We start from the raw sequence: 134,202 nt of genomic DNA, 5'->3' as shown, positions 1-134,202 counted from the left end.
AGAGTAAATTCCATGTGGGCTCAAAACTGTAGTGTAGAACTTTTGAAGTAAAATGTCACCAACAACCAGGGCGCTTGAACCTCCATGTGCAGCCCGTCTTGACGAACCACGTAAGACTTCGAACACTAGTATCCGGCAACAGGGGTACTATAGCCTCAGGGTAAAGGGTGCTGTTATGGTACAATGACGCGGGCTGACAACTGCGGGAACAGCAGTTAAAATGTATAAATTAAATGTCAGTGGCTGATTAAAATGCTTAGTGTCAGTGACCGATTTGCGGAAATACGAGTTCGACCGAAATCTAAACACTTTATTGGAGAATAAAACACTGATACAACAATCTTACAACGGAAATCTAAACACACTTTATCTGAGAATAAAACACAACTATACAACAATCTTTCAAATTCTACAGCAAACACTTAAGGCCAAAATAAACTGTACATAAAATTAGTATAGGGACCTACGGCGGCATATACAGAATGGCCTGTGTCCGGATTAGGTGAATATTATGAAAAATGCCGCCACAGGAAATGCCAGTAGACTAGAAAGTACTCAACGAGAAGAGGGAATGACCTAGTAAAATATGCAAACACATAAAGATGTAAACTTTTATATCATCGTTCATAACGACACACCGCAAAACGAATACATAACAACATACGTAAAACATACGCGTATTAACTCCGAAATCACCTTCTTTAAAGACACACTTGAAGTGTGTAAAGGTAATTTCTAGAAAATCAGGTACATGTACTTATTTTATTAAATACAGATGTAAATTTAGACCAAAAATATATCGTCTATCCCGAGTTATTTACGCTCAAACTACTATCAGAATATTTTTAATGAAGCTTTTGTTTTTGTCAACATGTAAATTTAACAATGTTTATTTACATTTTAATGACCTGTGACAAAGGTTGTTCACATACTTATTGGAGATTGATATACATGTATATTTAACTATAAGTAGATTTGTTAATAGAACATCCTTACTAACAGGTAAATGACCTTTGTGGGGAAGGTCAGTTTTGAACACCAGACTGAATAATTTGACATTAGTATATCCACATTTAAAATGATTTAATTCATTACACTTACGCGCAATGATTATTAAAACTACCAACATATGTATTGGCATGTTTTGGGGAGAATATAAATCTTATTCCGGACCTTTTTCATATATCTTATAAAAATTTCCAACAAATAAACAGGAAATCTATTCAAATAAGTCATATTTTCCTGAAATTATCTGTATATTTTATATTGCGTAGCTTCATTTTAATTTTAAACCTCCTAAATGCTTTAGGAACAGAAAATATCAACTTTGGTACGAAAAATAAAGAAAACAGAAAAGAAAACTATTTAATATTAAAAAAGACAGCATTATGAAAATATGAACTAAAACATATGAATACATGTCATTCTGTTATAAGGACATCTATTTAAATGGGTTTTTTCTGGCTCGTAGACAGATACAAAAGCGAGGTTAAGGAAAGATCGGATCAGGATCGCGGCTATACCGATCGAGGTAGCGGACGTAAATAATAAATACGTTTTTCAGATGTTCTATAAGTTCAAAATGTGCCGTGTTTATTTACATCAGGAATTACATCACAACTTTGAACACATAATGCAAATAAACCGATAATTTCAGTAATAAATATAATCTTACCTTCCATAAATATCAAAACAACGCATTGAAAAAATAAAAACACAGGCCATCGAAACCCAAAAACTATCCTAGCTTTAATGATACTTAACGTTTCTTGGTAACGTATGTTTCATAATGTATGTTTCATTTCATCTTTGTAAGGCTGTAAAAACTGACTGAGTAGGTGCTTTGCCATGCCAATAAGCATTTTTTATGCATTAGCCTGGAATAATAATATATGAAATATGAAACTGAATAGGTGACCTTTATTCTTAGATACCTTCATGTTCTGTATTTCTTTTGAATGAAAGTCAAAAATATTCAGACTGCGCACATACAATATGCTATCTATGTTTGAAGCAAAAGCCGTAAAAATTGCTAATCTATGCTATCTTTACAGTGATCATTGTTTTACTGTAGTTTGTCGACATCCTATGATTAAGAATAGTAACAGGTTATAACGGTCATGTGTGCATGTTCAGTAAACATGGTTTATTCAAATTAAAAGCATACAAATGCAATTGTTGGAGTGTTTTCAATGTTGCTTATTCTTCAAGGTGGAAAATTTGAGTGGCGACTGTTACGTATGTTACATTTTAAAGTATCTTTATCAACTAAAAGTCAAAATTATACACTAAGTAATCTTACTTTGACATCTTAGAAGGAAACTATTTGTACCCCTAACCTTTCTGAATGAAACACAAAGAGGCTCGATTTATTGAGAAACAGCATGTGATTTATATGTATTACATTTGAATGCACGTTGCCTATAACTCAACTGATTGCAAAGTATTATATTTTCTCATGAAAATATATAAAATTGTGAATCTTAACACAATTATTTGATGATGTCTTATTAAAATATACAGTAATTTTGATAATTTTATGAGTTATTAAAAATGGCGAAAATGTAGCTCGGGTGGGGTATTTTAACCCCTAAATTTTGGTAGAAATTGACAGAAAATTTGGAATAATTTGTTACAGTGAGCCTTTAATTGATTTAGAACAGTTACATAAGCAAAACGTTAATATCTGAAAGTCAGTATTGAAACAGTCTATTAAGAATTCGTGTGTAGCCAATAATACTTTCAAAGAGAGAGAATTCCACATTTTTCATACACAAGGTTTACTCAAATGAGTATAATTTTTGTTTGACATACAGTAGACAGCGACATCCGGTCTTAAACAATCCCGGAATGAATGAAATATGAACCTTGGCTTAATTTCTGGGTTACGAAATCGGAAAACTAGAGGACTTACAGAAACTGGCCCACAGACCATTCAGGGTAAATGCCGAAAGTATACAACTACATCAGTTTGCTTTATAGTTCAAAGTAATTGTGGCTAATTATTTGTAATTTGTTTACTGAGTGGAATTGCAAAAGTGAACATATACCTTCAACTATGCATTGGGGCGTATTAAATTGATAAAGCAAAAAACAATTGCTCACTGTAGTAGCCCACACGATCTTATGAAATCATATAGACCTTTAAAATAGTTTTGGTTTAGGACGTATCAAAAAGACTGAGCTAGCAAGTAAAAGCGTTACGACATTATGTTCTGTGTTAGGAAATAACATAAACCTGTGTATGTACACAGTGTAAAAAGTATTATTTAAAACTATTAATTCATTTCATTATGTATCAAATATATCTTTTTTGTCTTTAAAAGTTGTTCTTACACTTTCAACGCAAATACGTCGTGATAGATAAAATTTGAAAGGTCCAATTACTGGTAAATTTCTATTGTAATTGTATTTACTTAAAATATTAGTTAATGTCAAAATGAAAAACCTTATGATACTGTCTAAACATTTTCATAACTGATATTCGTTTTGAATCCATGATTTAAACACATTTCGAATGGCATTGTGCTTCCTTCATATATCTTATTGTAAAACAAGATGGCGGACAGTGGTGACACCTTAAAATATCGCTCTCTTTTTTGTGCCTAAAATTGATAGAAACTTAACTATCGGATAGACTGTGTTGACGAAAGGAAACTTAGATATATTCTACGTGTACTTGTGAATCAAAATTAGATTTACATGTTTCATTATGGATGTAAATTCAGTGTTTCAATTACCTCTACAAAATCGTTTCCATTGTCTTGGCGCGCGGGAAATGGAGAACAATGAGACTACCCAATTTACTAGACAGGATTTTATTGCAAGTTCAGTGGATGACAAGTTTACACATTTGTTTGTTGAACTAAGGTTTATTCGTAATGAACAAGTATCATGCAGCTTGAATTTAGTGAATTTTCAGAATTCTATGGGTCAAATACATCATAAAATTAAGAAGGTGGTTCAAGTGTCAAACGCCCATTCAGAACTCACGCGAGCACTGGCTTATAAATCCATCGACCTAGAGGCCCGCTCCAGAAGGAACAACGTAACATTCAGGGACATTGTGGAAAACAGGAATGAAAGGTGTTTTAATGTAATATGTGAGTTTCTGGAGTCGAAGTTGGACATTGATACAAGAGAAATATACATAGCACGGGCACACGGGCTTGGAGCAAGTAAACCCGGTAAGAATTTCAATAAGAGACCTATTATAGTGAATTTTAGAGACTATGGGGATGTGGAATTTATAATGAGCAGAGTGTCCAAATTGAAAGACTTTCCAGGATATTCTATAGACTCGGATTTCCCCAAGGAAATACAAGCAGCTAGGTCTAGACTTTGGCCAAAATTCAAGGAATTCAGATCACAACACCAAAGATCCAAAGTTAGTATGGCGTATCCTGCTAAGATAATTGCGGATGGCAGAGTCATCCATGATGAATTCCCACACTGGAACTACTATGTGAATTATAACAGACTCACGCAAATAGAATCTATCAGTGAACATATCAGTGATCTTGTTATGAACAGACAGACAGAGTTTGACACAAATGCAAGTTCAAATATGCAGCAGATGGGTCCAAATGACACTACACAGTTACAAAATAATGTAAATACAAATGTTGGACCTGTCGGACCTACCCCCGGATTTAGCCAGACAATCTACACCCCAGGTCAGTCAAATTTGATCAGTTCAACGGGTATGTTTACAGGCACGACTAGTCAACCGTATATAACAAACGCGATGCCGACAGTTCATAACACAGACGCTTGGGGTTAGGTGAGCGGCTCTGGCCCGCAATAATCTCTTGCTTTTCCAATCTATTTTTTGCAAATTATCATACCATAAGTACTGCAAACAATTATCTACACGATTAAAATAGTATTTGACGGCGTTTTAAAAATGCCACCAAATACCATCAAAGCACTAAATACTACAAGATGACAAACCATTCGCCATTGTTTACATGTAAAACCGAAATTCTTACCTGGTTTATGATCCCAATATGAAAAACACACGTATAATTCTGGTGTTGATAGATTCAGAAGGGTGTAATCTTACTATTGCAATGCATGTCGTAACCCCATTTTGTCCACAACCTTCACATTTCTTCGAAAATCAACACCCGTACCAGTACTGACATCCCAAAAGCATCAACTTTCGTCTATACAAATCGTGCCACAGTCTAGGCCGTCCTGCTTAGAATTTTAACCGCAAAATATCAATGAATTGCGACAAAAAATTTGACCATTTGCGATTACCTGCGGCCTTGAGGCATATCGAAATCAACAAGTAGTGTAGCACATGGGAACTGGGTGATTTCACGTGACTTTTTACAGATATAAGACTGGCTTATCGCATTTATGGAACGCCGTTTTTGCAATTTAGCTGGAACTCAGAAATGTTTGTGACCTGAATTCCTAATTTAGTATTTCATATAATTTATTCAGCAATGAGGGGCCTCCGTGGCCGAGTGGTTAAGGTCGCTGAATTCAAATCACTTGCCCTCATCGATGTTGGTTTTAGCCTTACCTGGGGCGTTGAATTCTTCATGTGAGGAAGTCATCCTGCTGGCTTACGGAAGGTCGGTGGTTCTATCCAGGTGCCCGCTCGTGATGAAATAACGCACGGAGGGGCACCTGGGGTTTTCCTCCACCATCAAAAGCTGGAAAGTCGCCATATGACATATAATTGTGTCGGTGCGACGTTAAATCCCACAAAAAAAATTCAGCAATAATCAATATAGATACAGAGTTGAGCAGTTTTTAATTGCTCTTTAATGATCTGGATTATGGTCCTGTGTTGTCTTGCTCTATATGACAACGAAGTCCAGGTGAAGACATGAAAAACAGTTCTAGTAAAGTATTTCAATAGTCAATGAATGCGATGTGACAAGTTGAGCTAAAAGTTATGTTATACATGAAAGCGAAATATAGTTATTTATACTCAAAACAATAACTTTCAGAATTAAGAAATACATATTTCATAGATCTACTTGTAAATCTTGTAGAATGGGGTAATATTTCCAGCATTAAAGCGTAATGGTATAATGAAAACAAGCACTTTATTCACCGATAAGTTACTTTTTAGTCTGAGTGGTCACACATACATCCATAGCAATTTCTGGTCTGTATAACATACCCGGTTTATCACGGTCCAGAAGATGATAATTTGTTTCAAAATAGCATTTTAATGCATGCGAGTGGGCAAAAAAAATGGCAGATGCTCTTCAACACCAAAATATGCAAGATCGTAACTATTGGAAATGATCAAAGAACATAATTCTTCATGTAAAATAGTCAGAGTATAGTTACGAAAATCCAACGGTCTCAACAGAGAAGCTTGGAGTAACACTTTTTATTAATCTGAAATTTGATTAACACATCCTTAACAAAGTGAAATTAGCAAAATTAAATTTAGGTCTGATCATGAAAACCTTCACACATATCTTATGATATGTAGTATAAAGTACAAGTATGAAGCACTCATACGGCAACATCTAGAGTCTGCTTCTCGAGTCTGGTCCCGAAGATTAAAAAAGTATATTAGCAGTGAAAACGTACAACGCAGGGCAACAAGAATGGTGAAATCATTAGTAGGACAAACTTACAGCGAAAGACTAAGCATCTTGGGTTATCTACACTAGAGTACAAAAGGGTGAGAGCCGATATGATAGAATTGTACAATTTTTTAATGAAATAGATCATCAAGAAAATAATGAAATGTTTATTCAAGTCTTCTCCAGAAATACTAGAGGTCATAACAAGAAATTATGCAAAAAGAGGTCCGTACAAAAACTCGGTAAAAATGTTTTAGTCTCAGGGTGGTTGATACATGGAACAACTCCCAAATCAAGTGGTAAATGCACTCACTTTTTATTTTCTTTTTAAGTCTAGACTTAACAAATTTTGGGTTGTGGCAAATTAATTTTCGCCCAGTTAGCTTGAGGAGGTTAATTTGGGTACTCAAAGCCTCAATATAAGACAGTGTGAATAAATGTACATAGTTCAAATTAAACAAGTGTGAACAGTGTTTATAAAAACCAAAAGGCAATGTGAAGCAGTGTACATAGTTTTAAGCTATTGAGAACCGTGTTGTTATAATTATTATAATATAATTGATACAGATAACAAAACAGTATGAAGTAATTTACATGTTATTGAAACTATTATATAAATGGAAAATAACAAAATTAGTTGTTTACTACAAGTATATACTACATAAACAACATCTGACCACAGGATACCAATATAACGTGCGTGTACAATATCATTCAGCTCGATTAAAATTGTCAGCAATATTACAGACTAGTTTACTTGGGGAGGCTGCGTTTTTGGTGCGTGGCATTCCCTGTTTGATATTTGTCTTTGTTTTTTTACAATTTGCGCTAAGAAACTGGGTATTCCCCACATTAAGTCGAAAGTTGATGCTTTTGGTCTGTCAGTACCGGCACGGGAGTTAGTTTTCGAAGAAATGTGAAGGTTGTGGACAAAATGGGGTTACGAAATGCATTGCAATAGAAAGATTACACCCTTCTGAATCTAACACCAAAATTATACGTGTGTTTTTCATATTGGGATCATAAACCAGGTAAGAATTTCGGTTTTACATGTAAACAATGGCGAATGGTTTGTCATCTTGTAGTATTTAGTGCTTTGATGGTATTTGGTGGCATTTTTAAAACGCCGTCAAATACTATTTTAATCGTTTAGATAATTGTTTGCAGTACTTATGGTATGATAATTTGCAAAAAAATAGATTGGAAAAGCAAGAGATTATTGCGGGCCAGAGCCGCTCACCTAACCCCAAGCGTCTGTGGTTCATAATGAGGCACAATCAGGATTAACTGTACAGTATAATGGTGCTGAGCAGTTGTCAACCCATATGAATACGGTATCTCAGGACACAGAATTCAGACAGGATATTTTGCCTAGCACGGAGGTAACAACACATGTTCAGGCACATAATGATCAGGAAGTGCAATCAGAGAGTATAACTTTAGGAGAAACACTCACCTTGATGAGAAATACTTCCACTATCCTGACTACACATGTTTCACTCGCTAGAAGTCGCTCTATACGACGCAACCAGTCATCAAGCCCTTACAGGAGAAGCGTGTCATCCAACAAAAACAGGTTTTCCCCAGCTTCTATAAACAGAAATCGGGAAATACCAGATCGTGGACGTGAGGTTAATAGGTAGGACAGTTCGGAGAAGGTCTTTGTACGTTGTGCGTATATGAACATCAATGGTTTACAGTCTCGACGAACAAATAAACTGAAATCAGATTTTCTTAAAAATCTTTTTCAAAAAACTGATATTATTTTGTTTACAGAAACATGGACAGATGCATACTAGTCTGATTTACATGTTGACGGTTTTGAGCATTATGTAATTCATAGAACTGACGTTAAAAGCAGCGCGAAACGAAATTCAGGTGGTGTTATAATATATATTAAAAATGATTTTATATCAGACGAAACGTTGGTATTTACTTCGCAGGATGACATCATTTGGGTAAGAATTGTTGAAATACTTATCGCATTATTTGGGTAAGAATTCCTGGGGTAAAACTGTCATTAGATAGAGATGTTTTTATTGGTCTGTGTTACGTTATGCCGGATAACAGCTGTAGACAATCTATAGCTGAAAATAACGTGTTTGATAGATTGATTGACTCTATTATACATGTAGATAATATCTCAAATGACCAATGTTATTTTTGGATTTTTGGTGATTTTAATGCCCGCACTTCTTCGTTACCAGACTTTGTGACGGGTGATAACGTAAATAGTGGTATCAATGATATTTTACCGGATGATTACGAAATAGACTCAGTATTATATCGTTTTTCTCAAGATAAGGGACATGTGAATAGTAACGGTAGATCATTACTTGATTTTTGTAAACAAACGGGATACAGGATTGTAAATGGTCGAAAGGGTGAAGATTTTAATACGGGGAAATATACTTTTGTAAATAATAGGGGATGTAGTGTGGTAGACTATTTATTGTGTAAACCTTCTTTGTTTGATAGTATTCATGATTTTGAGGTTGATTGCCCGAATATATTATCAGACCATTGCCTATTATCAGTGACCTTTTCATTTGAAAGTGCAGAGTGCGAGAGCAACACGTGCACAACACAATGTGAATATTTGTGTCCTGGTTTTAAGTATATATGGAAATCAGAGTTGAAAGAACAATATATTGAGTCACTGGCGAACGCTGAAAATGAGAATTATTTGATGTTTTATCGAATAATATATTATCTAGCTCTTCACCTTCTGATACTGAAAATTGTATACAAAATTTTGAATCTATTTTTAGTGATGTAGCTTCTCCATTTATTAAAAGGTAAAAATAGGTAAAGAATCTTCGTCACAAACTTTTGAATTTAATCAGCCGTGGTATAACGAGGAATGTTATGATAAGCAACAACTGTTTTACAAGTGCCTGAATAAGTACAGAAATTACAAAACTGATGTAAATAGAAGAAAAATGGTAAATGCAAGAACGGAATATAAAATATTATTAAGAAAATGTAGATATAATTTTGATAAAGAAAAAACAAATGAGCTGTTGAAAGCGCGATATAAAAATGCGCATTTATATTGGAAAATGTTAAAAGAGTCTACCGGGATTAAACAATCAAATATACCATTGTCGGCTTTTGAGCAGTATTTCAAAATTGTAAATAATCCAAATGATAGCTTTTTCTGTCCAGATGAAGACGTTATCCAATTTATGAATCGTTATGAAAAAAATGAGTTTAAGATAATGTTTCAGGAACTGAATTGTCAAATTTCCTTATGGGGCAATTAAAGAATTAAAAACTAACAGAAGTGGCGGACCAGATTTAATTATCAATGAATTTTTTATGCACGGCAAGCATATTCTAGTACCTATATTGGATACTTTGTTTAACAAAATATTTGAACTTGGTTATTTTCCTGAACGATGGTCAGAAGGGTATGTTATACCACTGCATAAAAAAGGGAGCATAAATAATGTAGAAAATTATCGTGGTATTACCTTGTTAAGCTGTACTGGAAAACTTTTTACTCGATTAATAAATAATAGATTGAAAGCTTGGGCGGAAAAGTACAACGTTTATATTGAAGCGCAAGCGGGTTTTATTTCAAAAATGAGTACTGTAGATAACATTTTTGTATTAAATGGTTTAATTTCACATGTTCTGAATCAGGGGAAACAACTCTACACATTATTTGTGGACTTTCAGATCAAGCACAAAAAGCTGTATTCATGTTAAAAAAGTATTTATATAAATTTACCTACATGTCACCTAAACACAAATTGGACCTATTTGATAAGCTGATATCACCAATATTGAATTATTGTAGTGAAGTTTGTGGTTTTGTAAATGATCCGTCAGTTGAAAGAGTACACATGCAATTTTGTAAGAAAATTTTAGGCGTTAAAAAATGTACACAAAATGATTTTATGTATGGTGAATTAGGTCTCTTTTAGAACAGTTCATATGTATAATGTTATAAAATACTGGTTAAAAATACTACAACTTAATCACAATAAGTATGTTTATATGACATATAATTTGTTAAAGGATGATTTTGAACAAAACAATGTACGTAATTGGTGTTCGTTAATTAAAGATTTACTGTATTCTTTAGGTTTTGTTGATGCATGGATATTTCAAGGTGTGGGAAATTTAGATATGTTCTTGTGTTTAGTTAGACAACGACTAAGTGACCAGTTTATTCAGAACTGGAATTCAAGATTAAATAACTCAAGTAGAGCTTTATTGTACAGACATATTTCGTCTTTTAGATTTCAACCGTATCTTAGTTGTTTCAATACTGATAAATTTTGTCAGTCAATTACGCGATTACGAGTTTCTTCTCATAGGCTACAGATTGAGGCTGGAAGATGGTCTAGACCAGTTATACCTATAGATGAGAGAAAATGTTTTGTATGTCAAACACTTGAAGACGAATACCATTTTGTAATAGAGTGTCAAATATATAAGGACTTAAGAAAACAATTAATACCAAAAAAATACTGGTACAGACCGAATATGTTCAAATTCATAGAACTTTTAAATTCAGAAAATCAAAATATTGTAAGAAATTTAGGAAAATTCATATATGAAGCATTCGAAATTAGAAAAACAATTTTGTAGAGCATATCATTTTTTAAAAACATTTTTGCTTTCATCTTCATAGAAGCATCTAGAATGACTTTTGTTTTAAGTATCTATTTTTGCTGTATATTAAGGAAACTCTTACGTTTTCGGTTTTCGGTAAGAGTTAAAAAAATTCTGAAAAAAAAACAACACACACTTGGCATTGTACTATTTCGTAGGAATGAAACTCACTCAGTTAACCTTCGTCTTTTGTCTGCTTTCGTGTAAGGTTAACTTTTCTGTTTTGTTTCGTTCCGTTCTGTTTCTAGTTGCATAACATATTTTATTATATCATATATGTGACATAATTATATGTACAGACATATGTAGAATTTTGAATGTTATTTTCTACATAATATTTTAATTATATACTGTACTATATATTGATATGTGTCACAGATATAACTGTATAGACAGGTGTAATATGTAGTAGTTTTGTTTTTTCATGTATGTAAATGTGTATATTATATACCGATAACAAATTTCTATTTCTCAAGAAAGTATTACAGAACTTTGATAATGTCAGAAATATCTAGGAGTGTTTATTGCCACGAGTGTCAAGTCGTTTTTAACAAGTTACAGTCGAGTAAACTTATGCATTAATATTTTGCAGTACATGCTGGAAACTAGTCCAATATTCAATAACAACAACAAAAACGTTTACAACATTTTGATATTTAAATAGTGTCACGCATATTATTATTAGTGAAAATGTCAGAGGACAAAACTTTCTCATAGTTATTTCTGACCTTCTCCGTAACAATATTTTTAATTCCAATCTAAAAAGATATGTTACATAGTAAAATGTTCACCACTGTTTCGCTTTATCTTGTATTATGTAAATTGTATGTCATCATGGGTTTTGTAACCTATATGAAATTTATAAAATTTATCTATCTATCTTATAAATATTGATGATTTAAAAGTTTAACGAATGCTGATAATTAGGATTGATTAATTAATCTTTACATCATATACATACTGTGAAATAATTCAATACAATTAGACGATGCAACTGTGCAAAATGTTCTGAATGTCAAAGTCTACTTGAATAGTTTCCAAAGTAAACGTTTTACATATTGGTAACAAACAGTACATATAAAAGTTTGTTACAGTAAACATTCGATTCAAACATGGATAATTATCGAAAACGGTTCAACACGTTATGGTAATCATTTAATACTTATAGCTTATGAAAGTGTAATACAATTTATGTGGACCTAAATGACTAAAAACTGTATTGTGTTTCAAAATGAGGAAACAATCTTTCATTTAACACGAAATGATGATTTGATCAATTCTCTAAACTTCCGTTAATTTCAACAATGCGTTAACTTGTGAAAATACAGATGTGCATCATAACATATCAACATTATTATAAAAAGAATATCGTTTTTGTAAAAATTCAATTTTATATGACATATATAAGATTTTGTTTTATGTAAGCTTAACATTCTCTAATGTCCAGTTTACTTTTATCGCTGATGATACAGGGAACAATGTCCCATAACTTTTCTATTCTATGGTGTTTTCAGAACTGCTGTATACATTAACTGATGAGCTGGTGAGATCAGATTTTTGTTTTATACATATCAAGGCAGCTCTTTCTGGTCATGATTGTTAAGTTAGTTAGAAGCTACCCTAGTCAAGTCTAGGATGTGCTAATCAGGTTTTGTAGACGTTGTTGCCATTGCATCAAATTGTGATTTTGGCAAAACTTAGATTTTTTGTTGTTTTTGCCATTCCAACTCACATAAGATAGAAAAGCAGAAAACCACAGTTCGCCCAACACGACAAAAATGAAAATGCTGTAGGCTCGGTTTGATTGAGCCTGTTTATGGTAGGAAGTGGAAATCCAAGCTACCTTTCACGCCATCTAGACCCGGGTTGAACAGAACTCAAAATGTATTAATGTTACAAGTACAAAAAACAAGTTAGAGACATTTACAGATGTATTCATACGGCGTTGTACATGGAATCTCCAATGATACACAGAATGCAATTCCATGAAAAGCTGCGTATGCTCCCCAGTTAAAATAATGGGGTTGTCCTACAGTAAATGAGAAATCAATGGGCAGAAAGAAAGTGTATTTCCGGCAAATTTTGACATTACCTGCACAAATAACTAGGTCTTCACTCATAAAGCAGAAAGATGATTTAAACTCTACTTGCTCATGTTTGTTTCTTCTTTAAAAAATGTACTGCTTATAATTCAAACATAATTTGTGAATACAAGGAATCACGGAGTCCATTCTTTTTTATCATAAAAATACTTTTATTCAACTTACACCGGTGCTTTGGGGAGGGAGTAGTGGGGTTGAGGTAAGGCTTGTTGCATATTTCATCACCTCTGTTGAATGGACCGAGTCAAACCGAGCCCGTTATCATTGGCTTGAATGTGGTCTATACGTCCAAAAAATCTTCTTATTGAATTTGTTATGAAAATGTGATTGAAGAAACGTGTCTGTTGATCACCTTAGTTCGAGACTATAGAAATGTCCTCCGATCTTTCTTTGAAATGATTTTATTCCCCATTTCCCGCAAGTAGGAACTCCGAAATTGTGTCTTTGGTCTTTCTTCGCCTCTGAGCGTTAGAAACCTGGAAAGTGGCCTTATCACATGTCATTTTGACTCAAGATTCACCGAAAACATTCACATTATTTCAAATCATTGTCCGATGTTTTCTCTGATACATTTAACTATAGAGCGAAATGCTGCTTTGTTCACGAAAGATAATTGTTTTGACCAATTATCTTTTAAGAAATACAAAAAACAATAAGTTCTGATATTCGTTCACAAAATCCTAAAGAACTTGTAACAGAGTTTACGGTATAGCACTTCCAAGATACACGGTCTAAACTGCACAATTTGAAGAATGGTGTTCCACCTTTGTTGACCAGCAATTTAATGTTCGATAGATACTTCTGTTTACCTTTATTTGCACTAAATGCGTAAATGTATGCTTTAACTCCTAGTCTGTATCGTTTATAAACACACTCATCCACTAATCCATGGTATCCAGTTTTGTATTTAAGCAGGTTTGTAATATTCTTAACCCTTATCCTGCTGAATTTCTATAATGAACATGTCCATCTTTTAATTTTGACATCACCATTAACTGTTAAAAGGAGTGCTTACCAAAAAGATACTGACTCTATAATTATAGATATTACTGAAAACGTTCCTGTATTTCTTTATAACAAACTATTACCAGTTTAGATATTTAACATTCGAAGGAATTACATTAACATTTTGAACTTAAAATTATCTTTGAAGAGAGGATTTATAATCTTTGGACATACTTATTATAGGTATTTTCTATTATTTATAGTAATCTCCACACACGTAAAAATGTTTCCATTATAGGATTAAATCAAGATCATTATAAGTTTAAAAGTCGTGGCGGAAAATGATTCACCAGGTTTTATGTATAACTGTATAATGTATTATGAAACTTGAAGTGCTATGATACGTTATATATTTACATGACATAACTATGTAAAACAATTTAACTCCTATCTAAAAAAATAAAAAAGAGGTTTTTGGCAGTTAGAAATACTATACCAGGACTTGAAAGTAAAAAAGGCAGTTTTATTCAGATTTGGAGCTTCTTCTAGACAAAGAGAGTTGTACAAAGGACAAAGCTATAGTACATAAATTTAATCCTCAAAAGCAGACTTACAATGAAAACAGGTTCGACCCCTTGCTTTAACGCCATTGTATCTGCCTAGTTATATACCAGTCGGACCTGTGCCACTTCTACAAATTACAATACGGTTCAACTTCAAAGTTCCACTAGAAGGTCACGTTTGTATATTCTGAGCTTGTTACCCACACTTCCAATATGTGCATTCTCACGATTTACAAATCAATTCCATTCTTGAACATAGCATTCCATAATCTTTGATACAATGATATTTCACATGTCAGTAAAAAAGATTCAAGATTACAAAATCTAGCACAGTTACATATTATCAACTATTTGACTGACTGTAAAAATCGTACCAGGCCGATATGACAATTTTCTTATTCAGTCTTTAATTATTCAAATTACTAAGTCTACACTAGTTAGGTACAACTGCTTTCCAGCAATAACATGTCACCGCAAACAGCAACATCTTTAGTATACCTGCCAACATTGAGAACATATCTTTCTGCCCTATTTTACACAGGACTAACACAGGTAAATGTTGTAGTCTGATAACTGGGAGCACAAAAAGCTTCATACAATTTTGTAAATGCTTCATACAGTAGTTCTCAAAATGCATTTGCTCTTGCAATTGATAATTCGGGTACGCTGCTAGTAGACTGAGCATCAGTTCTAGCCTTGTCTTAGAAATCTAAATACTCAGTAAGAAGTAAACCAAAATATTATACTGAGGTACATGGCTCCATTGGACAATGCTCATTTTAATGATATATTCTGATCTATTTAAAGAAGGACCGCGAAAATGAATGATATTAGATTTAATGCATTTACTGTCATAGGGAAGCTAACAAAACAATATCTTGTGCGTTTAATAACACAGAGACCGTTCCTCCATCAATATCAATTTCCATGCCAACAACCTCTTATTTTATATCAGCTGGAGAAGTACATGACGATCAAATTGAAATCAACGTCTGTAATCTAAGTCAATGATCTCAAACATATTCACATTAAAGGACACTTTCTGTGCATGCATCAGCATCTCATATCGCTTAAAATGTATATATAAATATGTGTTGGTTGTTGATACACTCAAGGACATTAAAACGCCTCATTTATATATGGCAATTATATAACTTGGCAACGTCTATTCAAATATTTTGATATTCTTTTATTATTATTCATTAAATCTGTTCTGATATGCTGCCAATGGTTCCTTTTGTGATACCTGAAGCATGGCCATTGTCGTCTGATCTCTAGAAGCTCTCGTCATTAAAAATGCACGGCGTGTGGTACTTAATCTCATCTAAGGATTCCGATCACACGAAAAAAAAATCGGAAAAGCCTCAGTTTTGGAAAAGTGTCACGGATTTAGGAAGACTTCTTGTTATTTGGCGTAATCGGTATCATTTCTATGGAATGCTAACCTACTTTTGTTCTTGATGGCGGCTAATGAAATTTAAGTCGTCCTGAAATCCGTGGCAATGATAAAAAATTCGTTACCGAGGAGGTTCGTCCGAAATCATTTCTTAATAATTGTTACCACATCCTTAGACGTGTTTAATATTACAGCCGGTTACAAACTCATGAACATCCCTTTTATACCCCAAAAAATCGAGATTTTTATTCAATTAAAGATCCATCAAATAAAACCAGTATTGATTTTTTCCCTCTCAAAAGTAGGTTTTATTTTCGCAAAATCGTTTGTTGAAAAGGTATAATGCTACAAAATCAAACGTCATCCAATTATTCCGGTATGGGAGAGTTTACCAAAATTATGCTAAACAGTTTGTGGCTCTACGTATGACTCCATCACGCAAATGTTCTAAAATACGTCAACGAAAAAATCAATTTTAACTTTTATCATTGGACTAATTGGTCAATTTGTTTATGTAAGTAACACGGATAATTGATATTCTTCTCCGACGACGACAACCAGTACTATGTATATCAGAATAAAACTAATCCGAATATGAGCTTCATGCACGTAAGTCTAGCTTCAGTTAGCACGTATAAATAAGAACCCTTCCCAGGAAACAAAAGACGTCTTGATGACTTCTTTTTAAGAAATGAAATGATTTTTTCGGTGTTCATGCGAAATGAACGACAGAATAGGATCGGCAAATTCATGAATCGCGCTATTTCCTTTCCATTTGTAAAGAAGATAATATTATAATTTGCACATAGTTTGTGGCATTTAACATTAAAATCAGCTTCCCGGCCATTCTGTGCACCAGACGGAACAACTGCGACGTCATCTAAGGAACGTTCTCCCTGACTATAAGCGGACGTCGTCAAAACAGCGGCCGGTTATCACTAAGCAGCGATGACGTAACTTTCGCGCCTTTCCTTTTGCTGTTCATACGAAATGAACGTCATAATTTTCAATGGAAAAGAATAGGGCGAATGTAAATATATTCGGTTGTTTTAATGTCGCGACGTCTGTGATCAGAAAAAGGCGTGTTTAAGAAATCGTTGTACCTACCAAATAATAACGTTTTTTGAAAGACGTTTTAAAACCGTCATAATGACGTCTTTGTTTATGATAAAATCCACGTTTCGTCGTTCTTCTTTTACCATATAAACTGTTTAGATAAAGTAATGATACGAGATATATGTTGGATCGAAAGTTTGATAATTTCTTTGCTTCACAAAAGACCTGACTAGTAAAGCATTTCTGTTGTCATTAAGACGTCTCTAAAAAGACGTGAACGCACCTTTCAAAAACAACCAAAAACATCTTAAAGACGTCACAGAAAGACGTCATAACAACCAAAAAAGACGTTTTTTGTTTGCTGGATTATACTTTTCTTTATCATGCATATTTTATAAACATATCCATTACAATAGTCTTCTCGAATCAAGCTTTCCAAATGATAGATGGATGGGGCGTTTTTAAAGATATTGAGTATATTATTATAAGTTTATAGTTCATGCTTTGTTATAACATTAAAAGTAATTGAGCGTTTTGTAGTAACGCTGTTAAAGCATTATTCCTGTTTTCTGTTTTGATCTGGACCTATACTTGTTTTCATACAATTTCAGATTTAATTTTGGTAACAACAATCGTGCGCCATAATAATCCATGCTTAATCCAGTTTAAGTCGAAGGGTTCACTACAAGTCAGTATTAAGTTTTTTGACTTATGCATTCTTTTGACCTCTGTTTTGTAATCTTAAACTCTTAAAATGTTTGAAAAATAGATTTCTTACGTTTTACAATGTTAACCGTAATCTATTATGTATAAGTAATCAAACAAGTAATACAGTCGGTACTCAACCAGTGATTTTACCCAGTAGACCGACTTATTCAGAATAATAGTGTTTTGTCAAAATTTATTTTTGATAAAGTTTGAAGACATTTTTTTGAAAAGGTACAGGTATTTATGGAAATGGGAACAGAGGACGGAGTTACAGAACTGGATGCTGTATGGCGGGCACTTAAGCCTTGGGGAAAGTTCCAGTCTTTCCAGTTGTTTTTGATACTTCTCGACTTTATACCTGCTTCTTTTGCAATACTGAGTGCTGTTTTTACAGGTGAGTAAACAGATTTTACTTTTTTGCAATAGTTATCTTTTGTTCTGTTTTAATATGTAGGCCTATTGAATAACCTATTATATCCCACACCATTAAATACGTTTAAATAATTTCATTCTTGTAACTTGTATTTCAATATTCACTCATTAAATTGATAAGATTTATCAAGTCTGATTCAATATGGTGGTTTCTTAGTTTTGACATACTTAAAGCGTGACCGTAGTCGCATGTACGTTTACAGCTCCTGCTTCTATAAACGTCATACTGACTTTATTGTGTGCATTTACAGAAAGTTAATTATATTACCTTTCGAAGTAAATAACATACTCCTGAACAACCACTTTTGTCAAAATTTTACGACTTTTGTTGCAATAAAGTCATATTTATTATCAAAGCACTGAGAGTATATAACATAGCAGAATAATCTCCAGGGTTCATACAGAAATCTGGGAACTGAATTCAAGGACTTTCCAAGGACAAACTGGAACTTTCAAGGACCTATACCGCGCTCCATTTGTTACATTTTTTCTTCGGTGTTGTTACTTTGAAACATATTTATCAAACTATTTAAACCATAGATATTATTCATAACTTTCGCCCATGGCACTTTTTTCAATTGTTTTATTACAGCTCGGCAGTGCGCTTTGTGGACGTCATTTTCCTTTCTGCACCATCTATAATCCTTTAGCCAACTCAGTTTGAAACGGCACTTGCCATTTTGAAATCAATTGTCAGTAAATCACAACAGGAATCAGTAAAATTTACATTTTTTACAGTTCAATTCGTCATTTCAAGCACTTTTCAAGATGCAGCTTGTTTTCAAGCACTTTCCAAGGCCTGTGCGAACCCAAATATTTACGCCAGAAATCGGTTTATGTCTGGCATTTCTAAGATTTATGCACGCGCTGTAGGTACAAATAAGAAACAAACCAGTTTATAAACAGATTGTACTTTGTAGCTTTAAAATATATCAAAATATTATACTCACAAACGAAAAGAAATTCAACATTATTGTATGAATTCTATTACACATAATGACTAACATATCTTTCTTTAGTAAATAGTATCAGTTTGGATTGTCGATTCAAAGACATTTTTGTGTATTAAAGGTTAAAATCACATATTTAATTTAAACAAATTTGCGATATGTGTACCTACACTGATTTGGGAAAACTCAGTCCCGGATTAAGAGTATTCACTTGCAGTGAACATTACGACAGGTAACAACTGTCACAGGAGACAGCGCCCCCGACTATTTCGATGATGGATAGAGAAACTGGACACATCTGAGGAAACTGGAGCTGTCACTGGAGTGTTTAATGACTCCAATGGTAGATGAAGTTATTGCACAATAGCTTGAATCTGTGTCAAAAATATTAAGTATTAAGAGAGGTAAAGATAAAGTGTAAGATTCTCAAATTTATATGTGAAAATAAAATATGTATCAGAAACCATTTGATGCTGAATATCATGCTTGATTCTGCCTTTGCAATCAGTGTAGATCACAATCAGCATGCACATCTGTGCAGTCTAATCATGATCTGCACTGTTTGGCATTCAGTCAGTATCTTTTTGTTAGCATCTATTTTTACAATTAATGGTAGTATTTCCAGATTCAAAGATGGAAATATTGATTATTTAAATTGAGCAGGGTAAGCGAAGTGCGAAACTAAGAAAATTTCAGGCTTGAACATTAGCATTGGGTAGATTTCGTACCAACAATATTGAATCTTAAAACAAATATTTAAACGTAGCGGGATATTGATATAATATTATCTAAACGACATCTAAAACCAAGTATTACACTGAAATCTTGTTTTGATGATTTTTAAAAATGTTGTTCAAGGTCTTTCGAAATATGATACATGTAATTTAGTTACGTAATACGCATTCAAAATATTAAATCACTAATTATGTAGAAAGAGCATATTTATCTCACTGTGAATTGGTTGTCAAATACTGTAATATCGTATGACTTGTGCCGGTGTCAATAGCGTAAGATTTAACTAGGTGTAATGAATGGATTTCTATTGATTTTTATTTTCTATCGAATAATAATTGATAATTTCATACATTTAACATACTGTAAGTGTATTAATATTAGCGGAGTACTAATTTTCGCGCTATAAGCGGGATCGGGCATGCGCTAATTCATGTCTAGCGCTAATATTAGACTGAAATGAAAGGCTTTCCTAATAAAAGTAACATTTATCGTATTGTAAATATCGTAATTACAATGCAACAGAACACAGAGAAATACATATGTAGTGTGTAAATATGACAATAACTGCATTCCTAACTAATATTCTGCTAAAAGTTTTGCTGTTTGAACATTAGTAAAAAAAAGTCATCTATTTTTGTAAATTAAGTTGCATTTTTATCAAGTTTCAAGTTCCTACGGAGTAGATCGGATCGCCAGTTTGTCTAGTGGCGCTAATTACGAGTGTCACCATAACATTTTACTGCTTTGAAAACCAAGTGTGAATTTGAGAACAAACAATTATCACCATTCTGCACTGTATACATGTACAAATTTACAGTATACAGAGTAACATGATCTAAACAAATTTAGATTTTATGTCATACTGTAGACCTATGCATGTTTATTTGCAGGCCATGTCGATTTCATTACGAATACCAGTCAGCCGCCATCCATTTAGTATTGTCGAGTTTTTCACATTCTGATGGGCAGTAATAAGCCAGTTTGCGTGAATAGGATTCATTCTTGAATGTTTCGGGCTTTTCCGTATTTCATCGGAAATTGATGTTTTAGATACCGCCAATTGGTTATTTTAGCGCTGCTGATACTGCGCTAATACAAGTACGCGCTAATAAGTCGAAACTACTCAATTTAAGACGTTTGCGCTAAAATTTACCTGCGCTAATATAAGTACACTTACAGTATATCTATGATATCGGAGGCTGAGCGTGAGGCTGTTATATCTTATTCTTTATTTATATACCGTTACAATAGTTTCGCGCTCAGCTCAAGATAAAGTAAATATTATGCGAGACAAATTACGTCTGCAGTGTTATACAAAAAGTCATATCCAAAAGTTTTAATATAGGCTTGAAAATGTAATTTTTCCGATTTCTCAACCAACATTTTATTAATTGTTAACACTGTATTATAATTTTGTTATAGAAATTTCATCCTAGACAGCGTATGATGGTAATATTTCACATGGTCAGGATTAATACAAAATAAGCAACCAGATAGTAGGATTATGAGATGAATTGCAAAACTGTACCTAAATTGTTATAAAACTACAAAAACAATTGGTGAATTTCAATGCACGTCAAATCAACTAATCATATAAATCAGTTTGCTATACAAATAATGCCCAATCTGACTAAAGTACATCTCCTATATTACGCTACGCATAGGATCTGAAAACGACCTATTCATTGCCTCGTTCTGACGGCTCTTTCGCTAGCCAATCAGAGCCTAGCTTACAACATCTTGCAAAACTACATGTAGCATTGACTTTTGATATTTACAATTCTTATGTAGCAATTTATCAGATAGCCGGTTACCTCAGTCGGTAGGCCACTTGCTTTGTAAGCGAGGGGTCCCGGGTTCGAGTCCTGGAATAACCGCATATTTTTCTTATACTTTGACAATCGAACAAGTCGTCTGATTGGATAACATAAAAATAGCAATAATGGAAATCCAAAATATACAGAAGACGAATGTGAATGGGTCGTTCTCAGATCTTCGTTTAGAAGATCAAGTACTTTAGTCAGATTGAATAATGCCTATAAGAAACATGTTCACTATACTTTTATTACAAACTCAGGTTATAACGAAAACACACTTGCTTGTCCCGATGAGTTCGCTAAAACCGGAGTTTACTGTACTTCAAACAAAATATGAAGTAAGCAATGATAGTGTATGAAGCTATCTCCGTTGCGTGACACTAGCCAATTAATTGTGTATGGTTGCCAGATTTATATAAGTCATTATAGTACATGCTTTTGAATACTCTTCATTTGCACCGAAACAAATTCGTTCTCAGGCGAAAAATGTGATAATTTAACTAGTGATAATTTTCTTTCCTTTTTTAGCTGGACTATTCGACGAATAGGGGAGCTATCCTACTCGCCCCGGCGTCGCCATGAGCTTTAGCGTGAGCGTCACACAAATGTTAAAGTTTGCGTACCACCCCAAATATTTTCAAAGTCCATTGAGATATTGCTTTCATATTTTGCATACTTGTTTACCATCATGATCCCAGTCTGTAAAAAGGAGGAGGCAACTCTATCAATCATTTTGACTGAATTAAGGGCCCCTTTTCGACTTAGAATATGCTTACTGTAATGTTAAAGTTTTACTCATGACTTATATTATACTATCAAGCACTGAAAATAGTCGAGCGCGCTGTCAACTGACAGCTCTTGTTTTTTGTTTGTTTTTTTTTCTTTTCTGAGCTCCATTTTCTTCAACAATAACATGTTCGGTCAAATGGTTCAATTTTGCTTGACATCAAATAAAAATATATGTAAGGGTAACAAAAGCGGTAACAACATTTATTTCGCATTTGTTATTGCCACCGGGAACAAGGGATTAGAATAATAAAGTTAAAGCTTTTCCTTAGCAAATATCATATACATTGTTAACATGGTACAAAGCAGTACAACTACAAGTATATAATTTGATTACCGCACCGCCAGGGGTCCGTTTGTCATTACCAGACCCCTAGCCAGCATGTAATGAAACTAATTCACAAGTAAGTTTACATGCTGGCTGCACATAAATTCTATTTTCATAAGATGAAAACATATTTTACAAAACAAAGTACGTGGTTGATTAAAACATATTTTGCAAACTAAGTACGTGGTTTGCAGTATAAAAACAAATTATATATGATATATGGACACATACAACCACCACTTTTTAGTCAGTTTTGATAACAAATGAAAGTCATGGTTTCATTTTGGGGAAGCTGCGTTTTTGGTACGTGGCATTCCCTGTTTGATATTTGTCTTTGTTTTTTTATCATCATGAAACGGTCTCAGAAAAAATGTGCAGCCTAGAGCGCGACTCGAACCTTCGGCTTACCATACCTACGCTCTTCCAGTTGAGCTACAATGGCCCACCGGTACGAGAACCGCTACACACCTTCCTACTTATTGCAAGATAATTAGTACTCTTTGCTAATGTCTGACGCAGACTGTTAACCGAATTCAGATGCACACCCCAGTCAAACTGCTTTGCTCCGCATGGGCTCCAAGGGTGAACATCTCAGTAGAACCTCCAAAGGTAACAATCTAAGGAAAAGTTGTGCAGCCTAGACCCGAACCGCGGACCTACGACTTAATGCGCCAACGCTCTACCAACTGAGCTACTTAGGACACCCGATACTTATACATATGTGAATAAATGACAAATCGATTGTTCTTTTGACCATAAAATTTAGTGATAAAGATTTATAGGGTGTTAAATTCATGTCCTAGCTTTTGACACAAAACACATGTGCAAAACTTTTTTTCTGCTACATATATTTGATTAATTTTAAATTCAATATGACTTGTTAATCTACAAGAAAAAGGAAGATTTCCGTAGCTACTTTAGAGACATAATGCAGCCATTCAATAAAAAAATGAAGATGAAATTGTAGTCCCATTCAAATACAGTATAGTCAGTAGGCTCTTTGAAAAACAGTGTATAATTTCCAGTCTGCGCACTTTCCTGTCTTAAAAGTGATAAAGTCATTAAGATGTACATGCAACAAAATAAGCTTAGGTTTAAAAATTAAAAGCGAGCATTCGAATCTGCAATTATAAGTAACGGATTCAGGCGTAATTAAGTCACGACAAGTGTTTGCTGAACGGCGAACGTTATACTTTACGAACCTTTTCTACTATAACTTTCGGTTTATCTCCACGGTTAGGTAATCCACGGCATTCAAGCCAGAGTTTCAGCTCAAATACTGAATGCTCATTTATATCATTTGAGCGAAACTTCGCCCTTGGAATACGGTTTCCGTCAAGTTTTTATTCGGAATAGTTTCTCAGAAGCAATCGTGTTTGTTGTGTATATCAAGCGGTATACATAACATATATTGATGACGTCACTGGCGACTGCATTATAAAAATAGCCGTAAATAGTCCTGATGATATTCCTTTTTCACTTTGTTATAGCTGCACTCATTTTTGTTATTTGCCGTTTTGCACTAAAAAGTGTAGTGGATTTTCATTTACCGTCTATAATTCCATTGAGTCGGAGCAAAGCCCCGACCCAAAAATCAGTATTTATTTATTATTATTATTATTATTATTATTATTATTATACCATATTTATAAAGCACTTTTTTCAAACAAAATATGTGCGTTCAAAATTGCTTTACAAAGACATAAAGAACACATACATACATACATACATACATACATATACATGTAAATACATTGGTAAAAGATTAAAAGGAATAGTAAACAAAACAAGATCATCCATAACTTATGCTCAACGTTAAATTACATTACGAAAGTATTGATTCTTATTATCTTAAAAGTAGTTTTTTTAAACTCTTTTACTGAAACTCTTGAAAGCGACAATACCAATCATTATCTATTTATTTCGCTAAGGGGGTTGGGGCGGGGCTTTGGGGCTCACCTAAATCATACTAAACAGGCTGGTAACATTGCCCGATCGGGCTTACGACACAAAAAGTAGTATTTCTTGAAAAATAATGAAGATATTTCTTTCAAACTTGGTCCATTTATTAAGCATAACAAATAATACAAATTAGAATAAAAATAACTTGGTTGCTTTCAGGTTTGGTAGAAGTATTTCCCCTTTTCAGATTTTTATGACGCATAATCTTTGAAGTCCAAAAAAAATATGTTCTAATCCTAAGTTTAAAACAAAAAAGGGTTCAATGGCTTTCTAATGCTCTAAATTATTGCGCTAGTAAATGAATGTATACATTCTACTCTGCTTTCACTTACAACATTATTGAGAAATGTTAGTTCTAAAAACATTGCTCATACATCTGCACTAGAAACAAAGTATTTACTCTAAATACATAGAATAAAGGTATTGGCGCACAAGTTTGGAGCAATAGAAAACCACTGAACCTTTTCTGTTTTAAACATTGCATTAAAACATATATTGTTTGGACTTCAAAAATTATGCATCATAAAATACTGAAAAAGGGAAGTAATTCTAACAAAACTGAAGGCAACAAAGCTATTTCTATCTTGTTAAGCATTACATGGTATGCTTAATAAATGGACCTAGTTTGAAAGAAATAGCTTCATTATTTTTCAAGAAATACTACTTTTTGTGTCATAAGCCCGATCGGGCAATGTTACCAGCCTGCTAAACAGGCTGCGGCTCTAGACCTTCACGTTTGTCACCACCATTGGAACGGTTGAACTTACGTCGACGTAACATATGTTGGCGTTTAGCAACTTAAAATATAATTAAACTTTTTATCATTTGAACAACTGTTCAGTCTATTTATCTTTTAAAAATGTAACGACTTAAACGGATATTCGATATTCTTTTCCGACGTCAACAACCGAATCTCTGTATATCCGAATAAAACTAATCCGAGTGTGAGCTTCATGAGCGGTAGTCACACTTCGTTTAGCACAAAAAATCGGTATTAATACCCTTATCTATGAATATATGTTTCATAAATATATGCAATAAGAAAATCTTCTTGGATCAAATTTTCTGTAGATGAGCTGTTTTTAAAGTCCTTGAGTTTACGTAAGCGTCTTCTTAAATGTTTGGTTCACTTAGATTTTAAGAGTCTATTAATTCAATCCATAAAGTCATCAGCGCATCATGGCATAGCAAGCACACACACACACACACGCACGCACACACACACACACACACACACACATATTCTGATAATTGTAGAATGGTTGCATGGTTGCAATATTTGCATCATTCCTAAATGTTATCTCATAGATTACCAGTCATATGCTAATTCCTGGATGACAAGACACCGTTTTGTCAATAAATGACTTCATTGGAATATCTAACCTATGCAAACTACTTAATATATAATAAATTCCATATTTTTAAGGTTATATCCCAGAGTACGTTTGTGACGTGCCAACGGCTGTCAACAACGCAACGTCAGACCTAGGAAACGTTAGTTTCACCCAACACCAGTGCAGTTATGACGTCTACGCAAACGAAGGGAATACATCGAAAATTTTAGAATCTAGGTCATGTGAAAGCTACTCCTTTACAAATGAAAATTCCTACGCATATCAGGTAGAGATAACGTTTATTTAATAAGAGTATATCTGCTTTTACATTTCATGTTATTTTGCATGGTTCTGAGACTAGCGGTAACAGACTGCTTGCGTTTGCTTACAAAACAATTATTTCTGAAAGAAATAATCTTATCAATTCAATCAACTGCTTTGGATGTTTTTCGTTCAAAATAGCATATACAAAAGTCAGTAACGTGAGATAATCAATGAGACATATACAAAATATATAACTGATATACGAAAAACTACGAGCAAAAAATATCTTATTATCGATTACACAGAGTATTAAATGCACAAATAGAAAATACCTAGACGAAAAGATTTACTAATACAAGGTGACTTTAGTTCATTTATCCAAACATTCAATGGATTAGCATATCTTATTTATAAAAGAAACATAACAAAGGAGTCAATGAAATCAATGAAAATTCCTATAGCAGAATATAAAACTATTTATACTTACAAATCATAATTCAAAACACTTCATAATAAAAACTTTAGCTTTTTATTGTTTCGAGAGTTTACTCAGTTCATTTATTACAGTTGACAAATTACAATAGACCATGCATTTATCGATTGAAGGCAGATATAATCAAAATATTTTACTCTGTTATTTCAGTGGAATTTGGTTTGTTCCCGTTCTAACCTTGCTGCTCTTGCACAATCCCTTGTGTTGGCTGGACAGGGACTAGGTGCATTAATCATGTCTCATTTAGCAGATAGATTTGGACGGAAGACGGTGCATGTTATATCACATGTTGGTGTTTTCTGCTCAATGATCGTGATGGCGTTCTCTCAGAACATTTACATGCTTCTTGCCTTACGATTAATTACGGGAACCTTTCAACAGGTGTGCTTCTTTTTTGTATTATGTTGTACTTTAATTGCTAAAGCCGTACATATCCATGGGTTTGCTTTTTGATCGTATTGCATTGTACTTTAATTGCTGAAGCCGTACATATCCATATGTGTGCTTTTTTATCGTATTGCATTGTACTTCAGTTGATGAAGCCATACATATCCATAGGTTTAGTTCTTTATCGTGTTATATTCTACTTTTATTTCTAAAGCCGTATATATACTTATGATTGCTTTTTAATTGTACTGCATTGTACTTTAATTGCTGAAGCCGTACATAGGTTTGCTTTTTTTTTATCATATTACATTGTACTTCAATTGCTGAAGCCATACATGTATTGCATTGTACTTCAATTGCTAAAAATAATGAAGTCATACATATCAGTACTCATTGTATTTCAATGCTGAAGCCGTACATGTCCATAGTTTTGCTTCTTTATAGTATTTATTAACTTGCTGAAGCCGTCCATCTCCACGTTTTTGTTAGTGCTGTAAACTGCTCTTTGTTAAACAGATACAAATTATGTAAATTCAAAATTCTAATTATCCATTATTTTCGCGTAAAAAGCATTATTTTTATAATTTAATGGGATTGTGCATGTCTGAAGAAAAATGACAGCAACTACAAAATATTTCCTACAAACCTTCTAAAATAATTAATGGGTGTTACATCATCATTATCAATGAGAATACACAATCGGTAAAGGTAATTACCTGCGAGTTATCCCTTTTGACGCTATTGTAACTGTGCATAGATGAATGTACGAAGTTATGGATTAATTTCAGAAAAAGATGTTCACTTCATATGTATACAATGAATGTTGTTCTCAGAGACCTAGATTTATCATTTTAAAACATTTTAAAATATTTCATTTCTTTCCAAATTTATGAAAATTTAGAACATTAGAAACTGCAACCATATATTTGAAATTAGTCCTACCTTAAACTATATACTGTACTGTTATAATTTGTAAAACATACATGACGTATAAAAATTATGCATTAAATGTTTCACAACCCAACAAATCCTTTTATGTCTAGAAGTCATTTTAAGTTAAGAACTTTTTCTTTTTTCTTTTCTTGTTTACAAAAAATGTTCTATTATATTTAGGGCATAGTGTGCACGGGTAAAACCCTAGCGCTGGAGATATTTCCCAGAGAAGCACGGGCTCACACGGCACCAGCAGGTTTCATCACGTGGGGTATGGGTTTGATGATTCTCTCCTTGTACGGCTTTGTCTTCCAGGACATCAACTGGCGGTACCTGCAGTTAGCGATTGCTGCATTTTCACTGTACGCTTTAGCTGAGTGGTGGTATGTATAGTTTGGTAATACCCTCTGTAAAACCTCATTGTGTCTAATAAATAATGGTATATAAACTTATATTTGGTAAATGATTCTCACGCTTTATGATAGATTGCTGTATATAACAAAAATCATAATTTAACTTATCTTAAGAAGTATATATACCATGTATTGAGCGCACTAATACAATTGTAGCATTAAAACATAACTGTTTATCCGGCTAATGATATCAGTACCTTATATGCAGCAAAAAAACTATTAAGACGCAGTGGTATGCTTCTTTGTTTTTCTATATTTATGCCCAGCAGCATAAGAATACAGAAACGAAACAATGAATTCACTCCATGATCCCAAAGTACTTACAGTATTCAAACGCATTCTGCTTACACTGATGCTGGACGTCTAAAGGCGGGATGATGAACATTACATTAGCTCTAAAGAACAGACTGTCAAACCGTAACACCGAGTCTGCTGTTGATTATCTTTGTTGCGTTCTATGCATCCAAAGTATATTCTCATAGGTTTGATCATTGAAAATTGCTTATGTTTTTTCTATCTTTATTCTGAGAAAAGAACAAATAATACGATGCTTTTGAGCAAATTACTTTATTAAATGATTTAAATGTAATAGCAATTGAAAACACTACAGTGTAAAAGTGATGGTTAATTGTTTTGACAAAAATCATTATGGTAATGATAAAAAGATAAGCATTCTTTTCAGGATGATGGATGAATCTGTCAGATGGCTTTTATCAAACGGGAGACTGGACGAAGCCAAAAGAATTTTGAAGAAGGCAGCCAGGTGGAATAAAGTAGATTACAAAGAAGTCGAATCTGTCTTGAACGAAAGTGTTAACCTTACTGCTACAGAAACACCTGAAGCCAATTTACACGAGAAGGAAATGAAAATTTTGACAAACGGTTCAATGAATCATGACGAGATGGAAAGCGATATGACAATTCAAACTGTGAAAAAATATACTGTCATTGACATTTTAAAAAACCCTTCTCTTAGAGTGAACACTTTTATTCTTTGGTATACATGGTACGTTTTTTATAAAGATGATTTTTTTAAAAACAGAATTGTATCCTAATGCATTACGTTAATTGTGAGCGTCTGATATTTTAAGAAAATGTTTAATGTCATACATGTTAACTTCGATAATTCTAAACCATTTTTAAATCAATTTGCTAAGCCATGGAAATCGGAAATACCTGTCGTAATTTTATAATGTGGTCGACCTTTTTACTCATGCACTACATTTACGTATTATCTAAATACCGTCGAATGTATGGTTTTCCTTTTCTATTTCGAATTTTGAATGAACTGGTAAACATGTTTTATTTGTTGCAGGATTGTAGCTACAGGAACGTATTACGGTCTTACCTTAGTTTCTTCACATCTTGCTGGTGATAGGTTCATCAACTTCTTTTTGAGCGGTGTCATTGAAATTCCTTCGCAAGTCATTAGTTTCTGTCTTCTCAATAGGTACACTGCTCTTATACTCTTGCTCAAACGTCTTCAAATACTCGTATGATAACGTTTTAAATGAAGGAATGATTTTGTAAAAATAACAAACATGAATCCCAGAATGAACAAATTCTAATGAAGATTTAAGTTTTCCTATAACCATAGTACAACATATCATGTGGGGAATTTCGGGAAACACGATATCGGAGAAATGGGATTGCTAATAGTAGCATGTGTGAGTTAGCCTACTTTTACGAAAATACAAATCAAAATGGATTGAAATACCATGTATCAATCAAAAAAATTAAAAATCACCATAGCATCTTCAGACAAGGCCTTCCTCAAATGTTGAGTTATTATAAGCATACTTACTGTGCGATGCAATTTGCAATGCTTTGATGGCCTGGTAGCTTTCATTCAAATAACTTGTAAAATGTCTTTTTATTCGTTTAGAATTGGACGCAAATGGACAATGATTTTGTGGTATGCCATTTCCGGAATTTCATTAATCATTGCTACAGTTCTTCTAACTGTTTTCGGTAAGAACATAATGCTATGTTATATTTTCTGGTCTTTTGGGATCATGGAATCCATTCAATACATTTGTAATAGAGTTCCACTTAAACCGGTGCTAGTGGATGTGAGAGGTGTTGCACTTCCCATTACCTCTCATGAACAGACTCAATCCAACCGAGTCTACTATTATTTTGCTTGGTTGCATTCTATGCTTCCAAAGGATCTTCTTACATATTTTATTATTCATTGTTTTGATTATACTAAGGCTGTCAAGAAAATCCCTAGTGCAAACTTTGCTTTAATGAGCTATATTTGTTGTATTAGGTCTGATATGTTATGTGTGATATATTAAAACCATTGTACATTTTAAAAGCCTATATATGTATTGAAAATTGACCTTAAACAAAATGCGTGCTAAGTGAGATGTGTTTATGAATACGTAACATAATTTTAAATGTATATAGAGACATTGACACGGTCAGCATTCGAGGATATATTCACCTTTTATATGACATAGACAAAACAATAGGATTTGAAGATGTAAACACTGTAATAATTAATTCTTTATTACTGTTAGAACAAAAATATATCTTAACCAACCTTTTGTATAATGTAAGCCAGTTAATTTGAAACATTCAAAATGTTCTTCAGAAGACAATGAGGTGGCTGGAATCGTTGCAACAGCATTTTCACTGATAGGAAAGTCGGCCATTACAGGGTCTTTCAGTATTGTATTTTTGTACACACCTGAAATATATCCTACAAATTATAGGTAAGATTTCTTTACAAATCACCACCTGAAATATATCCTATGCATACAAATTGTAAGTACCAGAGGGATATTTTAATACTGTGTTTTATACAAACAGTCCCAACTCACCCCTCCCCAACACCAAAGTAGATGAGAAGACCAAAGAATCCAATTGGTAGAGACAATAATGATTAGCAAGACATATTCTCGGTAGATATATTTTGCTACTTCATTAGTACTGGAAATTTGATCAGCGTTAATGTCTTGTTAATCATGCAGCACATTCACATGTTGTTAAACTGGTTCACCTAATTGTACTTCCAGGAATAGTGGACTCGGAATATCATCTTCCATTTCACGGATTGGTGGAATACTGGCACCTTTTGTCAGCAACTTGGTGCGTATATTAACTATTAACTGTTGTTAATCATGTAAGTCCTGTATGACAAGTTTTACTACCATCATCATAATCAGTAAGTAACTGCAAGCATCTTTGACTGGTAGGAATGTTTAATTAAATGACATGGGAATTTGGACAGGTATAATCTTACGAGGATTGATTCAAGACACAATAATGTGATAACATTTCTTTCATCTCAGATCTTCTTATCAAGTATTTCTGTAGCGTCTGTAAAAATATTATACGCATACTTTGTTCATTTTAAAGCTTTAATCAAAGTGTTTGGCAATGAAATTTTCATTATACTGATGAATAGAACTTGTTCTTTGCAAATACCATGAAGGTATATGTGTGACAACGGGTGTTATTGTCAAACTAGTTGATATTGAGAATACCATTACGAGTCTGGTTATTCACCAAAGCAGTATGCACATTTTATGCTTCGTTTGTATAATATACTGCAAGATATACACCAAAATGGAGTGTGTGTACTTTCTAAATATAGGATTCACTGGTTTACAAATGTATATGACATTCTACATCAGCTAGGGGTTCCTGGCATTTAATGATCAACGGAAACAATTTTGTTTCATAATGCTTGCTCGACATACCTGTTTCTCGTATATACTTGACTGCCTAATTTATTTGACCATTCTTTCGTTTATTTTAGGCATTAATAGCATTGTGGATACCTGGTGCAATATTTGGTGGAATGTGTCTCCTCGTTGTACTTTTAGCTTTACGACTTCCGGAAAGTGCCACCCATGAACTTCCTACGACGATTGCGGAGTGTGAAACGTGGGAAAACAATAAAAATTCAGATAACAAAAATAAACTGTTATGATAGATATTACAAACACTTGCCAATATATACAATATCAAATAGGGCCAAAATATCAGCTATATATGCATTTTTACGATAGTATTTCGTTTCTTCAAGGAAGGTAAAGAAATTAGAGTATCAGTTAAATCATATGAAATAAGTTCGTTTCTATGACATTCTCTTGTTTATGTAATCTCTATGATACTACAATTATCAGTGTATCTCCTAGTGTTGGCACCAGATTTCAACATATTCATATCCTTGGGAAATATTGGAACTTCGTCTAAATACATCTATAGGAAGCATTATATCAACAAGTCAATTTTAACTTGATTTAAGAATTAAGGAAAGAACATACGAGGCATTTCCAAAACAAAGAAAGAAAAGAAATATCAAATACCATGAGCTTTTCGTATTTTTGGTCACACGCTAAATTGTGTTGTTTCGTAATTTCGTATAATAAGTATACTAATGTCAGAGCCACACATTCTGAAGAAGAATGCGGCGATGATAAGATCACAATGAGTTTTATGTACCGATACCTGGGATTGATCCTTTTTATGTTTCACTTTATTCAGATTGGTATTTAGGCACTAATGTAAGGGCTTATCTCTTGCAGGCTGGCATGTCCCGAATGCGTTTAAACCCAGTTTCCTTTACGAAGGTTACTAAGCTTTCCAAGGCGGTGTCCCTATTTCAACTTGCTTATTGTCCGTTTTTTTTTTAAATGTTATGTACATTTCCATGTATAATGGTGGTGTTACTTCCTTTCACCACCCTGTCTCCCCTATTTATGCCCCTACTCCAATTTTACACGCCCCGTTTTTACTTACCCATCCCCCTTTGACCCCATTCTCATTTTTAATGTGTTGCATACAATTAGAATATTCTCGTTGATTGGTATTTGAAGCAGCCCGACTACTGTAACATTCCTCTAGGGCTTCTTTTTGTGGTATGTCTACTTAGAAATACGTGCTCTCTAAAAGTCTACTCTTATTTTTTAAAGCGGCCTTTGTGGCCGAGTGGGTAAGGTCGCAGATTTCAAATCACTTGTCCCTCAGCGATGTCGGTTGGAAACCTCACCTTGGGTGTAGGATTCTTCATTTGTGAAGCCATCAAGCTTGCTTACAGAAGGTCGGTGATTCTAACCAGGTGCCCGCCCGTAAAGAAATAATGACCGCAGGCGCACCTAGGGCCACCATCAAAGTATGAAGAAGACGCCATATGACCTACACTGTGTTGATGTGACTAAACACAGCAAAAATCCTTACCGTTTGATGTAAGCTGTCAAATATTCTGTTTAGGTATCAGTGTTTATCAAACGTACATGCTTCATCTTCGTTTTAATCCGTACATTTAATCTTCTTTATTACGTTACTATATCTTTAAAAATGTCGCTTTTACGACAAAAATCTCGAAATTTGACAAATTATTTAAACGGATACTGATTGGGATTAAAAACTGGTGTCCAAAATGGTAGACATTTATAAACGAAAATACTCTGTCACTATTGTTTTGTACTAAAAATTCAAAACTAATAAAGATATTTTAGAAATTTTGAAAAAAAAATTTATAACCACTCTTTCTTTCGAAATATATGTGATATGAATGGCATTGTGTTGTATTTTCGGAGAAATCAAGGAAAGAAAAATGTTACGATAAAAAGGGATCAAATAATAGCTCCTGTATATAAAGCATCAAACAATATAGTCATAATATGGAACTTTTACTACACAAACATGTGTTGAAGAATATGAAAACTTATCAGGTGTCGTCCATAGACGAAAATATATTGTAAAAAATGCAGACCAATGTATAAAATCAGAGAATTAATGATTATTTATTAAAGCTCCCTATCCCTTATTAGATAAAAAATATACAAAACCCTTATAAAGGTCGGTTCATTGCTTATTCAACGTTATGTGCAACAAACTTTTTTTCCAGCTTGGTACATTGCTAATTCAATGTTATTTACTACGAAATTATTTCTTTTTCTTTTGACTTTGTGTTTTACTGCAATAAAAGACTAAAGACAAAGATAGGTTATAAAGTATATTAATCGGAACTTCTAATGCCCTTTCAATATTTTGGCAATTCGTTTTCATATTGCATATAGTATATTCATGAAATTGCCTGAGCATTTCAGAAAATATGTTGTCAATTGCATTTTAAAATTTCAACGCAATTGAAATGACACTATTTTATTCATTTTACAACCACTACCCAGTTTAAAAAGTCGCAAAAATACACATTAATGTTTTTTATCCATGAAAAGAGCAAACATCATTTAGAAGGAAGGATACAGAGGCGTTGGCAATAAAACCTTGATAAGAGGTAGACAGACATTGGAGAACCAGTTGGGCATGGAATCCAACCCATTAAAATGTCATTAAAATTAAAATGTCATTAAAATAATGATGAAGTCTTAGAGTATGTCTCAAAATATTTTGGACTAGATTATCCTTCGGACCTATACTGTACAAGGCTTTAGGCCGGTGTAACGTTGTAAACTGACCCCCATAGAATAATGCTCCCCTACCCCGGTCATTATTTTATATAGAATAATGACTCCCCGGTCAGTATATTATGACTCCCTCACACGTAGAAAAATGACCCTCACATAGAATTGTGACCCCCATAGAATAACGACCCCCTAACCAAACCCTAACCCTAACCCATCTAAGGTACACTTACAACATAATTATCCCCCACCGATAGGCATCGGTGCATGCGTCCGTGCAAATATTTTGCGACCGCAACTCCTCATTCATTATTGGACGGAATTGATTCAAACTTTCAGGATTACTACAACTGATGCTTAATTGTGCAAGAAGAAAAAAAATTGGATTTGCTTCACCTGTTCGGGAGTTATTGCCCTTTGTTATTTTTTTTCTTTTATATATATATAATATAGTGCAAATTTTTGTGATTGCAACTCCTCATTCATTATTCATTCATTATAGGATTGAATCGATTCAAACTTTCAGGGATTACTACTATTAATGCTCAGTTGTGGAGGAAGAAACAAATCTTGGATTTGCTCAACGCGTTCTGGAGTGATGGCCCGTTTTTCAAATGGCATCGGCGGGAGATATGGCTGTCATTCGACTGCATCCTTTGTTTTTTTCTAAGAAGTGGTCCTGGTTTCTTTAAAAACACATTACAACTTTATATATAAATCGTGACGGGTATCGTAACAGAAACTTACTTAACATATTGTGCAATGGCTTTGACTGTTATAAAGGGGTATAATAATTGCTCAATACGTGTTACTTAAAAGCTCTTAAAAAGTGACAACAATCATCCGAACCTCTAGGGGAATGACTATATTTCAACATTATTCTAAAATTTGAACAACCTCTTATTGTCATGGGCGTCACAGGTCATAAAACGTGGGACTTCCCAACAACCGATTTGCGTATTTTATGCATTATAGTGATATAATTGTTGACTTTTTTCTACTTAAAACGCCTGTAAAATAACAAAAATACCCCAAATCTAAAGAAGGATGTCTCATCAACAATATGCTGAAATTTGAATAATTTCTAACGACGAGGAACGTCATAGGTAATAAAACCACTGGGCTACCTCATAGCAGTTTCGCCTATTTTTGGAGGTATATATGAGTGATATATAGGTGACATAATGAAGGTTCTCAAGGGTATTTGACATCACTTTCAGGGGTAGCATAAAACATTGTGCTTTTCCACGTATAAATTGCCTTTTTACAATCTTGCACTCCAGAAAATGAAATTTTCGTAATGAGCCCGCGAGCCCATGCTATTACGAAATAAGTGCAACGTGTAGGATGCAATAGCAAAATGATGTTTCCTCTAAATATGTCAAAAAGTTACGAGGCTGTAAAAGGTGCTAAATTAAACGTACTGTTAAAGAATCTTGAAAAATCTTGGAAAAACAAAACTTAAGCCTACTGAAATACTCGAAGCATGAAACTTGTATAGGTAACAAAAAGATTTAGATCTAAAACATGTTCTAAACAAAAGTCATGCGCCTTTTAAAGCAGGAGTTTCGTAATCTATGTTCTAAGTATGTTCTACCGTGTACCTTGAAAGTTGCAGGGGTTCCAGGTTGCAAAAGGATTCCTTTATGTATCCCCCTTCCATTAGGTCATCTGTTTCTTTTGACAAAGGTTTGATACGGCGAAAAATTATCCCTTTGGGAGACCTTTCCGCTTTAATAAGCAAGCGCGCTACCATTGTGCCACCGAGGCTCACAAAAGTGGTATGTATTTAAAAGAGCATACGTAATTCGGCCGCAATCGGGATAGCTGGTTTTTAAGATGCGTTGTTATGCCACCACAATTCGAAGAATACAGTGAATTCAGGTGGCTTGCCAGTCTTCTTTGACGTCGGTCGACGTAATAATGGTCGAAAAGTAAAGATACCGTACTGCCCTGATATTTGGTATTCAAGGAGACCTCTCCTTCATTTTATACGATTCAGATCTTTTATATTCCTTTTTTGTTTAGCAAAGGGCTGTTTCGTACAATTAATGCAAAACTGAAGTTCAGAATGATATACGTCAGTGTTGTCAATCGGAAATTTCATAAAATGTCACTATGATGGGCGTTAAATGCTCTTAAACATGCGTGATTCTTTTGATCTTAGAGTAGCACCATACGAGCTTCGGTGGACGATTTGGTCGACACAAAACGATTTTCAATTTACTTACGACTTACGCAGTCTTTTTGCTATGAAATTTCCAAACTAGTTTATGAAATAAAAAAGGGGCTCTTTCTGTGAAATATTTCACAAAATGCGGTAGAAGCATATATTTGCATCGCGTGCATCACTGAAGTAGCCTAAACATCATTCGAGGTAACACAAGTTTCAACGTTACAAAATCTTAATGTAATTGCTGTTTGTAAAAAAAATCACGGTAAGATCCCTATTTTCTATTTCATAAATTTGTCGATATCCATATTATTCATATTCTAGCCTGGGTTTCAATCCAGTAACGCTTGGTTGCTTACAAGAACTCCTCTTGTTGAGTGGGCAACATGCGTTTCATAATTTCCAGCTTCCCCACCCGGGAAACGAACCCGGGCCGCTGGTTTAGGAGTCAACATAATTAACCACTCGGCAACTCTAACCAAATACTTCAGCAAAATCACTGTGACAAGGTGTTTGACTCATTTTCCGTAGGCCAAATCTCTCACCAAAGTTTGTATGGTTAGGGTTTTGCTTTATTTCTAAAGGATGATCTTAGTTGCTATCAAGAAAACATGACCAGAATCATTTCAGATGACTAATAAAAGATGATAATACACTGCTTGTAAACAAAACCAAATTATCCTCCAGCCTAAACATAAGTTCTCTCTATTTCTATAGTAACCTTAAAATGACTTTAGTATATTTTCTATTATTGTAACACTTCTCTTTATGTACAAAAATGATAATTCAAATGAAAACCCTTTTAAATTTCATTTTTTCAGTAGATGTACCTTTATTTCTTAGCGGGCCTCTAAGATATACTGCTGTTGTGTCAGCTGTAGACGCAGCAGCAGCAGCAGCAGCAGCAGAAACAACAACAACAACAGATATAAGCAATATAGAAATACGACAGTGACCTGAACTGATAAAGAGTATGTTAGTAATAGGTTAGGTGGGGTGGGGGTCAATATTTTATAGATAAAATCGGGGGGTCATTATTTTATAAGGGAGTCAGTATTTTATAGAAAAGGGGTCATTATTCTATATAAAATAATGACCGGGGGTCACTATTCTATGGGCGTCAGTTTACAACGTTACACCGGCCAAGGCTACCATCTGGAACCCCTGCACTAAGACAAATATAAAAAAAAGTCCGTAGTTCAATGCCCCCTCCCCACTGCGAAGAAGCTGGTGTAGATTGTTTTGCACCTATCGCATCAGTCTGTCGGTCCGTCCGTCCGTCCGTAGAGCGAACGGATTCAGCCTAATAACTAAGAACTACATGACTGAGGACCTTCATACTTGGAAGCATGATTAGGCCTAAAAAGTAAATGTCCCCTATAGTTTAAGTTGTCAATAGATCAAAGGTCAAGGCCATAGGAGTTTGAAACTTGTAAACGGTTTCCACCCAATAACTTGAGAACTACTTCATTTATGACCTTCAAACTTATTAGCCTGATAAGACATATCAAGTAAATGATTTTTGTAACATTTCGGGTCAGTAGGTCAAAGGACAAGGTCACAAAGGCCTGAAACCTGAAAATAGTTTCAACCCAATAACTTCAGAACAACTTGAACCAGAACTTTTAAACATAGTAGCATGATTTGGCCTATAAAGTAGATGATTCCTTTAGTTTTTCGGTTCAATAGATCAAAGGTCAAAGCCACAGGGATCAGAACCTTGAAAACGGTTTCCGCCCAATAACTTGAGAACCACTTGACCCAGAACCTTTAAACTGTTTAGCATGGTTGGACTTATGAAGTAAATGGCCCCTATTGTGCTAGGGTCAGTCTATCAAAGATCACATGGGCCTGAACCTTGAAAACAATTTCAACCCAATACCTTGTGAACAACTTGACCCAGAACCTTCAAACTTTACAGCATAATTGGGCTTATAAAGTAAATGATCCCTATTAGTTTAGGGGTCGATTAGTGAGAGGTCGAGTTCGCAGGGGCTTGAACCTACAAAACAGTTTCCACTCAATAACTTGAGAACCACTTGACCTAGAACCTTCAAACTTGAAAACATGATTATGCATATAAAGTAGATGATCCTTAATGTTTTGTGGGTCAATAGGTAAAAGATCAATCAAGGTCACATAGATTGAAAACATTGAAAACGTTTTTCCCACAATAACTTGACAACCACTTGACACAGAACATCTAAACTTGATAGTATAATTGGGCTTATAAAGTAGATGACCCCTATTGTTTTTGGGTCAATAGATCAAAGGTCAAGGTCAAAGGGACCTGAACATTGAAAACTATTTCTGCATGATAGCTTGAGAATCACTTCACAGAGACCCTTCAAACGTGGCGTGGTAGCATGATTGGGCAGAACAAAGTAGAGTACGCTTATTATTTTTAGGGTCAGTAAGTCAAAGGTCAGGGTCAAAGGATCCTCAACCTTGAAATCAGTTTCCATTCAACAACTTTAAAACTACTTGATCCAATATCTTTAATCTTGATAGCATGATTGAGCTTATGAAGTTGATGACCCTTATTGTTTGGGTTGGGGGTGGATAATGAGTCAATGGTCAAGGTCATAGTTATCATGGGACTAAATTGGACAAACCATCATGTTGACATACGTGTTTTACAAACAACTCTTGTTATATCTTAATTTTCTTATTACTTAATATTTTAATAACAGGCTGGAATTTTTCATTCAAGTCAATCTTTATTGTCCGGTTCTTTTTATTGCTCTCACTCTTTAAACTAACATTTCCGGCATTCACTTAGTCCTGCCTGTACCATTCGCGATATTTTTATACATAATTTATTTTAGGTCGATTGTGAAGGAAGTTCTACAACTTATATTAATCACTCTCGACACCTCATTCCTGATGGAATCCATCGCCACGAGGGTATGAGAGAAGAGGCCAGTTTCTGTCCTTTTAATGCTGAGCGCCAAGCAAGGGAGCCACTGGTACCATTTTTCACGTCTTTGGTATGACGCGGCCGGGAATCGAACCCACGACCTCCCGCACTCGAAGCGGACGCTCTACCATTAGGCTATCGAGGCGGTCATTTTTCATCATTCCATTGGCTTATAATGAAATTCGATCGGTCTTAAATTCTCTATATTTTGTCGTATTTTTACTTTTTAAAGATGAGTCGTGTTCGTAAAATGAATAAAATTATATCGTAGTATTACTCGAATATTTTGAATTATTTACATGTTAATTACAACATAATTATGTTTCTATTTTGGCAGCGATTTCAGAAATGTGTTTTATGTATATGAAAGATAATTGCTAAACTGTCGGCGGAGCGTTACGATTGATGCATATCAGAGCTCTGGTGTTAATCTTTGGACCATCAAAACTACGGAGCTTTTATAAGATAGATATTATACAAACACTGCAATCGTTCGATTATGAGCACTTACGATTTCTCTTGTCTTTGTACTACTTTATGAGTAATTAATCACATAATCTCATAAAAGAACTAGTAGCTTTGCGATCAGAAATGTGGAGGTATTTTAAGGGTGTCGGCCGAATTAACCTTTCAAAAGGTGTGCTTCTTTATTGTATTAAATTGTACTTCAATTGCTGAAGCTATACATATCCATAGGTTTCCTTCTTTATCGTATTACATTCTACTTTTATTGCTGAAGCCGTATATAGCCACATGTGTGCTACATCGTCGTATTACATTGTACTTTAATTGCTAAAGTCGTACATATCTATAGAATTGCTTCTTTATCGTATTACACTGTACTTCAATTGCTGAAGCCAAACATATCAATGGGCTTGCTTCTTTATCGTATTACATTGTACTTCAATTCTAAGGCCGTAGATATGCATAGGTTTGCTTCTTTATCATACTGCAATGTACTTCAATAGCTTAAAATTGCTGAAGCCGTACATATCCATATAATTGCTTCTTGGTAGTAATTTTGGCACAGTTGGGCAGCCAAACTGCTGGCTGCCTGGTGCCCTGGTGCCATATCACGTGACCCATGACGTCATCAGGTGGGGGCGTGGCTTATCCCGGAAAAACCCATGACAACACAACCCATCCCACATTCCATCACCACCCTAGAACAATGGGGCGGGTATCATATGGCTGCCTGCAGCCCCGGTCTATTGTTACGTAAACAATGCCACGATGTTCTCTATTGTTACGTAAGATAATGGGAGCATATCGTATGACAGCCCACAGCTCCAGTCAAACCAGATGAGTTTTGGACAAGTTCCTTGACGACACGACCGCACCCTAGGTGACTCATTCGGAAATTCCCATGACGTCAGAGCCCAACCCGAATGGAAGGAGGTGAGTCACGGTGCCACCCTAGTTTTCAAACAAAAGAGCCCAGTCTCCCTTTTATGTTATAAACAATAGAGGTAACTGCACCCGAGAACAATGGCACAGCCTCACCCCCAGCGTCCAACCCTTACGTAGAACAATAGAGCCTTTTTACGCTATAAACAATAGGACGGATTTTGTTTCAATTTTTTCTTTTTTACTATTAAAATATCGTCTCATTGATTTCTATATCTATCAGACTCTATTTTCAAATATTACAGGCAAACAAATTTATTAACAATACCCCTAGATCAAATGACAACGTTTTAACTCTTCTTAAATTAAGCGAACCACGGTAGTTTTAACCTTTTGTTCGAAAGTATCCGTTACTTCGCCTTTTGATGAAAACATTAGATTAGTTTTCAATTACACGGCGGCAGCGAACATGATCTCTTCTTAAATACCGGTGGAAAAAAGTCAACAAACTTTGTAATTTTGATGTACTTATTCTTTTATGTTTGCAATTATTTTTATTATATATATAAATATATTTGTTACATGCAATAAATCACTTCTCATTCAATAAGTAATTATAAACAAAGTCATGTTTACAGTTTAATTGTCTCTTTTTCTGCAACCACTTTAATAACGTTTTCCAATAATGCATATTCGGGGCTGATTTTTTAACCTTAACAGTTCGCTTTCTGCCCAACGCTCGACCCTCTGCACCGGCCCCTCGGCGTCTATCTGTGGCACTCTTCCAGCTCCAACTCCAGCTCCATCCTGTTGAACTGGCGCTAATTCCCTTATTTCTGGAGGTTCGTATCGTTTTAGAACATTTTCAAAAAGGTAAATCTTTTTGTTAATCGCGTACTTCCACGCATCCTCGATAGGGTACCCATCCATCAACTCCAGATCCGATGCCTTTTCCTTAATGGCTCTACAAATAGGATCTTCTTTAAGGGCGCGGTACCATAGCATAGCGTTAGCAAAGGCTTTCGCTATCGTTTTCCTATATTTGTCTCTCATGTCGCGAAAAACGCGATTCCTAGCGGTATCTATCGTGAGACCTTCCTCCTCCACATAGCTTTGAACTCTTTCAATGTATTCCGGTTGCCACTTTTCAAACGTTTGATCTATAATGATACTCCATGGGTGCTCTGTTTCGTCGTCGTCGGAGGAGGAATCATCATCATCCTCTCTATAATCAATTGTGTTTGAGAATTCATTATCGCTCTCATCATCCGAGACGTCCATTTCCTCTGTATAGACCGATTCACCGCTTTCATCGCCGTGCATCATCTTTTTATGACGTAACATGTTATCTGGTCTGCTGAAAATCTTGCCACAAACGTCGCATGTACTCATCTCCGCGGCCGGTTAAATTATTCCGTTCTCCAAACACTTTGAGACAAATATCGCACTTAAACAGCTCACTCGGCGTCCAAATTACGAATGAGGAGGAGTAATATGTGCATTCATTTTAATACTGACAGATTGTGCTGTTATACACATTTTAGCATACACGTGTATTGTTGCGAAGGAAGTCTGAATAGTTGCGAGGGAAGTCTGTATTGTTGTGAGGGAAGTCTGAATAGTTGTGAGGGAGACGTGAGGGAAGCTTATATAGTTGTGAGGGAGATCTGTATGTTTGTGAGGGAATAAAATCTGGAAAGTAGATCCCTCGGAAGCACCGAGAACAAGGCAAACAGTGAAAATTGCAGACTCGGTTTGATTGAGTCTGTTCATGAGCAGTAATGGAAAATGCAACACTGCCCACGCCCTCTAGCACCGGCTTAAGCAGTATTCAATCTTCGAATCTAAATGAGTTGAAATCAATGATCCCAAAGAACCAGAAAATATAACAACACTGAGATGAAGTCGGGGCGACTTTTTACGGCCACCACACAGCACTTAACACCCGCTGTTGTGAAGTAAATAAAATCTGGAAAGTAGATTTTCGGAAGCACCGAGAACAAGGCAAACAGTGAAAATTGCAGACTCGGTTTGATTGAGTCTGTTCATGAGCAGTAATGGAAAATGCAACACTGCCCACGCCCCCTAGCACCGGCTTAAGCAGTATTCAATCTTCGAATCTAAATGAGTTGAAATCAATGATCCCGAAGGACCAGTAAATATAATAACACTGAGATGAAGTCGGGGCGACATTTTACGGCCGCCACACAGCACTTAACACCCGCTGTTGTGAAGTGAATAAAATCTGGAAAGTAGATTTTCGGAAGCACCGAGACAAGCAAACATGTTTAAAAATTGCAGACTGCGGTGGATGAGCTGTTCGAGCATAAGGGAAAATGAGACTGCCCAAGCCCTAGGCACCGGCTTAAAGCAGTATTCAGGTAGGTAAAGAGAGTAGTAAGGAGGACGCTTTTGGTACTCCGAAATGCGCTGTTGGCGCTCTCTGCGAAATTTTGTAAATACCTTGCAAGGATATATCTGCTACAAAACTTAAGGTCGTAGAAATGAGTCGATTTTTGTAATAGTTTGACATTCCCTCCCAATTATATATGCCTCCCACACAACTACACAGTCTTCCCACACAACAATAAAATCCTCCCTAATGCCTACCTTACAACTACACAGTCTTCCCTCACAACAATAAAAACCTCCCTCATGCCTACCTCACAACTAAACAGTCTACCCTCACAAACATACAGATCTCGCTCACAACTATATAAGCTTCCCTCACGTCTCCCTCACAACTATTCAGACTTCTCTCACAACAATACAGACTTCCTTCGCAACTATTCAGACTTCCCTCACAACTATACAGACTTCCTTCGCAACAATACACGTGTATGCTAAAATGTGTATAACAGCACAATCTGTCAGTATTAAAATGAATGCACATATGACTCCTCCTCATTCGTAATTTGGACGCCGAGTGAGCTGTTTAAGTGCGATATTTGTCTCAAAGTGTTTGGAGAACGGAATAATTTAACCGACCGCGGAGATGAGTACATGCGAGGTTTGTGGCAAGAGTTTCAGCAGACGAGATAACATGTTACGTCATAAAAAGATGATGCACGACGATGAAAGCGGTGAATCGGTCTATACAGAGGAAATGGACGTCTCGGATGATGAGAGCGATAATGAATTCTCAAACACAATTGATTATAGAGAGGATGATGATGATTCCTCCGACGACGACGACGATACAGAGCACCCATGGAGTATCATTATAGATCAAACGTTTGAAAAGTGGCAACCGGAATACATTGAAAGAGTTCAAAGCTATGTGGAGGAGGAAGGTCTCACGATAGATACCGCTAGGAATCGCGTTTTTCGCGACATGAGAGACAAATATAGGAAAACGATAGTGAAAGCCTTTGTTAACGCTATGCTATGGTACCGCGCCCTTAAAGAAGATCCTATTTGTAGAGCCATTAAGGAAAAGGCATCGGATCTGGAGTTGATGGATGGGTACCCTATCGAGGATGCGTGGAAGTACGCGATTAACAAAAAGATTTACCTTTTTGAAAATGTTCTAAAACGATACGAACCTCAAGAAATAAGGGAAATAGCACCAGTTCAACAGGATGGAGCTGGAGTTGGAGCTGGAAGAGTGCCACAGATAGACGCCGAGGGGCCGGTTTCAGAGGTCGACGGTTGGCAAAAGAAACTGTTAAGGTTAAAAAAATCATCACGAATATGCTTAGTTGGAAAACGATTAAAAAATTACAAAGTTGTTGACTTTTTTCACCAGAATTTAAGAGCGATCATGTTTTCCGCCGCGCACACAGGTATTGAACTAATCAAGTTCATCAAAAGCAGTAACGGTTCTTTCGAATCAAAAGGTTAAAATACGGTTCGCTAATTTGAAGATTTAAAAAGTTGTATTGACTAGGTATTGTCAAAATTGTTTGCCTGTAATATAGAAAATAGAGTTGATAGATATAAAATTTAATGAACTATTTAATATAAAAAGAAAAATTGAAACAAAATCCGTCCTATTGTTTATAGCGTAAAAAGGACTCTATTGTTCTACGCAAGGGTTGGACGCGTGGGGGTGAGGCTGTGCCATTGTTCTCGGGTGCAGTTACCTCTATTGTTTATAACATAAAAGGGAGACTGGGCTCTTTTGTTTGAAAACTAGGGTGGCACCGTGACTCACCTCCTTCCATTCGGGTTGGGCTCTGACGTCATGGGAATTTCCGAATGAGTCACCTAGGGTGCGGTCGTGTCGTCAAGGAACTTGTCCAGACTCGTCTGGTTTGACTGGAGCTGTGGGCTGTCATACGATATGCTCCCATTATCTTACGTAACAATAGAGAACACCGTGGCATTGTTTACGTAACATAGACCCCTCGTTAGTAAATGTCTGCTTGCGGATTTTGACGAGTAACCAAGTTGAAGTTGAAGTTGAAGTAGACCCGGGCTGCAGGCAGCCATATGATACCCGCCCCATTGTTCTAGGGTGGTGGTGGAATGTGGGATGGGTTGTGACGTCATGGGTTTTTCCGGGATAAGCCACGCCCCCACCTGATGACGTCATGGGTCACGTGATATGGCACCAGGCAGCCAGCAGTTTGGCTGCCCAACTGTGCCAACATTACTACTCTTCTTTATCGTATTACATTGTACTTCAATAGCTAAAAATTACTGAAGTCGTACATATCTCTAGGTTTGCTTCTTTATCATTGTACTTCAATTCTGAAGCCGTACATATCCATAGTTGTGCTTCTTTATAGTATTTATTAAATTGCTGAATCCGTACACATCCACAGGCGTACTCTTTTTTGTTAATGCTGTAACTTGCTCTTTGTTAAACGACTACAAATCATGTAAGTTCAAAATTCTAATTATCCATTTTTTTTTCACGAAAAAAAACATTATTTTCATTCTTTCAGAAAAACCTGATCTTTTAAATGACATTATGGTTGTATGTAGAAAAAGACCGAAAAATATTTCTTACAAATCTTTAAACTAATTAATGGGTGTTACGTCGTCGTCATTAATGAGAAAACATAATCGTTGAAAATGATTACCGGCGAGTTATCCCTTTGATGCTGTTTTAAATGTGCATAGATGAATGTACGCAATTATGGTTTAAATCTGGAAAAAAGGTTCACTTCATATGTATACTATTTATTTCGTTCTCAAAGATCCAGATTTGTCATTTTTAAAACAAATCGAAAATTATGAAATTTTAGAACATTAGAAACTGCAACAATATATTTGAAACTGATGGAAAATTATTCCAGTACCTTCGGGTCTGAAGTCCTATCTTACACTATATACTCTACTGTTATAATTTGTAAAACGAACATGAAGTATAAAAACTAAGCATTAAATGTTTCTCAGCCCAACAAATCTTTTGTTTCCAGAGGCCATTTTAAGGTTAGTACTGTTTCTTTTTTTCTTTTATTTTACGAAGAGTGTTCTATTATATTTAGGGCATAGTGTGCACGGGTAAAACCCTAGCGCTGGAAATATTTCCGAGAGAAGCACGGGCTCACACGGCACCGGCAGGTTTCATCACGTGGTGTATGGGTTTGATGATTCTCTCCCTGTATCGCTTTGTCTTCCAGGACATAAACTGGCGGTACCTGCAGTTAGCGATTGCTACATTTTCAGTGTACGCTTTAGCTGAGTGGTGGTATGTACAGTTTGGTAATACCCTCTGTAAAACCTTATTTTATCTAATCAAGAATGGTATATAAAATTATCATCAAACTGTACCTTTGGTAAATGATGCTTACGCCTAATGAAAGGTTGCGGTATATAACATATTATCTAAAGAAGTATATATACCATGTATTGAGTACACTAATAAGATTGTAGCATTAAAACGTAGCTGTTTAACCGTCTAATTATACCAGTTCCTTATATGCAGCAAAACAAAACTATTAAGACGCAGTGGTATGTTTCTTTGTAAATTGGGGGCCTCCGTGGCCGAGTGGTTAGAGTCGTTGACTTCAAACCATTTGCCCCTCATCGATGTGGGTTCGAAACCTCATTTGGGGCGTAGAAATTTTCACGTGAGGAAGCCATCCAGCTGGCTTACGGAAGGTCGGTGGTTCTACCCAGGTGCCCGCTCGTGATGAAAGTATGCACGGAGGGGCACCTGGGGTCTTCCTCCACCATTAAAAAGCTGGAAAGTCGCCATATGCCCTAAAATTGTGTCGGTGCGACGTTAAACCCAACAAAATAAATAAATAAATTCTTTGTAAATTATATTCATACCCAATCAAGAAAAGGTGAGTGAACATTACATCACCTCTCATGGACAGACTGTCAAACCATGATACCGAGTCTGCTATTAATTTGCTGGGTTGCATCCAAAGTATCTTCTCACATTGTGATAATTGAAATTAGTTATGTTTTTATCTCTAGTCTGAGAAAAAAATAAATTATTGTTCGAAAATGTCTATTATCAAAAATGTTAACTTCGATAATTGTGTTTTATCGTAACAACTTTTAAACCAAATTTCTTAGCTAGGGAAATCTAAAATATGTGTTGCAATTTGATATGTTGTAGATTTTTATTCATATGCTACATTTATGTGTTAATCTAAATACCGTCGGATGTATGGACTTCCTTTTTTACGTTTGAATACATAGTAATGTGGTTCCTGTAAGACTGTTTCACAGATAATTAATTTCTATTTCGTATTTTCAATGGGCTGATAAACATGTTTGTTGTTGCTGCTGCTGCTTACCTTAATTAGTTCCTTCACATCTTGTCGGTGATAGGTTTATCAACTTCTTTTTGGGCGGTGTCATTGAAATCCCTTCGCAGATCATGTTTTGGTCTTATACATTGTTCAGAACCAAAACGACTTTAAAAACACATAGGTATTATAACGTTTTTATTAAATGATAGGTTTTGTCAGAATAACACGCTGAATCCCGGAATGAACACTTAAGAACAATATAACCCTTGTACAATTTATCATGTGGAAAAAGAAACAGCAAAATAATTTTATTGTTTCATTGAGCTGTATCAAGAAATTTCGGGTAAGACGATAACAGAGAGAAGGGATTACTGATAGTAAAATGTGCGAGTTAGATTACCTTTGTGAAAATATCAATTTCAAATTCCAAGGATCAATCAAAAAATTTAAAATTCACCATAAAACCTTCCTAAACGTTAAATGATTATAAGCATATTTAATGTGTGATGCAATTTGCAATGCTTTCTTGGCCTGGTAGCTTTCATTCAAATAACTATTTTGTAAAATGTCTTTTTATTCGTTCAGAATTGGACGCAAATGGACAATGATTTTGTGGTATGCCACTTCCGGAATTTCCTTAATCATTGCTACAGTTCTTCTGTTTTCGGTAAGAACATAATGCTCTTGATACGTTTATACTTAGGCTGTCAAGAAACATCCTACTGTAAAATTCGCTCTAATGAGTTATTTCTGTTGTATTATGTTTGATTCGTTATATGTGATATATTCAAATCATAGTACATTTTAAATGTATTGAAAAAAATGACCTTAAACTAAATACATGCTAAGTGAGATGTGTTTATGAATACGTAACATAATTTAAAATGTATATAGAGACATTGACACAGTCAACATTCGAGAATACATCCGACTTTTATATCACATAAACAAAACAATAGGCCAATATTTATCACATATTTAATGGGAAAACGATAAAATTACAGATAATAAAAATAAGCTTTTAAATGATAAACACTACAAACACTTGTCAAACATATCCACCATAAGACGGAGCCAAAATGACAGCTTTATATGTAATGTCAATCTATGATAGTATTAATTGTATTACATTTTCTTCAAGGAAGGTAAAGAAAGTAAAGTATCAATTGAATCATATAAAATGTGTTTGTTTCCATGCTGTACTCGTGTATATGTAATCACTAATATACAACAACTATCAGTGTATTTCCTAGTGACAGCACCAAATTTCAACAAATTCATATCCTTGGGAAAACAAAAAGTGTAAAACTTGAAACAGGATCTACATACATGTATGGGAAGCACAGTACATCAACTAGTCAACATTATCTTGATTTAAGAATTAAGGAAAGGACAATGCGAGGCATTTCCAAAAAATAATATCAAATACCATGCGCTTGTCGTATTTATGTTCATATGCTGAAATTATGTTGTTTTGTAGTTCCGTAAACTAGGTATATAAATGAACCACACGTCCTGTAAAAGAATGTGGCGGTGATAAGATCACATGATGAGTTTATGTACCGATACCTCAGATTGACCCTTTTTATATGATTTACTTTAGTCAGAGTCAGTATTATGTCACTAATGATAGAGCTTATCTCAGCGGGGAATTATTTTATTTACGGTGTTTTGCAGGCAGGTATGTCCCAAATGCGTTTAAACCGCCAGTTCCCTTTACGAAGGTTACTATCCTTTCTAAGGCGGTGTCCCTATTTTCAACTTGCTTTTGATATGTTTTGTGTATTGCCTTGTTTGCTGGTGATGTTACTTCCCTTCACCACCTTCTCCCCCCTATTTATGCCCCCTCCTCCACTTTTACATCCCCATTTTTACCTACCCATCCCCCTTTTTACCCCATCCCCGTCTTTAATATGTTTCATATAATTAGAATATACTCGTTGATGGATATTTGAAGCAGTCCGTTTATTGTAACTTACCTCTAGCGTTTCTGTTTGCGATATACTTAGCGATGTGTGGCTTCGGTTGTGTTTGCTGTGCTCCCTAACAGACTACCCTTAGCTTTTAAGGGGGCCATCTATGTCGAGTTGGCAAGGTCGCGGACTTCAAATCACTTGCCCTCAGCGATGCTGGTTCGAAACATCGCCGGGGGCTTTGGATTCTTCTTTGATGAAGTCATCTAGGTGGGTCATTCTACCTAGGTGGCCACCCGTTACGAAATAGTGACTGAAGGGGACCTTAGGCCCACCATGAACTACATTGTGTCGGTGTGACTAAACACAACGAAAAAAAAACTTACCATTTAATGTGAGCTGTCAAGTATTCTGTTTAAATATCAGTGTTAAACTTCTTTATTACGTTACTATATCTTTAAAAATGTCGATTTTACGGCAAAAATTTCGAATTGTAATGAATTATTTATATGGATTTGTTGCTTTTATACTTACTGAGATTGAAAAAATGGTGCTCAAAAAATGACTTAAATTCACAATGGAAAATACTCTATCAAAATTGTTTCTTTTACTTTAATTTCAAACAGAATTAAGTTATGTTAATACTGTGAAAAGTTCCCATTACCACCATCGGAGTTCTTTCGAAATATGTGTAATATGAGTGGCATTGTCTTTTATTTTCGGAGAAATAAAGAAAAGAAAATATTACGGAAAAGGGTGGATCAAATAATAGATTCTGCATATAAAGCATCAAACAATATAGTCATAATATGAAGATTTTACTACACAAACACATAACAAATGAACTGAAGAATGTGAAAACTTACGAGCTGTTGCCCCAAGATGAAACATATATTGTAAAGTATCATGTAGACCTATGAATAAAAATTAAAGTTAAAATTAATGACAATTTATTGAAGTTCTCCATCCTTTATTAGAAATAAAATATACAAAACTCTTATAAAGCTTGGTACATTGCTTGTTCCACGTTATGTATTATAAACATGTCTACGTCTGACCTCGTGTCTTACTGCAATAAAACACTATGTTCAAAATTATTGTTCTAAGGTATATTGATTGGAAATTTATCTTGCATATAGTACATTCATGAAATTGTCCACATATCTAGGAACATAAAACCTTTTTCAAGCTTGGTACATTGCTAATTCAATGTTATGTACTATGAAAACATTTCTCTTCTTTTGACTTTGTGGTTTGCTGCAATAAAAGACTAAAGGCAAAAATTAGTAGGGGAAACTTCCTGTTCGGGAGATCATTTATGGGTTTTTCCCTACTTCCTGAACGGGAATAGTAACATGCTTCCCGTTTGGGAAGCAATATCACAAGTTTTAGACCCATTTCATTCAAAATAGCCGATGCATAAGAATATACATAAGATCTGCAAAATGAATATGCCACATTAAACTTGAATGATACATCTAAATTTCTACCGTTCAAAATTTTTTTTAATGTCTTATTATTTTTTTTATTTGACACTGAATTTGACCATTTTCTTCAAAAATTGCTTAAAAGCAGAGTTTCCCGAATTGAAAACCTAACTTCCCGATCGGGAAACCTAACCTTTAAGTTACTTCACAATCAGAAAACTGAAAGCATTCAGAAAATTTATTCTTTTATTTTGTTATAAACAGCAATAATTTCAAGTTTTCAAAGAGTTGTGATCCTGCAATTTGGTGTGTCTGGTGCCCCAGTGTTTTAACAGACTCATATGAGTTTGGGTTCAAAGGCAGTGGGTCAGTATTTTGAATGTTTACTTTTGATACATTTCAAGATTTTGTCTTGTGTGACTCTAGCATAGTTTCTAACATAAACGTAATCTCCTTCTCACTTTTCATTTTTAGCTCGTCTGTTTGTTTAAAAAAAAATCTATGAGGTATTGTCGTCGCTTGATCGGCGTTGGTGTCTGCGTTGGTTAAAAGTTTGTTTAGGTCCAGTGTTTCTCAAACACTGTAAGAGTTAAGGCTTTGAATCTTTGCACACTTGTTTTTCATCATTAGGGGACTATATAAGCCAAGAGCCATAACTCTGATATGTATTTTGGTAAAATTATGGCCCTTTTAATTGTACATGGAAAATTTGAGTTTCTTGGTTAAATATTTTGTTTAGGCCGCCTTTTCTCAAAAATTATAAGAGCTACAGCTTTGAAACTTTGCACACTTGTTTGTCATCATTATACCCCAGTCAAACATACGGCGCGGATAGCTACGTTCAGCTACGGATAGAAACGTAGTAATCCGTATCGATCCGTACCTGAGCAATACGGATTGGTACAGACTGATACGGATTACTACTTTAAGGTACGGCTCAGGTACGGATCGATACGGATTACTACGTTTCTATCCGTGGCTACACGTAGCTATCTGCGCCGCATGTGTGACTGGGGTAATAGGGACTATGTAGTTCAAGAACCATAACTCTAACCTGTATTTTGTCAGAATTACGGCCATTTTTGTACTTAGAAAATCTGAACTATAACCCTTTTCTTACATATTGTCTAGTACTTGCAGACGAGCGATGGCACCCGTAGGTGGTGCTCTTGTTCTTTTCTTTGCATCTCCCTGCTGAACTGAACAACCAGATTCACTGTCCTCATTGAATCCTTTTTGTTTTTCCCTTAGATTTACTTTACACACAATATGTGTTGCTACATAAAACATATGTTATTTCTTGACTTTTCTTTTGTTCCGTTTCTATCATTGTCAGTACTATCAGAGAAATTGCATTCAATAAATGTGGATCACAGCTCTTCAAAAATAATCAACAATACCTTGTTTAAACAATTGTATAAAATTAATTATTATTATTAATGTGTATCATAAACTGAATTATATTACTGCCCTGTTTTTATTCCTTACATCTTCTAGCTTTTATAAGTTTTCACTTTATCGAAACCAGGTATTGGAGTGTATATTCTTGTCAAAACTATATTCTGAATGCAAATCTACTGCACAAAATGATGTTAAAACTGATGCATGCTTTAATTGACCATGTTTTTCCAACTATTTGGTCATTGTCAAAGGCTACTATACAGTCAGACAAGGGAATTTTCAGTTGCTAAGTTCCCTGTGATGTCAGCCACTTCATTAACGTAGGATAGCAACCAGATGGATAACAAGAGCTGTTCAGTTCATAAGACAGCACGCTCAACTTTTATCAGTGCTTGACTCTGAATAAGAGCTTGGCCAGTACAAATTTTAATTTAAAAAAAGATCGTTAAAAAGGGGCATAACTATGTCAAAATTCAGATCAGTTTTATGGGGATTGTTTCTCCTGGTGTAGACTTTGATAGTAAATACCTGTTTTAATTTTCAAATCAAAAGCTTTGATAGTAACAGAGATATTTGATTCTATCAAAAACTTAACCAAAAAAAATCAAAGTTAAAAAGGGGCATAACTCTGTCAAATTTCAAATCAGAGTTATGTGAATTGGTGCAGACTTTGATAGTAAATAACTATTTTAAGATCGAAGTCAATAGCTTTGATAGTAACTTTATCAAAAACTAATAAACGGTGACGCCATCGCCAGCTCTATCTTTTCTTCGAAAAGTCCTGTTCATTGGAACCTATATTGATAGATATATTACCTTGTGCTGCTTGATATTGTAAAACATTTATCATAAAAGAAACTGGAGCCATAAGATGCATATACCCGAGACTGTAGACCTGTTCAATTGCAGCACATGCTCTTGAATAATTTGGGTTTTCACTGTGTCAGAATTGATACCTTCAAGAAAAAATGTAACTACTTTGTTTCTTTCACTTTTATATTTATCAAAATCTAAGTTAATCAAGGACTCTATGTCTCTATCAATAGCTGATAAAGCATTACAATCTCTTAATATGTCTTCCTTTTCCGCACACCCAAGTGCAAAGGCAACAGATGCTCTTTCAGACTCTGTTAAACCTAACAAGAGAAGTAAACAAAGGTATGAAAACTATATATTCCAAAACAATATATACTTTGAAACCAAACCATGAGCTTATAGGGACTTTTCACTGCTATCTATGTCATTATAAGTAAACCCATTTTATACTTTATCGTTTAGTTTTGTAATGCTGTTATATTAACATGTATAATAAGTAACCTAAAGAACTGACTTTTGGTTCTGGTGTGTGACAGTATCTGATAGTGTTTCCCTTTCAGTTGCCTTAAAGCTACTTGTTTGAATTTCCAAAGTTTCTAAAAAAAATTCATTTTGAAAAATACATTTGGTATCACTTTGACAGTTGACTTTTTTTGTAAAATATTCATGTGAAGAATACAAACAATCTGGAAAAGCATTAGGTATCCCTCGTGAACAAAATCAGCATTTTATATAGATTGATAAACATCTAACATCAAACATCCTTCTGCTTTTTGTATTTCTAAATACCACTTATTTCTAAATACCACTTTTTATCAAACTAGATACTGTGAATTTATAACTGAAAGAAAGATTTGGTATCAATTAAGGTAAAAATTGTACATGTACACATGTTTGGTCTGTGTTGCTTATTCTACTTTCATTGCATTCTGTACAAAAGTTTTTAATGTAGGAGACACAACCTTTGCAAAATGACAAAAGCTTTGTGATTTTCATATTTATATAGTTTATCAAGTTTTTTTCAGATCTTCCTTTGAAATGTTTCTTCAGGTTCTTATGACTTTGTCTAGCTTGATATTCCATTTAGTATGATAAATTTTTCACATATAAGAAGAATTTCCTGATCGGGAAGTTAGGTTTCCAAATCGGGAAACCCTGTGTTTTTGCAGTTCATTCAGAAAAAGGGCAGATTCAATGAGAAATTAAAAAAATACTAAGACAGTAAAAAAAATTCTGAACGGTAGAAATCTAGATATGTCTTTTAAGTTTAATATGGCATATTCAATTTGGAGATCTCGTGTATAGTCTTATGCACCGGGCATTTTTAATGAACCTACACAAAATATAGTGGTTTTACTTCCCGGACGGGAAGCTTGTTACTATAATAAGTAACAAGTTTCCTGTTCGGGAAGTAGGGAAAAGCCCATAAATGATTTCCCAAACGGGAAGTTTCCCCTACTGAAAATAGGTTCTAAAGTATTTTAATCGAAACTTGTAAAGCCCCCATCAAAAGCAATTCATTTTCATATTGCATACAATACATTCATGAAATCGCCCACACATTTCAGAAAATACGTTTCCATTTGAATTTTAAAATTTCAACGAAATCGAGTAATGAAATGACATTATTTCATTCATTTTACGACCACTACCAAGTTTAAAAAGTCACAGAACGTTTTCCTTTAAGACCTTGATAAGAGGGAGACAGTCATTGGAGAAACAGCTGGGCATGGAATGCAGTCCTTTAAAATGTCAAGTCAAACATATAACTAATCAAACCTGTCACTAAAAAAAAGATCAAGTCTTAGAGTCTGTCCCAAACTCAAAATATTTTGGACTACATTATCCTTCGTACTTCTACTATAACACTTACATCTCAAGAATCACAAAAATTCACCTTACCCACTCGGCCACGAAGCCCCCCTTACACGGTAACAGTAGACACTAAAGAAGCATTAAACACTGCAAACACATCCGAAGCCACACATCGCTATGTAGGCCAACCACAAATAGACAATCTAGTGCAAAGTTCCAATAGACGGGCCACTTCAAATATACATCAACACAAGTATATTCTAAAAGACGGGGATGGTGTGAAAAGGGTGATGGGTAATGTTTGAGAATTCCAGTGTTAATTTGTTTTTGTCCATTAAACATTTCGGAGATTTTCATCAAAACATTATCAAATAAACAGTACAAGTGTTCCTTTATAAGCACTTACGATTATTGTGCCTTTGTACTTATTTTAACTTAGAAAACATTTGCAAGAATAAATGCTAGGTGAAGTAATGGATTTTTATAACAGTAAATTTAACAAATACAACATGTGAAACTACAATCAGGTATGTGGTGGTTTTTAAGAGGTCTTGGTCTTATAAAGCTCTCAAAGTGAGAGTGCGATTTCAAATATACATACTTTAATACTCTACAGTTATGTCGCGTCAGTGCTGTAGCCCGATCGATAATCGTTGGTCTTCTGTGACCTTCTCAACAAATTAACGCACATATAACAAACTTTGGTTCTTACGGGATCAAATGATGTAACCATGAAAAAAAAATTCAAAAGACGTCCAGATATTCTAACATATCCGTCAACTGCATGATAATATGCACCTACATACACGTTTTGACTATGAGAAGGTTAGGTTGGTAACTGTTTAAAGGTGGCCAATTGGATTTTGCCTTGCACTATACTATGTAATAATATGCAACCATAACAGTTATGTTTAAGTCATTTTACGTAAGGTTTTTAGAACAGACGATGTGTTACATTCCGGAAGTCAACGTTAAAATGGTTTCTCCGTGCAGCTTTAGCTTTATTTTGTAGTCTCAAAGCCTTGAAACAATTGCTTAAACATTCAATGCATGGATTACGAGGGATGTTCGAAATGAATTGCTTATTTCTATCTGGAGACTTCAAATTTCAAGTTAGCCCAAAAGGGCTCATTTCATGCCCTCGAAGTACTCCCCGTGGCTAGAAATGCAAAGTTTCAGCCGATGTATCCACTTCTTGAAGGCGTCACGGTACGCTGATTTGGGCACAGTAATAAGGTACTGATGAATGGCAGATCCAAGTGCCTGTCGGGACTGGTATTTCCGCCCAGCAAGGAATGATTTCAATTTCGGAAACAAAAAGAAATCACATGGGGCAAGGTCTGGGGAATACGGGGGGTGAGGCAAAACAGTTACTTTTTCTTTCTTCAAAAACGCCGTAACTATTGCGAAGGTATGGGCGGGGGCATTGTCATGTAGAAGACGGACATGTTTAAAACCAGTGGCAGGGCGTCGTTTCTGATAATACTTTTTCAGTTTCTTCAGTACTACGTCTTTGTAGTACTTTCCGGTGATGCTTTTGCCCTTTTTCACCGGCACTTTTATTGCGACTCCTTCACCAGAGAAGAAGATTGCATACAAAACCTTCTTTGCACTCAAAGAACGTTTGGCAATTATTGGGCGTTTGCTGTGTTTAGTGGCCCAGATCTTATTGCTAACCTTTCTGACGGGCTCAAAATAATAGACCCAGGTTTCGTCACCTGTGACGACATTAGCAAACTGCTTTTTGTCATATTTTGGAAACATTTGAAGCAGCTTTTTGGCCACTTTAACCCGTTGCCTCTTTTGCTCATCAGTCAACAGATGTGGCACCCATCTAGCAGAAATCTTTCTGACTTTCAAATGCTTCTTCAAAATAAAGTGAACCGTTGATAGTGATATGCCTACCTTTCGTGCAATATCACGAACTGTAAATCTGGCATCTCCTTCAATGATTTCCTTTATTTTGGAAACGATTTCTTTACGAGATGCAGATTTTGGCCTACCTGATTTCGGTGCATTTTTGATGGACTCTACACCAGACTCAGATTTCTTTTTCCACCGCCGAACTGTGTCATAAGACACACAAGAAGGTCCATAAGCAGTAGAAAGTTCAGTCATCAGCTGTTTCAAAGAACAACAAAGTTTTGAGCGAGCTTTGATGTAAGCCCGTATTTCATCTTTCTTGTCGACGCTTCTACCAACCATTTTTACTACAGTGGTCAATGATTGCGTGTATTCAAATGGCAAATTTTATGTCTTACACTTAGTCTAACATGTACATTTATACACCGTTGTGTCGGTATTGAATAACCCTATACAGGTAGGTATTGGTTTTTATCGTGCCCCACGTGGATATCGAGCTAGAGGACAATAAGCAATTCATATCGAACACTCCTCGTATGTATTGTATTAATTGCGGTTGTTTTACATTACTTGTGTTCTCCTCTATCTATTTACAATGTACATGATGCAATTATGTGATACAGAGGAGACGCTGCCATTTCGTTCTGTGTATATACTGACAACACAAAACGAAACATCTTTATTTGTTCCCTATTATTTTCTTGTGCGATATGTTATTTGATAAATAATATATCCCAAACAGTGATATGTCGTTGAATAAAATCATTGTTTGGAGTCCACATGCGAAGGAATTATATCACGAAGGGGGATTCTAACACGTCATCAAGAATTATTAATTGTACATCTGTACGTCTGTGACGTCATCCATAAAATAATTGCCTGCTTTGTGTGTGTTTCTTTTCCAGCGCGCCAATTTGACGTTTGACGCTATGAGGTAATTATTGTGCAGTTCAATCAATGAACTGGTGAATAACAACACACACTTTTCAGTCGTGTTTTGTTTAACAGGATAACAAGTCGGATGGGTTAAAACTTGTATAAGCAGATTCACTCTCTGTTTCGTCTGTTTACTATTTGTACATGCCACAACAACTAATACATTTTGTATATGATTCATTGTTTCAAGGTCTGTTGCTTTGTGTCCCATTTGTCAAAGTCCTCAATGGTTGTAGGAAGCTCATGTCTAGCACATTTTTTCTTGAGCGAAGTTGCTAGCATGGCTGCCTGCTGTTTCATATAAACTTTAATACAATATCATAGTTCTTAGATTCAACATCTTAACTTTGAATTTTAAAGTTATATATATTGAAATTTATCAACTTTTAGTCGTGCCATTGAGTACGGGTCTTGAAGTTAAAATTTTGCTGCTCCTACGATTTATACGCATGATACTTTTTGGTTGGAAACGGCGATAGAAATGCAATCACAAAACAAAATAACGACTCTAGACATTAAAAGCATAAGAAAGTCTAAATATTTAGAATGAGTGACAAATTATTAAAGTTGCTAGTGTTCAGTCAGCACTGATTTTCCTGAAAAAGGCTAAGCACTTTTTGTTTCAATTCTTACAAAATTCAAAAATAAATTTAAATAATAAAAATACACCTACTTGTATGAAATGATTTTTTAAGTTTAAAAAAAAATAGTAGATACAAACAGAGAAAAGTTAAACTTGAACGTTTGCAATAATTGAACAAAGATTGGTAAAGCTAATTAAAATAGTTGATAAAAAGATTCTTAAAATATGATAAAACTTACCAAGTTACTAGCGAATGGGGCCAGCAAGGCACCGATCCTTGATACCGATGAAGCAATTCCAAGACCACTGTTCCTAAAATGAGTGAGAGAAAAATAATAATGAAGTAAAGAAATGAATAAATTATTTTTGTCTTTATTGTTGTATTGTTTTCATATACAATGAACAAAAGGCTAAGGCCGCCATTTTCAATTTTGCTACTATCAGAAGTATTACCGAGTATACTATTTTGAAAATAAAAATAAACTAGAACAACATGTTAATAACAAAATATCAAAATGACGAATCACATGCCCCATTTAGTAGACATTAAGGTGTATTGAATACATTGGCGTAGATTTTTATTGGTTAAATACCATGCAAATATCAAATTATCCTAATTATATAGGCTACGACAACGACGTTGTTTTTAATTTATTTTCTTCCCTAGTAACGTGTATTGCTAATTTGTAAATTCTAGTGAATATTGTTAGCGTTTCAAAGAAATGGATTGTAGTAATTTAAATTTTATATGATGTCATTGTTGGGTGTTTTTTCTCAAATTTTAAAGTATTATCAGCGACATATTTAAGCTTACGTAAAATTTCAAGAAAGTACTTTCAATCATTTTTCAGATATTGGCAAAATAACAAATGGCAGGTTAGCTGTCTTGTTCAGAATAGATTCAATATTATTTTAGTCATGTTTACTAATTCCTGGATTCTATACCAGTCCAAGCTGGTTCTCTACAAGCAAATGACAACTTCACTGGTCGACCCAGAGTGGAGGGACCGTTAAATGAGTTCAGATAAACAGGTACGTTTTAATACTGTTGTAGATACAAATTACTGCAAATAAATTACATGTAATGGCATTCGAAAACGACCATTTCTCTCAAATATTGTTATAGGAAGTATGCTCACTTGTCTTTAATAAGAATTGTCTAATATATATTTTTCTTAAAAATGGGAGTCTGTAGATACATGATATTGATCATTTACATTTGTTAAATATAACCTCAAAAGTCGTACTTTCAAGATCTTCTGCTTCCAAATCCTTCCTTCTTCTAGCAGGAATGTCAGACCTAATGAAACATGCAATACTTCCTCCGTGAGAGTTCCTGTCTCTGCGTTCGAGATTGTACCCGGGAGCAACAAACAAACTGTCCAAGAAAGATGCACTTAATTTAGTCTCTTTAAATATAACATATCCACTACTTTGTCGGGCAAAATTTCTGAGAACTTTTAACGTAAACTGATTATACTTAGATGTGCGACAACAAATTTCAAAGAATGCTTTTTCAGAAATCCACGCAGCTCCTCAAAAGGAGATCCTGTTTGCCCATCACAAGCAACGCTATAGCCTAAGATATCTGACTTATGATTTTCTTCATCCGGTTCGAAATATAAGTCCGAGAAATGAAGGTTATTGCATTTTTTACTTCAAAGCATTGTGATATACGATTTTTACATACTAGCCGAGAAAGGATCTTTGTTAGTATCTGTGTAAGAGCAAAATACTTACAATGTTTTTGCATTCACAACGGTGAACTTTACGACCCGTATATTTGTAGTTTCTAATAAAACTCTCATTGATGTAATGTCATAGACGGAACATTACATAAGTCACGACGCTCCGTTGGCTACGACTGTTTACATAAGTCACAAGGAGCACGCTACCAATGCACGTTTTCTACGATGATGTGACTTTGTAAGAATTTGCAAAAGACGCTGTTATGAAATTCCAACATATATGGATATCCAGCATTTACAATAAGTTTCATTACCACGTTTTAAGCGTCTTTTGCAAATTCTTACAAATATTTTAAACAAATAAATTCTTAATTTCTTACAAAACACCACCACCTTAATGACCATCTTCTTCTTGTAAATTTCAATCGTTACGGGCCGGACATTTGTACTATTCTACGCTTCTTACTCTATTTGAAGTCAGTGTATTATAGTGAAAAACAACAGCGTGTTAAAGTAATTATCTTATACAATTTAGAAGAGCAACAAAAAGTTTGACGGACCAAACGTAGGAATTCCTTTATACTTTTGATCAGACATTTAGTGATGAAACTAACCTTTAAACATCCAAAAACTCCTAACTTTCGCTCTGGATGCTTATTCAACTCATTACAAATATAGTTATATTGACACCTGTTCGTAATACAAGAAATATATTCATACACAAATAAATGATAAGTGGTTAAATTATATATATGGCTTCCTCACAATTTAATCGTACTATGTATTTTATTCCCAAAATTCCCAAAATGAAGTTATCAAACATTGATTTATATCATAAAATACAGTCTCTCGTATTCTCATATTGTTTCAAAGTTTCCTATTGCTGCGTACTTTTGAAGTTAAAGATCTTTGAATTAACAAATTCCTAACTACCGACGGCTGCTGGAATAGCAAACGTTCTAAAGTCACATCATCGTAGAAAACGCGCAAATGAGTAAAAAAAAGACTACATCACAAAGAAAAATTGTTTTTGGTCTTTTAAAGAAATCAATATTAGAAAATTCTTTTCGATTTAGAATTACCTTTTAAACTTTTAAAGATTGGGTCATTAATAACTTTTGACATAACTGTGCAAAAAAATTTCTTGCCTGTACGGGGAGACTCAAATGAATAATACCTAAACTGTCTTTCATTTCTTATAAAAAGGTTTATGAAGCTCTCTAACTTCATCCGTTTGAAACTTTTCCGTTGGTCTTAATGTCGTACATATTTTAAAAACTCGTTTTCCTATACTAGACTCTTTTAGATCTAAAAATGCAATTGATTTCTTAACTAGAAATAGTATATAAAGTTAATAGAACAAAATTATAACTTACATTTACTTTTCTTTTAAATAATCGCCCGTTTCAGAATTTCTGCAGACAACTACAATATTTAACCCAAAGATGATTATCTAACGCAAGTATACCTTAAGGTAGCAGGGTACACTTAGATGCGAAAATTTTGGGCACGGACGGTCTTACATGTAGCGAGTCGCAATATTGCACTTCCCTTATGAGCAGAATCAGGGCGGCCATTTTATAAATTGCGTGCATGTTTTGTGCTTTTAATTAATGGCAAGATCAGGATTCTCATACAAGAATAAAGAAAGTTATCAAAACGAAAGGTTTACACCATACATGAAAAATAGCATGCCAAAATCATCAATTTTGCACTTTTTGAACAGTCTGCAATGATCCCGCTGCAAGAACAATGCCCAATTTTATTGCATTTCTCAATTTAATAGTCCTTACTGAACGTCAGGATATAAACGGAATGGGGGCCCATCCAGCTCGTTTTTTCACAAAATAGCAAAATCTTCTGAGTATGAATCAACAAGCACAGAACCCTTCCGTGATTTGAATTTTTCCGCGAAAAGGTGTCTCATTGATCATACAAAGCTACCAGCAGTTTGTTTTCCAACTGACATCAGTTTATCGGCAGTATAGATTTTCTAAAGAATTCATAATCATTATTTCTCACCTTAATTTACAGACATCCAAAATCACGAAGTTCTATTTATATCAAATATTGACGGGGGCCGAAATTCGAAGTGCACCCTGCTACCTAATACCGGAAAGTGCGTTTTCACTACAGGCTGAACACCACTAAATCCAGCTGTTCTTTATTTCATATAAAATCCACTCACTTCATACGGTGTTTCGACATTTTCTAGCATATCAGATTTTCAGAGACTTTATTCCCATAAAGAGCTAGATCGCTACTTTAGAAAAACAAAAAGAAAAGGGGGTGTTTAACTTTATATAAGAAAACTACGGTTCGTTAAATTACAACCCGCTGAATTTACTACTTTTCGCTTCTTTCAATTTCTCTTTTCGTGACATTAAATTCTTACGCCGCCATTTTTATCTAGCATGCGATAGGAACATGCCGATTTCATTACAATGCAAAGTGATACATACTGAAACGCGGTAGGGTAAAAGTAAGCACGTTGCTGCCGAGAAAATGCACTAGGAAAGGAAAAAAGATTAGTACTATTTATATTTGGACTACTTGTGACTAGACCTGCGGAGGCTTTCATTCTATTTGGTAGTGATCAGCCTACAGTATTATGGACGCATGAATTCCGATCAATATCACTCTGACGCATTAAAACAGCGATAAAACCTGTTTTGCCGTTATCATTCTGGGAATGAAATTATTGATGCGGTTGTTCCGACGAACGACATATCAGTTTGGTATGGCCAAATGTACATTTATATATTATTCAACAATAGTAAACACGGAGCACGTGTATCATTGTTATTTACATATGGAAATAAGAAAGTATTTGGGTAAGGTAATTTAATTTCAATAAGCGTCTACATAATACTGATTATTATAATGGCTTATATCATTGATTTTTGCTGGTAAGATTGGTAAGATCCCCCGGGGACTAACTACAGGTTATTAGATTTGTATCGAGAAATGTACATGAGTGCAGCGGAAATTTTGCGCGATTTATGGAGCGCAATATTATTCCGCGAAAGAACGAGTGCATATTTTTCGATGCATATCTAATATTCTTTTTATTACAAAAAAATTATGCATCAACACTTAAAACTATTATATAGATCTAAATGATTCAAATGTGTAATTATGCTGTAGTGAAATTGAAAATACCGTTGCTAAAGAACTTTTAAACGCGACGGCATACATGAAACTGGCGTCACAAATACGCCACAAACCCGATATGGAATAATATTGACGTTTCAGGTCCCACTGAAACTTAACAGAGCTTTTAAATGAGTATGTAATAATACGGAATACTGCCTTCATATCAATAATTTGAATGACATTTTTAAACTCTGAAAAGTGATTCAAAAGTTATCATATGTTCAAAATTAATATTATTACTTATTGCTCAAATAAGATAACTGTGATTTCTTTTCGAAAACCTATTTCATGTTCCAAAATTGAGTGGCTACCTTTAATTCGTGTAATTGACCAGACGCCGGCTGTCAATCAAACCAATAAATCGATATGCGATCAACCGTTCAATGCGCTTGATTCGACGCACACCTCCAGACGGTGTTAATGTAAATATTACCCTCCGACATTGCGATCTCGACACTGATAAAAACAACTGATAAATTCGTTTTGAAAATGATTATATATACAAGTAAAACTTATTAGAAATGGTAAAAAGGTGTCAATGGGGACTTTGCAAGTCCGATAGTCGCTTTCCAGAACGCCTAGATTATTCCTTTTCCAAAACCTAAGTAAAGTTTTGAGAAGTATCTTCGCTGGATTAAGAGTTGTGGACGTCCTCACAGACAACTGAAAGTGGATAAAATCGACGGAAACTACCACATATTTGTATATACAATGGTATTAATATATCTAGCTTTCACTTAATTCACATTTGACCCGGGCGCCGTGCGATAAATTAGTCTAAATTTGGCATCGTAGGAAGCTACGAGCTACGCTGTATGTGTTCACATTAAATACAGGCATCGTGCCATATTTTTTTTTTTTTTTTTTTTTTTTTTTTGCAATTTCAGTGCAGTTTTCTTGCAGTCACCGCAGACTTCCAACGAATCCCTTACGTGCTAAAGATGACCAATATATATAACCATCTGAAAAATGTTATGCCATATAAAGGCCGCCGCACGGAAATGATGCGGCCGCTGTAGGGTGGCCGCGCGATGATTGCTCAATATCCATGCGATTTCATCCGGTACTGCAGCAAGCAGGAACCTTGTTGCAGCTCTGCGAATGCCGTGCGAAGGTCTCAGGTGTCTACAATCTCTGTACGATTTCTTTTAGGCACTTTGTCCACGGAATATCGTACGTTGGCTGCACGATCAGCGCATGACCTCCTAATGATGCCTGTGCGGAGATTGTGCAATGCCACCTACGACATGTCTACGATCTACGGGCTTTCAATTAATTCAAGTATGTATAACTTTTCACTAAACAAAGTCGTACATGGAAAGACATCGGTGATGTGAATTCTTTTTAGGTTGAGGGAGAAGGGCTATTTATACCTAAAATGTAAATGTATCATTATCCTTCAATGCACTTTTTCCAGTTTTGCACACGGGGCATAAGTACTGATAGAGTACAAGTCGAGAAAATACTAAGAAAATATCAAACTGAATGATAGACAAATATTTTTATAATAATAAAAACACGCATAAACTTGTCAGTGATTTATTAAAGAAGCAACACAAAATTTTCAACAATAAATATTATCAGTAATTGTCGTCGTGTAGCCTTCTTCCGTCTTCTTTTGTCTTCTGAATATACATGCTTTCTCAACTAATTCCGTCCCCGAATGTCGGAAAATCTCAAAACTATCAATGTAAGACTCCTAGCAGTACTTTCTCGAAATTCATCTAAATGTTTTAAAGACACATAATAAGACAGAAAATTCTTGCCAGTCTCTTCAGAAATATCGCGTAAAGTAGCTGAAGCAGCCATTATCGATCTAAATGTCGGAGGTTTAGTATTTTGTGGTACCACGTGACCTGTAGGCGGAGCCTGGCGTCTGGTCAATTGATTACACGACCTTAGAGTAACTGACCATCTTCAGGAGCTGAAAGCTTTCCTTTAAAAAGAATATGACAATCATGCACAGTGTACGAACATCAGAAGGACAGTAACAAACAATAAATGAACTCTTGCATAACCAGCACATATATATGCATTTCACTTCAATTTGTCTTTCAATAAGGTAACTAGGTGAATACGGTAACGTGTTTTATTATATTGCAATTCTTGCATGAAATGATATGCGTGAAACTTAAAGTGGACAAAAAGCACAGTAAGTTTGTTTGTTTTATTATGAATTATCTTATTACCTGTCAGTTGTTTCTTAATAAACATAAGTTTATATTTTTGTTAAAATCATACATTAATGGTGTAATGGAAAACTGTCGTAACTTTTTTTTTTAATTTAAATGGGTTACAAAAGTTTACCGTCCAGCTTACGAAGTAAATTTATTTGCTTAAAAAAATGTGGTTATTTATGAGAAATCTGCTAGAAAGATAAAGATAAGACATTTTTATGCTAGACTTTTCAATTTTGTTTAAGTATACTTATTCATTCTTTCTTTCTTTAATTTTCATCACTTGGTTAAGAAAGCAAGGATTAAAGATACAACTAGAAAAAAAAGCTGTTTCTTTCAACTACTGCAGTTCTTCTAGGACCCAGTCCATGTTTGGTGTTTTGCAGGTTTATCATGTTAGGCAACATTTAAATGTTACAACACGAACAGAAGACATATACCGAAACTGATATGTACAGCCACACTACTAATTCTACATCGTTGTATATCTTGCTCTTCAAGTTCCCTAAAACTCAGTCATATATCCGAACAAACTTTATTGAAGCATATATCTGCTTGAAGAAACAGAAAATGTTATACCTAAATACAACGCTACTTTAAGTGCGCCTTAAAATCTATAAATTTACATAAACTGTCGTTAATCTTGTTAATCGTTATACAACACTGTGAACTCATTAATATTCGTGGGGGACTAATTTTTGTGGATTTCCTGGTTGAGTCAATCCATGAAATTTAATCCCAACGAAAAAGTAAAATTTCCATTCATTTTATATTCAAAATTTGAAATCCACGAATTCATATCCCCACGAAATTGCCGTTTTGACCAAAACCACGAAATTTTGATGCCCACGAAATTAAATGATTTTACAGTAGATATAAATCTACACTGACAATTGTAAATGCATTTCACGCCTGTGTGAATTTTAAAAGAAGTGTAAGAATGAATGATTTATATCAATGTGATGTTGATTTGTACATGGGTATATAAACAAGCGAAATGAACTGATCTCAATTTTCATAGAAGCCACACAAAAATATAATTTTACGTACCGTGTAGCGTTTATGTCGTACGGCTTAATAGCATACTGTAATGATGAGAAAAACTGTTTTACCTACATTATACATCATGATACATTTTCTTTTGATTAGTGCACAACATTGTATGTATTCGGAATACATGCATTTAAATAATTCTTACTTTGAGTAAAACATGTTTTGCTTTAAACATTACTTACTTTCATATTTACAAGAACATAATAAGCATGCATATCAATCTATACATGATTAGACAGAAAGCTGTCAGCTCGTATGACTTTAGCGTATTTTGTTCTCAAAGATACCTTCAAAAGTGATTTGTTATCTTCTAAGGACTTGCATTTGTAAAGATACACAAAAGTTAGCCACGTTCCTTTCATACGAAAGACCGGTGGTGACATTTTAAATTCAGGATTTCTCGATTTCTTCTCGATTTTACTTCACAATTTCACTATTTCTCGATTTACCTTCAGAATTTCACGATTTTACGATTTCTCTGTTTTACGGTTTTACTTCACACTTTCACGATTTTTCGATTTTAAACTTCAAGTTATATCGGGAAATTGAAAAATTGTGAGGCGAAATCGAGAAATGGTGAAGTAAACTCGAGAATTCGTGAAATCGTGAAATCGTAAGTTATTATCGGTGACGACCTCACGTATCGTAAAAACTGAATGTTGTTTATTGCTCATGTGACGTAATTAAGCTTAAACAAAAAATATCTGCGATTTTAGATTTTTTTGGACAAAAAAGTCTTTAATGTTTGTAATAAAAACACGCTAAATGTACATTAGGAAATTTAACGACAAGAAATGGTTCGTGAGTTTGTCTTCGACTTCATCACGTGTAAACATTTGATTTTTGTTCATGCACGCTAAGGATCTGAATAGCACGAGCTACAATACGTGAATTATGTGCACAGGTGACAATGTTCACGCTTCTAATATCACAAAAGAAATCGCCAAATTAGTTACGGTTGAAAGAATGATTATTTTGCCACTGTTTCTTTTTAATGGATCTTGTGTTTCTAATTTTCTTTATTGTAACTGGTGGCAACATATCATTTTATGTCAAAGCAAGTGTTGAGCGACCTGTGAAGTTTATACTTTTCTCTGTTTTAGTATAAGTTAGTATAAGTGTTTAGGGTAATTACAGCATTATAATATAATATATATTTGTCATATAACAGAACAATCTAATTGGCAGATTGCTAGAGAACGGTGACCTACATAAAGAATGGAAGGTGGAGTTCTAGAGTTTGACTCCGTTTGGAGGAAGATTAAACCCTGGGGAAAATTTCAGATGTTCCAGTTTTGTCTTATTCTCATAGATTATGTTCCGGCTTGTTTTGCAATTTTAAGCGCTGTGTTTACTGGCAAGTACATCAATCCTTTTATAATTAATGTTAACATGCATACGTAGATCAAGTTAACAAACTCAAAAAAGAACGTACCGTTTTATCGTAAGTAAGGACCAATTTATTTAATGATTCATGTCAATACAGTGTGAAAAATTACTTCAAGAAGTATATATGTGCTAATTTCAAGTCACAAACTACTTAGATGTACATTTTTCCATTAAGGGTATATACCTGACTACACGTGCGAAGTGCCACCGTCTGCAAATGGAACTTCAGAAAACGAGAATTTCACTTACGAGGCAGGTGAATGTGACTACGACGTGTATTTAAACGAAGGAAATATGTCAGTATTTGTAGAGAAGAGAGATTGTGACGGGTTTATTTATTCAAACACACTGACTTATGCATACGAGGTATGGGGTTTCGAGTAATTGCAAGTTTTTTTTGTTTTCATATTGAACAATGCATTTAAAAATGCTGACTTTCTTCAGATACCATTCGCGACTTATGTCCTTAAAATGTTTGAGTTTTTGCGTGTCTCAAAATGCTATATTACAGATATATTGGAATGTCGTATAATGGTGAATATTTTGCGGTTTTTTTTCAGTGGAATCTGGTATGTTCACGGTCAAATCTGGCCGCCCTGGCACAGTCGTTAGCACTGCCGGCCAGGGTCTAGGAGCACTGATAATGTCTCATCTAGCAGATAGATTTGGCCGGAAGACGGTTCACGTGCTTGCCCATATAGGTGTAATGGTGTCCATGGTTATAATGGCGTTCTCAACTAATATTATCATGTTGTTAACACTTAGGCTCATCACAGGGACATTTCAACAGGTATTTTATTTATGATATTATATACTATAGATATTTTTTCTAGGCCAACAATTTGAATTTCCAGTTTGATTGACTATTTGACTATTTGAGTATTATGTGTGTGCATGCGTGTTTGTTTGTGAAAAAAAAAACAAGGATAAATATCAAAGGGGTAATGCCATGTCCCAACGCAGCCTCCACAAAACGAAACTCGCAGCATACAAATGTGAACGCATTTGCATCTTTTAACGCTGTCTAGTCCCCAATCTTGCCGACACTGTAGTCTCGTTTCCTGATGAATATTTTCAAGATTAAGTTTTATTCACCGAGGGAGGCGCAGCTGGACGTTATGTATAAATAGGTTTTATTTCAGTCAAAAGAAACTCATAAACAGCTCCTCGATGTTACAAAACTTGCGTAAAATTGTGTTATATGCAGTTCTCATGAAGAAGCTCATAAACAGCTCCTCGATGTTACCAAACTTTCGTAAAATTGTGTTATATGCAGTTCTCATGACCTATTAATATTTTTTTGTTTAATTTCTGAAGGGCATTGTATGCACTGGAAAAATCCTGGCGTTAGAGTTGTTTCCACGAGAAGTCCGTTCACATACAGAAGCAGCATCATTTATTGCATGGTCTGTAGGCATAATGATCCTCGCACTATTTGGATATGTTTTCCGTGGGGTAGATTGGCGTTATCTTCAGATAGGACTGAGTGCATTTTCTTTTTACGCCTTGTTTGAGTGGTGGTAAACATATTAAATTTCTTTCTCAATCTAATGATATAGAAAAAATCACAGAGATATTACAATGAATTTATTATAATAATAAATAATGATAACACTTAATATGTTGAAAACAAATATAATGTCCAAAGTATAGTACAAATATCAAATAGATAAGACTGAAATATGAACTTTGTATTGCAGAAAGGATGCTTTTTACAGGTATTCAACTTTTAGTCGGCTATGCTAGTGTACCAGAGTTTGTGCAAATACCAAATTGTCATTTGCAAGTAACTATGAATCAAATGTTAATTAGTGCATTGTAAACTTTTTGACACGAATCAAATATTACTAGGGATATTAACGTCATGGCAAACATGCGCCTTGTCCAGGTTGTAGAAAGTCTTGTCCTCTGTCAGCTATATAAACCTGATATGATACTTTCCTATTTAGATTTTAAAAAAGTTAAAATTACAAAAAAGATCTGACACTAGTTTGTTATCTTAAAAGTTACTGCCCTAGAATAATAATAAAGAAGAATGATATATGAGTTGAAGCTTCTTGAAGAATATAAGCCTTTGTCCGGGCAAAAAACTTGTAATGTAAGCCAACGATAATCTCAAAGAACAAAGAGCTCTTATGACTGCAATTTCATTCTGTTTCATTGTTATCAAACTAGGATGCTGGAAGAATCCGTTAGATGGCTACTTACCAACGGCAAGGTAAAACAAGCAAAGAAAATTTTGAAGAACGCAACAAAGTGGAATAAGGTTGAATACAAGAAAATCGAGGATCTTCCCCATTTTATGAAAAATCAAAATCAGTTGAAACTGAGATTAACACGATTGGAAAGTTCATATGACACTCTACCAGATGGTGGCGAGAAAGGGAAACGTGATAAAACAGTGGTAAAATACAATGTCATCGACATTCTCAAAAACCCTAAGCTGAGAGTGAATACATTAATCCTGTGGTTTTCATGGCAAGTATTTCCAGGGAACTATATAAATGAATACAGTCTCTTTAAATAAGTGATCAGCTGGTCATTTTGGTCATTAAATTAGCCCGGGTCTAAGTTTTGAAACTATACATCACTTTTGTAGATGTAGTCCTTTATTTATATTGTTGGGTTTAACGTAGCACCGACACAATGATTATAGGTCATATGGCAACTTTTCAGCTTTGATGGTGGAGGAAGACCCCAGGTGCCCCAAGTGCTTTATTTCATCTCAAGCCGGCACCACCGCAGATGTAGTGAAGTTTCCAATTTTTTCCTTCCTGAATTATTAGTCAATTTTTTTTTTAGATATATCAACAATCATGATCGATTCGCTTTCAATGTTCAGGCTTTTCTCATTCAACTGTGATCAAATGATGATTCTGTTTAGCTCTATCTTCCATAAAGTGGAAACATTATTGTCTCTGTAACTGTGTTTATACTAGAAAATATTGAATATTTTTACCATTAAAAGACAAATAAAAGAATATATGAACCTTTTTATATATCCAGGATAGTGGCAATGGGGTCATATTATGGTCTGACACTGGTGTCAACTCACTTGGCCGGGGATCGGTTCGTCAACTTCTTTTTGAGCGGCGTTATTGAGGTTCCATCACTTCTGCTGGAGTTCTACCTGTTCAACAAGTGAGTAGAATGAAATATATTTTTATTCATTTAACTTCTGTAACATATTTTTGTTGTTTATACTAATTTATTTTAGCTCGATTCAGATGACAACTTCGAGCGCAAGCGAACCCCTCTCGACCCGCTTCTTGGAAAAAACCCGTGTAAGTGTCACATGAGAAGGAATGGTGATGACCCCAACAGATTTGTAACACTGTGCAAGTATCATCAGAGACGTGTTTCAACGAAAAATCACTTCACTGTACTTTTAAATAAGTTTTAGGATGTGTACTAATATATTAAACGTGCGTATTAAAGACGTTAAAACTTTAATGTTGCCTGCTTTGAGGCAACAATCATCTAGAAGATCGCCTGAATGCCGTATATCCTTATTCCCATTCGGCGAGCAACATCAAATCATAAAATAAAACAAATAATCAACTTTTTTAGTATGTGTACAACTATTTGTAAACAAATTCAGAATAAATATATATTTTGTGTTATTTAATCAGAAAAAAAATATCAGAATTAATATTTGTTAATATGTGTTACTTTTTATGCATAATTCATTGAAACCGTTTTAGTATTGATGATTTAATTTTTAACAGTGTGTAAACAACTAATGTATGCTATTGACTGACCCTTTCATTCTGTAGCAACTTGCATGTGAAGCAACATATATATATATATATATATATATATATATATGTAGACATAATGAATTTTAGAATTGGGCGTAAAAGAACAATGATTCTGTGGTTTGCTACGGCAGGTGTGTCTTTAATTATCTCAACTGCACTGCTCACTGTATTTAGTAAGTAACATTTTTACTGTTCACTGTATCTTGTAAGAAAAATGTTCAAGGCTCAATGCATTTAGTAGGTAAAATCTGATTAGTATGTGAACAATATTAATAAAAATCTGCGCTTACCGCTGTATTAACTAAGTTGAAAATACTATCAAAATGTCTACTGCTTTTGTAAGTAATTAAAGATAAAACCTGCATTTACTATTGTATTTTATAAGAATACAGCATTGACAAAACTGCATTGTTCAATTTAACTAATGAGAATTTAAAGTAAAAGTATGTACTTGTCACTGAATAATTAAGCAGTAAATAGTCCCAAACTATGCATTGGTCACTATATATAGCCAGCAAAATCTGCATACCACAGTACGTAGTAGGTGAACACAAATTCTGCATTACAGAATACATCTAGTAAGTAAACAAAGACAAATTTGCTAAATGTAGGGGGTAGGACGTACATGGTTTCTTCCGGTGGTTTAAATGAAAAAATATGTCTAACGGGTAAATATGGCGGACTTTGTTGACAAATCATCACCCTATGGCGGATATTTTGCCAAGTATGCGATCTTTTTTTTACATAAAGCAATCAGTAATTGTGATTTAGACGTTAGAGTAGTAAATTGTAATTACCGCATACCGTGATGTTCTATCGGAAACATATAAGTATCAGGTTTAGAGCTTATAACATTGGACCTCTGTTCACAATTACTGAATGCATTTAGCATGTACTTACATTTACGCACGTTTTAAGTATTAATTTCAATACAGCACAATGAAATAAATCATCATTTGTTAAATTGTCTTATGAACTGCTAGCTTGCAAATATAAAACATCACAATTGATATAGGTTCGGCTATCGAAATGTCCTTATACATTGGAATGGTATCATACTATTAACTCTAACGCAGTACAGAGTGGCCCGAATAGAGACCAAATTGTTTTAAAGTTCCCAGTAAGATGCTGAAATCGGCTTAAACAAGAGCAAATCGGCAATAAAATGGTTCTGGCACTTTTGCTATGCAGTCGTAAGTAAAAATTAAAATTTCTAAAGACTTGGCAATAATAAAAGATCGTTTGAAAATTGGACTTTAGCAGGACTTGAACTATTTATCTCCGTATAAAGCGTTCAATAACTTTTTACGGTACCAGGTACAAACTCAGGGTAAATTGTCGGGAGGAGGTGAATAGCGTGATCACAGAATTCATGCATGCAATGTTTCCAAAGAAAAAGAAAAACACATACTTGGCAAAAATATCCGCCCTCGGGTGGTGATTTGTCAACAAAATCCGCCATATTTACACTTACCTAAAGACACCATTTACCCCTGTAAATGTCTGAGGTCAAAAATCAACGACTAAATCTGCACTACTCAGTTTATAAATTGAACATACAAAGTCAAAATACATAATGTCTCGAAAAGTCCTGCAAAGTGGAAGAAGGGGTTGCAGCGGACAGACATGAAGACGTTCTACAATCAGTATAGCCTTCTCTATTGTGAAAGTCAAACCAATATATTGTGATATAAATGATTTTATAACTATATTTTTATACATTATATTTTATAACAATGCATTTTATAAGCTTATGTACTATTACTATAATTATATTGCAGAGGATAATGTGTTGGAGACAGTGGCCACAGTGTTTGCACTCGTAGGAAAATCAGCCAGCACTGGATGCACAAGCACAATGTTCTTGTACACGCCAGAAATATATCCTACAAATTACAGGTAAACAGTTTCAAACTGACCTTACGCCGGTCCTCCTAAATTTTAATATTATAATATGGTCCAAATACAGATAAAATAAATATTCTACAAAGAAATGATGGCACTTATTTCAAGATGTCAATATCAGGCCAATACAATGAGGCGTGATTATCATTTCTTTGATATGAGGTAAATCAATTCTTTCTTACATTATACATGTACATACCTAGTATTCAAAGTTGGGCGTATATATGTGTATGGTCAACACCAGCATCTTTAACAGTGTGACATTATAGTTCTTGTACATGTCAGTAGCATATTATCCACGAGAGGTTCTATTAATCGTAGACCTGTCAATTTTACAATGACAAGACAAAATCTTAATGAGCTTGGAAAATACGCACCTGTAGTATGACATTTTTGCAGAAAATATTTAAAAATGATAAAAACTTTAAAGTCTGGGAAATTTGGACCCCTTCTGACCGGGCTTAATACATCAAATATCTTTTTTTTTATATTGTTTTTATGATTAAACGAAATGCAAAAGGAGTTATTGGATTCGGAAGTACATGTTTTAAATATCATCTGTTTCATTAGAGAGAAACAGTGAAAGGAGTTTCAAATATCATCTAATATATACAGGCAAACATAGAATACGATTGGTTTTAACATTTCATATCTTTCTCTTTACAGAAACAGTGGTCTCGGTATAGCTTCCTCCATTTCGCGTATTGGTGGAATTTTGGCGCCCTTTGCCAGCAATCTGGTAAGTATCATATTTGATATTTTCAGCGTAGTGAAAATATTTACCATATTTTATATACGGCACATGCATTTATAACTTTATACCATCGTATAAAAGACATACAATTAAAATTATTACTGTCCATGATTTAGTTTTTCCTATATCTTTCAGTACAAATATATGGTAATAATTAAAACCTATTCTATAAAAGAATTTTCATAAATATTTTTTATCGTTTGTGTTTGAAGCCTGAAACTTGCAACTAAATGTCATCGCCATTACAGAAAGGTAATAAAGAAATTTTTCTATAAATGAGCTAGGGACTTGTCACAAAATATGATAATGCCACTGGTCAGTTAATGTGCTCAGACTCAACAAGTCAAACACGGGAAAAGTCTTTTCTCTAAATCCACGTATGGGATCCACACTCATTTTTCACTAATGCTTTAATTTCAAGATAATTGCAAACTAAACTTTGTGTAGAAGCTACAATACGTAAAACACGCACATAACAGTAAACTCATCAAAAATAAAGTAAAAAAAATCTTTTCTTTCACATGTGAATTGAGACAATTTGAAGGTCAGAGAGTTTACTGAAAACTGGGGTTTTTGTTTCGATCAACACAAGAAGGTTTATATATAACTTTTTGTAAATTGAGTTTACATTTTTCTTCTTTTATAGGCATTGATAGCGTTATGGATACCCGGTGCAATATTTGGCGGGATGTGTTTGTTGGTTGTGCTTCTAGCAATACGACTTCCGGAAAGCGCCGCCCATGAACTTCCTACAACGATTGCTGAGTGCAATAAATGGGAAGAGCAGGACAATATATCGTCAATGTCATTTGAAGTTAAACCTGGCCCATCTGACGAAGATGGAGAAAAATCTGTCAGACTTTAAGCTGGCAAGTCTGTTGAAGCTGTTGAATAGTCCTTGAAGTCAATATATACAATAGATACATGACTGAAATACTGTTGAAAAACGTCGTTAAACCCAAAACAAACAAACAAACAGACTGAATACTTTTCACTAGTTCTTTCTTCACGGATTAAAAACAAAACTCAAATAGAACTGTTATATTTATATATACGATATATGTATACTTTTTACTTCAAAGACTTGTTTTTCAATTCTAATTGGTACCTTTGTAAGCCATTTTATTATATTCTTATATGATTTGTAATAAAAATAAATGATATTTAAATCTAAAGTGATGTGCTCTGTTTGATCTCGTGATATATTTCATAAGGCCCAATCAGGGTATCCGTGGCCAAGTGGTTAAGGCCAAAGACTTTGAATGACTTGTCTCTCACCACTATAGTTTCGATATCTGAGAAACACTCAACCTGGATTACGGAAGGTCGGTGATAAAAGAATTCGTGCAAACCGTCCAACATATTACAATAAGCTTCGACTAGAAACATTTGATCCTGCCCTGACAGTTTTAATGTAGATAAAACTAAAGCATCTACAGTGAAACACTGCCTAAAATAATGCAATTGAAACACTTAAAGACTGTCCAAGTAGCATTAGAAGGCTTGAAGACCATGTCAAGGAAAGAATCAATCTCACATACAACCATGCTCTCAAGTTAACAGATTGTCAAATAGATATGACTTTGATATCTGAAACATGGTCCAACAATGTAGCAATATTAAGTGATAGTCTGAAACTACTGCAATTAATATGATTAGGCAGGTCACAAACAAGAGCAGAAATCATTTTTTTTAGTTTCATAACATTGTCTAATATGGGTACTAAGACATACAGGTGTTATAGGAAATGAAAGGGTCGATGACAAATATGCTTCCACAAACAGAAACCGCCCGCCTGTCATACTTGTGGTATCAGAAATCCACAGCAGAATAAAAGCAAAAGCAAGGGGATGTTTTAAATAGAGATCGCTTAAACAAGTCACAATGCGCTTTGTCCTTTTACAAGATATACTCAGTCAAATGCAAATGAACAGTTGATTAGATTATATCGAGATTAAGGCAGAACAATTCATAAAATAATCATTGCCCGCACTATCAAGAATACGAAACATGTAATCAGGTGTTCTTTGACATACAATGTCGAATACAGAAAAGAGAGTTTCTAAAAAAGCTTATAGCTTTCTACTCAATCCTCTATGTTTGTACATTTAACAATTTTACTGTAACAATTATAATAATATCAATAAAATACTGTTTAAGCCAGAAAAGAGTTTGCCTTTAAACTGCTTAAACTCGGGTTGACCTGTACAGATGCAAAGACAATACATAGTCTCTTTTTCCCGCCAAAGGAAGTGGAGTAGCAATTTTAAAGCCTCCTATCCAACTTCATATTTAAACAGAATCTTAAAAGGTCAATTATTTTAAGAATATCCGAGAGGACATAATTTTAATGTCGGGGCTCCGCATGTGCTACGTCGAGAGTGAATACCATGTGGGCACAAAATTATAGTGTAGAACTTTTAAGATAAACAACCAGAGGGCTTGAACCTCTATGTGCAGCCCGTCTTGACGAACCACGTAAGACTTTGAGCACTAGTATCAGGCAACAGGGGTAATATAGCCTCAGGGTAAAGGGTGCTGTTATGGTATGATGATGTGGGCTGAAAACTGCGGGGACAGCTGTTAAAATGCATAATGTCCGTGGCTGATTAAAATGCTGTCAGTGACCGATTTGCGAAAATACGAGTTCGACCGAAATCAAAACATACTTTATTGGAGAACAAAACACATTAATACAACAATCTTACAACCGAAATCTAAACACACTTTATCGTAGAATAAAAAACAACTATACAATAATCTTTCAAATTCTATAGCAAACACTTAAATTAAGGCCAAAATAAACTGTACATAAAATTAATATAGGGACATTCGCCGACATATACCGAATGACTTGTGTCCGGGTTAGGTGGCTATTATGAAAATTGCCGCCACAGAAAATACCAGTAGATTAGTTAGAAAGTAAGAGGGAAGATCCTAGTAAAATATGCAAACAAGTAAAGAGGTAAACTTTTTTATCATAGTACATAACGACATACTGCTAAACGAATACCTAACAACATGCATAAAACATACACGTATTAACTTCGAATTGCATTACTATTAATCAGCTTCTTTAAAGCGACAGCTGAAATATGTAAAGGTAAATTTTAGAAAATCAGGTACTTATTTTATTAAATACATATGTCAATTTTGACAAAAATATACATGGTCGGTCCCCAGTTATTTACGCTCAAACTATTATCAGAATATCTTTTAATGAAGCAACAAAGTTTTCACTTTTGTTTTTATCAATCAGCAAATGCAACAGTGTTTGTTTACATTTTAATGACCTTTGACAAAGGTTGTTCACATACTTATTGGAGATTGATATATATTTATAGTAGTCGCAACTTGACCCCGATGGTTGACCTTAGGCAGATTATTCATATCGATTATTTCATTGTAGAAATATTGGGTGCTTAGTGTAGCAGTCAATTTTAAATTTATGAATGCAGAGAGATGAAACGTTTTACGTACACCCCTTTTCAATAATAGGTTGTATCTAATTATGTATTATAATATAAAGGTCAACCATCGGGGTCAAGTTGCGTCCACCATAACTATAGGTTGATTTAATAGAAAATCCTTACTAACGGGTGAATGACATTTGTGGGGAAGTCAGTTTTCATGTAAACATCATCGAATAATTTGACAACAGTATATACACATTTAAAATGATTTAAATCATTACGCTATTTAAAAATATCAGCATATGTATTTAACATCATTTGGCATGTATTGGGGAGAATATAAATTTTATTCCGGACCCTTGCAGTGACTTTAAAATTGCATCAGAAACAATACAGTTGAATATTTATAGCAGAAATATAAAACAAGTCCGACCGATGAATCGGAAATATATTCATATAAGTCATATTTTCCTGAAAGTATCTGTATATTTTACCTTGCGTGCCTTAGAATCGTAGCTTTATTTTAACGTTAAACCTGCTAAGTACTATAAGAACTGAAAATATCAACGAAACATACGAAACATAAAAAACAGAAAAGACAACTATTCAATATTAAAAGAGAGAGCATTATGAAAATATGTACTATAACATATGAATACATGAATACGGAATGAATTGATCACCATTTGACTATAATTGGATACAAAATCAAATGCTGAACTTTGTTAATTGAATATTTTATTTTTTAATTTGACTTTTAAACAATTACAAGCATCATGTAAGCTTATTGCGATTGGTGGTAAGTTCTGTGAGCTCATGTTATGAAATAAAACAAAACTTTTAATATTACTTTATTAATTCATGGAAAATATCTTTATTTTTACATTTTTCTGAACCTAAATTTGTCGAGATCGAAATTGCTGCAAAACAGTTTATTAATCTAAAATCATCAATGATAATGCGCTTTAGTTAAAGTATATCAGTTGTTGGTTTGCAAAGATCTACATATATTTTCCTTTGTCTTGCGGCGGATATTTACTATAAAGCAAACTCATTATTGATCGAATAGATTGCAAATGCAATATTACTCAACATGATATGTTGTGTAGTCATGACTTTTTGCCCTATGTAGAGTGCGCATGCGCGAAAATTGTTTTCCGTTGCTAAGGAAATAGCTCTCTGTAAAAAGGTCTATTCATACAAAAGCGAGGTTAAGCAAAACTCGGACCAGGATCGCGGCTCGAGACAAGACCAAATTGATTCGTGCTTGGCGAGTTTTAAGTTGTTTCTAACGAACAGCAATCAGTACATGTTTTGCTTAGAAACTATCTTTTATGTGCATAAAGAACAACATTTATTTTATATTTTTGTCTTTGTACCATATTAGTTTGACGTGATCTTGTAGCAATTGCTAGACCTGCGTGTTAGAGTCACCAACCATAATGAATAGTATTCACCATTGCTATTCGTTCTTTTGCAGTTTTTCTTCCTCTGGTAATTAAGATGGATTTATATGAATCTTTTTCAGAAACGGTTGTGCGTGAATGATGAATGCCTAATAAACTGTTACTTGTTTTGGTAAGAAGATCTAATTCATTCCCCTAAGTCCATTGGGGTAGTAAATCGCCGTCGAAATAATGTTCAATGTAAGTGCCGAAAGTATACAAATATATTATGTGGATACGCAGGCTAGTCTGGATCCATGCTGGTCGCAAATATACTTTGTTGGTTTTCTCATGGAGTGACTCATTTAGACAATACAACTGGGCAAAATGTTCTGAATGTCAAAATCTACTTGAATAGTTTCCAAAGTAAACATTTTACATATTGGTAACAAACAGTACACATAAAAGTTTGTTACGGTAAACATTCGATTCAAACATGGATATATTCACTGTATGGTAACTACACCGGTAGCCGTGTGTTTGGATCTGTCTAATATGGCCTCTCTCGAGCAAAAGGTGGCACGTAAGTTTTGATGTTTTCTACGATTTAACACATATTCTTACAAAAAGATTTATTAGATATTTAGTTTTCATTCTAAGGTTTAAGTTATTCGATATAAAAATATCAGATTATTCCAGTTTTAATTACTAAGTGATAAAAACTTACAGATTATGGGAATCAAGAAGCGAAAACGAAGAAGCGAAAACGAAACTTTTAAATAATGTTATAAGAACTCTTGCAATTGTATCATCAGACAAGTCAGTTAAAAAGAAAGAAGAAACACTTTCTGACATATCTTGTCATCGGTCTCTAAACTGAAAGTATAGTAGTTTTGCGAAAAATACCATCGTAAGTCAATCATATGTATCATGTGTGTAATGTAATGGATACAAGTAATTGAAAAGCAGTTAACGGTTTGGAATTAGTATATGCACCGGTTTGGATTGCAACTTAATTCACATTCCTGCACGAAAATCGGTATCAAAGTTAATAAAATCATATACAGCCACATCTATGTCCTTCATCCCTTTCTGGGATATAAGAGGTAACCTTTTGTATGGATTGCTTAAAATCTATGGAACTAAATATCTAAGATGTGTATAAACGATTCGAAATTAACGTTGTACCTAGAGTAATTATTTTTGGTACTGGTGCATAAAATGTGTTACATTGAATAACGAATTTATTTCATGGAATAGTTTCAAAATAAATCACTGTATATCCTGATAGTTTTAAAAAAGAGCGTAAGAATGTTTGAGTGCCAGGCTGGTTAAATATCCAACTAGAAAAATGGAAACTTCACAGGTCGCTCAACACGACAAAAAACGACAATGTTGCAGGCCCGGTTTGATTGAGCCTGTTCATGGACGGTAGTGGAAATGCATGCTACCGTCCACGTTCTCTAGCCCCGGGTTGAGCAGAACTCAACATTTTCATATGCCAAAAGTATAAAAAGCAATTTAGAGACATCCGCAGATGTATTCAAATGGCGGTGAACATGGAACCTTCAATGATACACGGGTTGTGGCGTGTAATTCCATGAAAAGCTGCGTTTGGTCCCTAGGTAAAGTAATGGGTTTGCCCCAAACGAGAAAACAATGGGCAGAACTAAACAAACTGGAATTTAGAAAGGGGATCTGAGGTTATGGAGCTTGCATATCACAGGAACTGTCAAAAGACAAAATTAAAAAGCAGGCACCATACCCAAGGGGTGTACCCAAGGCTATGAAAGCGGGAGTATTGGAACCACCCAGGCCGAAATGGTCATGCTGAGAAACTAAACAGTACCAATAACACGACATAAAAGTCGCGCTGAACGATCTGAGACGATCGAAATATAACAGCCCTGATTTCCAAGTCGTTCGTTTTTTAAAGTGGTTCCATCCACCATCAAGAGGGTGATTTGATTTGAATTCTTTTACAACAAATGTTCATTTGTTTATCATATTTGTCAATTGCTTGTTTAGCAGGGGAATTAGTAAATGTTTAGAAAACAGGCCCGAAATAAACAAAAACGTTTGTTTACCATTTTACCTACCAACTCAAAAGCAACTCCTGTGCACATTAGCTATTTCACTATGCCAAAAGATGATTTACATCGACTACTGGAAGAATACGACGAATACGTCGACTTCCGGATACGTTTTGTTAATTATTTGTAAGATGTTGTATCAGTAATGACTAGTGGGAATTTATTGAAACTAGTTGTTCAATGTGATGATCTGACATGCAATACACATGTTCCATAATTCCAGTTTGCTTTTGTTTACAAATGTATGACTCTTTTCTCGATTCACTAAATTGAATTTTGTACTTTTTTGTACGTACGCAGGTATCTCAATAAACAATAGTTAGGAGGATCTAACATGTAAAGTAAGGTTCTGAAAGTCTGACTTTAACTTCATTGCGGAGTTATGTCGCTTCATTGAGCTAACAAATGCTGCTGTTGCTTTGGTATGTAAGCAGGTACCTCACATACCACTTTTAAGAATGAAATGATACTTCAAACATCTATTCACTCTAATTATCCGACATGCAATGCACAGGCTAAAAGATTCTCCTGCTTTTTCAAAACAAATATATGTCGCTATTTTGACTTGACTTAGCAAGTTATGGTTAAGTTCGTGTATGTAAGCAGGTATTTTAGTGTTATTTAGCATCAGAAGAGGGGAAATTTCTATGACTAAAACATATGTCTTACCAAAATTCTTGTCCATTTTGTACTTGTTTATGTCATTGATTCATTCAGTTAGCTTTTTTTGTGACATGGCATTTGAATAGTCGACTATCATACTTGATATTTGACCTTTTTCATCGAAATTTATATAAACAGTCATGAAATTAGAACAGAAGTCAGTATATAATTAAACAAGCTAGTGAATCATTTCCTTTCAAAAGCTCTGTTTTGAAATGTGAGATTGGTATATAGACAGGAAACATAGCTTCTATTGTGATCCTACTATTGAACTAACAATTATGCATAATCAACAATAGTATTCTTGCACTTGCAGTTTATCTTACTTAGTAATAGGCCTGTGTGTTTGAATATCCTACAAAGATGAATTATGCTGACCATTGCTTTCCGTGGACAATCCTCTCCCACTGGTGTTTTAGACTGGAAAATTTCACTGCTACGCTTGAGAAAAGAAATTATAAAAAGGAAAACAAATCCAATAGGAGAAAAACACGAGAGATTACAGCAGTGTATGCATAGATGTGTAATTATTAAACTCTCATAATATATAGACATACTATAACGTATATCAAACAAACATCTGGACGTCGAAATGGCACTGTCAATAGCAAATGAAATCTGTAAAAAGATCCTTTGGTAGCAAGAAATGCAACCAAGAAGAATAAAAGCAGACTCGGTTTGATTGAGTCTATTCATGAGAGGTAATGAAATGTGCAGCACCTCTCAAGACCTCTAGCACCGGCCTAAGCGGAACTCTATTACACATATGTTAATGGACCCCATGATCCCAAAAAACCAGCAGAAAGTATAGCAACGCTGAATCCCCCGCTGAGGTATAAACCTGTTAGTACGTACTGAAAGGTGAGAAGGTGTACTAGTCGTGTGTTAGCCCTGTATTGCAAACACTATTTATTAAAACTATCGCTTAACGTATGTCCGACAGATATGGAGCTATGCCTTCTACGAGGATGTTCATTTGGGTAAGTGCTAAAGCAAATGTTACTTGTGAGGTGTGCAGAGAATTGAAGCAATCTTCAGTATGCATTGATCATTTGCTTAGTTTTAACACATTTTTTTTTCTGGTCACTAGCAAGGATATGTGTATACTCATTTCAAAAAGTCTTGAAAAGTCTGCTTTCAAAATTGTAAGCAGTAATATATGTTTGATTAAATACACTAGAAAAAGTAGCATCCATATTGATCACAGATTATGCATACTTATACTAGAGATTATCATATAGTACATTTTCATCCATTTAGTCCAAACAGATTGATTATATAGATAATAAAAATGAAATTTTGGAATATCTGACGCGAAAATGAACAGTTGCAATGGGTTTATGAGATATATTTATGCTAAATATGATTCCCGATCGCCATGTCAGTCCGGCGATTACTTTTTTGGACATTACCGGTGTTACTGAACAGAGTTTGGTAACGAAACGTAGCAGGACGTATTAAATATCTGTAAGAACTTACATGACCTTCCGTTGTTTGTTGTTTTGTTTTTTTTGTTTTGTTTTTTTGTTTTTTGTTTATTTGTTTTTTTGTTGTTTTTTGTTTTTTGTTGTTTTTGTTTTTGTTTTTGTTTTTTTTGTATTTAGTTTTTTTGTTTTTTTTTTTGTTTTTTTGTTTTGTTTTTTGCTCTGAGCTGTCATATTTGACAAATCCAAACACACGGCTACCGTTGTGTTACCATACAGTGATATTGTAAACGGTTCAACACATTATGGTAATCATTTAATATTTATAGATTATGAATGTGTAATTATGTTACAATTTATTGGAAAAGACTTTGCTACCCTTAGGCCTAATTTATTTGGACGATGGACAAAAATACACCTAAATGACTAAAACTGTATTGTGTGTCAAAATGAGGAAACATAAGCACGAAATGATGCTTTGATCAATTCGCTAAGCTTCCGTTAATTTATACAATGCGTTAACTTGTGAAAATATAGATGTGAGTCAGAACATATCAACATTACAGGGAAAAAATATCGTTTCTATAAAAAAAAATCAATTTTATATGATTTTGTTTCATGTAAGCCTAACATACACTAATGACCGGTTTACTTTTATCGCTGGGGCTACAGGGAACAATGTCCCATAACTTTTCTATTTTACGGTGTTTTCAGAACTGCTGTTTATATTAACTTGTGATCCGGTGAGATCAGGACAAGGTTTTCGCAAAAGCTTCAAGATGCTGAAAAGTAGTGTGTGAAAATGGGTCTATGATGCTTCACTAAAATTGATATTTTATCAAATCTTCTTTTCACCTACATGGTAGATGTTTGGGAAAATATACACAAACAAATACAATGAACTTTTCAGCGCTTTTAACGACATAAAGTTCAGTATTAATACGTCTGGGTCCGTATTCTTAAAGCTCCTAAGGAGAAAACTTACTAATAATAGGGAAATCCTTAACTTTGTAAAATTTCCTGAGGACCGTAGCACAGAAGAAAAGTGTAGACGTTATGACAATTCTGATAGACATTCCAACTATCACGACGATTGTCCACAAAATGCTTTGGAACTTTTCCCTTGGTTAGTCCCTTAGGGAAAATTTTAATTGGTTATAAGCATATTTAGTGTGTGATGTAATTTGCAATGTTTGTTGGCCTGGTAGCCATTTTTTTGTGAAATGCTTTTTATTCGTTTAGAATTGGACGCAAATGGACAATGATTTTGTGGTATGCCATTTCCGGAATTTCCTTAATCATTGCTACAGTTCTTCTGTTTTCGGTAAGAACATAATGCTCTTGATATATTTATACTTAGGCTGTCAAGAAACATCCTACTGTAAAATTCACTTTAATGAGTTATTTCTGTTGTATTATGTTTGATTCGTTATATGTGATATATTCAAATCATAGCACATTTTAAATGTATTGGAAAAATGACCTTAAACTAAATACATGCTAAGTGAGATGTGTTTATGAATACGTAACATAATTTAAAATGTATATAGAGACATTGACACGGTCAACATTCGAGAATACATCCAACTTTTATATGACATAAACAAAACAATAGGCCAATACTTATCACTTATTTAATTAATTGGATTGTTAAACGTGGGAAAACGATAAAATCACAGATAATAAAAATAGGCTTTTATGATAAACATTACAAACACTTGCCAAACATATACACCATAAGGCAGAGGCAAAATGGCAGCTTTATATGTAATGTCAATCTATGTTAGTATTAATTATATTACATTTTCTTCAAGGAAGGTAAAGAAAGTAAAGTATGAATTAAATCATATAAACTGTGTGCGCTTCTATGCCATACTCGTATATATGTAATCACTAAGATACGAAAACTATCAGTGTATTTCCTAGTGACAGCACCAAATTTCAACAAATTCATTTCCTTGGGAAAACAAAAAGTGTAAAACTTGAATCAGCATCTACATACATGTATAGGAAGCAGTCCATCAACAGGTCAACATTATCTTGATTTAAGAATTAAGGAAAGGACAATGCGAGACATTTCCAAAAAATAATATCAAGTACCATGCGCTTGTCGTATTTATGTTCACATGCTGAAATTATGTTTTTTTATAATTTCGTAAATTAAGTATATAAATGTTTTGCGATATACTTAGCAATGTGTGGCTTCGGTTGTGTTTGCTGTGCTCCCTAACAGACTACTCTTAGCTTTTAAGGGGCCATCGAAGTCGAGTTGGCAAGGTCGCAGATTTCAAATCACTTGCCCTCAGCGATGCTGGTTCGAAACATCGCCGGGGGCTTTAGATTCTTCATTTGACCTTAGGCCCACCATGAAAATATAGAGAAGTCGCCATATGACCTACACTGTGTCGGTGTGACTAAACACAACGAAAACAAAAAACAAACATACCATTTAATGTAAGCTGTCAAGTATTCTGTTTAAATATCAGTGTTAAACTTCTTTATTACGTTACTATATCTTTAAAAATGTCATTTTTACGGCAAAAATCTCGAATTTTAATGAATTATTTAAATGGATTTGTTGCTTTTATACTTACTGAGATTAAAAAGATGGTGCTCAAAAATGGCTTAAATTCGCAATGGAAAATACTCTATCAAAATTGTTTCTTTTACTTTAATTTCAAGCCGAATTAGGTTATGTTAATACTTTGAAAAGTTCCCATTACCATCATTGGAGTTCTTTCGAAATATGTGTAATATGAGTGGCATTGTCTTTTATTTTCGGAGAAATCAAGAAAAGAAAATATTACGGAAAAGGGTGGGTCAGATAATAGCTCCTGCATATAAAGCATCAAACAATGTAGTCATAATATGAAGATTACTATACAAACACGTAACAAATTGAACTGAAGAGTGTGAAAACTTACGAGCTGTTGCCCAAAGATGAAACATATATATATATCATGCAGACCTATGAATAATCAAAGCCTTGAAATGTCTGGTAGTTGCGGGTTTTTGGTAGATTTATTTTCTGTTTAAATGCCAGTCTATAAATATACATGAATGAGAAACAAATACAAATATAATGTGCCTCATGTCTAAGATGAACTCTGCCTGACCCAGCTTGTGATGTAACCATGGGCTGGAATACCTTATCATTGATAGATCTTATATAATCTAAATGGTCATTGGAGTGGATACAGGCTGAATAAGAACTGCTTGTTCATTGATCCATCCAAGTCATATTTTGGGGTCACTGTGTTCAATTCATCCGCATTGTTCATGAATGGGACTATTTTGTGTAGCACATGAACATCCTTTGGATGTGATTCGGAATCAAATAAAGATGCTCTGATTGTCAGAAATACACTTTAACTTCGGTAGCGGGATAAACCCGCAACCAAAAATTAAAGTCAGAATTAATGACAATTTATTGAAGTTCTCTATCCTTTATTAGAAATAAAATATACAAAACTCTTATAAAGCTTCCAACTACCCGTCGATATTTTGCCTATTCTCTTTCATAATTTATATTCATGAAATTGCTTATATATTCAGGAAGATATGTTGTCAGTTGAAGTATCATTTAGTACCATTACAGAGAGGTAGATCTGAAAAAAAAACTGTTTCTAAAACATGACAGGATAAAGAAGTAAATTTGCTTTTTCATGATTTCCTTGCCTTTTCGTTCGTTTGTAAATTCTGGACATTTCGTTTATTTTAGCGACTATTTAAATATGAACCGAATACCGTCAAACGAATAAAATTATATCGTAGTGTTACTCAGTTTAATTAAAATGTTTGCTTGTTAACATTATATTTTTTTTTTTATTTGTCAGAAATTTAAGAAATACACTTTATGTTTTATGAAAGATAATTCCCAAAATGTGGACGGGGCTTTACAAATTTCGGTCAATTTGTATGAGAATTCAGGTGTTAATCTGTTTTTGTCCAATAAACACTTCGGAGATTTCGTCAAAACATTATCAAATAAACATTACAAGTGTTCCTTTATAAGAACGTATGATTTATCTTCCCTTTGTACTTATTTTAGAACATAATGTAGCTTTAACTGAGAAAATCTGCCCGCTTAGCTCAATAGGGAGAACGCCGATCTACGGATCGCAGGGTCGTGAGTTCGATCATCGGGCGGGTGGTATGTTCTCCGTGACGATTTGAAAAAGGCATTGTGTCTGAAATCATTCGTCCTCCACCTCTGATTCATGTGGGGAAGCTGGCTGTTACTTGCGGAGAACAGGTTTGTACTAGTACAGAATCCAGGAACACTGGCTAGGTTAACTGCCCGCCGTTACATAACTGCAATACTGTTGAAAAACGGCGTTAAACACAAAACAAACAACAAATTAACTGAGAAAACATTTGTAAGAGAAATGCTAAGTGAAGAAATGGTGTTTTATAACAGTAAATTTTACAAATACAACATGTGGACCTGCGATCAGGTATGTGAAGGTTTTTAAGAGGTCTCGGCCTAATAAAGCTCTCAAAGTGAGAGCGCGATTTCAAATATACATACTTTAATTCGCGGCAGTGCTGCAGCCCGACCGGTAATATTTGGACTTTTTTGACCTTCTGAACAAAGTAACGCACATATAACAAACTTTGGTTCTTACGGGATCAAATGATGTAACCATGAAAAAAAATTCCAGAAAAGACGTCCAGAGATTCTAACATATCCGTCAACTGCATGCTAATATGCACCTACACACACGTTTTGAATATGAGAAGTTTAGGTTAGTAACTGTTTATAGGTAGTCAATTAGATTTTACCTTGCATACGGTTTTGTTGGGCTGGAAAACGGCCGTAGCAATAGTGCGTTTCTTAAATAAGAAAATGAATCTACATAATATATGAGCATCCTCGTCAAGACAAACTTTAACAGTAATGTTTAAGTCATTTTACATAAGGTTTTTAGAACAGAGGATGTGTTGCATTCCGGCAGTTAACGTTACAAATGGTGTAGTCCGTGTAGCTTTAGCTTTATTTTGTAGTCTCAAAGCCTTGAAAAAATTGTTCATAGACTACCTAAAACAATCGATGCATGGAGCATGTATTGTATTAATTGTAGTTGTTTTAGATTACTTGTGTTCCCCTCTATGTATATGCAGTGTACATGATGCAATTATTTGATACAGAGGAGACGTTGCCGTTTCGTTCTGTGTTAGGACTGACAAACCAAAACGAAACATCTTTATTTGTTTCCTATTATTCTCTTGTGCCACATGTTATTTAAGAAATAATATATCCCAAACAGTGATATGTCGGTGAATAAAATCATTGTTTGGAGTTCAGATGTGAAGGAATCATATCACGAGGGCGATTCTAACACGTTATCAAGTATTATCATGTACATCCGTGAAATATTTGCCTGCTTTATAAGTGTTTCTTTTCCAGCCCGTCGAAATGACGTTTCACGCTGTGAAGTAATAATTGTGAAGTTCAAACAGTGAATTGTTGCATATTCTAATATGACTAGCAATGCTTAAATCATTACAATTATTACGCCCGACGTATAACCGCCCGTCGTGTAAAAATAGTGTTCAAACACGGGTTTGCTAAAAATTATTTCTTAAATAACACACAACTTTCAGTCTTCTCTTTGTTTAATGGGAAAACAAGTCGGGTTGTGTTAGAATGGTAACAAGCAGATTCGCTCTCTGCTCCGAATGTTAACTAATTTAAGTAATTTTACATGTATATGGTTAATTCAAAGTGTCATAACAACAACTATATGATTCATTCTTTTGACATCCGTTGTCCTGTGTCCCATTTGTCAAAGTCCTCAATGGTTGTAGGAAGTTCATGTTTAGCACTCTCTGGAAGTCTCAGAGCAAGAATAACTACCAACAGACACATGCCACCAAATATTGCACCTGGTATCCACAACGATATCAGCGCCTTGAAGCAAAATAAGATAGCGGTTATTTACTAAATTAACCAATTCCGTGACAAGACTGACCGACCTACGTATGTATTCATTTTTTTCCTGCAGCGAAGTTGCTAGCATGGCTGCTGCTGTATCATATATGCTTTAATATAATATCATAGTTTCTTAGATTCAACATCTTAACTTTGAATTTCAAAGTTATTGAAATCTACCAACTTTTGGCGCCGTGCCATTGAGTACGGGTCTTGAAGTTCAAATTTTGCTGCGTACGATTTATAAGCATGCAATCTTGAAACGGCGATAGAAACGTAATCACGAAACAAAATAACGACTCTAGACATTAAAAACGTAAGAAAAGTCTTATCAAAATACCCTCGAAAGTCTAAATATTTAGAATGCGTGACAAATCATTAAAGTTGCTAGTGATCAGTTAGCACTGATTTTCCTGAAAAAAAGGCCAAACACTTTTTGTTTCAATTCTTACAAAATTCAAAGATAAATTCAGATAATAAAAATACAATGAATCTTCCAAACCTACTTGTATGAAGTGATTTTTTCTGGTGATACAACTTTTGCGGTTGAGATGTTTACTTTCAAAGTAAAAAAAAAAATAGTAGATGCAGATAGAGAAAAGTTAAACTTGTACGTTTGCAATAATTGTACAAAGATTGGTAAAGCTAATTAAAATAGTTGATAAAAAGATTCTTAAAATATGATAAAGCTTACCAAGTTACTAGCGAATGGGGCCAGCAAGGCACCGATCCTTGATATAGATGAAGCAATTCCAAGACCACTGTTCCTAAAATGAGAGAGAAAAAATAATAATGAAGTAAAGAATTGAATAAATTATTTTTGTCCTTTTTAGTTGTTTTGCTTTATATATAATGAACAAAAGAGTAAAACCCGTCATTTTCTCTTTTGCCACTATCAGAAAAATTACTGAGTATACTATTTTAAAAGGAAAGATAAATTAGGACAACATGTTGATAACAACATGTCAAAAGGATGAAAATGTCGAATCACATGCCCCATTAAGTAGACATTAAGGTGTATTGAATACATTGGCGTAGATTTTGTTTCTTTACTAGAAAATGGTTAAATACCATGCATATACCAAATTATCCTAATTAAAGGGTACGACAACGATGATGTTTTTAATTCATTTTCTTCCCTCATAACGTTTATTGCTCATTTGTAAATTCTAGTGTATTTTTGTAACGTTTCAAAGAAATGGATTGTAGTCGTAAAATTAATGATTTTATATGATGTCGATGTTGAGTGGTTTTTTTTTTCCAAATTTTAAAATATTATCAGCGACATATATAAGCGTAGGTAAAAATTCAAGAAGGTACTTTCAGTCTTTTTATCAGATATTGGCAAAATAACAAGCGGCAGGTTAGCTGTTATGTTCAAAATAGATTCAATATTATTTTAGTCATGTTAACTAATTCTTGGATTCCATACCAGTCCCAGCTGGTTTTCTACAAGCAAATGACAACTTCCCTGGTCGACCCAGAGCCGAGGGACCGTTAAATGAGTTCAGATAAACAGGTATGTTTTAATACTGTTGTACATACAAATTATTGCAAATAAATTACCTAATATAGCATTCGAAAACAACAACTTCTCTCTATCGTTAATTTCATAAAATGTTGAAATTAGAGATATTTGTCAGAAAATTTCTAAACCAACCACAATGAATTTCCCTTGGCATTTGCATCTACCGTATCATAATAGATAAACATGCATCCTTTCCTTACAAGTTCATTTCAACCGTAGGTGAAACAGGGACTATATTGCAGATACAACAACATTATAATGGTGTTTTCTTAACTAAAGAGTCTTTTAGGGAGCCAGTAAAATTAACCAGTATTGTTTTAGAAGTTCCAACATAATAATCATTTGTACAAATGTATATATTTTTCAAAGTCATAAGTATGGTGATTGCTCCAAGCCAATGTTAAAGGATAACTGTTTTGTTCCATGACAGATGAAAAATAGTTTTGAAATTTTTAATATTTTGAAATATCAGATAAATCGTAAATTTGGTTTTATTCAGTCCGTATTTGTTACTTTGCAACAAATGTATATGTAGGCACTTGTATTACTATCCGAGAAGTCGTCACGGAGAACATATATCCGTTAGTGATAGGACTCTTTATTTTTACTTAGAAGAAGTAAGGGATAGTTACAATGTTACGTGTTCTTTTGAAGATGTTGAAGATGCATTATTCCAAACAAACAAAAAGTCGCGTAAGATATCAAAACACATAGACAGCCATGGCAAAAAGGTTAGGAAAAAGCCATGATCCGTGTATTTACAAAACCACGCTCCTGTTATTCTTGCGCAGTTAGGAAAAGTCGAGAGCTTACCTATAGTTGGTGGGATATATTTCTGGAGTATACAAGAAGACAGTGCTGAATCCGCCCGTAATTCCCGCCTTTCCGAGTAATGAAAATAGTGTTGCTATGGCAGCAGCAATGCTGTTTCCTTCTACAATACGTATAAAACATATTTAATAATTCTGTTTGATTATGGGTACAATAATTATTAGATATGAGGTAGCGGTAAAATGAAGTTGCCAGCCCATACCGGGGCGTCAATGCCCGAATGATTAGGGCCACTGATTTTGAATCACCTGTCTCGCACCGTGTTGGTTCCAAACCAAGCTTGGGGTGTAGAATTATTTCATGTGAGGAAACAATCCACCTAGCTTACGAAAGGCCGATTGTTCTACCCTTAAGCTCGCCTATGCCTTAAATATATGCATAGAAGGACCTCTAAGGACTTTCTGGTCTACTTAAAGCTGGAATATCGCTATAAAAAACGCATGATCTAAAACGTGTCGGTGTGACTAAAAATCCAACAAAAATAATAGAACATATTCAACTTGAAATTTAATAATAAATGACATTCTTGCCAAATGTTTTTCAAGTTATCCGAAGAATTATTCGTTAGAGAAAGGAGCACATAAACATATATCTGGTAACAGCTTTTTTCATCTTACCAAGGACAGTAAGCAAGACTGTTGAAACAACTAGAGAAATCCCTGCTAATGCATACCATAAGATCATTGTCTTCTTTCGTCCTAATCTAGAAAAATGGAATAATATCAAAAGCAAAACGTCTAGAAAAAAAATCGAAAGGGTTTATTATGTAAAGTCTCTAATTCAAGAAATGGCATTGACATTTAAATCTAAGCAAAATGAAATGTCTGTTTACTTGCTTACTAACAATTGCACATTTACTTTCGCACATATCTTCCAAGTTCATATATGTATTTCTACAAGTCCAGATGATTCGTAAAAGGGAATAATTTAACCCTTATCATGCTGGACACGATTGATTCTGCCTTTGCGACCAGTGTAGATCATGATCAGCCTGCACATCCGTGCAGTCTGATCATAATCTTCACTTCTCGCCATTTAGTCAGTATGATTTTGGTAAGCACCCCTTTTAACAGTCAATGGTACTGTCCAAATGTTCATTATATAAATTTAGCAGTGCAAGGGTTAAACTGCAAACTTAAAAACGCATATCTAAAATATGGGAGAAAAATGAAAGTTCTACCTATTGTAAAGAAAGAAGCAAACTAAATGTGATGGAAATTCCATAACACCACTCAAGAAGAAGTTCAGGAATCGATCCCCAGCAAGATGGGTTGACACAAGTGTGAGGCCATAATACACCCCAGCCGCTACTATCCTAGATTAAAATCAACACAGAGTTGCAGACAATATATGAAAAAAAGAAATCGGAGAAAGCAAGGAAACTTAAACAGGGTATTCAGTATGAACATAAATCAGAGAAACAGCAAAGACCTAATACAGTGTATTCAGTATAAACATAAATCAGAAAAACAGCAAGGAAACTAAGACAGGGTATTCAGCATGAAGATAGATTAGAGAAACACCACGGTATTCAGTATGAACATAAATCAGAGAAACAGCAAGGAAACAAAGACAGGGTATTCCGTATGAAGATAAATTAGAGAAACAGCAAGGAAACTATGACAGGATATTCAGTATGAACATAAATCAGAGAAACAGTAATGAAACCAAGATAGGGTATTCAATATGAACATAAATCAGAGAAACAGAAAGGAAACAAAGACAGGACTTTCAGTATAAACATAAATCAGAGAAATAGCAAGGAAACTAAGACAGGGTATTCAGTATGAACATTAATCAGAGAAACAGCAAGGAAGTTAAGACAGGGTATTCAGTATGAACATAAATTAGAGAAACAGCAAGGAAACTATGACAGGGTATTCAGTATGAACATAAATCAGAGAAACAGCAGGGTATTCAGTATGAACATAATTCAGAGAAACAGGAAGGAAACTATGACAGGATATTCAGTATGAACATAAATCAGAGAAACGGCAAGGAAACTAAGACAGGGTATTCTGTATGAACATAAATCAGAGAAACAGCAAGGAAACTAAGACAGTGTATTCAGTATGAACATAAATCAGAGAAGCAGCAAGGAAACTATGACAGGTTATTGAGTATGAACATAAATCAGAGAAACAGCAAGAAAAATAATACCGTTATATCAGAGAAAATGCAAGGAAAACAATACCAAGTATTCGGCCGGAATATAAATCAGAGAAACAGACAAAAAAATGATACAGGGTATTCGGTTGGAACGTTAATCAGACTATGAATCAAATTTTGAAGAAGGAAGAATTTGTCGAAACTTAACGGTCATATTAAGAACTGAAAATACAGACTAGTTAACCATTTACTTATTTAATAGAAGGAACATATATGAAACATAAATTGCCTACCATGAATACCAAAGAATAAATGTGTCTATTCTGAGAGAAGGATTTTTTAGAATGTCGAGAACAGTATATTTCTCAACCGTCTTGGATGACTGCAATTTGCTGTTATTCGATCTTCCTTTCTCATCTTCCAATGATTCCATCTCCTCACTAGTTAAGTCTGTTTCATGACGTTTTTCGTTGGATAAATTGATGTTTTCCTCAAGTAAATCTTCAAGCTTGCTAAAGTCCACTTCATTTCTTTTTGCTGCTTTCTTAAGAATGACTTTTGCTTCCTTTAACCGACCGTTTGATATTAGCCATCTAACGGACTCTTCCAGCATCCTAATGCCATAAATATATAACAATGTGGTAGAATGGCGACTGTATATTTTGTTTATTACACTTTTATCACTTTCAAAGTTATTCATATTATTGACCTGTATCGCGGTTGAGTAAATAAGGGAGGAAGAGGCAATTCGTTTCATTACTGGATTATTATTTTTTTGAAAAAAGATAACCTACGAAACATAGTTACTGTTTATTGAAGCCATGAGGTAAATGAAAAATGGTTCCGTGTTAGGTATAATAAGATAGTAGAGTGTAATTAACAAAAATATTGTATATTTGTCACAGCTGCCACTCAAACATTTAACAAACTTGAGCGTGTTTAATTCGTATATGATCGTTTGTCATTGAAATAAGCACAAGTGGTGAAATCTAAGATGTTTGACAGATCTTTTAAATTTGACGCTGTTTTAGAACAAAAGTAAATTATCTTAGAGTGGAATTATTAGTTATGAACACATGGAATCAATAGCATCTTATTCCGTGTCATGAAAAAATAAGGTTAAAATACAATGTATATGTGTTTGAACATTCTCACGAACGTCATGTAAACCGTTATCAAAATATTTTGCAATAACATTACTTTGTTATACGCCTGATGGGAGCGGCCTGTGTCCGTCTGTCCGTCCGTCTGTAAGCAATTTCGTGTCCGCTCTGTAACTCTTGAATTCCTTGAAGGATTTCAAAGAAACTCGACACAAATGTTTACCTCATCAAGACGACGTGCAAAGCTTATGTTCTGGAAGGCTTGCTTCAAGGTCAAAGTCACACTTATGGGTCAAAGGTCATATGACTTTGTTTCGTGTCCGCTCTGTAACTCTTGAACTGCTTGAAGGATTTTAAAGAAACTTGGCACAACTGTTCACCACATCAAGACGATTCATACTGATCGGATGGCTCGCTTCAAGGTCAAGGTCACATTTAGGGGCCAAAGGTCATACCTTTGGGCCTATATAGCTCCGCATTGCGATGTTTTTGTTTGTAAACTTCTGACATAACGCCAGAAATATGACATTCCGCCATTCAGTTAAAATGCAAATCCTCTCATCACAACTGAGCTAATGCATGGTTTGAATAGTATTATCATACACAGCACCACTCAGTTAAAGCGCAGATAGATTGGTATTATCTTACTCACCATCGCTAAGCTAAAGCGCAGATAGATTGGTATTATCTTATTCACTACCGCTAAGCTAAAGCGCTGTAGACTGGTATTCTTACTAAACATCGTAAAGCTAAAACGCAGATGGATTGGTATAATTTTACTCACCACCACTACGCAAGTGCAGATTGACTGGTATTATCTTACCACCCCTCAGTTAAAGCGTAGATAGACTGGTATATCTTACTCACCACCGTTAAGCTAAAGCACTAAAGGTCTGGTATTATCTTACACAACATCACTTAGATAAAGAGCAGATAGATTGGCATTGCCTTACTCACCACCGTTAAGCTAAAGCATAGATAGAAAATGCCGCAAATGCTAACTGAAGGTATCGCCAATCGATGTCACGGAATATATAGCCATATGGAGCCAAAAGCATTACACCGAAAGACCAAGTTAACATACTAAGTGGGGCTGTGTGGGCACGGACTTCCACTGGAAATGATTCTAAGGAAAGGGTCCTTCCAGTACACACGATACCCTGAAACAGAAAGAGTACGTTCTGTTTTAATTAAATTTTGATTAACTTACTGAAAAAGCTATTATGCTGTATAAAGAAAACTATGGTAAATGGTTTGAACGTCAAACAAATCACATGTTCAAAAGTATCTTGAATAACAAATTACTTTTAAAAAATTCAATATCGCTGATATTGTTTGGAGTTTAAAAACAAGTACAAAATGTATTGATCTATGGTTACTTATACTTGCAATGAATACAGACGGTACGGAAACGAACTATTGACGATTAGAATAGCGTTTCGTGCAGTTGTCACACATTTATGCCATTTTAAATAATTATACCTGTTGAAATGTGCCAGTAACAAGTCTCAGTGTTAGTAACATGTAAATGTTCTGTGAAAATGCCATGACAATCATCGAGCCCAAAACCCCTATATGAGATATTACATGAACCGTCTTGCGTCCTAGTCTATCGGCCACATGAGACATGGTTAAAGCACCAAGACCTTGTCCGGCAAGCACAAGGGACTGTGCTAGTGCAGCCAGATTTGAACGAGAGCAGACTAAGTTCCACTGAAAAGTATATTAGTTTATCAATGTCCCTCTTCTAACTATATACTATTTAATAGCAAAAACTGCATGGTACTTATTTTACTGATAAGTAGATATTCTCGTTAGGCTTCATGTATATATTGAACTTTACTGAAAGGGTTCTCGCATGGAAAATTGTCATATGACTTGAAGTGTCAGTGAAACGACTTTAAATCCTAGAAACAAGGAATAAGCGATCCTGTTCAGCATTTACTATACTATATCTGAAACAAAATGCATTATTTCATGTCCATTGCAGTAAATCCATCGTCATAGATCAGAAGCGCAATTGCAATTGGAAGTACTAAGTCCCCATACCTCAGATGCGTAAGTATTTTCTTTTGAATATACGTAATTGTCACACGTCCGCTTCTCCAGTAAGATAGATGCATTGCCAGTGTGGTTGTAAACATCGTAATGACATGCGTGTGGCTTGAACGTAACATTCCAAACTGCTGATGTTTCATTACTATCCACTGTGGGCACTTCACACTCGTATTCAGGTATGTATCCTTTGGATAAATAGTTAATTAGCTATCTAGAAATATCGCAAGATTCTTTCATATAATCGCAAGCAAAAAATGTAATAAAACTTAATTAAAACTCCTCATGGACACATAGTGAGACAAGAAACATTTTTCAGTCACTAGGGAGTAAAGCAGAATTGTAAATGCGTAGAAAAAATTGCTGCTGACTATTTATGTTTCAAAATATCGATTTGTGCTACACATGTATACTTCGAAAAACAGCTAATCAAGTACTTTACAGACAGTTTTAGAAGATTTTATTATATATGATAGAGACTCAGTTTGATCGAGTCTGTTCATGAGAGGTAATGAAAAGTGAAACACACCTCGCGCCCCAATAGCACCAGCTTATGTGGATTTCAATCGTAGTGAAATTAAATGTATTTCATGATCCCAAAGGACCAGAAAATATAACAACACAGTGTCGAAACACGGGGAGACTTTTTACAGCCACCACACGGCATAAAAGACTGATATTGTGGTTGTTAATCACTTCTTTATGAAGATCCTTTGGAAGCATAGAACGCAACTGTTACAGGACGAGAAAAGTGTGCAGTCCGTCCGAGGCTCGAAACCGGAACCACTTGCTTACAGGGCGTGTGCTCTACCGACTGAGCTTACCGGCTGCCTGACACATATTCTCCACTAACATGACCACGTCCGTACCGTGACACAACCAAGCATAATAGTAGGAGACTCAGTATGATTGAATCTGTTAATGAGAGATTATGAAAAGTGCAACACTCCTCACGCACCCTAACTAACACAGGCTTATAGAGCGAAATTCTTTAGTAGTAAAAATAAATGTACTCCATGAAGTTATACTCAAATTGGTGGTCTTCAATTTTTTCAAATGTGTCTGGCGAGTGGATTTCTTTTCCTTGTGAGATAAGCCCAGATGACATTAATTCGTCAGTTGTTGACTGCATTTTGGAGTTTATTCATAAACACTTCTAAAGCACAGTACTAGAAAACAAATGTGATGTAGTATAACACCTTTTAAAAATGTGGCATTATAATGTATATTCAAAGTAGCAATGTTTTACCTTGATATAATAGGAGCGTTTTTATTTCATTTTCATAGTCATACGTGCGTCAGTGATGCAATCAAACTAACTATATCATATTTGCCCTAGCTGTGGAAAGAAAATAATTAAATATTAAAAATCGTTTGAATACATTTGCTGCTTTCTATCACTTGTTTCTAACTTTCTATCTCTACATACATATGTTAAAGAACATTTCGACAAAAACTTGATATCCGCCGGAATGTATCAACAATATATTTTATCAGAACGGATATGGCTTATAAAGTTTGATCAAAAAGTATATGTTCTCAATGAAAATTTTTTTTCTTTTCTTTCAAATCCAGAGCGCATCATTATATAGTTTATTTTAAACTCTAATTTTAAATGCAGAAAATTATCGTCGAATATAACTAACTTGACTGCATATATACACTGCCTATGTTCGCGTACAAACAGTCATATGGTAAAAACACGGGAACATTCTTGAACTCTTTGACCGATCAACAACCTGGAGGCGAAAGTAACCTTGCAGCTGCTAGTGCAGGAGGTGGTGCCTTTGCAGGTAGCGGTTTGTTTCTGGACAAAAGAGAACAACTAGAACTGCTGCGAATACTTCTTTGGAAGGGTTTACAGGTGAGAACCGGTTTTTATAAGATTATAAGACATGTAATAAAAGCGAAATCAAGGAGGAATTTGATGGGTTTAGAGACTGAAGTTATAACTGAAATTGAAAAAAGAAGAGAAACATACATTTTCGGCAATAATTGTTGTGTGTTTTTTTAATAAAGTCGGTTTACGGGTACGAAATTTTCTCTTCTGTTCATAAGTCATGTCACAAGGAAAGTACAACAAATCAACGAAAAGTGTTACATGTGAATTGAATAGTTCACATGTTTATTTCAATGTAAAATTCTCTAAAATTGTCTAAATCTCGTCTCTTTTGTAATTTGTTATCTATTCAGGACAGCTCTTGTTTATTTAAGAAATAATGTATAGAAAACCCGTGTATTAACGTTACGTCCGCGGAATAATTTCTCGATGGCTTATCCCGAGTGAATAATACTGGCGACGTATAACCGATTTTGAGTGTATTAATTTAGGTAAAACACTATTTTGTTATACATTATTTCGATTCTAATATGCCCTAAATCTAAAACAGTAGATAAAATATAGTAGCGCTCTTTCTTGGTCGCAACAAAAACATTGACGTAATCTCACATTAACCTGACGTCATTTTAACGTTAGCATTTTCTACAGATACAAGCATATTAGAATGAATTATAAACTGGTATATTTTGTACATCAGTAATAATAGTCTCGTTTTAAGTGTTGAAATTGTTATCTTTTTCCGAGTTAAAGATAACCGGGCCTGTAAAACTGTTCATTAAAATCTCTTTGAAAGCATGGAGCACCACCGAGCAAAATAACAACAAACTCTGTTTGATTGAGGTTCTATGCAAAACGGACTGCACATACTTATGAAGATCGAACAACAAGAACTTTCCACTGTTTTTGAAACGTTTACATGTTTTGATTTCCTATGAAATTAATGCGTTGTTTTAAATGAATATTTAGCAGGTGTGCATGACAACTTATTTTCTTTTCAGAATTGTTACTATGTACACTAGATAATTAATTTATGTATATGACTTTTGAAAGTTAACACATGTTTAACTTGAAATTACAAATTTCATATAGTCAAGATAGTCTGCCTATATATCCAGAAAAGTGGCCTAGAAATTGCCTTTGATGGCATTTTTTGTTAATGCCTGACAGCCATGTTCATTGTTAACTTTATAGAAATTGGAAAAGTTTCAGGGGGGCTGTCGCCTTCTAGGGTTCATAGTAAGGTCACAGCACAAGGTCAAAGGTCAATAAGTGCATATTTGTTATAAACGTCAGATTTTCGCCATTTTTGCTACCTTTTAATATAAATTTGTAATTTTCCGGTGATAATTATGAATTTTAGAAGTAAATAAATTACTTCGTGTAGATTTATTGCATTTGAGACTGGCAAAATTCAAAACGACTAGAGTTATTTCTATAGAATGAGCTTAATTTTTCGTACGCTCTGATATTTTGTTCATTTATAAAAGCTATCTTTTTCATGTTTGATATTCTAAAACTTCCATTTTCAGGCTTACACTTTTTAAAAAGGCTATTTGATTGCCAATATGATTGTCTGTATGAACAGTACAGGTAGAAAAATTCTATGGCGCGTATTATAAGACTGGTACAGTTAAACTTCGTTTGCTCGAATTAGGATTATTCGCGTACTACTCTTGGCTCGAACTCATTGTCAGGTCTATATAATGTGTACTTCACGTTGGCTTGTACTACTGATATCTCGAACACATTTTGCTTGTCCCTTCGAGCACTAGCGAACATAGTTTGACTGTAATACTGAACTATTGACAGATCTCAAGATTCTTTCGGAAGCATAGAACTCAAGGACGAAAAATAGCAAACTCAGTTTCATTAAGTCTGTTTGTGAGATAGTATGAAATGTGCAAATTCTCTCAAGCATTACCTAAAATGGTCTATCTTGTCAATTAAAAATCTGTTCCAGTGGTTTACGCATGTGCTGTAGTAATTTCAGGAATGCGTAAGCGTTTAGAAATACCATCTATGTACAAAAAGTAAGTGATATTAAAAGTTGAATATAGATATTAGATAACCGCAAATGTTATGTTGTTTTTATTTTCATTTCATTAGCATGAAAATGGTACTCATCATATTTTAGAATCAGCTAAAAAATATTTCTTTGCACATTAACATTAGGCTATTATAAGGACTGGTAACCGCTCTTCAAGTGTTTTCAATATCTACAATTTTGTAACTACCAGTGTTGTTTATGTTGGTTCTATCAATGTCACACTCAAAAAGGCTTAATAATTGTCAGTGAATTTGAAAGTATATCGAATATTATTAGTATTATCTTTATGACTCTGAATATAGGGGTAAGCATGTTTGTTTGCCTGTTACAACGCCTTTATATTTCCGAGTATTTGGTTGGTGATAGAACCGGGTAGAGCAAACTTACCAATGTATCACAAAGGAATCTGATGTTATAAAATGAAACAAATGGGAGCACAAGCTATAGACGTCTTAGCCTGACATATTCAATCGACAGTATTTGTTTATTATAAATCCATCGTTTTGAATTTCAAATCTCTTCTTCATGCTCAGTCTTCTCATCATGAAGAAAGTTCTTTTTACACATTGTATATCTCTAAGTTACTATCGAACGGCCATAATTCATCATTTTGATTAGCTGAAACATCATCTGTCAGTAATCATGAAGATATCGAAAGGTATATTTTCAATATTTCACTGATTTCTACCTTAATGTTACTATTATAATAAATCTAAAGCAACCTTTCTGATGTTTTTATATCTTTATTTTTACATTTCAATTTGTAAAACATATGAATGACTAATGTTTCAGTGTCAAGATACTAGCTTTCTTTTCACAATGTAATCAAAGACATCCTGTCTGAAACCAAGTGTCAGAAGTGTAAATTGTTATGATCTGATTCGTTTTCAACTGTTGTTTTGAACAGGAAGTGAGAGTGTTGAAGCAAAGCCAAAAATTATAAGATTCGAAAAAAGAAATAGCGTGCTGAATTTTTAGAATAAAATAATGCAAATATCGCATTAAGAGCTTCGTTAATAGTTCTTGAAATGTTCTACTTTATTAAATTACAAATACATAAAATATGATGATAAATGTCTGACTGTTAGTAAAAAAGGAAACAAATTACAGCAAATCAAAGACATTGTGTAGAGAGTAACTAGTTGATTTCCTACAGATCTGTTCTGTTTTGTTTATTACCGTACATGTTGTGTGTATTGTGACCTATATTTCAGTTATTCCTCTAAAATGGTCCTATTTAACAATCACCGCGTGGACAAATTAACATAAATATATATCATATAATGAATTATCACCAGTATTGAAATGATTACTTTAGAAGCTGGAGAAGCATTCCATATATGTAAATTTTACTTTTAACAGCATCTCAATCATGTAACGGCGGTCAATTAACCTAATCAGTGTTTCTGGAGTCTCTACAAGTATTAGCCTTTTCCCCGCAAGTAACTGCTAACTTTTCCATATGATTCAGAAGTGGAGGACGAAATTACTCCTTACAATGTCTATTATCAAATTATCATGGAGAACAAACACCTCTCCTTGGGATCAAACTTACGACCCCGCGATCCCTAGATCTGCGTTCTCCTTATTGAGCTAAAATACTTGGTTGCATTCATGACAGTAAAGTGTTTTTAACTGTTTATGTGAGAATTTTTATATATATTTATATGTAATTCATTTTCGTTGTAGTCTTCCTCCTCAAAACCAAACTCATTTTTTCCTTTCGCACACATTTATCAAAAGGTGTACAGTATGTAAATAATCTTTTGATAGTCAGTTCAAAGCTTAAATTCAAATTTTATTGCTACCTGACTTTTGTTTTTATCTTTGCCAAAATTTGACAGATTTGAATGAAAATTGGACATATTGTTTAATGACCAGTTCAGTTAAATAAACATAACAGCGATATCAACTGTGCATACATTCATTGAGCCATAAGACAGTTCAAATAAGGTAACCTAAAAATAAAACGTCACAGAATGGATGCTACTGCCATCTGCAGTATTAAACAATTTTGTCATTAACTGGTGTCATTAATGACATCACAAACCTGATATAAAATTAACATGTTCATGTTGAAAATATTGACGGATGTTCTATTTCAACTAAACATTGTTGAACATTCAGAATATGATACCTTGAATTTCTGCCGTGACGAATTTACTAATTATGTGACTTTTAATTTAAGGGTTACCTTAATGTTACCCTTAGGGTTAAATGAATATAATTCAGGCTATGATGTTATTATGATAAAATTATTTATTTTATGTGTTATTATGATACAATAATCATTAAACATTGTGCAGAACATCATTCAAATCTGTCAAAATTTGGCGACAAAAGAAAAAAAACAGGTGTGGAGTTAGAAAAGTTGTTGAGTTTATTATTAATAAATGCACTATTTTGCTTCCTTTAGTACCTTAGAAGTCATTTTCAGAAGTTCATTTTTGACCTTGACATGTCTGTGACCTTGAAATTACATTAAAATAACCCTTGGATACGACAGTACCAAAAATATTTTTGCAGTTGATCTACATATATAGATTGGCAAACATGTCAAGTATAACACACTTTGCCATCGTATGCCACTTTTCCTAGATATAATTATATTATTCTATATAATATATATATATTATGTATATATATTTTTTATATTATCATCAGTTTTATTTACAAAATACTAAAGAGCGTTGAAAAACAATATTTAAACCAATCTAGATGTTTTATGAAAATAAAACGAGTGAACAGCGGTATAGTTTATCTGTAAATGTACTCATTTGACCTTTGACCCCATTATACTGTAATGAGGAACCCCATAAGGCGACAGCCCCTTTTAAATTTAATGTTTGATCCTAAGGAACACTTTTATGATAATATCCGCGCATTAACAAAAAATGCCATCATAAGTCACATTTTCCTCAGATATTGGCAGACTAAGATTGTATTTATACATACTAGTACATAGAATTAAGTGGCTAAAATAATTTACTTTGCTAATATTTTGTGTATATAATAGCCTACTTATCCTACATATCCGTTATTCGGTAGCCTAGAGGTAAAGTGTCCGCTTCGAGTGCGGGAGGTCGTGGGTTCGATCCCCGGCGCGTCATATCAAAGACGTAAAAAATTGGTACTAGCAGCTTCCTCGCTTGGTGCTCAGCATTAAGGGGATAGTGCTAGGACTTGTCAGTTCGGTGTCAGTATAATGTGACTGGGTGGGGTATCATGCCACGTGTCTACGGCGTGATATTCCAGTAAGGCAGCACTATAAAGTTAGGCATTGTGTTCACTGCTACAAGTAGACAGCGTCGTTTATATGACTGAAAAATTGTTGAAAAAGACGTTAAACCCGAACACACACACACACACACACACACACACACACACACACACACACATGTCCGTTATTGTCTGCAGGTGTATTTATATTTGTAATCTTCAAATATATGGGGAATAATAAATAAATAAATAATCGCAAGTTTTTAATTCACAATTATTTTCAGAATTGAACTTATTATATTACATTGATAGTTTTTAAATTTCTTACAGGTCGGCTCATATATTTCAAATTTCCAAGTTTATTTTTCTCAAAAACTGCATCATATGCCCTTACATCATCTTCATAAAAGAACATGATACATGCAACGCCAATTACAAAGTATGTCCAAAGTAAATCCATGCATGCATTCGCTATGCATATCTTGAATGGCTTGTCCGTATATATTAAACGACAATCTACATCTTAATAAGTCTTTAAAAGAAATATTAATTTTCTGGAATAATAACGATTTTTTTCCAGTATACTATTCATTACTTTTACATAATTCAATCCATGTCAATGCACCCGTAGAGTTTGCACAGTCATACGCTTATCCCTACAATTTAACCTTTAAAGTCGTTTCAGTATTTCAATGCATTTCTAAAAAGAATATATTGCATTGTTTGTGACGGTCTTCAAGTTGGATGGTTATATTCTATAAAAATATATTTCACTTTTGTTGTGTTTTGTTTCATTTCCGTGTTTTTCCGTGTTTTTCATTTTTCTTGTTCTTACGAATTCATTTACATTTTGTATATAAACAAGTACAAATAAGGCCCAATGCAAGAAAACCTTGGCTTAATATGTCAACATCTATAAATAAGGAATTAACTAACTTATTCGAGAGATATCAGAAAAATTAGATGTCGTTATAAATACTCATTTATCTATATTACTACCTCCTCGTTTCTGTTTTGAGAAATACAAAATGCTTAAAATGAAATACTTTGAAACCTTACGTAGTACCATGCTCAACGACAGCTTAAAATGATGGATAATAAAGAAGACATTTTTTGTGTCACGTATTTTTCTATTGGAAATTTGTTAATTTTAACTACTCACCAGTAAAAACTGCACTTAATATCGCAAAGGCTGCCGGTATGTAATCAACCAGAATAAGAACAAGTTGTCCAATTTGAAATTTTCCCCATGGTTTAAGCACCCGCCATATATCGTCGAACTCATGAGCCCTGTGATGCATTTTTTACATTCAAAGGCTCTCTGTCAGAAATGAACGTACATATAGAACTCGAAAAGACAACTACATGTAATATTAATTTGAATCCGACCTAAGGTTTAAATCAACCATACCTCAAATGGTACATTAACATATCAAAACTCGTAAATAAGTATTATTTAAGTCAATTTTGTTATTAGAAATAATTGAATAAATAATTATTCTAAAATGTTTGCTGTATAACGAAAAGGTATTACCTTTATTTTATATTCTTAAACTAAGTCCTTGAATAGTGAATACATTACGGTGAATTTGCCATATGTCAATGTAAGGTCGCTTTCCTCAAAACATCTATAAACAAGGTTAATCATTTTTATTAATGCAAAAGCATACCTGCTGTGACAATTGGTGCTTTATGTTGACGACAATATGTAAAAACAATGCAATTCCTAATATAACCAAGAGATTTAAATGAAACTTCAAATATAGATAGATATCAGTGAGAGGGCATGCAGAGCTTAAGACCTATGGCTCTATATCCAAGCTATAGAGTTTTTCAAGCATACCTACTAAGATACTGAAGAGAAACAAATGAAACTTGATATACAGATAGATACCAATATGATGGTGTCCACAGCTAAGCAACTATAGCCTTTTCAAATATTTTATTCAAATTATTTCCCTAAAATATTTATAAATATTTATCAAAGACAGGGCAGTACGCACAAATTTCCACATAAAACCTTGTGAGCGATATTTAATGCTCAATACACAGCTAGGCTATATTTAAACGTTCAATATGATGCATCAAGTAGTCTCGATATACTGAACATGGACGATCTTCATACACTTATCTAATAAATTAAAACTTAACAAAACTCATTTTTCGGATTTAGGAAAAATCATTGTTGGACTTGCATGTATACATTTCAGTTGAAATTTACAAGAAAAATATATGATAAAAATGGGATTCCATCTTGGACGCTATTATGCAGACACACTTAGATATCCACCGTGCAACATCCTACGAGGTCTAGATGTTACAACATCCGTTTTACAAGAATTTGCAATAAAGTAGAAGAATTCCTAACATACTGTATCACATAAAAAAGTTGTTACAAAAAGAATACTCATAAAACTTGAATATGGAATTACGAAGACCATCAGATTATACAAATGAGCATATACAACATTTGAAGATTGTATGGTACATGGTACAACCAAACGTCTCTGAGGTTTTGTAAAAGGTTTACGCAATGGTACTTGCGGCATTGCTCCATAAAGAGAAAATAGTGTTTTAAAATCTATCGCCAAGGATAAGTCTGAAATCTTAAATAGACAATTTTCTTCTGTTTTCACAGATGATCCAGGCCATGATTTACCAAACCTTGGACCTAGCCCATTTGCAAGCATGCCTAAAATATATGTAACAGAAAATGATGTTAGAAAGATTCTTGAAAACTGAAATCCACGCAGAGCAGCAGGTCCAGATCATATTAAACCTAGAATTTTTAAAGAATGTGCAAATGGGATGGCACCAATTTTCGCTATCATTTTCTTAACCTCTGAGTGGTCCGAGGCTAATGTAACGCCTAGTTTTAAAAAAGGAGAAAAAAATCAAGCTTCAAACTAACAGTCAGTTTCCTCTTAAAGATCCAGACAGTTCTCACAAAATCACTTAATTCAAAATAGATACTCTTTGTTTTTACTAAGAGTAAATATGAAATAGAATTCAAGTGAGATCGCTATATCTAAATGAACGTAAGGGTCTCTAACAGTTTTGTATGATATCAATCTTTTCCTTTTGAAGTGTTTATAAATTGGCCAATATTTCCGATTACATAACAAGTATAAGATTCGAATTCATTTTAGCCAAAAGGACATTTAAAATATTAAACGCGTGACAACTATAGTATTAATTTCGGACAAATGCATGTTTTAATTTTGAGAAAGTAATGGATTTTTATAACAGTAAATTAAACAAATACAACATATGAACCTGCGACAAGGTATGTGAATGTATTTAAGATGTCTTAGCCGAATAAACCTCTAAAAGTGAGAGTGCAATTTCGAATATACAGACTTTAAAACAGTATATTTCTGTCACGGCAGCTGTGTAGCCCGTCATTTCTTACGGGATCAAATGATGTAACCTTTGAAAAAACAAAGAAACATTTAAAGAAGAGACGTCCAGAGAGTTAACGTTAAAACTGGCTTCTACGTGTAGCTTTTAAGTTTAGCTTTATTTTATAGTCTCAAAGCCTTGGAATAATTGTTCATAATAATTGGGCAGTGTTGCATTTTCCATTACTGCTCATGAACAGACTCAATCAAACCGAGTCTGCAATTTTCACTGTTTGCCTTGTTTTTGGTGCTTCCGAGGGATCTACTTTCCAGATTTTATTTACTTCACAACAGCGGGTGTTAAGTGCTGTGTGGCGGCCGTAAAAAGGTCGCCCCGACTTCATCTCAGTGTTGTTATATTTTCTGGTCCTTCGGGATCATTGATTTCAACTCATTTAGATTTGAAGATTGAATACTTCTTAAGCCGGTGCTAGGGGGCGTGGGCAGTGTTGCATTTTCCATTACTGCTCATGAACAGACTCAATCAAACCGAGTCTGCAATTTTCGCTGTTTGCCTTGTTTTCGGTGCTTCCGAGGGATCTACTTTCCAGATTTTATTTACTTCACAACAGCGGGTTTTAAGTGCTGTGTGGCGGCCGAAAAAAGGGTCGCCCCGACTTCATCTCAGTTTGTTATTTTTCTGTCCTTCGGGATCATTGATTTCAACCCTCATTTAGATTTGAAGATTGAATACTGCTTAACCCGGGTGCTAGGGGCGGGGGCAGTGTTGCATTTCCATTACGCCCCATGAACAACTCAATCAAACCGATCTGCAATTTTCACTGTTTGCCTGTTTCGGGCTTCCTAGGGATCTACTTTCCAATTTTATTCATAGATCCCTTAAACATTCTTGTTTCTCCTCTATATATATACAATGTACATGATTCAATTTTTCTTGACGAAAGTTAGTATTGGATATTTGTTATTATAGATACTTATGGATATCTCTCTTTTGTCATATTATTTCGACCCTGGAGCTGTGACGTAGTTTTGGACATGCGCATTAGTTATTGAAAGTAGATTTCGATTGGATATAAGAATGGTCACGTATGGTTGTTACGTACGCATGCGCCAACGTGCTAATTTTTGTTTACGCATTTTGAGTCGCCATTTTGAAACTACTGTTTGTAAACTCTGTGTAATTCAAGAAAACGTTGATCAGAAGTCATTAGGTATGTATTTTATATTGGTATAACAACTTAATGTCTTGGTTTAACATGTAGCTGTTTATTGATATGCTTATTATAGTGGACTGGTGTAGATATATGTTTGAAAGATGTGTGCGGAGCATGTGCCATGACCTGATGACGTAAGTATATGTGGTAAAGTTTTGGTAGGTTATATGTTTTTATTTTATTTCTTTTGTATTCTTTATGTGCTCCTGGAAAAAGTTTAGTTAGTGGCTATTTTTAGATGTGTTAAGATCGATAATATATGTATATAATGTTGACCTACTTTTGCCAAGTAAGTTGTTTATGTACCACGTGATGTGTAATAGCCAATCAGAAAGAGTCAGATTAAATGACTGAATGTTCTGTTAGTTTTCTTTTTTGAAAGAAAAGTGTTCGAAAATCCAGACGGATACGCAAATTTAAGTGCGTGAAAAGATGTTTAGTTGTAATGTTATTTCCATTTTTTTTTTTTTTTTTGGAACTGGCTGTATAAGTAGTAGAAAGTATTTGTACGTTAGCGATTGATTATGATGCAGCTGAAAAGCGGCGCTGAAATGGAAACATGTTGATTCGGACTATGGCTGATTCGGCCCAGGCCGATGTTAAGTTTGCGTACCACCCCAAATATTTTCATAGTCCATTGAGATATTGCAGGGTTTTTTCTCACCAATTTACGAACATGACCCATACCCCTGGGACTGGGAATTTTCGCGGCATTTTTGCCAAATTGGGAAAAAGTACAAATTTCAATATCTATTCTTGTTAAAGCCAAAATGAACACAATTGCTGATTTTTATGTTTAATTAACTGTAACTCAGTGTGATAAGATTTACAGATCAATTTCACAGACTTTCATATTCTTGTTTAATATAGAAGAGACACCATCGTTTCGTTTTGTCTTTAGACTGACAAACCAAAACGAAACATCTTTATTTGTTTCCTCTTATTTTCTTGTGCCACATGTTATTTAAGAAATAATATCATATATCCCAAACAGTGATATGTCGTTGAAATCACTGTTTGGAGTTCAGATGCGAAAGAATAATACCACGAGGGCGATTATAACACGTTATCAAGGATTATTATGTACATCCTTTACGATATCCACGAAATATTTGCCTGTTTTATATGTGTTTCTTATCCAGCGTGCCACTTTGACGTTTGACACTATGAAGTAATAATTGTGACGTGTAAACAGTGAACTGGTGCATAATAACACAATTTTCAGTCTTCTTTGTTGAATAGGAAGTCGGGTTATGTTAGAATAGTAATAAGCAGATTCACTCTGCTTTGAATGTTTACTATTTTTTTACATGTTTGTGGTTAATTTAAAGTGTCGCAACAACTAATGTATGATTTATTCTTTCGACGTCCGTTGTTTTGTGTCCCATTTGTCAAAGTCCTCAATGGTTGTAGGAAGCTCATGTCTAGCACTCTCTGGAAGTCTCAGAGCAAGAATAACTACCAACAGACACATGCCACCAAATATTGCACCTGGTATCCACAACGATATCAGCGCCTTGAAGCAAAATAAGATAATAGTTATTTACTAAAGTAATCAATTCCGAGACAAGACTGACCGAGCTACGTATGTATTCATTTTTGTCTGCTTCGAAGTTGCTAGCATGGCTGCTTGCTGTATCATATATACTTTAATACAATATCATAGTTCTTGGATTCAACATTTTCACTTTAAATTTTAAAGTTAAAGTTATATTGAAATCGACCTACTTGTGGCCGTGTCACTGAGTACGGATAAGGAAGTTTTGCTGCGCCTACGATTTTTAAGCATACTATTTATGGTTGGAAACGGCGAAAATTAAACGTTAACACAAAACACATAACGAATATTGACATTAAAAGCGTATGAAAATTCTTATCAAAATGCTCTTGAAAGTCTACCTATTTAGAATTCGTGACAATTCATTAAAGTTGCTAGTGATCAGTCAGCATTGATTCTCCTGAAACAAGCTAAACACTTTTTGTTTCTCAATCTACTTGTATGTAGTGATCTTTTTTCTGGTGATACAAACTTTGCCATTGCGGCTGAGATATTCACTTCCAAAGGAAAAAATAATTTATAAATACAAACAGAGAAAAGTTAAACTTGATCGTTGCAATAGTTGTACAATGTACAACAGTTGATAAGAAGATGCTTAAAAAAATTACAAGGCTTACCAAGTTACTAGCGAATGGGGCCAGCAAGGCACCAATCCTTGATATGGATGAAGCAATTCCAAGACCACTGTTCCTAAAATGAGAGAAAAAATTATGATGAAGTAAAGAAATGAATAAATTATTTTTGTCGTTTTGATTTTTATATATGATAAACAAAATAGTTAACATGTCTTTTGCCACCAGCATAAGAATTACCGAGTATACTGTTCTGAAAGTAAAGATACAACAAGCCCTCCCGCTTAGCTCAGTAGTAAGAGCGTTGGTCTACGATCTCGGGTCGCGAGTTCGATCCTGGGGCGGGCTAAGTTCTCCGTGACTATTTGATAAAGGGCTTTGTGTCTAAATCATTAGACCTCCACCTCTGATTCATGTGGGGAAGTTGGCGGTTACTTGCGGAGAACAGGTTTTTACTGGTACAGAATCCAGGAATACTGCCCACCGTAACATGACTGAAATACTGTTGAAAAACGGCGTTAAATCCAAAACAAACAAACAAAGATACAACAGAACAACATGTTGATAACAACATGTCAAAATGTCAACAGAAAAAAAAATCATTTTACTGCCATGCGCCGTTTTATCTAAGTCACAAATAGACATAAAAGGTGTGTTGAATACATTTGCGCAGATTTTGATTCTTTACTAGAAAATTGTTAAATATCATGCAAACATCAAATTATCTTAATAAGAGGGTACGACAACGACGTTGTTATTAATTCATTTTCTTCCCTCATAACGTTTATTGCTATTTTGTAAATTCTAGTGTATTTTGAAGCATTTCAAACAATTGATTGTAGTCGTCAAATGAACATGATGTCACTGTTTTTTTTTCCAATTTAAAATATTATCAGCCACATACTGTTCTAAGCGTGCGTAAAATGTCAAGAAAGTACTTTCAGACTTTTTTTTAGATATTGGCAAAATAACAAATGGCAGGTTAGCTGTTTTGTTCAAAATAGATTCAATATTATTTTAGTCATGTTAACTAATTCCTGGATTCCATACCAGTCCCAGCTGGTTTTCTACAAGCAGTCGACCCAGAGCGGAGGGACCGTTAAATGAGTTCAGATAAACGGGTATGTTTTAATACTGTTGTACATACGAATTATTGCAAATACATTACCTAATATGGCAGTCGAAAACGACCATTCCTCTAAACTATCGTTAATTTCATAAAATGTTGAAATTAGAGGTATTTGTCAGAAAATTTCTAAACCAACCACAATAAATTTCCCTTGGTTGGTATTTGCATCTTTGCTTAATATACTCCTACCGTATCATAATAGATAAACATGCATCCTCTCCTTGTTCATTTCAACCGTAGGTGAAATAGAGACTATATTGCAGATACAACAACATTACATGGTGTTTTCTTAACTACTGAGTCTTTTAGGAGCCAGTAAAATTAGCCAGTATGTTTTAGAAGTTCCAAGGTAATACTGATTTGTACAAATGTATATATTTTTAAAGTCATAGGTATGGTGATTGCTCCAAAGCAATGTTTAAGGATAACTGTCTTGTTCCATGACAGATGAAAATTAGTTTTGGAAATTTTTCGATGTTTAGTATATTTATTTTTTTAACGAAGTATCAGATAAATCGTGGTTTTATTTGGTCAATATTTGATACTATGCAACAAATGTATATGTAGGCTGATAACTCAAGAATGCTTGGGCCTAGGATCATGAAGTTGATAGGGAGGATGGTCATGACCAGCAGGTATTACTATCAATGAAGTCGTCAAAGAGAACATTTACCCCGTCAGTGATAGGACCGTCGATCTCTCGATTAATTGCACATAACGTTTTACTTAGAAGAAGTAAGGGATAGTTACAATGTTACGTGTTCTTTTAAGCTGTTGAACAAACAAAAAGTGGCGCAGTTAGGAAATGTCGAGAGCTTACCTATAATTGGTGGGATATATTTCTGGAGTATACAAGAAGACAGTGCTGAATCCGCCCGTAATTCCCGCCTTCCCGAGTAATGAAAATAGTGTTGCTATTGCAGCAGCAACGCTGTTTCCTTCTACAATGCGTATTAAACATAATTAATAATTCTGTTTCACCATAGGTACAATAGGTATTAGATGCGAAGTTATTTAACTGTAAAATGAAGTTGCCAGAACATACCGGGGCGTCAATGTCCGTGTGTTTAGGGCCGCTGATTTCGAATCACCTGTCTCGTACCGTGTTGGTTCGAAACCTCGCTTGGCGTGTACAATTCTTTTATGTGAGGAAGCAATCAAGCTAGCTTACGAAAGGCCTGTTGTTCTACCCATAAGCTCATCCCTGCCTTAAATTGTGTATGGAGGGACATATGACGACTTCCTCAGGTTCTGCTGATAGCTGGAACCTCGCTATAAAAACCGTAAGACCTAAAACGTGTCGTGTGACTTAAAATCCAACAAAATACTAGAATATATCCAACTTAAATTTTTTAATGACATTCCTGCAAATGTTACTTATGTTATCCGCAGACTTATTCCTTAGAGAAAGGAGTATATAAACATATATCTGGTAACAGCTTTTTTCAACCTTACCAAGGACAGTAAGCAAGACTGTTGAAACAACTAGAGAAATCCCTGCTAATGCATACCATAAGATCATAGTCTTCTTTCGTCCTAATCTAGAAAAATGAAAAGCATATCAAAAGTAAAACATCTAGAAAAAAAATCGAAAGAGTTTATTATGTAAAGTCGTTATTTCAAGAAATGACCTTGACATTAAAAAATCCTTACAAATCTACAGGTTTGTTATGTAATGTATTTAAATCGGGAAACGAAATTGACATTTAAAAATCCTAACAAAATTACAAATTCATTATGTAAAGTCTTTAATTCAGAAAACGAACTTGACGTTAAACATCCAAGCAAAATGAAATGTTTGTTTTCTAACAATAGCACATTTTCACGATTTTCTTTCGCACACATCTTGCAAGTTCATATATGTATTTCTTCAAGTCCGGATGATTCGTAAAAGGTAAAACTTTTCCGGATATAAACTGCAAACTTGTAAAACGCATATCTAAAATATAGAAGACAATGAAACTTCAACCTATTGTAAAGAAAGAAGCAAACTAAATGTGGAGGAAATTCCATAACACCACTCAAGAAGAAGTTCAGGAATCGATCCCCAGCAAGATGGGTTGACACAAGTGTGAGGCCATAATACACCCCAGCCGCTACTATCCTAGAGTAAAATCAACACAAAATTGCAGACAATATATAAAAAAAATCAGAGAAACAGCCAGGAAACTAAAACAGAGTATACAATATGAACATAAATCAGAGAAACAGCAAGGAAAATAATACCAATTTAAATATTCGGCTTGACTATGAATCACTTTACGAAGAAGGAAGAATCTGTCGAAACTTTACTTGATATTTTTCAAAGACATAAGAACTGAAAATACAGACTAGTTAACCATTTACGAAAGGTGAAAAAAGCATAATACAATTCAGATAAGGGCAGCTGAAGAGGGAAATAAAATTATTAGACTGGACATATATGAAGCATAAATTGCATACCATGAATACCAAAGAATAAATGTGTCTATTCTGAGAGAAGGATTTTTTAGAATGTCGAGAACAGTATATTTTTCCACCGTCTTGGTTGACTGCAACTTGCTGTTATTCGGTCTTCCTTTCTCATCTGCAAATGATTCCATCTCCTCCCTAGTTAAGTCTTTTTCACAATGATCTTCGTCGGATAAACGGATGTTTTCATGAAGGATATCTTCCAGCTTGCTGAAATCCACTTCATTTCTTTTTGCTGCTTTCTCAAGAATGAATTTTGCTTCCTTTAACCGACCGTTTGATATTAACCATCTAACGGACTCTTCCATCATCCTAATGCCATAAATAAACAACAATGTGGTAGAATGGTGACTGTACATTGTGTTTATTACGCTTTTAACACTATTAGATTTATTCATATTATTGATCCAAATCGCGGTCGAGTAAATAAGAGAGGAACATTACTGGATTTTTATTTGTTTGAAAAAAGATAACCTATGAAACAAGGTTACTGTTTATTGAAGCCATGAGGTAAATGAAAAATGGTTCCGTGTTAGGTATATTTATAAGATAGTAGAGTGTAATTAACAAAAATGTTATATATTTATCACAGGCGCCACTCAACCATTTAACAAAATTGAGTTTGTTTAATCGGTATATGATCGTTTATCATTGAAATAAGCACAAATGGTGAAATCTAAGATATTTGACAGATGTTTTAAATGTGACATTTTTCAGAACAAAAGTAAATTATATCTTAAAGCGGATTGCATATTAGTTATGACAACACATGGAATTAACAGCATCTTATTCCGTGTCATGAAAATAATAAGGTTACAATACAATGTGTTTGAACGTTGTCACGAACGTCAAGTAAACCTTTATCAAAATCTTTTGAGCTAATGCATGGTTAGAACAGTATTATCATACACAGCACCACTCAGTTAAAGCGTAGATAGATTGGTATTATCTTACTCGCCGCCGCTAAGCTAACGTGCAGATAGACTGGTATTATCTTATTCAACACCGGTAAGCTAAAGCGCAGATAGACTGGTATTATCTTATTCAACACCGCTAAGCAAAGCACAGATAGCTTGGTATTATCTTATTTAACACCGCTAAGCAAAAGCGCTGTAGACTGGTATTATCTTACTCACCACTGCTAAGCTAAAACGTAGATAATTTACTCACCACCATTCAGCTAAAGCATAGATAGAAAATGCCGCAAATGCTAACTGAAGGTATCGCCAATCGATGTCACGGAATATATAGCCATATGGAGCCAGAAGCATGACACCGAAAGACCATGCTAATGATCCGAGTGGGGCTGTGTGGGCACGGATTTCCACGGGGAATAATTCTAAGGCAAGGGTCTTTCCAGTACACACGATTCCCTAAATGTGAAAGAGTGCGTTCCTTTTTTAATCAAATATTGATTATATAACTAAAATAAAATGTAATTATTCTGTATAAAGAAAACTGATGTGCTTGCTATAAATGTTTGAACGTGAAATTAATCACTAATTTACAAATTTCAAAGTATCTTACTGAATAATAAATTATTTAAGAAAAATGCAACATCGCTGATATTGTTTAAAAACAAGTACAAAATGTTCTAACCAATGGTTACTTTTAATTGCAATGAATAAAGACGGTAAGAATACGAACTGCACGTGTTGATGCATAGAGTTTCTTGCAGTTGTCACACATTTGTAACATTTTGAATAATCATACCTGTTGAAATGTGCCAGTAACAAGTCTCATTGTTAGTAACATGTAAATGTTCTGTGAAAATGCCATGACAATCATCGAACCCAAAACCCCTATATGAGAAATTATATGAACCGTCTTGCGTCCTAGTCTATCGGCCACATGAGACATGGTTAAAGCGCCAAGACCTTGTCCGGCAAGCACAAGGGACTGTGCTAGTGCAGCCAGATTTGCACGAGAGCAGACCAAGTTCCACTGAAAAGTATATTAGTATATCCATTTCCCTCTTCTAACTACTTACGATTTAACAGAAGAACTTCATGATACTTACTAGCCTATACTTTAATGTTAAGTAGATATTCTCGTTAGGCTACATTTTTTCAAATACATTGAACTTTTCTGAAAAGTTTCTCGCATGGAAAATTGTTATATGACTTGAAGTATCAGTAAAACGACTTTAAATCCTAGAAACGAGGAGTGGGCGATCCTGTTCAGCATTTACTGTACTTCATCTAAAACAAAAATGCATTATTTTATGTTTATTGCAGTAAATCAATCGTCTTAGATCAGAAGTGCAATTACAATTGAAAATACTAAGTCCCCATACCTCAGAGGAGTAAGTATTTTCTTTTGAATATACGTAATTGTCACACGTCCGCTTCTCCAGTAAGATAGATGCATTGCCAGTGTGGTTGTAAACATTGTAGTGACACATGTGTGGCTTGAACGTAATATTCCAAACTGCTGATGTTTCATTACCATTCGCTGTGGGCACTTCACACTCGTATTCAGGTATGTATCCTTTGGATAAATAGTTAATTAGCTATCTAAAAATACCGCAAGATTCTTTCATATAATTTACATATCAAGTAATAAAAATGAAATAAAACTTGCTTAAAACCCTCATGCACACATAGTAAGACAAGAAAAGTGTATTAGTCACGAAGGAGTAAAACAGAATTGAAAATGCATAAAAAATCTTGCTGCTGACCTTTCATTTTTCGAAATATCGATTTGTGCTACACATGTTTACTTCGGAAAACAGCTAATCAAGTACTTTACAGACAATTTTAAACGACTGTATTATACATGATAGAGACTCTGTTTGATAGAGTCTGTTCATGAGGGGTAATGAAAAGTGCAGCATCTCTCCCGCCCCATCGTAGTGAAACTTAATGTATTCCATGGTCCCAAAGAACCAGAAAATATATAAACAACACAGTGTTCAAATACGGAGATATATTTTACACCCGCCGCACGACATTAATGACTGATATTTTGACAGTTAATCACTTCTGTAAGAAGATCCTTTGGAAGCATAAAAAGCAACTGTCACTGGGCGAGCAAAACGTGCAGTCGTCCGGGGCTCAAGCACGGGACCCCTCGCCTAAAGGACATGTGCTGTACCGACTGAGCTTACCTGACACATATTCTACCCTAACGTGACCAAGTCCATACCGTGACATACACCGCTACAAATCGGAAATTCGTCCTCGAATTCCGGAGGTACAGAATATTGTAAGCGTCGTAAAACTGACCAAACAAGCAGGTCACGGTCCCATGCTGGGCGCCAAATGTCACAGGGCGAGAAAAATGTGAAGTCAGTCCGAGGCTAGAATACGTGACCTTCGCCTACAGGGCGAGTGCTCTATCGACTAAGCTAATCGGCTGCCTGACACATAACGCGACCAAGTCCGTATCGTGACACAACAAAGCAAAATAATAGCAGACTGGCTCTTAAGGTTTGGGATATTAATAATTATACAAACATTTTTATACACCCAAGGACTTTAGTTATACCCTCAGTGCCCGTCTACATGTCTGTCCGTCTGTCCGTTATCAATTTTGTGTCCGCTAGGTAACTCTTGAACCCTTAAAAGATTTCAAAGAAACTTGACACAAATATTCACCACATCGGGACGACGTAACCGAACAGAGGAGCAGTACTCGAGCTGGGGTCTCACTAGTGTTGTGTATGCTGTAGATTTAAGTTTGACTGAGTGGGTTTTAATATTACGTCGGAGAAATCCTAATGTTTGATTTGCTTTTTTGGTGATGTTATCTGTCTGCTTGTTCCATGATAAGTCATTTGAGATTGTGATATCAAGATATTTTTCTGATGAGACTGTTTCTAATGTGGTGTTATGGAATGTACTAGTATATTTGGTGTCTATTTCCGTTTTTCTTTGTGTAATGTTGATAACTTGACATTTAGATGGATTGAAATTCATGTTCCATAGTGATTCCCATTTCTGGAGCTGGTTGAGGTCGTCTTGTAGGTATTTGGAGTGTGTAGCTTCTGTGAGAGAAAGATAGATTGCAGTATCATCTGCAAAGAGGCGGACGTTTGAGTGGGAAGCATACTCAGGAAGGTCATTTATATAGCTAAGGAAAAGTAAAGGGCCAAGTACAGATCCCTAGGGCACACCAGAGGAAACGGGGATGGTATCTGATTCTGAGCCATTTATGATGACAGACTGTGATCTGTTGTCAAAAAAGACCTTATCCAAGACAGCGTCTTTCCACGGATGCCATAGAAGTGGAGTTTGTACAGAAGATTTTCATGATTTACTATATCATAGGCCTTGCTGAAATCAAGAAGAATTAGGTCTACCTGGCTTCTGAGATTTACAGATTTCAGCAGATCATCAACGAGCATAAGAAGTCGAGAATTGCAAGATCTTTTTCCTCTAAAACCATGTTGAAGTTCATAGAAAAGGTTAGAACTTGTGAAATGCTTTGTAATACTGAACGAGACAACATGTTCGAGAGTTTTACAGAGAATACAAGTAAGAGAGATATAGTTTGAGGGATCAGTTTTAGGGCCCTTTTATAGATTGGAGCAACACATGCCATCTTCCAGAGTTGCGGAATGGTTCTAGAATGGAGACACTTTGAGAAGAGAATCTAAAGAAATGGAGAAATTTTCTTGCAAATACTCTTTAGAATGATAGGTCGGATCTGGTCAGGATCAGCCGCCTTGTGAGGATCAAGGTTAGAGAGGAGTTTCTCTATCCCAGGTGTGGATATCTCAAACAATGTCTCGCATCTGCCTATGTGGGCTATATGGTGTCTGGGCTAGATTCCCTGCATGTGCTGAGTCTTGGAGTTTGATTTCACAGAGAGACTTTAGTGAGAGAGGAGATTTGGTTGTGAAAACAGATCTGAATTGTTCATTTAGTATGTCTGCTTTGTCTTTGCCTTCTTGATAGATTTTATTTTGCTTTTATACCTGAAGCATCTTGTTTTGTATGTTTAATTAGTTAGAATAACTTCTTGTTGTTTGGTTTTTGTTTACTTTATTCTGTGTTGGCGTCTGTGCAGATGTTGAGAATGTCCTCCAGATAGTTTTCATAAGCATCTTTTTTTTCTTTACAACAAAGGTGTTTTTTGTCAAGGTATTGTTTTTTGTGGTGTTTGATTGTCCAGATTTGTATTTTCTGTAAAGTTTCTCTCGTTTCCTGTATAAGCGTTTTAGTTCTAACCTGAACCGTGGGAATTTATTTTTAAAAGATGCAGCTTTAGTTCTGGTCAATAGAGCAACAATCATACTTACCATATTTACACATGTCCCTGTGGAAGTCGGTCATGTGTGATCTAAAACCATCCCAGTCAGCTCTTTTGTACAGGGGTATTTGTCTTGGTTTCTGTTGTCTCATGCAAGCCGTGATATTTGTGTTTATGAGGACTCCATCATGGTCACTGATACCAGAGATAACACTGGTTCTATTTATAAGAGTAGGATTACTTGTTAAGAAAATATCAAGAATGTTAAGGTCACGAGTTCGTTCCAGGACAACCTGGGTAACATTGTTGTCATATAATATATCTATAAATTCCCTGTAAATTGAGGGTGATTTGCAGTCTGCGGTTGGGGATATATTCGCCCAGTCCATTTTTGGCATATTGAAGTCTCCGCCAATCCACATAACTGCATTTGTTTTGAAAGATAGCTCGCAAGAGCGTTTAAATTCAGACATACTGTCTTGATCAATTTCTTTCGGTTTATAGTAGCTGCAGATCTGGACAGACTTACCTGTTGTCATCGGGATTTTAACCCAGATATTTTCGCAGTTTGTGCAGAATTCAGTAGCATCTTGAGCTATTATTGTATTTTTGACTGCTATAAATACACCTCCTCCTGCTTGCTTCTGGCGATCACGTCTAAATGGTACATAGCCCAAGTTTGGGTCGAAACTCCCATTGTCAGAATGATTTGGCTTGAGCTAGGTTTCGGTACCAATAACAATGTCAGGTTTTGTTGACAAAACCATGTTTTCGTATTCCAATTTCTTATCTACAATGGACCTACAATTTATGACAAGGAGCTTGAATGATCTTTTAATTTTATTTTTGTAGGTTGCTTTGTTTGTTTATTTTGATTATGTTTGTGTTTAGGGGTGGACGTGACAGGTTGTGTATTTACTAAGTGATTGTTTGTGTCTGATATATTCTGCAAGTTACTGAAAGAGTTTGATGTTTTAAATGTGTCGAGACTAGCTAGTGATGATGTTGTGATGTTAATGTTGTCGCTTGTTAGGCTTTTCCAAACACCCATGTTCGAGTCATTTCCCAGCCGGTCATACATATTATCAGTGATATTTTGGCAATCGGCATGGTACCATGTAAAACAAGACTCGCACTCGACACTCTTACAGGTCCAAGTAACTGGCTGATAGCAATTGCCACATGGAAAAACAGTGGAGGTGTTTCCTACCACTTCTGGAATAAGAGTCGGTCCTGGATTTATTTCGATATCTACAGACAGGATAAGAAGGTGGGTACTAAGAAATACGACAGTCTTATAGGAGCATTTGTGAATAAAGGGTCTAAGGTCATCGGTCTGTAACTCTTGAACCCCTTGAAGGATTTCGAAGAAACTTGACACAAATGTTCACCACATCGAGGCAATGTGCGGAGTGCATGTAATGGATGGCTAACTACAAGGTCAAGGTCACACTTAGGGGTCAAAGATCATACCTTCGGGCGTATATTGCTCCGCATTGCGGTGCTCTTGTTGTGTTTTACATGTCATGCATTTTGTTTCAATTGCGTGTGTTAGAGATTCACCTGGCGGTGATTACTTTTATTTACACTGTCCCGTGACTTTGGAACATGGTGGGGGTAAGAGTGAGGTTAGGTGTGCACCATAAACCGTATTAAGCTCTTCAGTGGACCGTTCAAAGGCCGTGCCCCACAGTGTTCCTTTATTTGTCCGCTTTGTCCTCGTGTGTTTGATTTGTATGTGATTGAGGAGGCTGCGTTATCTGGAACGTGGCATTCCCTATTTGATATTTATCCTTGTCTTTTGGGGTTTTTTTTGGTACGATGGAATCTGTTCTTGAGAGAGTTTCAAAAGCGCAACACTCTTCACGCTCCCTAACACTGGCTTAAGCGGAATTCTGTTGTAGTAAAAATAAATGTATTCCATGAAGATACAACCAAGCTGGTGGTCTTCCATGTTTTTCTTACGAGATAAGCTCAGATGACATATTAATTCGTCAGTTGTTGACTGCATTTCGGAGTTTATTCATATACACTTCTTTCATAGACATACGCATAGTAGTAATTCAGTCAACTAACTATATTATGTTTGACCTAGTTTTGGAAACAAAATAATAAAATATCAAAACTTGTTTGAATATATTTTCCGCTTTTTTCATGTTTTCTAACTTTTTGTCCATTTTGACATGCACTTGATATCCGCCTGAATCTATTACCTATTATCAGTATCTTTTTATCAAGTAAAAGGACATTGCTAATAAAGTTTTATCCAAAAATAATAAGTTTACAGCGAAGAATTAAGATTTTTTTTCTTTCAAATCCAGAGCGTATCTTTCATTAAATAGTTTATTTTTAGACACTTATTTCAAATGTAAATGAAATGAACTTGACGCCTATATCTGTAGAGCTACGTTCACAATTAAGTGTCATGTACGTAACAGTCATTTGGTAAAATTAATAACGTCCAGTTATTTTGGTGGTAGTACAATTTATATTTTGAAAAAGTGATATACAAGTGATATACAAAATGTTAACTGTACAAAGCTCAATACATATGACACTTAAAATTTTCAAATAGATTTAAGTTTAAAAAAACTTGTTTTGAAATTTAATTAATATCATATAATTCATTCAGGTACAGAATCCTTCTACGAATACTAATAAGGTGAAATATATTCACTTGTATTGATGCAGAAGGCAAGTGGGTACTTCAATTCGTTTAATATTAATAGTGAAGTACTATATAAGTATAAACAGCCCAAAGATCTTTTGAGTACATACAAGTCATCATATTATGTATGTCATGGGCCAGGAGGCCCGAAATATTAAAGTAATTGAGTTAGTTGTGTGGTGTGGTTGTAATGCCTTTAAGTAGGGTTTTTTCCTTACGTTAGTAAAGATGAATAAAAACATCTATAACATGCGTTTTGATGCGATGTGGTATAAAATTAATGTTATACTCCTGATATGTGGTCCTCAAGGTCACAGTATGTCCAAACGACCTGCATCCATTTGTATAAACAGCGGTTAAATTAACCTGTGATTAACACCAAACCGTTGGTAAAATATTAACCAAGATGGTTAAAATAAGTAAACTCTTATGATGTTATCGTCTGATTATGTTGATTTTTTTTTTTTTTTTGTATTTCATCAAGAAATTGTTGAGCTAAGCAGTCAAAAATACGTCCAGCCATTCTTTAGAAATATGTTACATAACAAACGACGGGTTAACTGTTTTTTTTCAGTTTTTGATTGATAAAGAAGCTTTATTCTGCAATAAATCAAACAAGATCCATCCGCGTGACTTAAATAAACATACAAGAAATGGATATAACATATTTGTAAAGAAAATAGACATAACCAGGCTTGTTGCAGTACTAGGGATATAGTACTGAAGTACCAGTACCAGTACTTGCACATTTATGCAGTACCAGTACCAGTACCAGTACTAAATTTTGTCTGAGTACTGCAGTACCAGTACTTTTATTTTACGAGTAATGCAGTACCAGTACCAGTACTTTCTTGAGGTCAATTGTTATGGGTACTTGCAATAAACTGACTCATCATAAAACATTACATTTTCTGAGCTATTTTATTTCTAACTTAAATCTAGTGCATATTACATTAGTGCGAGAATATCATTTATGGATTTGTTTAACCTTGAACACAGCACTTTATGTATAGTTATTCATGTTTAAAGTTTCAACACACTTGTTAACTTTTTATGCATTTTTAGCTTCTGAATTGCATTTGATCATTATAAGGTTATGAAATGTCTCGTCATTCATCCGGCACCTATCTGGCCGAAATATCTTGCCAGCTTTGTTGGTACATGTCATCATATACTCCTCCCTGTGCTTGCACTGTAATATTGAAAAGCAAACATGATTGACAAACTTCATTGAAGACAAAGACTTGTGTGTTTGTTTGTTTTGGGTGGCAGCATTCTTATGCAAAGATAACAATACAGTTAATTACCACACTTATGTGCATAATAGATATCTGTAAACACAACTCAAATGATATGCATCCATTGTTCTTATTAACACCTTTTTCTATTGTATATTGTATTGTTTTGTCACAGTGTCAGACAATGTCTAAGGGATGTTAACATAAAGTTATGACATTTCATTGATATTTTTTATTGCCAGTGCTAATATTAAATATTTCAAATCATTCAATATGTAAAATCTACTACTTACTTTCAAATGCTTGATTAAGTTAGAAGACACCTTCAATGATCCAGATATTTCAGAAGGGCAATGCAAGCATTTTGCTTTGAACGTGCCCTCTGTGTTTTCCGATAGTTTGAAAAATTTGTTCCAGCTCATTTTCAAATTCAGAAAAAAGAAACATCAACATATCCAGAGAGTCCAGCAATGACTGTTTCATACAAAAAATAAGTTACTTTGCTCTTAATACTTTACTATTTATACTGAAAAATAAGCGAACTGACCATTTCATTGTTATTGATGACAGCTCAAATCAGTGCAGGATTGCTATTATATTGCTATTATACATTCAACAGCAAAACAGGTTTGTCCCATAATTGCTGTTCTGTGATATATGCTTCAGTCATGTCAATAAATATGATTGCTTAAAGGCATAACATCTAAATTATATTAAAGGCAGCATGTATTAGATGCTAAGTTATAAAGGCACCATTTTATAAAAATAGTACAATTTTTTGAAAATCAAAACAACAAAGAAAAACAAAAACAAAAAAAACAAAGTACTGGTTGAGTACTGCAGTACCAGTACCACTTTTTTGAGACAGTAATGCAGTATCAGTAACAGTAGTCGCCAAATTTTGACCAAGTAATTCAGTAGCAGTACCAGTAGTTGCTAAAATGGCTTCAGTAGTACTTCAGTAGCAGTACTACTGGTACTGCAACAAGCCTGGACATAACATAGCTTTGGGAGAGACAGTTTAGATATTCAAAACATATTTACTAAGTATTAAGGATACATATAGCTGTAGTTAAGTACAGATTTTATCTGTTTACATTTGTCCTTTTTTATCAAACTTTAAAGACCTATGTTTCGAGATTTCGTGTATCTTCACTAATTTCAGTAATAAGGCGTAAAAAAAATTGTTTGTTTCCGGTATCCCGACCTACCCTAAATTTTTGGCCCGACCCTAAATGTTTTTATGGCCTTGGAGAATTTTTTTCAACTTTTTAACAAAATGATGCAAAACTGCACTTTTTATGCTTTAAACATGGTCAGTGATGTTAGAAATCAACTAACTGATGCTCTAAAGGCATAACCCCCTTATTTGCAATCATTTTTGACAAAAAAAAAATAATTTCCGAAAAGTCTCCCTTAATTAAAAAAATTTCCAAAAAAAAAAAAATTCCGACCTACCTACCCTAATTTTTTTGAGCATGTTACCGGAAACAAATAAAAAATTTTAGGCCTAATTAATTGCCAATATTTTCAATAACTTGGATAATGCCTGAAATAATTTCTAATATACCGTATCCTTAAATCTACAAACTAGGTACATTCAATGACAAAATGATGCTCATCATCTAGTATGTGACAAACAGAACATTAGCCCGTGTAGTTTCTGTCTTGAACTCGTTGAATAAAACTTACTCGCGCTGAACTCATTAGGTAGCCCTTATATACTTGTATATTTTCGAGATTTATTCAATAAAATACGCCTTTATTCGAAACACGATCACCACCTCATTTCAATTCGGGTATGATCCGATTTATCTTCTTTAGATCAGATACACAGTTGCGAGGTTGGCGTGAACACTTCACCATGCGAGTTTTTCAACTGCATTTTTCTTAATTGCGGTGGTTGCCACTGTAGTGACAAAGTCTGTGGATTCCAAAACTGTTCTAACGGACCTTGATGCCGAAGTGTTGTCGGAATTGGTCAGTTTGATGTCGAAAAGGGATGGTGAAGTGACAGACAATAATCCATCTACCGATGCAGAGAGCGGAAAAAATACAGAAGGTATTTGTTTTATCGTGTTTACGCATATATTGGACTTACTCCAGCCAATACTTCAACAACAATGTTACTAAAACAACACTGTAACAGAATGGGATATTTTGAAATTTCATGTATTTATGTTTGTTTTGAATGCAAGCACAAAACCGCTTAACAGAATCAAGCGAGTACATACCTATAATAAGTATGAAATGCAGTACATCTTAAGTTGGCCTAACTATTTACGACTCTATTGGAACTCAGTTTGCTCAAAGTACCGATGACACGAAAAAATATGCAAGTCTAAGCGAGTTCGAGGTATTTAAGCGATCTGAGTTCTACTTGAGCGAAGTTGGGCTGAAAGTACTAAAAGTTGTTTAGAAAGTTCATGCCACATCTGTATAAACATACAGAGATGTAAGAAAGAAATATAAAGGTTTAACCTATTAGACTACACTGTTATGGTCATGTTATGGGTTCTGCTGCCGCACAAGATGAAATGAAACAAGGACCAAGATTTGATTATTCAAAATGTTCATATTCATTTAATTTCACCGGGACAGCCCATCTGCAGACTCAATACACAAACAGCTTGCGCTATTTTTTTATGTCGTTTTTATCATTTCATTATACACAATAGCATTCATTTAGTTGTATTCAGTGCCAATGAATAAACTTATGTTCGTTTATTTTCAAAGTTGATCGGCACAGAATTTAGTTTATCAAACATGCATTTATCCTTTTTTTTCTAGAATTAACCAAATGCCTTTATTAGCAATATGTCATTGCACAGTTGTATGCTTCCGGAACGAACATTTTACACACTCCTTAGATACTTGTTTCTGTTCTGTTTGAATTGGCTTCAGTTATATTCATCATACGTACATATATTTGCATGTGTGACTTATATTGCACTGAATAGTTTATTTATATCAAATACTGATTTAGAAAATGCCAAAACCGAGAATAGTGACAGCATTGATGAACCTAGTGACGATAGTGACAGTAAGAGCACCGCCGGAAAACATTTTACATTTACGGGAACATTCCTCAACTCATTGACCGATCAACAACCAGGTGTCGAAAGTGACCTTGCAGCTGCTAGTGCTGGAGGTGGTGCCTTTACAGGTAGCGGGTTGTTTCTGGACAAAAGAGAAAAACTAGAATTGCTGCGAATACTTCTCGGGAAAGATTTACAGGTGAGAACTGGTTTTAATAAGATTATAAGATGTTTAAAGCGAAATCAAGGAAGAGTTTAATGGGTTTACAGATTGAAATGTCAAGTTATAGTTGTACTTGAAAAAATAAAAACGTACATTTTCGGAAATATTTTTTTTAGAATTAAATTCTTCTGTTCATAAGTCTTGTCACAAGGAAAGTACAACAAATCAACGAAAAATGTTACATGTGAATTGCAAAGTTGACATGCTTATTTCAATGTAAAATTGTCTAAATCTGGTCTCTTTTCTAATTTGTTATCTATCCAGCTTTTGTTTATTAAATTATATTGGAATATTTTGTACATCAGTAATAATAGTCTCGTATGATAACCATTTAAAGTGTTGAAATTGTTATCTTTTTCAGAGTTAAAGATAACCGGGCCTGTAAAACTGTTCATTAAAATCTCTTTGAAAGCATGGAGCACAACCGAGCAAAATAACAACAAGCTCGGTTTGATTGAGGTTCTATGCAAAACGGACTGCACACACTTCTGGAGATAGAACAACAAGAACTTTGAAGCGTTTGCATGTTTTGATTTGCTATGAAATTAATGCGTTGTTTCTTAATGAATATTTAGTAGCTGTGCATAACACCTCATTGTTACAATGTACATTACATGATAACTTTTGAAAATAGTTACAATTTTGATATAGTCAATACTGAAAATTTATGTGTATATACATAGAATTTAGTGACCAAAAAGATTATTTATTTTGCTCTTATGTTATGTATATATTAGTCAACTTTGATATATCCCCGTCATTGTCTGCAAGTGTATTTATATGTGCAATCTTCATAGATATGGAGGATGATAAATAAATCAATAATTGCAAGCTTTTATGGACAGTTATTTTCAGAATTAAACTTGAAAAATTTAATTACAGATGAGATTTTCATATTGCATTTATATTTTTTTTTAATCTCTTACGGGATTGACTCCTGTATTTCATATTTTCTAGTTTATTTTTCTAAGAAGAAACATCAAAATGTGCTTAGATCATCTTCATAAAAGAACATGGAAAGCCATTATTTTATGCATTGCACTATGCAAATATGAAATGCCTTGTCCATATATATCAATCAACAATCTGCATCTTTATGTGTCTGAAATATATACTAGTATTAATATTAAACACATTTACTTACAATACATGTAGAATGATTTCATCAAATACATGTGTTTAAGAATAATTTGATTAGTATTATTTCTGTTATGTGTATATACAATGCACACTGCACTAGCTTCTACACAGAAGGCTGTTCTATAAATAAGCTAATATCTTAATATTTAACGTTTATATAATAAAGTGTTTATTACTATTATCATCATTATAATATTGATTATTACAATTACAAACTTAAATAAAACAGAGATGTTTTTCCATATTTATCACTCTTGTATCTGCTGATTATTCGGTAAAAGATAGCTCGACCTTATAATTGAAAAAAAAACTACTACTGCTACTACTAATGTTATTATCATCATTATAAATTTAAGTAAAATAGAGCATTTGTTTGTTTTCAATATTTATCACCTGTATCTGCTGATCATTCGGTGACTCGATATCTTCATAAAAAGGAGACGAAATCTGTAGGATATAACTTACCTGATTGACTTTTGTGTTTTATGCATGTCAAATTTTCAAGGTCACATGCAAACTGGCCCGATATTTTGAACACGTATCATGCATAAAACGTTTTAAAAATTACTGAAATGATTCCTTATAATTTAATAGATACACGTTCCAAACCATAATTCACAGTTTTTAATGTTTTGCCTCTCGGAAATAAAAACTTGGAAGTAAACATTTATTTTCGAATTACTGGTCAACACTTCGACCTCTGCATTGATCTAAGCATAAATAGCAAGGAAGTTACTGTCATTTTCCTAGTTTTACTGCTCTCTGTTTCGAAATAAATCACGACTTGAAATACTTTGAAACCTAACATGATACCACGCAAAATGAAAGCCAAAAATGATGGGCGGCATGTTCCGGTGTCATGTATTTTCTATTGGAAATATGTTAATGTTAACTACTCACCAGTAAAAACTGCACTTAATATCGCAAAGGCTGCCGGTATGTAATCAACCAGAACAAGAACAAGTTGTCCAATTTGAAATTTTCCCCATGGTTTAAGAATCCGCCATATATCGTCCAACTCGTGAGCTCTTCGTTGCATTTTGCTTTAAAGCTCTCTCTCAGAAATGAATGTACTTAGAACTTGAGAAGACAAACTAAGTTAATTTAAACTGAAGGTTTTAGTCAGCTTAGCAAATATGTATACAGCCTCATTGGTACATTAAAGCCTCCACTGGTACAATAACACATCAAAACTAGTAAATATGTTTTATTTAAGTCGATAGGCTTATTTGTATATAAAAAATAATTTTAAAACGACCCGCGTCAATTTTATGTATAACCTAAATGTATTACCTTTGTTTATTATCTTTAAATTGAGTCCTTAAATAGTGAATACATTACGGTGAACTATCAAATGTGAATGTAAGGTCTTCATCAAAACATCTATAAATAAGGTTAATCACTTTTGTTAATGCAAAAGCATATTTGCTGTGACAGTTAGTATATCATGTTTACAACAATATGTGAAACTTTTTAAACAATGGAACTCAGAGAGTGTCTTCGAATTGGTACATTCTGTTTTAACCCTTATGCTGCACACGACTTGTTCTGCCTTTGCGACCAGTGTAGATCATGATCAGCCTGCACATCCGTACAGTCTGATCATGATCTGCACTGTTCGCTATTCGGCCAGTATCTTTTTTGTTTTTGGTAAGCACCCCTTTTAACAGTTAATGGCACTGTCCAAATTCAAAGATGGACAAGCTCATTATAGAAATTTAGCAGGGTAAGGTCGTCGTTCTCATTACACAAACTTACTTTCAAACACTTACATCTGTTTCATTTCCCCTGCTTTTGCAAGAAAAAATATTAACGGACAAAATAAAAAAATGCTCTTCTAAATTCGCATCTAAAACTGTTGTGAAAATATTACTCAGTATTTTTCAGCATTTGATTTTCATCCGAAGAAAAAAAGTGAATATCTATTTGTTTCAGTGTAAGATCAAAGTGAAAAAGAAATGGAGTGGAAAATATTTATTTCAGCCCTTACCCTGCTAAATTTCTAAAATAGACAGGTCCATCATTCAATATCGGCAGCATCACTTATTATTCAAAGGAGTCTTCACTGAAAATTTACTGACTGAATAGCGGACATAACGGATGTGCAGGCTGATCATGGTCTGCACTGGTCGCAAAGGCAAAATCACTTGCCGCCAGCAGGATAAAGGTTAATCAATACATTATTTGTTATCGCTGATTTCGCTGATTTCGCTGTAAAAATACCAGATATATTTTACTCTACCTACCTTTTTAGTTTGCCTCGGTATGATATTTCAAGTACTGATTCTTGTCGAAGGTACAAGAAGCCAATATTGTCCATGCTCCATTGTTTTGTTTCCTATTGTTACGCTTTTATCGTTTAGTGGTTCTGAAAGAGAACTTGGCAGGCAATAAATGACAATATTTACTTATAGTTATAAAATCATTGAATGCCGTTTAAAATGTAGCTGAAATGCCTTTGCAGTAAATGTCTCGGGTTGACCTCGGCGTGATTGAAACAAAAGCGATGACCATCCAAACTTAAGGTAAAACTAAATTTTACGCATGCACGCATGCTTTTTCCATGTAAGTTGACAATTTGCAACAAGACAACGAAAATAAAAGATAGATTTTCTTATAGATTTTACATGGATACACCAGATAAAGTATGACTAAACCTATACAGGCCATTGCCCTCTTACAATTAACTGCATAAGAAACATTTAGCAAGCTAACTTTCTATCATGAACTTTTCCATCATTCAATTTGGGCAATACCATTATTATTCTAAGGGGTGTTTACTGAACATTTACTGACTGAACAGTGCAGATCATTATCAGCCTGCATGGATCTTGGTTTGCACTGGTTGCAAAGGCAAATCACTTGCCGCCAGCAGGCTAAAGGTTAATGCGAAGAGAGTTGATATTTATATCGTGTTAATATTTATATCATGTGGACGAAAAACAGTCTTGAATTCATTAATATAGCTTTAATAGACTCCAAACTGTCAGAATATGCTGGTTCCCTTTTATCTCTCTTCAGTTAATATCTATTGAGACCGCAAAAATCAGACGAGTAAATCTTCTTCCATCCCACTCTTGGACATCGTCGAACAAATGGGTGTATGATACATGATGGTGGTTGTGAGGCGAACATATTTAAAAGCAATAACAAACGATCCTTTCGTTCTACGGGAGAGAGGCCAACCCTCCATTAAATGCCACAATGATGTCACCTGTGGCGACACACTCCACATTCTGGTGAACGAAGAAAAGAGAGAGAGTACCGGTATATGTAAACTCTACAGGTGGGGTCGTGTCTTTAAGTCAACATTAAACAGTGCGCCAGAAAGTACTGAGCACAGTAGTTACTGCTAGAGCCACACATTGCAGAGCAGGTCACTCACAAACAGGAACTGTAGTGGAAAAATCAGATGGAGTGATTTAAATACCTATCAACATTGTAGTTAAACGAACTGGGGGAAGAGATTGAGTAAAAAGCGTAAAAGGGGAAGAAGGAAGAAAAAGAGCATCTATTTTAGCTCTGGCAGCCCCTAAATGCAGTCAAACCGAACAACTTGAATAGACTTGTCAGGATGCTACAGAGTGTTTGCTTATTTTTTTAGATACTGTGTAGTATGATACACATGCGAGTTCACTTGAGAACTTTGTGCAAGCAAAACTCTATAACGTTGACGAAATCTTAATACATACAGAGAAGTGTCATATTAACACGGAGAAGGGGCAAAATTATGTAAAAAGTCTAGACATTTATTTGTAAACATCGCGCCCGTGTCTTCTGTAAAACGTTTTCGTCTCTTTATACGCTTTCCTATTTGATGTTGCGATGACTGATAAAGTGTAAGACTCCATGATGCTTATCTCCTAAATCTTACATAAAACGGACGGAGGAAGTGGAATTTTGTCTTGCAGATTCTTAGTCCTGCCCTTAAAAGTTAGGCTCTTGGTGCTTTGACTTCAGACAAGTTGTTGAGTACATTGGTGTAATTATACCTTAGATTTACTTAATTTTATGTTTTACTTAATATATTCTGGAATTTGTTTCGCTAATGTTACAGCCTTTCTCAGCGGAGATTTTATTTACATTGTGTTGTCTAACTTGTTGAAGTAGGGTAAGTGCGAGGTTGTCATGCCCTAAACGCGTTTAAACTCCCAGTTTCCTTTATATAGGTTACTGACCGTTCCAAGGCGGTGTCCCTATTTTCAACTTGTTTTCTGTTTGTCTTGTATTTTGTGTTGCGTATGTTGTCTTGTTTGTTGTTAGCGTTTCTTTCCTCTTTCTCCTCACTCCCCATTTCGCTCCCATCCTTTCCCCTTGCAATTGCTCCCCCTTTACTATGAGTAAGTTATCGTGCTCACCTTACTTTTGGCTGCCGGAATCCTAAGGCGGTGCCCGATTGTTGTTTTTTCCTGCCTATATGTGTTCGTTTGTGTCCTTGTGCGTCTGTGTGTCTTAGGCGGTGCCCTACAGTGTTGTTATATCTTACTTGTCTGTTTATCTATGTTAGTTAGTTGTGTATGGGTGTGTGTGTTTGTCTTTGGTACATGAATGTCTGCGCTACTGTGGTTTACGTTGTAGTGTAACTGTAGCATTCCCTTTATATATTCATCCTTGTTCTTCTTTCCCTTTCAATCCATACCCCGCCCCTCCTTTCTACCACTTACTCCTTCCTCCCCCTCTATCTATATTTGCATAAAATTAAAATGTACTTATTGCATTGGGCCTACTTTGCAAGAATAGGCTTTGTGCCACCGCACTGGCACCTGTAAATACATACTTTCCGATAAAAAAAACCCTTTAGCGTATGTAATTTCGGTTGAATGAAATGCGGAAATTTTTGTTACAGCAAAACATTCCACTCACTTAGTTATTACAGCATACAACCGTACGTCCTCTTCCCCCACAGTATTGGAGGATTTTATCAAAATCGTGCTTTCACGGGATAGGAGGGTAATAGTAACATAAATATTTTCTTTAGTATATTTTGCTCCTTCGTTATTCTCATAAATATTTCACCACTAGCCATTTCCGTATTGTTTATACTTGTTATCTATGTAGCCAGTTAAAAAGCTCAATCAGTGCATATGTTGTATTGTTTATCTTATTTTTTCTTATCTTATTGTAAAATTACCATAATACAATGATATAATATACTCTATAATATTTTCATAAAGTTGTATGAAAAAAAGCACTATAAAATAGGGTTAGTATAATAGCAGCTTGATCTTGGGGCTGTATTCGGCTCGAGTGGATTTTGCCAGATTGGATCTCAAGAGTCCCGCAAGATCGTTATCGAATGAAATCTTCAATGTTGTCGATGTTAAAATAGAACTGAGTGAAATTTTTATGTGAACTATTTATAGAACTATGTCAGGTCATGCATATTAAATGAAAGTAGTCCGGCAACATTCATTACAAAAGGTACAATACGGAATTTTGTATGCCTGTTCATATTTACTTGTGAAATACAAGACGTGTTTTTGACAAAATTTATATAGGTATATAATAAATGTCCATAATACTCAAAAGAGAGGTGCAGTAGGTGATATTTTGTGGTTGCCTGCTTGTCAACAGAAATACTTCAGCTATGGAGAGATCTTTAAATGACTGAAGTAGACATCCATCTTCGGACTGGATCTCTTGACGTGCTGATATCAGTGGAAATGAGACAGCTGACAGACTGTCCAAAGAGGCAGCTCATGACAGATGGTGACGTAATTACAAGTCAGAGGAGACCTACTATTTGAAGGAAGCATGTACAGATAACAGGGACATTCTGCCATTTTGGCAAGAAAGCAATGAGAATTATACATCGTTGGCAAAACTTGCTAAGAGATTTTTGATAGTACAGGCTAC

The 134,202-nt window shown here is 34.6% G+C and overlaps 5 protein-coding genes across 10 annotated transcripts; 3 read left to right on the top strand and 2 right to left on the bottom strand.

Moving 5' to 3' along the window:
* The first annotated feature begins 17,809 nt into the window (after positions 1 to 17,809).
* On the top strand, positions 17,810 to 32,876 carry LOC123566092 (organic cation transporter protein-like). Of its 3 annotated transcripts, XM_045359938.2 has the most exons (11): positions 17,810 to 17,939; positions 18,191 to 18,353; positions 26,396 to 26,589; positions 27,211 to 27,441; positions 28,561 to 28,763; positions 29,476 to 29,799; positions 30,109 to 30,243; positions 30,679 to 30,764; positions 31,393 to 31,513; positions 31,817 to 31,889; positions 32,563 to 32,876. In XM_045359938.2, exons 2-11 carry the CDS (start codon positions 18,203 to 18,205, stop codon positions 32,734 to 32,736), a joined length of 1,692 nt encoding a protein of 563 aa, XP_045215873.2. In that variant the 5' UTR covers positions 17,810 to 17,939; positions 18,191 to 18,202; the 3' UTR covers positions 32,737 to 32,876. The 3 variants fall into 3 exon arrangements, with proteins under 3 accessions (XP_045215873.2, XP_053406151.1, XP_045215874.2); XM_045359939.2 differs by lacking the exon at positions 17,810 to 17,939 and having other exon boundaries at positions 18,015 to 18,353; XM_053550176.1 differs by lacking the exons at positions 17,810 to 17,939; positions 27,211 to 27,441 and having other exon boundaries at positions 18,014 to 18,353.
* A 35,127-nt stretch (positions 32,877 to 68,003) lies between these two features.
* LOC123565619 (organic cation transporter protein-like) lies at positions 68,004 to 75,935 on the top strand. Of its 2 annotated transcripts, XM_053550177.1 has the most exons (7): positions 68,004 to 69,282; positions 69,810 to 70,012; positions 70,668 to 71,633; positions 72,341 to 72,426; positions 74,035 to 74,152; positions 74,825 to 74,897; positions 75,559 to 75,935. In XM_053550177.1, exons 3-7 carry the CDS (start codon positions 71,509 to 71,511, stop codon positions 75,775 to 75,777), a joined length of 621 nt encoding a protein of 206 aa, XP_053406152.1. In that variant the 5' UTR covers positions 68,004 to 69,282; positions 69,810 to 70,012; positions 70,668 to 71,508; the 3' UTR covers positions 75,778 to 75,935. The 2 variants fall into 2 exon arrangements, with proteins under 2 accessions (XP_053406152.1, XP_045215411.2); XM_045359476.2 differs by lacking the exons at positions 72,341 to 72,426; positions 74,035 to 74,152; positions 74,825 to 74,897; positions 75,559 to 75,935 and having other exon boundaries at positions 70,668 to 71,513.
* A 13,556-nt stretch (positions 75,936 to 89,491) lies between these two features.
* On the bottom strand, positions 89,492 to 129,674 carry LOC123566093 (organic cation transporter protein-like). Of its 3 annotated transcripts, none has more exons than XM_053550173.1 (10): positions 129,247 to 129,674; positions 117,140 to 117,333; positions 116,557 to 116,787; positions 116,014 to 116,216; positions 94,587 to 94,907; positions 93,365 to 93,499; positions 92,802 to 92,887; positions 92,167 to 92,287; positions 90,520 to 90,592; positions 89,492 to 89,804 (listed from the first exon to the last, which is right to left on the bottom strand). In XM_053550173.1, exons 1-10 carry the CDS (start codon positions 129,383 to 129,385, stop codon positions 89,643 to 89,645), a joined length of 1,665 nt encoding a protein of 554 aa, XP_053406148.1. In that variant the 5' UTR covers positions 129,386 to 129,674; the 3' UTR covers positions 89,492 to 89,642. The 3 variants fall into 3 exon arrangements, with proteins under 3 accessions (XP_053406148.1, XP_045215879.2, XP_045215880.2); XM_045359944.2 differs by lacking the exons at positions 89,492 to 89,804; positions 90,520 to 90,592; positions 92,167 to 92,287; ... (1 more) ...; positions 93,365 to 93,499; positions 94,587 to 94,907 and adding exons at positions 109,918 to 110,649; positions 111,309 to 111,381; positions 113,213 to 113,333; ... (1 more) ...; positions 114,362 to 114,496; positions 114,835 to 115,155; XM_045359945.2 differs by lacking the exons at positions 89,492 to 89,804; positions 90,520 to 90,592; positions 92,167 to 92,287; ... (1 more) ...; positions 93,365 to 93,499; positions 94,587 to 94,907 and adding exons at positions 109,918 to 110,649; positions 111,309 to 111,381; positions 113,213 to 113,333; ... (1 more) ...; positions 114,362 to 114,496; positions 114,835 to 115,155 and having other exon boundaries at positions 116,059 to 116,216.
* Positions 96,337 to 106,181, bottom strand: LOC128559098 (solute carrier family 22 member 6-like). Its single transcript, XM_053550174.1, has 5 exons — positions 106,092 to 106,181; positions 105,720 to 105,878; positions 97,446 to 97,639; positions 96,879 to 97,109; positions 96,337 to 96,556 (listed from the first exon to the last, which is right to left on the bottom strand). The coding sequence occupies exons 2-5, from the start codon at positions 105,856 to 105,858 to the stop codon at positions 96,359 to 96,361; spliced, it is 762 nt and encodes a 253-aa protein (XP_053406149.1). The 5' UTR covers positions 105,859 to 105,878; positions 106,092 to 106,181; the 3' UTR covers positions 96,337 to 96,358.
* LOC128559099 (uncharacterized) lies at positions 126,643 to 128,506 on the top strand. Its single transcript, XM_053550175.1, has 2 exons — positions 126,643 to 127,182; positions 127,568 to 128,506. Exons 1-2 carry the CDS (start codon positions 126,763 to 126,765, stop codon positions 127,571 to 127,573), a joined length of 426 nt encoding a protein of 141 aa, XP_053406150.1. The 5' UTR covers positions 126,643 to 126,762; the 3' UTR covers positions 127,574 to 128,506.
* Positions 129,675 to 134,202: the final 4,528 nt, after the last annotated feature.

This window comes from Mercenaria mercenaria, chromosome 8, assembly GCF_021730395.1.
Source record: "Mercenaria mercenaria strain notata chromosome 8, MADL_Memer_1, whole genome shotgun sequence".
Lineage (NCBI taxonomy): Eukaryota > Metazoa > Mollusca > Bivalvia > Venerida > Veneridae > Mercenaria > Mercenaria mercenaria.
Note: the sequence above shows the minus strand (reverse complement) of the source record. Positions and strands in the feature narration are given on the sequence as shown.

Bases quoted from the DNA above. Each gene is read 5' to 3' on its own strand.
- LOC128559098 (XM_053550174.1), bottom strand. From the start codon at position 105,858: ATGCATCACAGGGCTCATGAGTTCGACGATATATGGCGGGTGCTTAAA. The intron at 97,110-97,445 runs GTATGGGGACTT...TATACTTTTCAG, and splicing joins AAAATACTTACGCATCTGAG to TGGAACTTAGTCTGCTCTCG. The intron at 96,557-96,878 runs GTATAATTATTT...TTTCTGTTTCAG, and splicing joins TTACTGGCACATTTCAACAG to GGTATCGTGTGTACTGGAAG.
- LOC128559099 (XM_053550175.1), top strand. From the start codon at position 126,763: ATGTCATTGCACAGTTGTATGCTTCCGGAACGAACATTTTACACACTC.
- LOC123566092 (XM_045359938.2), top strand. From the start codon at position 18,203: ATGGAAATGGGAACAGAGGACGGAGTTACAGAACTGGATGCTGTATGG. The intron at 26,590-27,210 runs GTAGAGATAACG...CTGTTATTTCAG, and splicing joins AAAATTCCTACGCATATCAG to TGGAATTTGGTTTGTTCCCG. The intron at 31,514-31,816 runs GTAAGATTTCTT...TTGTACTTCCAG, and splicing joins ATATATCCTACAAATTATAG to GAATAGTGGACTCGGAATAT.
- LOC123566093 (XM_053550173.1), bottom strand. From the start codon at position 129,385: ATGCAACGAAGAGCTCACGAGTTGGACGATATATGGCGGATTCTTAAA. The intron at 117,334-129,246 runs GTGAGTAGTTAA...ATTTATCCAAAG, and splicing joins ATTAAGTGCAGTTTTTACTG to GATACATACCTGAATACGAG. The intron at 116,217-116,556 runs GTATGATTATTC...TTTCACATTTAG, and splicing joins TTACTGGCACATTTCAACAG to GGAATCGTGTGTACTGGAAA.
- LOC123565619 (XM_045359476.2), top strand. From the start codon at position 69,064: ATGTTCACGGTCAAATCTGGCCGCCCTGGCACAGTCGTTAGCACTGCC. The intron at 69,283-69,809 runs GTATTTTATTTA...TAATTTCTGAAG, and splicing joins TCACAGGGACATTTCAACAG to GGCATTGTATGCACTGGAAA. The intron at 70,013-70,667 runs GTAAACATATTA...TTATCAAACTAG, and splicing joins TACGCCTTGTTTGAGTGGTG to GATGCTGGAAGAATCCGTTA.